The 115863-nt window shown below is 41.5% G+C and overlaps 1 protein-coding gene across 5 annotated transcripts; it reads left to right on the forward strand.

Annotated features, from left to right (window-relative positions):
• The first annotated feature begins 36112 nt into the window (after positions 1 to 36112).
• LOC110950838 (DNA-binding protein SATB1) lies at positions 36113 to 94248 on the forward strand. 5 transcript variants are annotated; one of them, XM_051956941.1, is made up of 13 exons: positions 36113 to 36546; positions 49212 to 49450; positions 52481 to 52657; positions 53575 to 53701; positions 57511 to 57559; positions 63314 to 63425; positions 64519 to 64596; positions 67629 to 68128; positions 70485 to 70697; positions 74098 to 74169; positions 74555 to 74710; positions 89371 to 89577; positions 91556 to 94248. In XM_051956941.1, exons 2-13 carry the CDS (start codon positions 49237 to 49239, stop codon positions 92183 to 92185), a joined length of 2535 nt encoding a protein of 844 aa, XP_051812901.1. In that variant the 5' UTR covers positions 36113 to 36546; positions 49212 to 49236; the 3' UTR covers positions 92186 to 94248. The 5 variants fall into 5 exon arrangements, with proteins under 5 accessions (XP_051812901.1, XP_051812902.1, XP_022049334.1 ...); XM_022193642.2 differs by having other exon boundaries at positions 36114 to 36546; positions 57511 to 57634; XM_022193641.2 differs by lacking the exon at positions 36113 to 36546 and adding an exon at positions 46831 to 48035 and having other exon boundaries at positions 57511 to 57634.
• The last annotated feature ends 21615 nt before the right edge of the window (positions 94249 to 115863 follow it).

The raw sequence follows: 115863 nt of genomic DNA on the forward strand, positions 1-115863 counted from the left end.
ATTCTACACAGTATGATTTATAATAATCCTCTAACAGAATTTTATTTAGGCTGCAACTTTATGCAGAATTTATACATAGGTTGTGTTATCAGTGCAATAATAATTTGCAGAAAATTATTTGAATTTGAAAAAAGAAGTGTTTGGGTTTTTTGCCCATCGGCCTTGCAAAAATGCTTTCGAGCAGCTGCATATTTATACTTTATTTAACACATTTGATCCCCAGTTTTTGCATTTTAATCAACTGTATCTTGCTTCAGATTCATTCTGCTGCTGCCTGGTCTGAAATGAGACCAAACACCAGCTTTTTAAAGGCAACACTAGCTCATTTTAAGAGTTTTACGCGTGAAAAGCAGCGTGATGTGGAACTTTCAGGGTGCACTTAAAGGTAGCAGAGTGGCTTTTACCTGCAGAATCCAGCAGAGGGAGATAAATACCCATTTATGCGTCTGCTGTCTTGCGTGTGCGTGTGTGCGTTTGAAAGTACGGGGAAAGTGGCAAAGTTTGCATGCGTATGTGCTTGCAGGGATTATTAAAACAATAAAAGAGAACATTATGGACCAAAAAAAAGCAAGTAAAAAATTGCTTGTGCACATATGCACGCCCACAGTGACAGACACACACAGAGGCAGTTGTTCGCACGGGCCAGCAGTTTTAGGCCAGGCTTTGTTTTTCTGCGCAGGTGCCCAAAATGATTGTGCGAAAATGTGAAATTTGATCAGCAGACCAAAACATCATTAAGTCCCCGCTGTTCTCGGTGATTGCAGGTCAGCACCGTTTTTCCGTCTCTCTCTCTCTCTCTCTCTCTCTCTCTCTCTCTCTCTCTCTCTCTCTCTCTCTCTCTCTCTCTCTCTCTCCCCCCTCTGTGCGCGCACACGCCTCGCACGCACGCTGCAGACACCTGCGCGCGGCCCCGCCCACCTGAAGTTCTCCCAACTAATTTTATTTATCAATAATTAGCCGCACAGCACTTGGTTATTTGAAATTGCGCTCAGACACGGAAACCTTTCCGGTATGTATCATAGTAATTATATGTGTCAGTTGAGAATGCTTTTTACATCTGCGAGCCGAATGGAGCAGAATATTAACGACTCTGCGCTGGATGGGATTAATTGTTGGAGAATCTGCACATAAACACGCAAGTGAAGAAGAGTTGAGAGTGCAGGCTGCTGCTTATTACGAGGCTGTAAATATAAATATACAATATGAACTCAAACAGGTCTTAAAGTACGAATATTGGTGAATATATTCTGCATTTGCAAATATAAAGCTACATATTGAAGCAAGGTCCCTCAGTTTCTCCATACCGCTCTGCAATGGTGCATGTTCACGAACAAATTTATAGTTAGTCACATTCCCACAAAGTTTATTCCATGAAACCTTATAGGCCATGCAAGGTCAGAAGCTTCTTGGTGCATTTAAATGCAGATAAAGAACCTGTGAACTTGTCACATGTAGAAATAGACAAAAATCTTCTGCATAGTTGGTGGTTTATGAGAGTTAGCATTCATTAATTGACTTGTTTCTTGCATTTTGAGTCTGGACCTTTAAGTCTCACTGTTCTTAGGTAAATCCATTTGACTATATCTAGATGAAATGAAGGAAATATGTATTTCCTCCTTTTATTATGGCAGATCTCAGTATTTCTCTTGTCCTGCTTCTACCACCAGTGTTATTTCTTTTACTTTTTGAATAATATATACTATTTAAATTGTGTTCTTGCTATAGTGTAAGTGTGGTTTTGTTGGACACTCATGTTCTGGGTTTTAATGTCACTCAGCATCACAGGAAGGTGTGTGAGCTGCAGCCTGTTCTTTCCTCTCTTATGCCACTGAAAGGCACTGTTGTCCACGGCTGAGCTCCTGGTTAACATCCGCTAACGGGGATGAAGATGTCGTGCTGAACAAACCTCCAGAGTGTGTAAGGCAGGTCACCGGTGGGCCACAGATTAAATATGGAGCCTGGTTTATCAGTAATGATGAGACGACTTCATTGAGAATGTGGAAATATATAATTTAGTGTTTTCTGGATGAAATCACAGCTGTAAGGGGAGGTTTCCATGTCACGAAATGAATATAAATGACACCGGCTTTGCTGTTCACATAGGAATAAGAGGTTAAACTCCTCTTGTGTGAACACAGAGGGTTGCCAACCTGGAAAGTGGGACTCTGCTAAGGGGGCAGAAAGCAAAATAAAGCAGATAAGAGGATTAAAAAAAAAAGCAGAATCATATTTCAGCTTCACAAATTTACGACTGTATCTGAAATAACTACTTATATAGTGCTCTATATTTACTGTCTGCTGTTTTTTTCGGTGTCTATATTCTGTACTTTATCCACCATATAGCGCCCTCAAAAATTCCCACAGTGAAACAGAAAAAAAAAAAAAGTGTCTGGCGGAGAAGCAAAAATTCCAGTCATAATGGCGATGATTTATAAGTGTCTGAAATCTCACATTACAGCTTACGATGAGGGAAGTGTCTGGAGGGAGGGAGTGAGTTTGAATGCATCCTCTATTTATTTTTTTCATATTTTCCTCTCTGTTTTTTGTGTGAATTATTGAAGGCTGTCGCTATAAATGTAATCAGAAAAGAAAAACTGGCCACAACCCAGAAACACGTGCAACCTTTGCCAATTGTTAACAAGAAGACGCTGTGGTAACATATATGTTTCGGTAAAATATACTATAGAAATGGTTCATATATTTCACATATTTTTAACTACAGGTATGTTGTGGCTCCAGCTTCTTTTTTTTTCTGCCTCTTCAGTGGTGCAGTTTTGTTTTCCCCTTTCTTCATTATCAGTTTTCTGGAACAACTTGGTCAACTTTGTGCTGGTAAAGATAGCGTGTTAAATCTGAAAATATGTTGTTTTTGTCCATTTGAATTTAATCTGGGCTACAGGTATTGGATTTTGTGTGCGCTGGCAGGGAGCCACACAAAATAGCAGGCACAGGTGTTGACCAGGGGGGGAAAGAGAGAAAGAAAAGGGAAAGGCAGAAAGTGATTTGAATTATCATTGTAGAATGCATTTGGTGTGTCTGTGGTGGAAAGAGCCTTAAATAGAACCACAAAGTTTTACGTTGGAAAAAAAAAAACGATGCATGGATTTTTCCAAAAATTGTTTCTCCATCTCTTTCTTCTTTTTCCTTTCTCTGCTGAGGCTTTGACAAACTCTCAGTTTCAAAATGCGCCGCTTGTTGATCAAGAGTACAGACATCTTTGACTTGAGCGTCGGGTAATGAGAGAAATTAGCACAAATGCTCTAAGTAATAGTTCCTGATTTTTTTTCACTCACAAATTATTTTTCAACTTGTTTTTGTATCTATGCATAAATTAAAAAATCGGCTGAAATTTATTATTCATCTGAGATGTGATTAATATGCAAAATTATGCAAATTAAGATGCAATTAGGCTCCAATTCTCTAGTGGAATTTTCCATTATAATTTAATACAAAGTAACAGAGTAATTGGTGTCACGTGTAATTACGGTTACTCAAGTGCACTTTCAGGCATGCAAATGATTTGCTATATGTTGGTTATCCTATGCAAATGTACCATGTGGTGTTTTAACAAGTTGAGGAAAACACAATGAGTGCGTGGTTACCCAGTGGGGTTGGAACAAGGTAAAGACACCAGGGTGTGTTTTTTAAATGAGAGAAGCTGGAAAACTTTCAGTGCTCAGATTATCACCAGTTAAGACTTCCAGTTACTTTTTACCCCCCCCTTTTTGAATTTTTGATGAATGGTGGAGAGGCGCAAACTTTCATCCGTCACCAATCGATTAATGAGAGAAAACTGTTTTTTGGATGTGATTTGGGACTTGAGTTTGGAGGGGAAAAGAGGTGTTTTCCGACATGAAACTGTTGCCTCAGTTGACACAATTCACAAGGAGCGCGAGATCCCCACCTTCACCGCCACCCCTCCTCGCTTCCGTCAGAGCTTCTTGTGTCTTCATTATAACTGTGCCCTGTTTGATCAATGACACTGCAAATGTCACAAGCAATCACAAAACATTACGTGCAGGACAATTACGCCGCGGCTCGGTGTGACAAACTTTGCAGTCGGCAGCAGGGCAGAGAGAAGAAAAGCGATTATGTAATTGATATCTATTTAGATAGAATGAAAGTCCTGGATAATGCTTGGAGGGAAAATGTCTTGCAGAGCAATTCCTTCTTGGGAGGCAAATTGATTTTAAATTGTTACATGGCTGGTTACATGTCCTGACATCTTGCTTTGCAGACACACACACACACACACACACACACACACACACACACACACACTGGCATTGAAAACATACGCTCACTTGTACGCTCACACTCATGCAGACGCACACCCTCTGCTATCTGTCTTGTTCATGATCAACGCTCTGAACAAAGACTTCCTCCCTCCTTCCTCGTGTCCCCCCCGACTCACCCATCCTCTCTCTCCCTCTCTCTCTCGCTCTCCGCCTCCACTCTGTGTGCCTGCCTGCTTGCACAACTCTCTCAAAGAACATAATCCCTCAACAAAATGGAAACACAAAGGAAACTTGAGCTCAATCCTATAAACGCACGGACACAGCAGACAATACCTCCTCCCACCCGTTTCCCCCTATCCCCGTCCCCCTGCCTCCCCAATAGCCAGAAATGCCCCGTGGCACAGATCAGGCTTTATCAACCCTCCCTCCCTTCCCCCTCCTCCTCCTCCTACATCCGTCCATCCCTCCTTCCCTCCCTGGTTTGTACCCCACCACCACCACCACCACCACCTCTCCTCCACCCTGCCAGCATCTCCCATACCTCCACACAGGCTCTTCTCATGCAGCAGGAGGGCTGAAGGCCATTTGATGATTTGGCTCCTGTTTGCAGACAAATTTATTCACTTCTTACGCGTCTTTGATTTCAAGTGGTGAGCCGCTACGCTGCCGAGCTGACGTACAGGTAGATGTTCGTCAAAAGTAAAGCGGCAGTTTGAATGCTTGCAAGTTGATTCCCGCAACTTTTGAGTAACCGTGTTAATTTTGCGAGACGCTCTCGCTGCTTTGGCGTTGCCATATTGATGCACGTCAGTCAGACCACTGTGCCCAATACTTTACGTCTTTTTGTTTTTGATCTATTTTTTTTGTTGTTGTTGATGGCACTGAAATCTCTGTAGGTGGTGCTCAGCTACAACAATAACCCAGTTCTTCCATCTTATGTTGCTGTTAGCTCAAAAGCGCATCACTTGCTGTGTGACAGTTTGCTCAGGAAAGACCTGTCACACATATACGAGTTGTCTTTTATGTGAAACTGTTCATGAGCTGCCCGAAAGCTGGCTAACAATTACGAGTTCTCTAAATTAAATGACAAAGTATGTTGTTTTTCCATGCTCGCCATCATCACGATCAAATGTTTGACCTTTGCCATTCCAACATTTTGAATGAATAAATCAGTTTTGTCATGTAGTTTGGTTAGGATTAGTTTGTTTATAATATGATTTGGGTTACAAGGACTTCTTTGTTGAAGTACAATTAGCTGTTAGTTGAGGTCAATGAACTTTTGAGAATCTTTTGGACCAAAAACACAGTGCTAGAGACAGATTTGAACAATGGTTTTGAGTCTGATGTTTTACATTCACTTCTAATTTCTATAACAGTCACCCAAGTTTCACTCTTGTTCTTATCTTGAACAGTTTGGCCGCAAGAGGATTTATCACTTGAATGTAAAGATATGTTGTCGTGACATCTCGGTTCTTCTCAGTTTTTTCATTCAAAAAAGCAAAACTTTCTGCTTAAATATATGAAACACAATATTAAATCGTGTCTGTAAGCTATTTTGCTATTATGCAACTCTGGACAGCAAAAAAAGGGCAACTAAGCAACAGTTTATTCACAGAAGATGTCTTTACTTAACACGGCACATAACCATGACTTTACTGTCTGAGACTTCACAATCCTGAACGGTGCAGTGCAGTGGCTGTGTGGCTTTAATATGAAATTAAAATGTTGCGTGCAGTGAAGATGTAAACTGAAGGTGGCTTGTGGCTTTGACAATGTAGGTCAGAGTCAGTTTCCATGTTTGACTTAACTGTTTTGCACCCGTTTGTTATTAGAGCTCCACCAGAGCGGCACCTGAGCACCAGCTGACACCCCGAGTTCTCCTCCTGAGAGAGATTCCTGCTCGGAGCTGCAGCAGAAAAGGAGCCCCCTGGAGGTGGAGGTGAGGTGGGTGAGGTTTGATCTACTCTAATCTGATTGTGAGTGGGAGGAGCAGATGATGAGGAGGGATGGGGTGCTTGTTTGGCACCAGCACTGGGACTCTCTGTGACTGTGTGGTCTTCGGAGAACCACTTACCGCCCCCGTGCTCTCCTGCAGTTCCAGGCATTGGGAAGGTGAGGCAGACCGTCCTCCCGCCTTAACCTCCCCCCAGCCTGCTGATTAAATCAACCCTACGCAGGGCGAAGCGAGATAACGGAGGCAAAGTAGGCCGCCTTCACTCGCTGTCACAGGAAGAGGAAGTGCCCTAGTGTACCTTCACCTGTGCTCCGTGCCTTGCTGGTGCCGCCGCTACAAGCCGCTGCACAGCTGGAGACGAGGCTGCAAGCGTGTTAGATCAGAGAGCAGCGAGGCTCACATGTTGCGTTTCCTGCTACTGCGGCTGTGTTGAGTGACCGTCTGAGACCTGGGAACAAAAGACACGCAGAACACGGCTCATTTCTGTCTCAACTGAAATTACTGACTGCTCTTTGAATGTAGCAGTGCGTTTCACTAAGGCAAAAGAACAAAATAATGCTGCCTTTTTTACATTTAACCCCCAAATTTCTCTCTTTATACAGCACCTCACACATACAAACCTGCAACTTAAAGCTGATTTTAAAAAAGAGAAAAAAAGAAGAAAAAGTCAGGTAAGTTGTTAGAGAATTTGTTCACACGTGTCTCAATAATTAACCAACCTAAACCTAAATCAATTTGGAAAACAGGTTTGGATTATTATATATGTTTCCCTACATTTAACATGCCAGTGAGTAAATCCCACAAACATCAGAGATCTGGAATGGCGAGTCCTTCTCTATAAATTCTATAAATGTCTGGTCTCTTTTCATGGATTACTGTCATTTGCCATCCACTATTGTGAGCGCCTGCCAGGCTGGCTTGCCATTTCTGGGCCTGTGTTTCCAACCTTGATATATTTGCCAAATGAATATTTGAAGCCGTAATTAAATTTATCCCACCTCTACACCTTCTGTAAGACGGCCACCTTGCACATTTCTCACATGCCATATTTCAGCTATTTTTTGTGTGAAAAAAAACACACACCAGCTTGTTGCCATTTTTTAATGATTTGGAATGAGGATATTTTTACTGGAATAAATCTGATTTCAGGACATTCATAATAGTCTTGCTTACGTATTCAGACATAAATACACACAGTGTGATGAGAGGAGCCTTCAGAGCTGTCTCTGGCTTCGCAGACAAACTTCGTTAAATGTCAGAAAATTTGACAAAAAAAAAATCAGGAGGTGAAATTATACCACAAGTTAATGCATTAAGCAAAAATCAGGTGCTGCTCCTGACAAACAAGTTGCTATTTGCAGACAGCCAAGCGAAGGTGCCCAAAATAAGCATAAATGTGTTCATGTGCAATAAGAGAACTCTTCTTGTTAACAAATTAACATGTCAGCTGCGGAGTTATGTCTCTTTCGCACTTTTCATAGGTAAATCCAAAAAGTTTTGCTTATTTGAGTAACAGAGTGTGCAAGTGAGCTTGAGACGGGAAGAAAGGTGATGTTTTATCAAAATACAACATACAAGAGATCGCTCAAAATATTGTACAACCTGGGACATAACGATACATGCAAGAAACAAACAAAGACTCTGATTAATTCACGATTAATGTAGCTTCAATGCTGAATTTTAGTTCTTTTTGGGACGATTTTTTCACCTCGTAAAGACAGGTAGTGTCAGAGTTAATTTGCAAAATCTTACACAATTATTTCTGTGCATCTAAAATATACAGGATTTTGCTCAACAGATTTCTCCGTTAAAAGTTATTTACTGCCTTTTTTCAATGCAAATTCGCTTTTATTAACACAGTTAATGTCTCATTTTATCCATTCTCTTTCTTTCTGTCAGAGGAGCCTGACTGATCATCGCCCTCCCTCTGAATCCTGTTAGTTACACTTTGAAGGAGCTCACTTCTGATAATTAAAATCTCCAAGACTCCCAATAATTACCACTGGTTCGCCTGCACTTTTGAATTGCACTTGTGGTGACATAATTCATTAGTGTTTGTCCAAAGAAGTGATTTAGAGTCTTTAAAGTGCTCCTTCATGCAGAATAACTATTAAAGCAGCCATATGCACATATGCTTGGAGCGTTAAACGGTTTGTTGAAGTCAGTCAGGGTACAAGGGATGATAAACATAAATTATGACTAATACACTGCACCAGTGGCTTTTTCGAAAATAAAAAATCACTGACACAGGGAAACCACTTTGGATTCGCCGTCGCAGCGCTGCGGCCCCCCTCATCTGTGTGTGCTGAAGCGAGGATGTAGGAAGTACAACACAAATGGCTCGGGCATCACCTTGAATATTCAGATGGGTAAGCTAATTGTTTATGCCTGGATACACCATTGTCATTACCTGGCTTCACTTCTGAGCTCTCTCAAGGCGATGCAGAGTGCCTTTTGTTTTCATTCCGTTCCATTAAAAAGTTTTAGACCACACAATGGGACTTTATTACTGAAGTTCGCGACATAAATTTGTACCAATAAATGTTATTTCTTTTTTCGCTTTAACAACCTATGATTACTGTGCAAAGTGCAAACCAGTCTGCGGTTTTTGTGACAAACACCCTCAATGAGTGAATGGCAAAAGGAAAAGCTGATTTTCCCACCTAACAGCAGGTGCAAATGAGCAAAATTTTAGTGATTTTTACACCAATGTTGTCAGTTTGTGCATGCGACTAATACATAGTGCTTTTATCTCTGGTTAGAAAAACAGAAATGGAAACAAAACAATGTTGCATTCTTGGCAATCAGTATGTCAACATTTTTTATTTGTGATTTTGCCTTTTTTTAATTTTTAAATTTTGTTATATTAGCTTAAGCTGTTATGTGCTCTATTTTGGCACACTCTAATAGTGATATTTAAGGCTGGAATAATTTGTCAAGAAGTAATTAAATAATGGTTGGACTGAAAATTAAACAGTCTATTTGCTAGTCAGATAATTGTTTTAGTAGTTAACAAAATGACAAATCTTCTTTTTCCAGCTTCTTTTTTGTTATATATGACATGATATACTGAATATTTTGGGGTTACGGACTGTTGGTTGGACAAATTGTGCAATCTTGAGACATCATCTCTGGTTCGGGAAGATAAGGGGCACTTTTCTGTCTTTTCTAACAATTATTAACACAACTTTGAAATAATTATTTTAGTCAATAATCAGTAGACTTATAAAAATAATGATTAGTTGCACACTTCAGTGTTTCCTACATGTTTTGCAGCTCTTGATTCGTACTCAGCAAACAGCTGCTGAGTGTGATTTCCATTATTATTATTGTTGACCCATCTCACTGCCCCTTCCGCTGTGAAAGCCTCCGGTTCATTGTGAGCACAGCCCAATATATTACCATACACCCTGCATTCATCACTTTGTTTCCCCTTTTGTGTTTCGTCTTTTTTAAGGGAACTGCAGGAATTATTAGCGGCTTAGCACCAAGAGGCCCCTAAGTAGCTCTCGGGGTGTAAGCCTCTCTCCCAAGTCAAGGCCAACAGCACTCTGAGCCCCCGGCCCCATTCAGTGATAATGTACATGTCAGCAGGGACATGCAATGATCCCTCACTTCTCCATGCTAAATGATCATTTTCTTTCTTACACTCTGCCTTTCATTCAAGTAAATCCACTCCCCTAAAAAAAACTCCCAGAAAATATTAACACGGTGTCAAACAATAGTCCTCAGAAAGCATGAATCAGCAGATGATTCCCAATTCCATGCACACAACAGGGGATTGTATTGAGGCTGTGTGTGTGTGTGTGTGTGTGTGTGTGTGTGTGTGTGTGTGTGTGTGTGTGTGTGTGTGTGTGTGTGTGTGTGTGTGTGTGTGTGTGTGTGTGTGTGTGTGTGATGGTGGGTGGAGGGGAGCCTCTGTTAGCACCGACACTCCCATCCAGCAAAATTCCAAACCCCCGGCATCAGTACAGAGCTTATGATCTGTGGGAAAGCCAAGGCGAGTTGTGGTGCGGCAGAGCACCTCGCCCGAGTCTCCAGACGGCCTGATTTGGGAACGCCGTGAAATCCGTGGCACCTCTCCTGGCTTCCTGGCTGAACGGTTGCCATATCTTGTGATGGACTGAGGCAGGAGAGAGCGAAGCAGCCAGGGATGAATACGGCTTAATCTTTACCCAGGCCACATGTGTGTGCATGATAACATGGTTGCTTTCTTCCTGTGCAGGGTTATTCTCCGCCAGCTGCCAGGTTAGCTGCCTCGCACAGCCGTGTTTCGCTGCGATATTTGCCCGCTGTAAAAAGAACTATTGCACCTAAGGTGGGGGCTAATGCATGTTTTTGGAATTGGTGGTAATTCCTGACACATTTCGAGAGACAGATAGGGTGTCTTATAGCAAATGACAATATATGTAAAGACACCTAGCTTTTCCCCCCCTTTTAGTTCCTAATATTTTATTTGTGAGGAGCCTCCTTGCGCTGGGGATAGAGGTTATTTTTATAATTAAATGGCGGCATTGTGATCAAAAGCAGCTAGACATGCAGCAAAATACCTAAACACACATTTAAAGTGGGACTCTGGGTCTGCAGACATAAGGAAAATGCTATTTCTGCAACACAGCATGACACTGGAGTGCTATACAGAACAAATTTAGATCTGAATGTATCTGCAGTAAGAGGTCACTAATTATTCCAGTTGTAATTTTGCTAAATTTCCAAACAAAAAGACACATTAAAATAGCTTTACCCCCCATTCTTTACCATTCATAAAGTCTGAATGTGTGTGTATGTGTGTGTGCTGCAAGCAGGTGCTCTTTCCTCCATGCATTTTTTTTCCATCCTCTACATAGGCTGTAATGCACTCACAGCAGCTTGCTGTAAATTTCCCCTCTTTCTCTCCTTCTCGCATAAACTTTCTCCTCCTCCACTCATCTGCCCGGCTGCACAAAGCCCATTTATTATGATTGCATTAGCATAAATGATTTTATAACATCTGCTTGTCAATAATTATCGTACAAATTCCCTCGCCCTCTGACCTGTGCTCTGAATGAACCCCAGGTGTAAGGCACTGTCTGGCTAATGAGTAGCTCCACGTTAGCACATTGTCCCCACATCAGTGCACACAGCCACACAGCCACTTCAATTAGAGCCTGGCACACGCCTTAATATTAGCCGAAAATTGAGGAATCATGCGCTAATTGAAAATATTGTATTCAAGAAGAGAGTGGCTGTAAGCAAATGGTGGTCATATTTGATCTAATATCGCAAAGGATGCACAAATTACTGATTTTCTGTGGCCGAGTTTTGATGCTCTTTGGAAAGGTTCCTCACAACTTACAGGTTTTTCTTGTTTTGTTTTCCTCATGGATATCTAGTTTGTTGCATGTTATCACAAATAAAGCAGCAATATGAACAAAGACAGATAAAGAACAAGAACATTCACATATACACACTATTTGTACCTCACTGTTGTTGTCAGCTGACACGTTAAGTGTTTATTCATGCAGTTATTAGCAACTATAACCTCTCATGTCAAGCATCCATACAGGTAACAGGCAGATATAGAGTGGAATAGTGAGTGACAGTATAACAAAGCTGTAATCATATAAAAATAAGCTTCTGTAAAGTGCAGAGATATGAATACTCACCCTAGTAATGTTTTTATAAAGACTTTTTCATGTCAAGGCCAAAAGATGCAGCTCGTAGAAATACAGCACATACATTTTTTAAAACTATTTCTGGAGTCAAGAATGAACCTTCGACATATCTTTACGGTATTTTGAAAATACACTTATTTTCTCTCATGTGAAGAATTTGCGTGTCACTCTAACTTTTATTTTTTCAGTTTTATTGTGATGCTGCCGTGGCCTGTTCTTTGAACCATCAATTGCATGAATTATTACTTGAACATGATTTTTTAAAAGAACATTTTAATATATGTTTTTATTCATTAAAATTGGTCAAATAAAGGAAACATTTAACATGAGAAAATATTTACTTTAATGAGGGGATAGCTGGTTCATTGTTGCCATATGACAAGTATGCAATTACAGCAAGTACTATGAAATCACCTTTTTTTACAACAAGACTAAAAAAATCTACCTTACACTTATTGAAATGCACAACTCAATATTTTCAGTTAAACTATAGAATTTCAGTTCCTATTTGTAGTTTATGGTAATAGCATCTGAATACAGTATTTGTATAGGACACATAGTGCAGGTTGAACCTATAAAACATCTACAATAGTCGTACTTATCTCCGAGGAAGACAAGACTATGAAACTGTGGCCTTACTGAATAGAAATGTACATGAAAGTGGAGCTACATGTAATTTGGTCAGGAGGTTGCAGATCCTTCTGTTAAAACAATAATATCCGCTATAGCAGAGCACTCAGTCAGTCAGTTACAGTACAATAGATTGACTGCACAAAGATCAGTTCTATATCTGCTTTTAGGTTCCACATGCCATTCATTTCAGCATTTTGAAAATAAAACAAACAAAAAGCACATCTCGTCGAACGCTAATGATTAAGATTAAAAGTCGCCATATCCCAGATACCATTTCTTTTTTTTCTTCTTTGAAGAATTTCTGTCTAAATATAAAACTGTTTGTGAACTTTGGTATCAGTCAGATCATAACCTTCTGTGTGAGGCGTCTATGAAAAAACTACATGCAAACAGAATTTCTTAATGAAGTGTAGTTGTTCTACCACAGTAAAGGACCTCTTTTAACAACTAAAATGTTCCAATACCCATATTACCATAATATATAATATGCCAGATTTAATAATATTTTGAATGTAGTACGTCAAAGATGTTGATGTATGCTGGAACCACAATCCTCTGCTCAGCTACATCACAAATGCTGCAGTGTCTCGTGTAAGTTTAGACAAGCCTGAGCTGCCGACAGTACAGATTTTGCACTCTAGTCTGCGATGGTCAAAGTTTTAGATGTAACGTGTCCAAGCTGTGTGTATACAGCATGTAACAGTATAGTTGTAGGGAAGTATGTGGTTCAGAACGTAGCTATGGATACTGCTTTTCAATAAAAATCCGATCAAGTTATTATTGCCATAAGCAACACCATGCAAGAGAGAGTTATCTCCCTGTAAACTGTGCCACCTTAACAAGGCTCTTCTGTGAATGTTAATCAGCCCAAATCGCAACACTGTAGCTGCTGATTCAGTTGAGGTCTCGCTTCTTTTCATTTAAAACAAGTCAACAGAACATTTCTAAGGCTAGCGTGAAGTGAAGACGGCACAAATGGCCTGTTGAGACCTGGTCCCACCTCTTCTTTTTATCATAGCTGTTGATCATCTGATTGATAGCAAGCATTCCAAACATAATGTACATTCACATCAATTTGTGAGGCGAAAGATGAGATTTACATCACTCAAATTAAGAATCTGATTTGTAATCGATACAAAAAGCATTGTTTTGGGGTTTTTTTAGTTATTTTGTTACCTAAGTGCAATTTTTTTTATCTTAAGTGAAATTCAAGATTATTTCATTGACATTTTGTTGACAGGTGTTGTACAAAAAACCCCTTAAAGTTCCATTCAAAGTTGTAAATAAAGCCCGATATGAATATTTTTGGTCTTTGCTTTGTCAGCAGAGCAGGATATATTTCAATATTCTAAAAATAAATAACTGTATTTGCACCAAACATGAACAACTTAAAAAAAATACAATGAATCCTTACTTATAAAATGGTCGTAAACAAGCTCTCACATATTTATGGAGTTGAACGTAACTGAGTGAAATCTGAGATCACACCAGCTACATCGTCCTCAAACACGATGGTAGCGCCTATTTAATAACACAATGAAAACAAATCCACAGCACAATCACTTTAATGCCGCACGCTCACATTACAAACCATTGTTCAAGTGCTCAAAGACAATGAAGTGCATTGATCTGTTACACGAGTCTGCTTCTCCCTGAACAGCAGTCTAGTTGCTCTATAGCAGACACTACTGCAATGTCAGAAGCAGTCCTAATTGAAAAGTTAATTAACTTTTTGAAGTCGTCAGCTGTCATTCTTACAAATCAGACTCCAGTCAGCCCCCCTGAGACCAACTTTATATCAGCCTTAATGACTGGGGACCTGCGCTTGGCTACATGGGAACATTTGGTCATTGAAAGTACCATTTATAGAGTATTGTTTAATTAAAGTCAAATTAAGAGAACTGTATGCAGAATTTAATTTCTGGTATGAATTACTGCTGAAAACAGAGTGCAACTCAGATAATCAAACTTTTCATTATCCTCTCCTCCCTCCTGAGGTGCCTTCGCTGCTTCGCTCCACATCTTTGTTTGACGACTCCCAAGACATAAATGAGAGGAAGCTACCCACAATGCACTGCATATCAACAAGTTTTCCCTCATACATCAACTTCCTTCTGTCCAGTGTTTTTGTTTTTCAGCAAACAAAAGCTTCAACTTGTGTCTACGTCTAGAGAAGATATTGATCTCAAAAATTTTGCTATCGCCGGTGTTTGAAATTCCACTGACATTATGAGGAGCCTCAGAAACTGTTTGTTTATGATTGTAGAACATACCAAGGTAAACCAACGACATCGTTATGTGTTGTCTTTATTAAGGTGAAGTGAGAAGTAATTTTAATCTGCAGAATGGTTTTTGGCATTTTGTGTGATTTTTGGTGGAAATTCTTGGGGATTTTAGGACAAAAAGGAAGGAAAATTAGGATACTTGGACAATGCAAACATTTCCAAAAAGTCAGGGCTTTTTTTTTTTTTGGGGGGGGGGGGGGGGGGGGGGGGGGGGGGGACACGTGAGATTGTATATTTTGGAAACCCTTGCAATTGCTGGCGCTTCACAATGTGTGTCTGTGTGTATGATATATATGATATACACATTTACACATTTTGGCTGGTCCTCTCTTCCTGACAGACTTTTAAAAGACTGTTTGGACGTTAAAGTTTACGTCTGTGATTCTAATCGAGAACAGTTTTTGTCCAGTTAAGTGACTCTCTACTCACTGTTCTGTTATCTGTGTTGTGGCTGTACTTCGAAGCAGGTTTCAGCATAACTTCAGGTTTAATTCTAGGTGTTCAGGGTTTCAACCGTGTATCATTTCGTACTGGGGTACGTCGCACTAGGAACACATAATAATCTACTGCCAACTGACAAATCAATTCTCCTGGAAAATGGCATCCCCATTCCTGTAAGATCCTGCTGAGCTTGATGTGCAGATAGAGTGAAAGGGGAAGGTGTAAGTTTTGAGAGCTGCATGCAGTTTGAAAGCCATTGTTCTAGTTGCCTTTGTAGAGTTATATAATCCTAAAGCAGAAACTAATTCAGACACTAAAGTATGATAGCCTGCTTACTGTCCTTATAAGATTTGCAATCAGTCTACTTATCATTTTGAACAATGCTTTTATGCTAGTTCTTTACTCGCATCCAAACTACGTAACGACAAGGGTTGCACCTGAAAGAAAAACTGTTTTACACTCTGCAAGACTGAGGTTGAATGTGAGATTACAGGATTAATAGTTTTATTTTCATCACTTGATTATTTACACTTTAAAAAAGTTGTCTTTATGAAGCATAATGATGAAACTGAATCTTGAATAAGAAACTTGCATCTAAGTAGCTTATACACAACTGTACTTACAGCCAGGTCATGCCTTAATAATGGTGACTTCATTTACACATTCACACAGCAGTTTTTGGCAGCTTTCTTTTCTTCTTTGGCTGCAGCATCTGTGTTGAGTTCAGTCTGTGTTGTGTTTTAAAGTTCCTCTTATTGATTTAGGATTATAGTTTGTTCTTTTTGTGAGAGATATGTGGTTGTAGACTGTTGTGCTGTGAACATGCTCATAGCTAGATTTAGAAAATCAGACTTGACAAAGTTGCCAAGCAACTACTTGTGACCTGCTCAGGTTGACTGCAATTGTTAGGTTTAAGTAAGCCAGATAAATTTATCTTGGGTAGACCGAACTTGCATTGTAGTACAATCTCCTTAAGTTTGTACACAACCATGGATCTCTACATGGACAACAAAGAAAGTGTTTGATTGTACACTCAACTCTATTCCGGCCCATCCTATGCACTTTTGAGGTTGTGCACGATCTTGGTAATGCAAAGAATAAGGGGAAAGGATCCCAGATTCCACCTTTAGGACTTGGCTTTAGGGTTAGGGATTGAATTAGCATTGGGTAATGGTTGCGCTTACTTTCCACTGCATGATTTCAAAGATAACCCATTTTAAGGCACAATCATTTCTTTGTATCGTTTTCCCCCACTCTCACGCTTTAATGCTGAATTCAGACCAGTGTTGTCAAATTCAGAAGGATGAGACTTAAATTCCCACCATCATGCTGCTGTCTCATTTTAAAGGTTGTGTGCAGACGGATCCTCCCATGTTGCTTCCGGGGGGTCAGCGCAGGTTTAATTGATTCTCCTTCTCCCTCCGTCTCTTATTAGGGCCACAGCGGCTCTCCATGGGAACTGCTAATTGGCCCTCCCCTGTGGCCACTTGGAGAAGCAGGCAGACGTGGCCCGGTAGACACTTCTGCCGGTCCGCGGGGATAAATGGTGGATAAGAGATTCACGCGAACACGCAGCTCTGAGGATCGCTTCTTTAGGGACAACAGTCTGATGTCTCCCTCCTTCACCATCTGGACAGCAGATTTACTGACAAACGGATCGGGACCAGAGAGACTAACACGATGAAACATGATTTTTTAGAGGATAACACCTCTGCTCAAACTGGCGGATGTGTTCTTCTGTCTTTGTGAGGACCTGATTGAGGTTTGGACTAATGTGAGGACAACTACGGAAACTGAGGAAAGTTTTGAAAAGTGGAGGTATTTTTTTGTAAACTGCAGATGTTTTTTTTTTAATTGAAGTTTTTTTTTGGAGGGGGTGTGGTTTTGGAAAAGTGAAAAAAATTCTGGAAAATGTGACCATTTTTTAAAGTCATTTTTTGGCCTTTATTAGACAGGTTAGTTAAGAGGCAGATGGGAAAGTAGGGAGAAGAATGTGGGGGAGGACCTGTAGCAAAGGGCCGTGAGATGGAATCAAACCCAGGCCACTGCTTCAGAGACTATAACCCCTGTTCATGGGTCACCTGCTCAACCAGTTGAGCTATCTGGATGCCCCAAATGTGGCAATTTTTGAGAAGAGTTAGCATTCATTGTGATGTGATGGCATTGCTAACAAGGTTCAGACTTTACTGACAGTAGAAAACTTGTGAAAACTGAAGATTATTTTTAAAAGAGTGGATATTCAAGGTTAACTAAGTCACGTATCTAAGTCTTTAGTAACAGTGAAGACATTTAGAAAGGGAAGAGTTTTTTGAGAAATGGTATTTTGGGGGGTAATTGCGCTACTTCTTGTTAAGTGAAAGCATTTCAGAAAGCACATTTTGCAAACTAAAAACATTTAGAGGCTGCATTATTTCATTAAAGCTACGCGCAAGTCGAGAAGTAGTGTGAATGGTTGTGAGTGAGACAAGGGTAGAAACAGAGCCATGCAGAGAGAAAGTGTGGGATGATTTAAAGGTTGTTTGTGTTGTGGGCATGCCGTGTGCCCATGCATGTTTGTGTATGCGTGTAGAGCATGTAGGTGTGCAACTTCGCTGTAGTGAGAACTGCTGGGCTTGGTGCATGTGTGTGTTTTATTTGGCGGTAGATGTGATTATGGCTTTGTGTGTATTCATGGAGGTGCATATGTGCATGTCTGCACCACATGTGGCAGATAAAAAACGTCTTGAATTCTGGTGGCTACAAGTGTATCTGCATGCATGCTTGCCTGCCCATGTGTGATAGGGCATTATGTGTGCCTGTGTAACTGACCTTGATGTGTGTTGCTGAGAAGTCAAGATGAGCAGACAGGCAGCAGTCGTTCACCTCAAGTTGTTCGTCTTTTCTCGCTTCACTTCAACCACAAAGACACAGAAGAAGCGGTTCTGTTTATTCCATATCAAACCGAAGTTTACTCAGTCTTTGCATCCTGTCTGTGCTGGATATAAAACCAGCACGTTTCCTCGAATATGACATTTAAATCTTTTTAGGTAAACTTTTGTAAGCGAACTGGAAGGAAGTGGAGGATTTTTTTTTTTCTGTCTCCGGTCAACCTGGCTTTTTTAAAATAAACCTGAGCATGGTGTGACACTGAGAAAAGATAACGGTTTCGTACGCATACGCTGAGATATTCTCACGGTCCTGAAAGGCTGAGGATGCATAATTTTTTTTTTTTACTGTAACTTGAATAATATCAAAACATTCACTCCATTATGACTCACCCAGTGCTTGTGGCTAAAAACTTTGCCTTACGGTCTTTTTGTTGTGGCGTGCGTTTTATTGAAATGCCCCAAATTTACCTGAAGCGCCTCACTTTTTCGGTTTTGTTTTTTGTAGACTATTTAAACGGAAATCAACAGAGAATAAAGGCTTTCCACAGCCCGCTTTTACATATTCAAATAATCTTAAATAATAAAATAAAAAAATAGTTTAAATGTCAGTGTGACGTCTGAGCAAGGAAGTGCCATGGATCTCGCTGAAATTATATCAAAAGGTATTGAAGGAAGGGAACACCTTTTGCAAAAAACAAGATCATATCAAAACTCACCAGTCATAACGGTTGTGAAACCACAGCGAAGTTACAACTGTGCAGGAAGAGTGGAATTGAAAATGAATCAGGCGTGAAGTTTCTCAGCGTGAGTACAGAGAAATCACAGTGGAGTTCAGAGAGAGCCTGGGAGTCAGGATTAGCGTTTGAAGGCTAAATGGTGTTATCGGTTCTGATTAAGGAGCATGTACATGGTACTCGCTCCACCTCTGAGACAGCCATGGATGTCAATAGGGCTAATTGGCTCATTAGACCAGGTATTTAACTGTGCTATAATCATTCTGTGTCATCACTTAAGCCCTGGTGGAGCACGAGGGGCTCTGGTGAGTGAACACCCCTCTAACCTCTGCAGTAATCTGTGATACAAGATGGAGAGGCTTGTCTGACAGGAGTGGCGCAGGGTGGCTTCATGATATGTCTTGTGCTGTGTGGATTTTTTAGTTTTGCTCTTTTTTTTGGTAAAATTGTACTTTTCCAGTGAGCAGATGAAAGGAGGAATTTGCACTGAAAAAGTTTTCTTTTTAACTGATTGTGTGTCCTGGTCTTCTTTTCAACTCGCCACCTCTTCCTGGATAAATTGTGCATGTGATTGTTAGCAATGAAATTCTGAAGCCAGAATCAGAGGTAGAAATTATAAAAAACCAACGACTGGAAACCCCACATACAAGAAAGGATTTCCCCATATATACCCTAATATTTAAACCAATAGACTTCATCATTAAAAAACATATTTTGAACAAGTACTGCGGTGGCCACTGAATGACGGGAAGCCCCCAAAATTTTGTGGGAAATTCTCACATGTGACCTTTAAAGAGTTGGCACCACACCATTTTTCTGTTTTTGACACATTTCTTGCCATAACAGTCAGATGTCCTTAAATCGATTGAGAAGGCAAATCATTCCATAAACTTCACACAGTTCATTGGTTCACTTCCGTTTTTATGCAACTAAGCTGCATTCTTTATTTACGTGTTGAAGAAAGTACTTTGTGAAGGATCATGTTTGTGACACATCACAACAATCTAGAAATTCAACATATCTTTGCCATTTACAGTATTTTGTTGTTTTATAGTTGCATACCTATACTACATATATATTAATGAGACTGGATTTATCATTTTGACTTCTATGTGAAACTAAACTGTGATATTTTTCTACATGTAACCAAGTAGTTTTGTGCCTAAAAACCAAGCTTCTAAAATGTAGTTGTGAAACCGTGATGTTTTCCGAAACCTAACTATGTAGTTTTGCTGCCTAAAACTGGAAATGAGTGAAATGAAACCTAAATCTAACAGCGATAGACCCACACAGGGCTGGAACCCCAGTTTCCTGGATTTAATCCAAACATAAATTAATATTCATAAAGTTTTGTTGCATTTGGGAGAGAAGCTTGTATAATTTTACTGTCTGAGAAGCAGTAAGAATTAGCATGCATATTAGGCCAGGATTATGCTCCCTTACGGACATACGTGGACAGCTGCAGACACCACTAATGGACATTTTGTTTTTAAGTTATACTACTTCTTCAAAGGTTGTGTTCTCATTTGTGTGAAGTAGATCTACATATTTCAGGCATGTGTACCACTGCACCACTGCCATTGCGGTGTAAGTAGCAGTACAAACTGTCTGGGTGGATACAAATTTTGAGCTGCATGCTGCGTGGACTCTTGTGCTTGGGCAGACAACAAAATATATATCACTCATACCCTTGCAGAACTCATACACTCAACAATAACACTGGCCTGATTCTGCATGGTTTACATCTGTCACCAATGTTGGCAGAAAGTAAAGATGTGGAGTTTGGAGTGGAGAATGTGTTTCCAGTGACTCGCCATAGAGCAGAGTTCCTAATGTCATAAACTGACATTATAAACAGAGAAATGTAAAAAGGAAAAAAACAATGTAGTTGAGCGAAACTGCGATGCAGACTTTTCTGATGGCTATAGATGCAGCTGGCATTAAATTCTGTACAACACATAACAATTGAAACACAAATTTAGATCAACTTAAAAGCAAACAAGTTGACATGTATATTAATTTACTTGTTAAACATGTCAGTGAATGTGAGAATGTGTCCAGTAAGTTGAAAGATGGAGCTTACAACTGCAATCGGATGAAATGTTGAATTCATATAAGAGCACATGAGACAGAAGGGGAGACTGGGAACACCAAATATAATTAAATCACAAAATAATTCTTGAAAATTCATTAAACAGACTGATGATACCATTTATGTGAATAATATCTAATAATAAAGCTGCCCTTCAAACCTTCCTTGAAATCCATAATTTTCATATAAGATGATCACTTTACTCAGTCAGATGAAAAGTAAAACTGCAGCACAACAAAAATTATACCCAATAGAATCAAAAAAAAGTTGAGAACTAGCACATCGTCTCTGTTTGTTTGTTTTCCTGTTCACAGTTCCACGCATTCGTTGGGAGCTCGTGCCATCGCTGCATGGTCTTTGCTTAAAGGATGGAGGGAGAGGGGGGGTGCTGGTGTCCTGAGGGCCCAGGGAAGCTGGCATGGTGCTGACCACGCCGCCGTTTCCTCTGAAAGGAATGTCTGGTGTGGCATCAGTCACTGTTGGCATTCTGGAGATGGTCTGCCAGTCCCTCATCATTGTGCCACCGCTGCACACACACACACATGCATTGACACACACAGAAACATAAACGCGTCACTCTCGGCTCCACCCTGTGCAGGGAAGTGATAGGCAGAGGACGAAGAGCGCACATCCTTATCGACGCCAATCCAGATGAACCTACAGACACGCTTCCCCAACACCCCAGACCCATTCGCTGCACAGTTGGCCACCATTAGCCTCCTTTTAGCTATGACAGTCCTAAGGCTAAGGGGAGGGGAGGGGGGGCACCATTGCCAAGGTGCAACCATGATTTGCTACATTTCCCAGGGCTACGGGGCCTCTAGGCTTACTGGCCCATGGAGACATAAGCCCCGGCCTCCCTGGAGGCTCTCGGCCAACCCAGACGCTTGGCATGGCCGAACCGCCCAATGGGAGCCATCCAAGAGCTGTGGATGGCTATGATATGTTTCCACGAGGGCAATTTCAATCATGTGGAATTTCGATGGATGAAAGGAATGCGTTTTGCTGGGGGTGGACTGAAGAGAGCAAGTCAGGCTGCTGCTTTCACACATACCCCATCTCATGGCAGAATTAAGAAGGTATCCTTCATCAAAATCATTGCTAAATTTAAGGCTAAAAGGTTCAAACAAAAATGTACAGGTATTAAAAGCATTAAAGGGTCATTTGTTTAAATTACTTCAAAACATATTTCTGTCTTGCACATAGTGATACATAGCCATGCAGATAGTTTGGTTTTATTTGTCCAGATTATAAGATAATGCTGTCTTCATTTTCACACCATCACAATGTCTTCACCATATTAACAGTTATCAGGGTGAAGCTGCTAAAGTAAAAATTTTTTTCGAGAAAAAGTGTTAACTCTGTTTATTGCAAGCATTCAGCGTATATCTCAGCATCTTTTAATAGACATGCAGTTTTGCCTTTTCAGCTTTCCAGCTCATTAGATATGAATGATTCATACTCACAGAACCCTGGAATATTTTTAATTCAATATTTCTACGGGTTCACACCTGACATTAAGTTGTATAGTCAGTGATTAAGTTTCATTTGACTATGGGTGGGGGCATGTTAGTTGGGGGGCGTTCCATGTCTTTTCCCAGGAAATTTTGGATTCAATCAAACCACTCTCTTTTTGTGCTTTCTGTGATTTTTTTTTATGCATCTCAACATTTGTGCTTTTCTGGCATCAATTTTATAGCAATCAAAGCAATTTTTAGATGTACAGAAAAACTGAAACTTCAGGCACCTGGATGGCACATCAAAACATAATGAAACATATAATGTAAGATGATCTTGCTTTCTGCAGTAGGATTCAGTTGTGGTATGAACCAGTAGATTTGTATTTTTAAAAATCAGAATAAGTCCCATTGTTGACGTACAAGGCCTCCGCTTCTGAGGAAAGTGTTGCATCTGTTAGTAACTTATAAACAAACTTGTACTTCTTTAATGTTTCTAAATATTGAGGGGCGATGTATCATCTGTGTTGTCCTGTAATCTACACCCTGTGCATCAGTTCACACCTGCCATAGAATGCCACGTGCACCTCAGATCTCACCTTTCTGCTCGGTGCACAAATAACACTGAAATCATTCTTTTGGTAAAGATCAGACGTACCCAGAGCACCAGAATTTAGACAACAGAAGGCCAAATCACAATTTCCTTGCTCTTGTGTCATGTTATGCCATGGTCACATGACACCATCGAGTTTGGCTTCACTTACACAGAAACATCAGCGGAGTAGGCGATTTGTCAATGTGGATAATTGGTATTCATTACTATCGAAACATTTTGGACAATTTGCGCCCCCAGACCAATCTGACCAATGTTGGGTGTGAGTAGTCGGATCTTGTCTGGGTACATTCATGTTATGCCACGAATGTTAGCAGGACCTCCTTAGGGAGGGCCTAGCTTACCACCCGTGCCAATGCGTCATATCCAAGACCAGCAGTTAACTAGGCTATCTTGTGGTAAGCTTGTTAGCATGTGCATAATTACATATAAGAAGGTAAAGGGAAAAGAAACGTAACACCTCAATTCCTAAAAGAATTGGTGAAGACGTCTACAGCAAAGGGATCTGTGTTTCTTTACTCTTTCACCTCTGTTTGCTTTTGACAAAGCAGTACTTTACCACAGTGTTTCAAATGTAATCAATGTGAAACTTTTTAGATGTAAAAATGATGAGACTTACAGCTATCTAACCGCTGCTCAATATGCCTTTACAACCTTTATGAATATTCATGCAAACATAACATCTGGTTTATGAGATTTTGCAAACAACATTTGAGGAGCTCATCAAAATAAGTTAGCAATTTCTGTTTGTGTGTCTTGGAGAAATATCAGATGATAAAGAGGACACAGCTCACTGTCGCAAGAAGAAGACAACATGTCATTCTCAACAGTCAGTTTCTACTGAAATGTTTCCACTGTAGCAAATTAACAAAAGAAAACTAATAGAAGAGCAGTTAAACATTTTTGGGCCATCTGTCTCAAATGTCAGGGGCTACCCAGCAGTAGTGTGAGTTCAGTTAACCCAGTTGATCATATGATCTTTGTCTTGCATCAGTTGCTCTGGATGCAAAGTGGATCACCAAATATGATCAAAGCGTTTGTTGTTGTTGTAGTTTCATTGCTGTATTAATGCTCCTACTTTGAATGTGTGGCGAACCTTAATTGTTTTTAATATTATGGGTTTTACAATTCATAGAGACTGTCAGAATGTCAAAGACATTCATTAAAGATGGCACACACCACAGTAAACCTAAATCAGCCTAATCAAAGGGTTAAAGGCACACTGATGAAGGATTACAGTAATTTTTAATCTAGACATGTTGTTTTTTTAATTCGCTCTGACTACACTGCCTTGATGGTTTTGATTAATATGGCCAGGAAATGTTTGTGAGCAAGACATATACAGCGATTCATCTGCAAAATAATCCAATCATTACCAACTAATGACAGGGGGGGTGAAAAATGATGTGAGCCCACCGCGGCTCCCCAACATGCATCAGGGCCCCACCGACGCAGAGGATTGGAGGCCCCACCTGTCACTGCGATGCAGTAATTGCATTGTGGGCTCTCTCCTCTCCTCAGCTCGCGTTCCTCTCTTCCCCATCCACCACCGTTCAGCTGCGCAGACAATGCTCATCTTAATGAAGCCGTCTGACGAGGTGGCAATTACAGACTTCTGTCACTGTCACCGGGGGCAACCAGGGAAGAGAGCGGTGGGGGCTTGGTGGTGGCGGTGGTGGTGGCGTAGGATATCTCACCCCTGAGGGCTTCTCCACACCCGCTGTGTTACGCTGGATGGCAGGGTGGCTAAGCTGCTGTCAAAGGCAACTGGAGAGCACGAGCTGGATTAGAGGTTTACTGTATGAGTGATTGTTGGAAGTGAAGTGATGCATCGCAGCGTATGGAGATGTCTCTGGATTGATGGATGATCCAGTGACACTTCCATGTGCACTTAAAAATGGAGCAGTGCTTCATGTGCAGGGGAAAAAAAATCATCTGAATGGTCGGAGATTTTTTTTTGTTTTTTTGCCCAAATTTCAAGAAACACACATGAAAGTTCCTTGGATTTTAGACATAAAAATTGTGTTACAGCAACTCCTGCCCTGTGTCTTCTTTGACACTGGTGGAGCTCTTTTAAGTTCAAAAGAATAACCTGATGATAATTTTGTCCAAATGATTTCTTGTTAAAAGTGACAAACTCATGGAATGTGAAAGATGTAGGTATTTATCAAACAGAAAATGTCTAATAACAGCCAGTACTTAGTCACATTATGACAAACACAGGAGCAAATGCTTTTGCAGCTGGACACACTAAAGGTCAGGATACCTCAGCTGCTTCAATTTTCATCACTGCGTTGTCAAAACAAAAGTACAATGTGACTAAATAGACTATATCTCCAAAACTTTTCACTGAGGTTTGTAGATTTTTACTGTTTCTGGAAAGAGATGTTGCTATTACATCTTACATCAACTAAATTCCATCTACCTTCATTTTTATGTGAGTGATGACACAAACCTAAAACACAGAATTTGTGTAGTTTGAGTGAATTGGTCCTTAAACCCAAAACTTATTGTTTCAGGGTCAGATCCATTGAATATGTAATTATGGCTCTTTAGCATTCATTGGCATCGTTGTTTTTATTCTGGTAATTGGTCCCACGGTTCCATTTTTAGCATTTGTTCCACGTTATCCCATCACATTAAGTGTTGTAGGTCGCTTTGTACAGCTTTGCTAACGGGTAACAGTGTGTGTTAAATTGGTCTTGAATTCATGCACAGGTGCCATTATAACTTAGCCACCCAACAATAAGTTACCATAAATTCTTTACGTCACACATCCTGCCGTGTCTCCACTTGTGTAGCAACAGACATTCAGAACACAATTAGGTTAGCCAAGCTTTGCTCAAAAAATTATGCAGAATTAGAGATTCCACTCTGGTTGCAGTGGTATCAAAAAAAAAACATGGTGGCTAAAAGGGAGATGTGCATAAGAGGCTTAAAGGCATTCCAATTCTTAATGGTGATGTGATGGATGTAGAACAGAATGGCATGGCCGGCCTGGATAAACGGTTGAGTACAGATATAGCGCCTTTTAAAGATAAACGCAACCGGCGTCTATGATCCATGTTAATGAAAACAACTGGAGAAAAAGCTTCACCGATGCCAATTCAGTTGCAGTTAGTGCAGTGGAAACTTCTCATACAGAGTGAATATTGCTCTTCAATATCATTAAATGGCATCAAATTACAATGAATAGATTTTTTTATGTTAATGACTTACATGTGTATTAGGTGTGTTGTAACAAAAAGACAAAATGGTTTCAGTCACGCAGTTAAAACCCTGAAACAGCAAGAGGGTGTCTGTGGTTGTATATGTAGTTCACCTTTTTTTAGCAAACATACTGCACACCTATATCGTACTCTCCGCTCTGCAGTTTAACACCACTGTACCTTTAAAGTATTGCTCACTTGGACAAAACTTGAATCAGAATTTTAATGTTTCAGTGTTTTAACGTCTCAAATGAAGCTGAAACTTGAGCTGTGTTCATAAAGTAGTTCAGTCCACACACACACATATAAACTCTTTCTTTTACATCAGCATGGGTCTGCCTTGGTGCCCACATATGCTACAATGGTTCTATCATACCTACCTGCCATGTTAGATGCCATAACTTATTTCATGAACCCAACAAAGTCATGCAGATACATCTGTCATCCCCCATGTTGCATCTTTACCGATACATCGATACTTTCCTTGTGAGGAAAGACTGTACGCAGCAAAAAAATTGACATCAGACAATACATATTGTGCTTACAAATGTATATTTTCTTTTTTTCTTTGCTGAACTGCGCTTAACATTTCAATCGCAAACACACCCAGTGTTATACTGCTCCTGGTAAGAGAAACCAACAGGTTGTTCCATATCCTCCAAGTGCCCAGTGGAAGTTAGATTTGACCAATATGGATTTCTGAAAGCTGATGCATATATATATATATTTTTTTTTTAACTGCCAAAATACGAGCAGAGATCTGCGTTTACAGTAACACATTCATTTTTGTCAGTGTGCAAAGACTTCCTCAACAGCATTTACCCCATCAGCTGACACTAAACTCTCCATACTGAGGTGTTTGTGCTGTTTCTTCTCCAACATCAGTGTTCTGTACGGCGCTGCACAGAGTAACTCCACTGCACAGGCTGCCTCATATGCTGGGGTTGCTGCTATCCACCTACTGTACTTTGATTTTATCCATCAGGTACTTTAAGAAAGACAAAAGCCGTGTGATGTGGTAAATATAGAAAAAGTAACGCTATAATCAAACTTAAAAGCTGATGTTGATTTTACACTCCTCACAAAAAGCTAGGAATATTTGGCTTTTGGTGAAATTTAGTGAGAATGTATAAAGTTTGTGCAACAGTGTATTATATCATGAAAGTAGGGCATTTAAGTAGAAGCGTGCAATGGTGATTCCTTGATCTCAAGCAATGTATTGAAACAAAAGTCAACAACAGTGGTGGGTATACAACAACAAAAAATGTCAATGTCTCAATAACTTGTCATGTGCCCTTGAGCATCAATTATAGCTTGACAACAACATTTCATGCTGTTCACAAGTCGACTTACTGTCTGCTGAGGCATGGCATCCCCATACCCATTGAAGGGCAGCGTTTAGTTCATTGAGGTTCTAGGGTACAGAGTTACAAGCCTCTACACGGTGACTAAACTGATGCCATAGGTTTTCTGTGGGATTCAGGTCAGGAGAAAGTGCAGGCCACTTCATTTGCAGTACCCCAATCTCCAGCAGCCGTTCCCTAATTATGCAATCTCGATGAGCTCAAGCATTGTCTGTATTGATTACAAACACCTGCTATCACTGTAACACTACCACCACCAACGGTTCGTCGGTGACAACTTTGAATGATGTGTAGTGCTCTCCTTGACGTCTCCAACATCGTTGGTGGCCATCATTTCTGCTCAGCGTGAATCGACTTTCATCAAAGAATAGCACTTAGGCCCACTGGTCCCTCATCCAGTGTAAATGCTCCCTGGCCCATCCAAGATGATGAAGCCTGTGCCTGATGGTGTGGTCGGGTACCCTTGCAGGTCGTCTAGCACACAGACAACGCTCATGTAAATGGTTTCGAATGGCCTCTTACCTTTCTTAAATGTGTCTGGAGTTGAGTTGCATTCATCATCGCGGTTTCGCAGGGCACTGTTCACAATGAAGCGGTCATCGATGTGGGATGTGGTCAAAGGACGTCCGCTTCAATGCCTTTCTGTGACTTTTCCAGTCTCTCTGCACCTCTGTTGCAACCTGCTGATGACACCCTGTGACACTCTAAGCTCAGTGGCCACTTCCGTCTGAGAACATCCTGTTTGAAGCCTCGCAGTGGCAAGGTACTGTTGATCAATTGTTAGGTGTTGTCTTAGTTTCATGATGTCAAAATGTGAGCAGCATGATGAGGAGGACTATTTTAAATACCAATTCTAATTGAACCAAGAAATATACTGGTGGATTCATGAATCAAGCATCCGCTGTAAATTTTGCTGTTAAGCTCCTTATTAGAGAACAGCAAGTTGTGCAGAAAGTACTGAACACTGAACTGTTGGACATGTGCATTCAAAAGTTTAAAGAAGGTCACATTAAGTTCACCCGTAAAAGTCATAATGCATTTTAGGTTCATTCTGAAATTTCACCCAAAAGCTGAATATCCGTAACTTTTTGTGACTAGTGTATTTGTGGGTGAAGAGGTGTTACAATTTAGACAACTCTTTTACTTTATGGTTTAACTTCCTGTTGTTTCGAAGGTTGCTTGGGCCACATGACATCTGTAGTAATGAGTTGCAAGAAAAGGGCCTCCCTGGTCACACAATTGGCCCTTTCCTTGGCTTCTCTTGTGCCACACCAGTCAGTACGGTTTCCACATTTGTTGAACTTTCTATTTTACCACAATACATGTTCAATTTACCAAGACAATGATTGTAATTTACAAAAGCATGCCGTCATTGTAAGCCAGAGAATCATTCACTTAATGAAGTCACAACAATCCTTTGTAGAACCTCATTCAGGGTCATTTTTAGGGGAGAATATAGTACGTATTCCACTGCAGCTTCTTCTGAGTGACAATGAAGAACTGCTGTGCAGGTCTTGACACTGAATATTTAAAGTCAGTGAGAAACAAGTAGCATTTTTTCTGTCTCCTTGATGTCTTTGCTGAGCTATGGTAAAATTCTCTATATAAGCTAACACAACAAACCTCTGTTATTGGATTACCAGTAAGTACTATTTGTCGTTGTTTTGGTGCACTCTGAGCAACTGTTTCAGTCAACGTGGTTGGATGGTGAACCCCAGCTGAAACAGAGAGACTGAAAGGGAGGCCATTCTCGGAAACTTTTGCACCTCCCCTTGATTGTCCCAAGTCGTTTGATTTTGTTGTGTTGATTCCTTCCAAAAAAATTTACTCTCTGACATGATAGTGTGAGTGTTGGCAACAAATGGTCTCCTGAAAAATGTAGAATTTCATCACTGAAAATCTTTTACAGTGCACTAAATGTCTCAGTGTTTTTCATTAATTCACTACACCTAAATGAAACATTGGCCTTAAAACTGCTAATCATCTTTGCCTCCCACACAGTGATGCTGCTCCCCAATAAGGTGTAAAGCTTGATTACCTCCACAGGCAGTACACCAGTTAGCTGGACAAGTCAGAGCCAGAGAACTGTTCCTTGCATTGCTTTCACTCTTGCTCCCATACTTTTGTTTTTAGGAAAGCAGCTAAAAAAGACACTAATCTCCAAACTGTGTCAAATATCCAAATCACTAGAGGTCCTCGAAGTACTTTATGCTATGTTCTTGGTACATATGTAAGATTTTAAGTGAGAGATGATTGTGCGCAATTAAAACACTTTATATGCATGTAGAAGTACATTTAAACAAAAGTCCACCTTCCAGGATTTGAGGACTGTGTGGAGATGTGAACACACACAGATCCATGAAATAGTTAATCTGCATAGTGGACACTAAAAGGATTCAGCTTTTTTTAAAAGAGGAAAGTTTCAATAGTTCATGTAAGTTGAAGTAAACTTGGTGAACTGTTACCTGAACTTTTTTAAGCCACCATTGAAGACCTCCATTAGTTTGAATTGGCATTGACCCAATAACATATTACCTGCAGAGGCTTAATCAGAACCCTTCAATTCCCTCAGACATAGACAGACCATTGTTTTAAACAGCACTGCCCTGGATGTCTGTGTTCTGATTGAGTAATGAGTGCACAATCAAACTCAGGAGATGTAGAGGGCAGAAAGGTTCAAATTTTAACTGAGTTTCTCAAACTCTGCATCTTTCTGCTACTTTTTCCTCGACTAAAGTACTGCTGAGTAGCAAATAATATTTTTTTGACAGAAACAGCTTACGCTTGATGGTGAATTGAAATGACTCACAGTTAAAATCCCCTAAAATATTAGCACATGGAGTTACTTGAGTTTCTCTCTCATCTTTCTGTCTCTGTCAGTGATTCATCTTTTACAAGTTAGTGAAAATTTCCCTGTTGCTTTCCACCTGGTTACAACAGACAGCCGTAGCTAATCCCACCACATATTTCACACTAAATTACCAGTAATCAACCTGTTATTAGCTATCACCTTATCTTGGACACTCAGAGTTTCATTTTCTCTTGACAGTCAGCACTAAACTGTGATTGACAAACTTCAGAAGTGGACCTGAAAACGTTGCTGCCCGTACACATTACTCACAGGTTTAACTCTGCAGCTCACAGTGGTGCGCATTAGTGTGTAATAGGCGCTATTAATAAAGCCAAGCCATGCGTGACTCGACTTTCTCTCTGCAGCCGCCTCTCATCGCTGACTCCTTACCGGGGATTCAGTTGTGTGAGTTTGGATCAGTCTAATCACATTTGTTTAATTAAGCACAGCTAATAGACTCTCCAGGAGATAGGGTGTCTCACTGTGACGGCGCCACTGCATTGAGATGCATGTCAAACACAGAGGCCTGGTAGTCGCTGCAGCTCCCATGGCTCTGTGCTGGCTGACGTGCCTGACACCCAGCTATGTTTGCAAGCCTGACACAAACAAGTTACAGGTTAAATGCTGGATGGATGCCTGCGGAATGTTTAACATCAACTTTCCCGGTGTCTTGTTGCTTCTCTAACATCTTTAGCAGTCTCTTCCCTCCAGACAGAAAATCTGAGAGTCCTTGCGCGCAGGTGGCATCATCTTTATAATAAATAATCTGTGATATTAACATACATCGAAATGCCTGCTTTATTGCAACATATTGCCTGTTTAATGAACCCTTTACCAGAAGTTTCCTAACACCTGCTGTCTGGTTGCTCCCCAGATAGACAGAGTACAGCCGTTTCCGATTTGAGGCTGCATTTAAAGCACTTTGTTTAAAATTAACCGTGGATTCACACCAAACACATGATCTCGGCAGCACATAAGCACTATTTAAGTGACAGTGGGGGGAAAAGTTCCTTTATTTAAGTAAAAGCAGCAATATTAGATCGTAATAATACTGAATTACAACTAATAGTTCTGCAAAAATAAAAATGAGAGGTTATTGTCAGCTATTCTGCACAAAATCAGACCGTGTGAGTTACATTTCATTTACAATACTTGTGTCTATACACTGTTTAGCACAGCATCACAATAAGTAGCAGAGTTTAACTACATTCCTGTGTAGTGTGGGGCTAATAATGTAGTTTTCTGAACCAAATAGCTTTACATTTGCAAAATCCTTTCGGGAAATCTTTTTCCACATTTTGCAACAATGTTGTCCAGAAACATCACAGAGCACAAAAGACACTGTTTCCTGCCAGAATTACAAAGCATCTTTTTGACTGACTTGCTCTATAATTTCTCTTATTTATTTATTACAAAGTGAAATGCCCGTAAAGGGAAAAAAAATAGAAGAAAAGGCCTGTGACAGGTCAGATAAATATATAATCCTGGTTTGACAAAACATTAACAGGAACTGAAGTTTAGTCTGTTGCTTCCACTTGTCGATATGAGCCTTTTGTCTGACTTAATTAAATATCTGTAGCATTAGACAGCAGCAGGATCCATATAAACGTCTCCAAAGAGAGAGTTACATAAATTTATGCACATGGAACAACAGGAGTGTTTATGTCACGGAGGACAGGACAGATTTTGCCGGAAACACACCAATTACAGAAATGTATGAAATGTAACCCTTAAAAATGATTTCCTCAAAGTAGAAAATTGCTCCAAAAACAATGTTAGTTGCACTGAAGTGACAGAACACTGTAATAATTATATAAAGAACATAAGAAGAAGTCAGGTGAGGGTAGTGAGGTGGTTGGGGTCGATGGAAGGGCCCATAAAACAGCAGATTTAAACTGCAGGAAGCTTACATTTTGTTTTTCCTACCAGCAAGCAACATAGGTTTCTTTTAGCTACGCCCATCATCATTTCCTGACATCAATCCAGTTCTAAAAATATCTGAAGCACCTGTGAGGTTTGAATTAGGATTAAAATGACTATGGTCAAGAGAAATTGTTACATTAAGTTAGATAGCTATTAGGTCCCAAGAATTAACCAACCAAGAAAAATCAATTAAAAGATGCCTATTAAGGTAGCAGCTGATCCCTCTTATCAAAATTAAAATTCTCTCAAGACACTTCCCTTCTGGGGATCAATAAAGTCTAAAACTCTTTGCTCCATAAGCTTGAAAATGATCCTTGTTGATCCACCCGATCACGTGATTTGTTTTCAGTCAAGAGCAAAGAATCTAAAGATAAATCTCATGGAAAGGAAAAAAGAAATCACAGTATCACACTCACTGTGATTGACAGATGATCTTTAGAGTGTTGCACAAACACATGAGTGTATCTGAAGTAACTTTCTGATCACAGAGTCCTCTAACATCTGGGCAGCTGCCACCTGCATTCAGCTGATGCTCTCCACATGCAGTAATGTACTAAGTGACATTAAGCTGCCACAGCTGATGGGAGAGTTCACACCAGACAGTAATTACTCTTCTGGGCTGTTTTCTTTCGCCCAGCTGACTGACATCCCATTAACAGCTGGAGGCGTGTGCGCTTTGGAGACGCCGCTGTGGGTCGGCTTTTATTGTTCTGATTGGCTCTCATCTCCGCTGTCCTCCCTGGCAGCAAGCAAATGACGATTAATAGTGTTTCATCTGAGAGGTGAGCTTGTGAGGAACTTCTGTTTCAAAAACCAAAGTGTTGCTGAAGGGAAAAGCACGGAGGAAAAGACAGAAAATCCACGCTTTAATTTCTGCTCAGGTGATCAGAGGGAAGAAAATCTGGAAATCCAGCGCTTACCCAGATAAATCCGCTAGACAAGTGTTAGTCTTCTCACGAATCCTTGTTAATCTTTAAAAGGTGAACAATTATGAAAGAGCTACTGAAGAAAGTTGCAAAGGCTAACCACAAAACCAGAGCAAAAAAAAAAAAAAAGTGACTGAGCATTCCAGATTTAGACGAGACGCCTGTCTTTTAGCTCTTGGGCATCTTTCTGAGACAAATTACTTTCAGTAGTCAATAGCCTGTAATTAAAATATACCCACTTGATGGAGAGGCAACAGTGTCTCTCTATTTAGTTATGGGTTGGAAAGATTAATTCTGGGGTGTATAACCCTTGTAATTTTCCAAGTGCTGTTTATTGTTTTCAGAGGAGAAAAAAAAGTACAGACGATTGAAATGTCTCTGCTCAAGATCTGCTTTGATTTGTTTACACTTCACACACATTTGGTTCTCTTTTTTGTGCGTGCCCTCTTTATGCTTCAGCAGCATAGATGCACATTAACAATTTGCATTAACGTTTTGGAACACATCCACGGCTCTCACGCGTCGCTGCTGCACTAATAATGTTTTTTGTTGTGTGCGTGTGTTTGAATGCAAAGGTCAGGGTTTGCTGCTTTTGAATCAGAAATATTGGCTCAATGTGTTGAATGGAAACATATGAAACCCAGAGTCTAAATAGAGTTTTTTGGAGAGGGGTCATCAGAAGCTGTCTGCTCTGCTCTGGCTGTTTGAGATGAGACTCACTGGTCCCCCTTGTGGCCAAAACAACAACTGCAGCACATGTGGGCTCTGGGAGGCAGCAACTTGAATTGGTGGATAAAACAGAGGCTGCATTGAAATCACCAGCTGTTGTCCGTAATGATGAAAACATCCCTAACTTAGCATGAATTTATAATTATGCAGAAAGCAAATTTGAATCTCTTTACTGGAACTTTTCAATTCCCATTCAATCTCCCAGGAGAGAGCTGGTGTGAATCATATGCAGAGATTGTGTGTGTGAGTGTGTGTGATTTCTTTTTTTTTTTAAATGCAGATCTCAGATACTTCATAATGAAACTTTTGTGGAGTCCCAAAACCACAACAAATGAACTTTTCTGAGAAGTATTTGTACGTATCAGCTTACGATAAGGGCTCCTAGTCCCTCTGTGTCTTCTCTGATAAATGAGCTTGCTGTGGACAAGCCCAATAATTTTCAGGATTATTTTCAAAACCAAAACCTTTCCTCCAGCTTTCACCTTCTGTCAGTTGCTTCCCCCTCCACTAATTCTATTTTCAATGGGATGTGTAAATTAAGTGTGAATGTAAACGGATCAGTGTGTTATTATGCTAAATCCGGCAAAAGAAACACACTCGTATTGTAAGTAAACAGCTGCATTACCTGTGGGCTCCTGCACACCTGCTAGTGCAGAGCAGTTAGCCTGTGCAGATGCAAACTGTCAATCATTTCACACACACCCATGCACAAACAAAGGCACTGTAAATGTGTATAAATGTGCTGGGTGCACAAAAGTTCACACACATGACACAAATAAAAAATGTGCATGCAAACCACAATAATGTGATGCACACAAACACATCCTCTCCACACTGTGCATACACACTCACACTCATACACACACTTACATTATAGACTCATGTGTAGCAGCAGCAACATGATCACACATAATAAATTCACCCGTGTATGAAGCTATTTGACTGTTTATTTCTGATTTAAAAATGTATTCATATATAATAGGTACAGCTACAAAAAAAACACTGAATCCTTCCTGGGTGTAATATGTCCTCCATTAAGACTTGCATTTAAAACTTTGCTTTTTTCCCGTCCAATTTCAGACTTTGGCAGGAAAAAGCGACTTTCTTTTTTATATATACAGCAGTCAATATATCCTAGTTACAGCAGAAAATCATTTAGAATAGCACAAATACATATAGACACTATGAGGGCGAAATAAAAAGGTTCTTTCCCCTCCTTTATCTGTCCCTGTCCCCCGTGCCTCGGCTCATTCAGCTTCAGGCTGTGTTCTTAAAAATGTCCAAGAAAAGAGAGAAATCAAATCAAATTCTGCTCTCCGCGTTATTTTTTTCCTTCAAATTTGCATTCCTTTAGCGTGGATTTTTAATGTTTTTATGTTGTTGTTGTTTGATAGGCCCGCATTGGATTCCTAAAATGTGGAGAGATTGTTTGTGTGTGTGATGGCCGGAGTTAAACTAAGTTACAAGAGGAGAAAAAAAAGCAACAGCTTGCACTGATAAAATAAAAGTGAGTCTGGTTCAGTAATGATGCATTAAAAATGTTCACTGCCGAATAGTCAGAATAATAATTATTTCCCACTAAAAGCCTTGTTTAAATTGGCGAAATTAATTGGAAAAAATAGCTTTCGGCAAACAGCAAAAAGAACAGACTGCAGTATTAACATGTCTTTCAACAAGCATTGTTCAAACTTAATTATTCTTGAAAAGTTTTTTTCCCTTCTTCTTTATATATTGCGCACTTAGGCTTTCAAACAAATCAACCCATCTGCTTTAATAAACAGCTCCTTTATGTCGGTAAGAGCATGTGATGTATGGAGCGGACCATAGCGGCTGGATGGTTTCATATTCCGCTCAGGTGTGCGGGGAGCAGCGCTGGCAGTTTGCCCTCCGCCGCTAAAACAACAGCTTTGACTCTATTCGGAGCAAAACGCACGCCGCTGCGCGCAATCGAGTATTTACCAGACTTTTTCCCCCCTTCTTCTTCTTCTTCTTCTTGACATGCAAACATGTGGCGTGTAAATATGAAAATGAATGAGTGTGAGAGCTCTCCTGGCAGTGACTTCTCTCTCTCCCCCCTTCTCGCTCTCTCTCTCTCTCTCGCTCTCTCTCTCCCTCTCTGTCCCCGGAGAGCAGCGCGTCGGAGAGGAGCGGCTGTAAAAACCAAAGTGGGGCAATGAGACAAGCTGCGCCACAGCTGGCAAATCATCGATTTGAGCATCAGAAACGGGGAGGGGCGGTTCATTTACCTGCCACCCTCTCAAAGCAGCCCTCCTCACATGCCGCTACTCTCCTCTCCTCTACTTCACCCCCGCTGCCCGCAGCGCACGGTTCGCTCGCGTCTTTCTGCGCTCCACCCGCCGTGTGCGCTCCCCCAACTTCGCTCCAACCTCCGCCAGTGCGGTTTCTACAAGACGACCCCCTCCTCCTCATCCGCAGGACTTTTGACTTTTTAAAAACAGTTCTTTCCTCCCACAGAGCAAGTTGCCTATTTTTGGATCTCTCGCCGTGGAGCAGTGACAAGAGGTTGTCCAACTTTTGATGGAAAACAAGAGGTCGGGCGACTGCTGACTTTAAAGGTACGGTCTTCTAGTTTTTACGCACAGTGTTCATGTGTCCCCTAACTGTCACTCTTTTATTTTTAAATGTCTCTGAATATATTTGAAATCACATTTTTTACTTTAGTTGTTGTTGCATAAAAAAAAACAAGGTGCGTCTCCTTGGAATGAGAAGGATGAATTACTGCCGTCTAAATGAATTAAAAGCAATTTTCAGACCTTTATCTTCCGAATCACTTAAAAACCACACAGACCAAAAGTGGCTGCTGGGATTTAATATTTCATAAAGGTAAAAAAAAAAAATAAAATACAGAATCTGAACGCACATGCTTAGTGCTCAATTTAAATGCACGCATTCAAAACTTTTTTTTAATTTTTTTTTTTGCCTTTCTGATTTTAAATGGGCCCGTGTCATTTCTGCACAAATAACCATGCACTCGTGATATTCGCGGGGTTAAGTACATCCATCTCATCTAATTCATTTAACAACTTATTCAGCACGCAGATGAGGAGCAAGAAGTGATGCTGCACACCGCTGCTCCTGACCTGATGATTTTAGGGAACCATGGCATGTCTGCTTTTTATTTTATCCACATTCTCAATCTTAATTTTGCATTTTTGTCTAGCAGGACTTTTAACCACAAAGGAGGCCTTTTACTTTGCTCCATCCTGATGGAGTCAAAGTGTGTGTTGACGAATTCTAAAACAGCTGACATGTCTGTTAGAAATGCTGAATCTATTGCCCGTCTACTTTTACTACTTTTTATTAGGCCATTAGAGCCACTTCATTTATTCTCTCCATATACTTACTATTTAATTACGTGTCAACTTGCTTCAACACTTTTATTGGTTTAGCATGTGTAACGCTCCGAAACACACCGCCTCAGCCCAACAAGGTATATAATACTAAAATAAAATGTGTATTAGACCCACAAAGGGAACAAACAGTTCATGAATTTACTGCTGTCTTTCTGCCTGACTTGGTGTGAGGCAGTCAGATAGAGGTGATGATACAGAGATGGTGTGATACTGTTTGGTCTGCCTGATGGCTTTCGTCACAGTGCTGATAAAAGTAATGTCAGGTACAACCAGACCTGTGTGTGAGAGTGTGTGTGTGTGTGTGTGTTTGATAGAGAGATAGAGAACAGAGAGCAGTTATGAGAAGATGTATTGCCATCTTAAATGTGCGTGGGCGCTGATGTTCTGTGGTTTGCAGGTTTTTAAAGGTTTCACTCTCTGCTCCTTTAGAAAATAGCTGACATTTCACACAGCAGCAAGGCCAGTGGCTTTCACTCTGATATTCGAGCTTATTTATATATAGACATCAGCACAAATACTCTCATGTATGAAAGATATGAGCCTTGCATTGTAGACATAACCCGAGTAATTGATTCTGACGTTCTGAAAAATCACCATCAAGTGCAGAGAAAATCACAATAAAGTCTGGCGAAGAGGTTTGCATTGCGGAAACTTAATCAGACAGTTAAAGGACAATTATCTTGAAATAATCCTTGGCCTTCGGTGTCGCCGCTTGTTTGTTATTTCGCCTGTTGTTCTCAGGCTGTGTGCTTTGCTCGCTCACTTGCAATCAAGCATTGGTATTCTGCATGGGGGAAAAAAGAGGTTATGGCACAATACCGGTGATTTTTTCTCCTTTTATCTTTGCAGATCTGTGGCAGTTCAAGGTGCTGTGGCTTATCTGGTCAGTGTCTTTGACTGCAGTGACACACAGCCCTTTTCCTGTCTCAGGCTGCCATGTGTCACTTCTTGTAAAAGTCCTCAGACAACAAGAAAGCCTCAACGGCAGTTTGTGAACGTTGAGACAAAACTTCTCGGTATTACTCCTCGGCTCTGAGCCTCCACTGTAAACCACTGTTTTATCAGTTTGTGGCGGGGAAGGTGGCACAAACATGCTCACGTACATATCCACGGCGGCATGTCGATATGTTGGGCGAAATTTCTCCACGTAAACTTGTTTAGCAGGAATGATAAGAATCGGAGTGTGAAGACGGCAGCGGTGCTGCATAGGTCTGCCAGGTCACACAGATCCAGTCGTAAAGTCTAAACATCTGTCACCGCTTATTAGTGCATAATTAAATTCTTTGAATGCATTCTGTTGTATTCACAGCGCTTACAATAACCCTACTGTGATTTACAATTAGGAAGTGATCTGGGAAAACACCCAATTGTTTCCACCTTTCTGTCTTTCTTCTTTTCACTTACAGGTTTAGCCTTGTTATACTCTGATTTTTTTTCTCCCCTCCTCAGAGCCTACTTTTGTTTTCATTACAACTTATCGAAACTAGTGCACACAGCATTTACTGTATTGTAGTAGTGTAATAGCAGGAAATGAACTTGTAATGCTCTCCAACAGTGAAGGGCTTCTTCTACTTTTAAATCCCAGCCACACTTTTGCATCACAACTCCGTTAACTGTCTCTACAGCCCAAGAAAACTGTAAAAACCGGAGGGATGATAAGATCTGTGTAGCAGCAGTTAAACCACCTCTCAGACCATATTAGTTAAATATAATTCAGTGGCTGCGCGTCGGCGTGACGAGCTCTCACTCAGGTTAACAGACTCTAAAGAACAGGTTGTCAGATGAGAGCAAGAGTTGACGGCAAAGTCCTGTCCTGTGACCCTGAGAGACCAATTAGGCTGCACATTGGAGAGTACAGGTTGTGATTTTGTTGTTGTTTTTGCTATGCAGTCTTCCCAGAAATTATATAAAGAATGCCTCATCACTTAGCTTTAAAATTTAATTATTCTCTGAATCATTGCTTTCCGTAAAAAATAAGAAATAAAAAAAAAAAAATCCAGAGAAGGTTGTTGTCACGACACACAAAATAGAAACCTGTGTATGTTTGCGACAGCGCAGCCGTCTCAGCTTTGTCTTGGGATTGTTCTTTGAATTCCTGCCGCAAAAGATGCAGATTATTAAAACCCCCTACCGCTGAGTATTTACTGGGAGTTTAGAACTGGGCTGTGCCTCACTTTGCTGAGACTGATATCTCGGCTAAAACCATTAATCGTCTTTCTTTACCACCTCGATAATTATCGCTGTAGCAAAATAACAGCTCAGCAAACAGTGAAATTATACCTGTGGTAGGGAGCAGAGTAAATACCTGTTTAGCTGCCAGCAAATGTATTTATTAGACTGTCGCCAGTAAATAAGAGGCCTGTCTCGTTTTTTAATGTGTGGCTCTTTGGGGATTCCATCCCTCCACACTCCCCGCCATGCCTCCTCTGTATGAAATAGCTCTGTTATGATTGCTAATAGAGGAGAAAGATAACAATGATTCCCTGCTCTTTTTTGATGGCATGTTGCAACTAGTTTGGAAAAAGAAAAGGTTGGTGAGTTAATAATGATTGCTGCATTCCAGGGCTCAAATATGTAAGAAAGCCCCCCCACCTCTGTCAGTTGCAGACATACCACCCTGGGTGCATGCTTAGTGTGTGATTCAGGAGTTACAGCTCATTTTGTCATTATCTGGAAAGTTCTTTATAAAAAAAAAAAGAAAATGAAAGAGGGGAGTAGGGGGGTTATGTTGTCCCAGCATGTTGGACTGCATTTATTTTGGCATATGCTTTGCATGCTGTTGATCCAGATTCCTTGGCTTAGCGATAAAAGCGTCACATTGTTTTTGGGTCCTCACAATCAGCCCCGTTCGCTGAAAGGGTTGGCGTGTCCTCCCCGGGAGATAAAAAACCCAAAGTCCGTCATGTTGGTTTTGTCACGCTTTCACAAAATGACATCCCTCCTATGTTAGATTTTTTGTTGTTTTTTTAGGAGGGGGGTTGTTGTTATTTAGCATGCTTCATGCTACTGTAACAAATACAATTTAAAGACGCATTCAAGTTTTCATGATTCAAATCACATTATTACAGGTCTCATCGTATGTTTTTTTTTTCTGGAGAGGAAAAAAAACTCATTGTGTTTTATTCCGATGCTTGTCTTTATCCGATCTGTGTAGGTTTTTCTGAATCCTTTGTTCAGAGAAAAAAAATGAGCGATTTAGAGGAAAGCGCATCCAGCTAAGATCAGGTTGTTAATACCCACCCACATACCCCAATGAAACAATTTCAACAGATACTGTATTCTCTGTCTCTCTGTCTGTCTAGCACACACACACGTACACGCGCACACACACACACGCGCACACACACATACACACACACACACACACACGGGCACGTACAACACACAAACACAGTTGCCTTATCAACTGTTTTGTTCGTCAGTGGATGGATGATGCATCCTTTGACAAGGGATTAAATATGCAAAGAAAAATATGTAGATAAAGAACCACATCCTTAAGTCTGTGCCTCTTATTCAATACTTCTGCCTAAGCCTCGATATTAAGAGTCCGTTTCCCCACATGCCTGTATTTCATCTTTCCCTTCATCTCAGTGTAGCGTCACTTCTTGCATACTGAGGCGACTAACACCATCCCTTCACCTGCCCTCATTTCCCAAACACTCCCCACAAGGCCGGTTTCCTCTGCCCTTCACCGCCTCTCCCCCACTTGAGGAAAAGCCCAGCAGGACATGTCAACCTTTCTCACCCCTTCAGTCTGTCCTCTCTCCCACAAAGCCATCTTTAGTATCTCTTTCTCTGTCTTAAACACAAACACTCCTGTCTTTCTTACTTCATTTATTGTTATTTGTAGCCGTCCACGAGGCAGAAATTAGAGTTAAATTATTTGGTCATGTGATGAGCAAGGGGTCCAGCGAGCGGTGACAGAAAAGTCGTTTCTTCAAAAATGGCACTGCTTCTGATGCCTGTTGATTGATATGACTAATCACTTCTATAATTCAATAAAGGCGGAATAAAGTTGATAAACAAGGTCGGAGAAGGGTCCTCTCAGCGAGGCCGGGTGGGAATGTAGCTTTGAATCTTCAATACAGATCCCTGTGAGGAGGGCTTGAAGTGACCTGGTGTGTGGCTCAGCGGTAACCTGATGTTGGGGTTCAGGCTCGACCCCTGAGGGCAGAGGCCTCGTCAGATACAGCGTGGAAACATGCTCGCCGCTGCCGCCGAGCGGATGTACATGTGTCTGTCTGTCTGTGGCGTGCAGCTGTGTGGGAGTTGCATTGTGTACAGTGTGCACCACATACCATAGGGGTAGTTGCCGAGAGTGAAGAGTTGTGAAAGGAAAAAGGGTAACAGCGGAGAGCGGTCGTTCCACGCACGTCCCAGTGTTCGTCTTCCATGGCGACGCAGAAACCCGCCGAGGCAAACTGGCATTAGGCCTTCCTGTCAGCAGACCTGAGGTGGAGACCACTTGCTCCGCTTCTATTTCTGTCGACTTCATGTGATTATAAAACAATTAAGTACTTAGGAGCCGACTCTCAGTTCATTACATCCCCCTTGTTCTTTCTTTCTCTCTTTTCTGCAGCCTCCCACACCAAAGTGTGGACATATGAGAAATGTAGAAATCACCTTCTTTTGCTGGTAATTGAAAGCCACACTCGATGTATGCGAGGCTAATGGAAAACACGAAACTAATTTGATTTGAAGGTATCTTCATAATGGAATATTTAGTCGATTTGTGCTTACCTCGCAGTAACTGATTAAGCAACTTTTCACGGTTCTCGCATGTGGAAATGTTAATAAACCGCCGCAGCCCTAAACTCTATACACAAACGTGTTTGTGCGGGAAAATCAGTTGTTTTCAAAAACATTTCCGAGAAGACAATAAAGAAAGTGAGACTGTGTCTAACTAAATGATGACGCATTGTGCTTGTATTCAGATTGAAATATTCTTTTTCTAGGAAACATAATATTATGTTTTGCACTACATATATGTATAAGATCAAAAGCACTAAACAAGTTCCAAAAGTCAACCGCCTCCCTTTTGCATGAATTTATATGTAATGAAAATTAAACCACATAAAACACTAGTTATTCTGCAACAATTCAGTGTTTTTGTTTGGACAAAAGATTCATTTTATTTTTGTCACTTTTACTACTCATTTAATTGCTTGTTGGGTTTTGCACGGCATCTACTGTACAACACCCTTGTTTTCATTTCTTCACTGTACATGACATTTTCTGTCTCGCTGAGTGCACCCACACTGATGCAGGCGTGTTGTGACACGTTCCTCGACAGATTATTAAATCCTCTGCAGCCTCTAATAATACTATTATGTTTATGTGTGTGTTTTTATTGTGGGAGACACTTGCAGAAAGAGCTCAAAGTCGAACCGGTGACAGTGCTTTCCCCCATGCTGTTCGCTCAGACTGGATGCGCAGACTAATTTGTATTAGTAACCAAATAATCGTATTAATGCCCATTAGAAGCATCACAAGTGGCGAGCATGAAGACATCACAACACCTACGTAGAGTAAGTGATGGCGCCGCTTCGCCTGACACACTAAATAAAGACGCTTCTCGATGCTGAGCCAACAACGATACATTTTCTTATTCTTTCTCAGTCTTTCTGTCCCTTTTGTGTTCTGATTATTAGTGTCGATTTTAAAGAAAAACACATAATACTTCATTCCTTCTCAGACACAAACGTGCGGTTTAAAAAGCATCGGGCCAGATATGATACTTTTGGTACGTGTGTTATGGAAAAAACACACTGTACCTGTGATAACGCACAAATAGAAGGTGAAATGTATTTAAATATGATTTAAATATGAGGTGTCTCATGTTGCAATTTAGCATCCAGTCTGTCATGTCATTTTTCATGATTTCTTTACAAATGTAGCCATCAGGCACAAAATCCTGCCTGAACAATTACACTTGTACATGCATAACGCACCACATGCTGTATCTCCCCAACACAAAGCCACACAGGCTTGTAAAAACCCACCTTGAACAGAGCTAAATCTGTATTCAGCACATGATTATAACAGCACACAGCTAGTATTTTTAAACAGGCTTTCTGTGTTTCAAAACCTATTTTCCCTCTTTTCTGTGTGATACAAAACGGTATATGTTAATTGATAATCAGCAGTGTTGATTCAGTGGTGCATTCAGTGCAAATCTGTGCCCTTCTGGATGTCAGAGGGTTTTCACAGCCACGTCGGTGCCAACCTAGCTGGCAGTGCCGGCACCTGTTGGCGGTGCCAAGGCCTGGCAGGGGTTATCGATGCTCTCTGATGGTGCCCGACAATCACAGTGGAAATGACTGCGGCTGCTTGCGTCATGCCAGATAGAAAAGAGCATTTGCCGACAATGGCTCGCTTTCACCACCGCTCCTGTTTTCCGAATGCTGCTAACTGCAGCCAAGGAAAGAAAAAAAAGAGTGAGAGAAACAGGAGCTGTGGCGAACATCATGTAAAACATGTCAAATGCGGAAAACATGTCAACATGCAGAATGTTGTGCAGCAATGCTGGGCAAGTCTCGGTGATGAACAGCAGTCTGCTGACGAGAAGGTTTAGGTGTGGAGGGCTGCAGTCTGTCACGTTGCTGCACATCACAGTGGACATGAACAGATTTTAGAGAAAATGCAACTGACTAAAATTCACTATAAGCATAAAATACTGCTAGTTTATCATAAAAATATATAGTTGCAGGACATCAGTATCTACAGTGCAGTAAAGGGCTCAATAATACAGACAATAACTGGATTCATTTGTGATTTTTTTCTACCTTGTCTTTAGCGACTAGGTAACAATCTCCCTCTCGCATTTTTCACATGCTGAATAATATCTAATGTTGAAATGAGTCTCTAATTACGCCACAGTTTGGGTCCTTTATTCAGACACATAGCAGAGCCATTTAACCACACTGCACACCGCAGCTGTGTTTAGTATACAGTGTTGGCAGCTCACTGAAACCCAGAGAATGGTTAAGATAAGAATTGATCGGTGAATCTGTGTGGCAACCTCTGCACGTGAATTCAAACATGTCAGGGTCGTGCACAAGCAGTTTCAACAACTCTTCCATTTCCTGTTAGAAAACCACAGACGTGGGACCCTTTTAAATGAAGCCGCCCCCTCAGAACTTACAACTCGTACTATATTGCAAGACGTTGCTCCATCTCAGGTCCAAAAGGTTAGTTTCACATTATACTTTTCTGTTAAAAGCTTCACCACTGGCCTTCTGCTGTGAATTTCTAATGCAGTCTTTTCGGACACAAACGTATTGTGAAATGAAGAAACTTTCGACCTCACATAGGTAGGTGGAACAGCGATTTGGTTTCACAACTCGGGGTTGAATGAGAGGTGTAACTGTACTGTTTCTGCTGCCTAGACATACGCTTCCTCCATAACCAGTCAGTTAATCTGTTACCGTTTTATTCTAAAGGACTCCACTTTTTCCCTCTGAAACTGAGCACCTTCTGTGAATTTAAATGATTTTCTTCATTTCGGTGCTTTGCAGAGTTTCTTCGATCGCCGTTGTCAGTGGTTACAGTCGGGCTAAGCTGTGACGCTCCCATTTGCGGGGTTGCATTGTTTATGAAACAGCAGCTTTGTTTGAGACGATTTGCCATCACTGTATTTACAGTCTCACGCAGAGAGATGAGCTTTACGAGCCCTGCAAAGATTTATTAGTAAGCATATAGCGTTATTTAGCTTTTCACAGGCGCCTGACCTCCACGGTCGGCTCACAACCTCTGGCTCTGTCACTGTGATAGGTGTACACGCTTCCTGTTTTCTGTTGGTTTCCTGTTTTTGTTCTTACATAACCTGGACAGACATACTTGTAGCTCTTTTAAAAAAAACTTTTTTTAGGTATTGGCTTGGTGAGTTAGATAAGAAAGCCACAGCTTTCTTTTTGTGTAAGCCAATTCATATTCAAAAAAATGTGCTTATTATTAAATCTGTGGAACAGTGGTAAAGCATTAATGAAACTTTATATATATACACCTTTCAGTGGTTTTATACTGTGTGGTATTTTTAAAATAAAAGTAAATTTGATATGTGTATAAATGACCTTTGTCTCACACACTCCCCCCTCTGGCTCTTCACAGAAGCTAAAGATGGAGAGTCAGAAACCTCTACATACATCTCACACTAGCAGACACCATCGGTTTATTTATTGTCACCTGTGTCTCTATGTATGTGTCCACATTAGAGTGGCCTTCGCTCTCAAAGTCAGAGTGAAATTGTTATTATGAGGCCACCTTGAGGTTCTGTACGAACGTCATATCAGGCTTTTATTGACAATATCAACAGATTATCTTTTTCTGATGTTTTTACACACTGCTCTGGAGAGCTTCATGGAATAATTACAAAATAAGAACAATAGCTTCACATCAACTCCCAGTGGTCACCAAACATTCCTTACCTGTCTCTCTCCACTTTGACAGTTCAAGGTTTGTTGACAATATCAACAGGGATTAGCTTGTCTAATATTTTGGTATAATCTACTTTGACATAACACATTAGAACTTGCAACGGAGGTAAAGTTTGGGAGATTGACCAGGGATGTGATGTAAGGGCGCCTTTTAAATTTTTTTTGTCTTTTTCACTGCATTGTCATTAAGTGATGTCAAGCTGACCTAAATTACAAGACAGCAAAAAAGGAGAAAACACAAATCAGCACTCTTTTCAAATATAATTATTACATCATGCTGTTTACAATGCAATAAGTAAATATTAGACTGAGAAATCACTGCAGCTTAATGTTGACTCCAGCTGTCCAGCTAAAGTATGTCACTCACATCATAAATATGCATCAGATCAAATTGGATATTGAATATTATTGCCATGATGCTGTCTTTCAAGAGTGCTAGATGTAAAATAATACCTACATATGTGTATAAATATGCAGATTTCTGTATATTTTTGGTCATTTTTTCATTTGATTTATGCTTTTACACACTTTAATGGCTTCATGTTTGACTTTTGACATCACTTTATAGCATATATAATACTCTATAAGACAAATCACACTTATCTGATTGATTTTTAATCAAATACATGTAAGTTATGAGAGCGTTTTAAGTTACCACCTGTTAATGCTCACCTTTACTTTGTCATGTTTATATAATTGAAAGCGCAGGTCAAATAGTTCACTTTTCTTTTTCTTTCTTTTTTTGGTATCTGCAGCCAAATCACTGCATGTGAACTGCTTTTTAAAATAAAAACTATACGTAATTTTTACTCAATAAATAAACACACATCATAAATTAAGGTATCCGGTGTGTGTGAGCATCTGTGTGTGTGTGTGTGTGTGTGTGTGTTGCCGGTAATAAATGCAGGACCGCCTCACTCTAATCAAGCTGATTAAAAATTCCTGCGCGCACAGCCGCAAATCGCACCACCGTTCCTCCCCGTTGTGTGTGTGCACGCGTGTGTGTGTTTATGCGCGTGTGTGGTTCCCCTCTTCCCGGTCCACTTTCTCCACTTTATTTGTCTCCGACAGGACTTTTTCCGGCCTGACATGCGGAGGAATCACGCGTTTTATTCTAACACAGAGGGGATTATTTCTCTCTCCTTTCCTCCATATATTAAATCCTATATTTCCCCCTCTATTTTTATTTTTTTTACATTTTTTTTTTCACCCCCTCTCTCCACCACGCCATCTGAAATGAGGAGGAGAAAGGGGGAAAGCACAGGCAACAGCAGCAGCGGCGGCGGCAGCACCAGCAGCGAGGAGAGGAGAGGGGGGAGTGATGAGTCAATACAACTAATAATTTAATGGGGACAGAGAGGGAGAGACGGAGTGAGAGGGGGAGAGACAGAGAGGGAGATAGAAAGAAAGAGGAGCTCCGTCCGGACGCCAATCCCCAACCAACAGGACACCTCCTACTATTACTATCGCAGGCAGCTCTCTTATGCATCCACAGCAAGCCTTATTTATCCGCGACGTCGGAAAGTAAACCGCACTTTTTGACCCCCCTCTCCTTGTTTTATTTTGCGAACCTGTTCCGACTGTCCGCATATCGTCTCCACATCGCCTCCATAGCGGTTATTATTGTTATTATTATTATTTCTTCCTCTTCAGTCTGCCGGTAGCTGAGCCGACGTTGAGCTATTCTTGTTCATCCACAACGAGGGTTTTATTGGGTCTCGGCGGCGCTTGTTTTTATCACAACTGTGTCCGAGGTGCTGAGCTTCAATGCTGGCGGCTGCTAACTGAACTGTACCGCCGCCTGCTCGCCGATTCGGATGTTGTGCTGCGAACTAAAGCCGAAGTCGCCTTCACTTGTAACCGATGGACGCGGCTAACCGCTCACTTTAAGCTAAATGTCGCCGGTTTGGACGGTTTCCCCCCCTCCGGTTGGACGGAATTAGCTAGAGCTACACACACAGACACACAACCCGCTTACCAATGTTCGCCTATCGCGGTCCATCTCGACCTCGTCGTCCCTTCCACAGACCCGGCTTGTTGTTTTTTCGCACCGCCTGCCAGTCCAAGAAGAGCAGGAGAAAGCGTCTTTTAAAAATTTGATAACCTTTCGCTGTCATGCACACGTAGAGAGACAACAAGAGAGGAACCGGGAGTTGCTTCTTTTTTTCTTTTCTTTTCTACCCTGGCCAAACTTGAAGAAGACGCGTTTTCCAGGCGGTGTTTTATGCTCTCCAGTGCTGAAGTGCTGCGTCTCAGGTTGGTTTTTATTTACTCTGCTTGTCCTCTCTTAACTCCCCCTTTAGAGGTAATGTGTCCATTTGAACTATTGCTCCGTTTTTTGTGTGTTTTAAGGTCATTTAAAAATCCTGACCTGGATCCGGACTCCATCCGGGTCTGGATTCCTTTGCCCCCTATTTGCGGGGAATTAGTTGCCTCATTGCATGTTATGAATGGGGGAGTTCATGATCTTTTGCATGGGGGTGGATGATTTTGCCCTTTTCACTCATTGACAACAGCATTCCAGTTCATGGCCATCAGGACCCATTAAACTGCACGCATAATTACGTTAGTATTTCATATTATAAGTGGTCAAATCTTCAAGTTTTCCCTGCAGCTCTAGTAATTGTCATGGTTCAGCTTGGTGTCTGTGCACTAAAGCACCTGTGGGTGCAGCAGCCATCCTCTATCTTTCCTCTCTGTCAGTCCCTCCCTTGTCTTTTCTTTCCTACTTTAACTTTTGATGACTACCCTCATGAGTCAGCAACTGCATGTTGTGGAGTTTCCTCAAGCTCAACTTGTAAACTCATTGCTTGCCGTGGATATTGTGCTGCACTTGCAAAAATCTGAAAGTGAGCTTCACACCTGTACGAAGTCACCGTTTCTGCGTCTGTCACTTCAAAATGACGTTGCGGCCTTTTTGCCTGCTTTTCCCTCCGAGCTGCGTCATGAATGTGAAGCCACACGAAGTGACTCACAAACCGAATTACGTTGGTTTCCCCCTCTGTGCGTGTACCGCAGCAGAACCTTGTTCCTTGAACTGCACTGTACTCATTCAAGTGGAATCTCCCAGCAAATGAATGTGTTTGCGCTAAAACCAGGGCTTGTTTGCCCCCTTTCGCATGGGACACCCATACATAATACATGCATTGAAAAATGGGAACATTACAGCAGCACGAAAACGTCACCGTGGACCGAGTCATTAAAACTGAGGGGAATTGACAGTTACTGCTGTAATGGGTCTGTTCTCAGAGGTCTCAATTACTTAAAGCACTTTTTTTTTTGCTCAATAAAAATGTCCCCTCATGTCTTCACATGTCAGTGATATCAACACAAAAGATTTTGGGCTCATTGCTTGCCTTGTACCATATTTCTGCTGCCACACACGCACACACCTCTGCTGACAGCTGAATGGTTGTGCTTCTGTCCCCCCAGGTGATAGTGAGCAGAGGTGCTGAGAATGATGGAACATCTCAGCGAGACGTGTTTGGTCAAGGAGAACTCTGAGCTGGTCAACAGCATGGCAGAGGCCAAAGCCCCGCCGGCCAAGCTGCCACGGCTGGAGCAGAACGGCAGCCCCCTGGGCCGGGCCAGGCTGGGCAGCACCGGGGCCAAACTAGCCGGGGTCCCATACAAACCCACCAGCCACCTGCTGAAGACCTGCCACAAGAGAGGTAGGAGGGGCAGAGTGTGCGCGAGTCTGGACCAGCCGTGCAGCGTTTAGCTCATCAACCCTCCAGTCGATCAAAAGAAAATTAGTTTGATTTATTGCTAATAATGCTAAACAGTCGCAGCTTCCAGCATGTCAGCATTTGTGATTTTCTCAGACCCCTGTAATTGTACATTTTGGGGGGTTTTAGCGCTGTTTATTGGAGAAAAATGGCAATTTGAAGACTTTACCTCGGGTCCTGGGAAATTGTGTGCAGCACCCCAGTCGCTTAATCAATTACTTGATTGACAGAAAATTAATAACTTGCCAAAAACAAGAACATTTTCAAGCAGAAATACAAAAGATGTGCTTCACTATTATGAAAACATTCTGCTTTTTTCTGTTTTATGTGACAGTAAATGGAATTTTTGAGAGTTTGAAGTGATAGTGGGACAAACAAGCAATTTAAACATGCTTGCTACTGGCCTTGGGAAATTTTCCTGTTCTTGCTGTTTTATTGACAAAATGAATAATCGAGAGAGAATTTTCCACAGATTAATTGATAATTAAAATAACCGTTACTTGCAGCCCTAATTTCTGACATCACATACATGCTTCATTAATTAATCAGACGCTTCACAAAATAATCAACAAAAGAATTAATGGGTAGTTGCAGCCTGTATCAACTGAATATAAAACAAATATAGTTTAAATAAGTTTTGTGAGCATTTGAGCACGAGAAAAATAAGCCTTGTAAATGGAGGAAAGCAATTTAAAGGCAGTTCGAGTTTCCCCCCCACCCCACGCGCACACACACACACACACACACACACACACACACACACACACACACACACACACACACACACACACACACACACACACACACACACATCACCTTCCACCCACCACCACCCCTACATGCTCTCCAAAACTCTTAAACCTTTTTACAATGCTTCTTTAGTCATCTCAGCACACACACACTGCACACACTCCCACTTATTTGCCCAGACAATAGCTAATAGAAGAGCACTGTGAGAATTATTCCTGTGTGGTGCTGCATAGCGCTGTGTCACTGCTCCTCTCTCCAGCCGCAGCCCTCCTGCTCTGACATTTGTTTATTAAGGGAAAGTTTCAGTCCTTTAAGAGCCATTGCTGTTTAAAGGGGACCTTTACTTTGAGATTATGACATAGCTTTTTAATATAACCGGTGTCGTCTTGTGAAAAACACGGCGGGCATAGTCATCTAATATATGAACCTTTTATGATTATGTTTTCTTATTTTTTAGTAGGTTGGAAATGAGTTTCAAAACCTGCAGGTTTGGAGTCGTAATAGCACTTGGCCGCGAACGCTCAACTGTTTGTTTGTTTGGCTGGTTTGGTTTTCTTTGGCCAAGAGGGACTCAGGAACTCTTGGAATGTGACTGTGTGAGTGTCCTCGGATGGGCCGTTTCTCTTATTTGCTCATTTTATATATGTGTTGCACCCCAGCTGAGAGCCTAATTTTTCACCTTCATCATCTCTGCCTCTTTTGGCTTCCTACCACTTTCCTCCCCCAAGCCTCCTCTTTGCCCTACCCTCCCCTCCTTTCCCCTCTCGTCAGTTTTTTCAGTTTAGCAAAGGGTGAAGTAGCCGAGGGAGGCGGGCGGGCCGTCACGGAGGCTTCGCAGAGGGCCCACAGTGGGCATTGTGTCCGAGCCCGAAACAATATTTACCGCAGCCCTCTCTGGGCTCCCTGGAAACAAAGCCAGTATTGATCCCCCAAATGAACCTACACAGCAGTCTTTATTGTTAGATCTTTATCTATTAAAATCAGGGGAGGAGAAAAGCAGCTCTTTCAGCACATTCCCTTGCATCTGTCGGCTTATTGATTGTTTTGCCAGAGCTGTGTGCATCTTCTGGAATGCCGGGGATCGGAAAATATTAGAATGTGAATCATTTTTATCTGCAGTGACAATAAATGCACAGAAATTTGTTCAGGTGACAACGGGGTGGAAAAATTGTGAGGAAGTAGGGCAACAGGGCACCTCAGAAACGGTGCAAGGTACAGTAAGCTATAGATATCTTCTGCATCAACACTTTGACAGGATTTTAAAAGTTGAAAACACCAAGTCGCCTTGTGCCCTTAAACTTTTTTAAATTTCAGGGATGTTATTTCAGCAAAAATGGTATATTGGGTGATATTTGCACAGTTGGTCCCTTAAACATTTGACAGTCTCTGGACAAAGATTGTTCATTCCACTCAACAGCAGAGCCACTGTTGACACAGACTAGTAAACCTCAGGGCGCAGAGGTGGCTCGGGATTTGAAGCGCTGCATCATGGGAAGATGATTTTGGGTTGGCAGGCAGTGGAAAAGGCTAATGTGATCCCAGCACCTTGACAGCGAATAAACAGTATGTTGAGCCAAAAGGAGACAGACGAGTTGAAGCATTTTTGTGGCTGCTAGTTGACACTGAGCTAAAGGTTATAATTCTGTCTATAATATACACATTGGCTTTTTAAAAACTCATACTGGTCATTGCAGGCCATGGTCTAACACGTCTGCAGTATTACATCATCATCTTAAAGCGTATGGCTGCAGGAAGGAATCCTCCAACAGTTACTGATAAAGAATTGTCTTAAAATGGGAATACAGGGACAAAAACCATCTTGGAGGAGGAAGATCCAGGGAATTGAAAAACGACACAAGAGACAAAAAGATGTGAAACAGATTCGGTGTCTGAGATCGTGCACTTCTGTAATGTTTGATTCCTCCAAGGAAACATGACAGATTGGCATTGGGACAGAAAGGTGAAGGTTTAAATGGAAATTGCCCCATAAAAGATGAAATATGCCTTTGTAGTCCAAACTCATCCTTTTTTCGGTCCAGAGCTTCTACCCGGCAGCAATCGAGTCATTCACTTATAATCCCTTGACACTCAACCTCAGTGTAACTTAATCATCGGGGCTAAATATTAATCTCATCCCTCCGCAAACAGAATACTGAAGGTCAGAGTTTGCATGTGAAGAAATGTGAACCCTCTCAGTCTTCACTTGTGTCTCCATGTCCTCAGGCAACATGCTGCCCGTGTTCTGTGTCGTCGAGCACTACGAGAATCCCATGGATTTTGACAGCAAGGAGGAGCACGCCGAATTTGTCCTGGTGCGTAAGGACATGCTCTTCAATCAGCTCATCGAGATGGCCCTGCTCTCACTGGGCTACTCCCACAGCTCGGCAGCCCAGGCCAAAGGTAACCGCTGATGACTCTCATCATCGTCTCTTCATTCTCCTCCCCAATCTGCCACTCTTCTTTAATTTTCCTTTTCTCTCTAAAGCTCATTAATGTCTTCTCTTCATTATTTTCTGCTACTTTTGCACACTCTCAAACACACTCTCCTTCTGCCTCACACATGCTACACACACACACACACACACACTCTGTGACCATAATAGCCTACCGCCAGCAGATCTGAAGCCACAGTAACACATCCTGACACTGATCCCAGACAGGAGATGCTCAAGTCTCCCAGGGGTCACACACACTCACACATTCCCACACAGATATGTGCTCGCTCAGACAGAGCCTCGACGCTCAGTTTTACCCGCTAAAATGTTTACATGCACATTCATATGCAACGCTCCTACTGTGCATACACATTTCATACTGCACATATTTATACACACACACACACACACACACGCTCAGTGACTCAATAGGTGGGAGGGGCAGGTGGAGGAAAAGGTCTGCTAATTGCACTTGAACACACGCAGGCCGAGGGTGGCTGCTTCAAGGTGCCTCTTTGTGTGCTCTTTTATTACAGCCTGTCCATCACACTTACATACACATCCTAGTTCACCTTTTTTTCATACGCAGTCTTCCTTCTCGGTACCTGCTGTGTGGGCTGCCACTGTTTTTCAGGCAGTCTCAGATGACATTCCTGCATGGTCGTTGTGATTTTAGTAACAAATGAAGAAAATGAAAAGCATTTATGGCACTGTAATGCTCCTACGATATCTACACATGCCATTATTTATTACTGTGCACATGTGACTGTCTTAAAATGAACAGTGACAGCCAGCTAAGATTACAAAATGTGCTTCTTGCTCTTGTGTCCTTGTCGCGTGTACACATTTACCTGTGTATGTGTGTGTGTCTGCATCGTTCAGGTATGATTCAGGTGGGGAAGTGGAACCCCGTCCCTCTGTCATATGTGACAGATGCTCCGGACGCCACAGTGGCTGACATGCTGCAGGATGTCTACCACGTGGTCACGCTTAAGATCCAGCTGCACAGGTGAGAAGCACCAGACAGACCCACACAACTGAAGGCATGTCACATTTCCCTGTACCGCGTTACATTCATATATGCTCATACATAACGTCATAAATATTTTTACTCAACTACTACTCACAAAAGTTTCTTTTAGTGCATATAAAGGCACAGTTAGACCTATTAATGCTTCCAGCGCTAACACTCACGCTGTGTGTCTAGAGGCAGGTGGCAGTCTGTGTGTTTGATACTGAGAATAGCGTTATTACTCACACACACACAACAGACTGACCGTTCCCAGGAAATGGGAAAAACCCATTTGAATAATGAAAACTTCCTCACCCAGTGAGTTACAGCAACACAGAGACTGTTTTATTTGTTAATTTAACCATTAACTGATAGGATACCAAAACCGTCCATGTGTCCTTGCTGTCGATTCAGTTTATACTGCAGTGAAGTAAATTTAGCTCTTGTGAGTGCTCTAAATGTAGCGGGTAAGTGATGTTAACTAATGTGCAGATAACGCTTGGTAAAATAAAATATGATAATGTTGTAATAGTATTTGGGAAAAAGCACTGCTTAAGCTCTTTTCATGAAAAAAATGAATGTGGTTGGACTGCACAGCTAAAAATGACTGCAGCAGATGAATGCAAGGTTGTTCATCTAAAACAGTCCCATGAATAAATCTGACTCCACTGACTATTTTAAGTGAAATATGTTTCTTCTGAATCGACATTGCATATGGTGTAGAAGACTAGCAAGCTGAAACCTTCTTGCCCTGATTACTGCTAGCTGTCTACTGCCATCGTTCACCATATTGTATGCTAAATTCTTCTCCGTAGGTGTGAGGCTTTGTCGTATTTATACACACAGCAAGAGCATACGAGCATTTATAGACATGGACGCAAACAGGCTCATATGTGCTCATGGACACAAAGACACACACACACACATAGAGAAACAGCCGACTGGCGGTGGTGTGGAGGCTTGTGCCAGCTGCACGCTAACCCAGTGTTCTGCAACCCTCTGGAGAGCTGTTCCTACTCCTTTTCTACCTCGCTCTGCCTCTTCCTCTCTCTTCCTTCTCTCTCCCCTCTCCTTCTGTCTCCCCCACCACCCACCTTCACCAATCAAGCACCCACACATGCACTGACTGATGTGAACACGCCGACCAGCCAGAATACAGAAGGTTGTGTTTATTTCCGCCTTGCTAGCCCCTGAATGCATGGAAAGCTGTCTTTCTCCACTACCCCTCTGTCTGTCTCATCCCTCTTTCCCTCCTCGTGTTCACTTCCTTCTCCCCAGAGGCTTTCTAGCTGCTGGAGCAGTTTAAGGTGTTCTGGAAAATCCATTGTTTGTGTGTTCGAGTACGTGTGTGAGGCAGTATGTTTTCCTACTAGCAGATGTTAGCCTCGACCGTTGCACGCATCCTTTTCCATTCCATTCTCCTGTTATCTCTTTGCTCATAGCATTTGCAGCACACCAAATGACAGATTTATGGACAGGCGCACACACAATGTCTCGTGCACTCAGGGACTCATCACCCCTCGCTCAATCTCTCATGTCTCTCACTTGACAAGTGTCAAGCGAGGTTTAGCAAAAAGTAATTCTGCGATAAGTGCAACGCGAAACACATCAAACATATGTCTTGCACACATAAAGTGTTCATCCAGATTGAACTGGGTGCTGTCACAGGAGACCTATACTCCACTCCAACCTCCACCATGTAATTCATTTGTCATTTTCAAAACCCAGAAATTAGTTTTTCTGATGCAGCTCATGAGTCAATTTAGTATCTTTATATATTATCTATGTATATTAAATATATATATATATATATATATAGCTTTGTATTAGCTTTTCCCCTTTTCTCTTCCCACCCTGCCAAACCCCTTAAACCCCCCTCTGCCCCGACTGCTGCAGAAATCTAGCCAGTAACACCTTAAATTGTTTCGCCGAGCACAACAAGCCAGGAAGGTAGAAGTAACACGAAATAATAGTCGCCACATGCAGCTGATGTATAATTCATGCATCAATCCAGCAGATGTGTTGTATAAAGTAATTAACTAATCAGAACAATCACGAGAGAGAGAAAGAGAGAGAGAGCGAGAGGGAGAATATGAAAGAGGGCGAGAGAGCGAGGTAGGCAGAGAGAGATAGAGAGAGAGAGAGAGAGAGAGAGAGACAGAGCAATCTCCAGATGCATCTGCTTGATGCGCCAAATGAAATCTGTCTGTCTTGGAGGGGCGCTTGCAGCAGGAAAAACGAGCAGAGGCCCGTATGTGTTCAGCTCCCCTTTCTCTCTGGTTTCCTCTCTGTCTGTGCTGCTCGGTGTGTCTGATGCGAGGTGGCCAATTTATCAATATATTCTTCAAGCAGGGCTGGACTAATACTGCAGCCGTGCTTTACACCTTTGTTTTGCACAAACTCATTTGTTCCCATATTGCCAGTTTGTAGCTCAATACTTGATTAGTGCAGAAATGATTAGTCGATTAGCAAATGAGTCTTTCGAGAGAAAATTAGTCAACAACAACTTTGATTATCAATTAATTGTTGAAGTCATTTATCAAGAATATATGAGGATTTGCTGCATTTTCCCTTTTTCATACGGTTGGAAATTGAATACCTTTGGGATTTTTACAGTTGATTAGAATATTGCTTAATATTTTGCATACTTTTTTACACTACTTAATTATTTGATCTATTTTCCATGTACCATTTTCAGCCAATTGTAGGACCTGGTTGTTTGGTAGCACTGAGTTAGACATCTGCCATGTTGCATGAGAAGTTTCTCAGTTTGATATTAAAAAAAAAAACACTGCAGGGTGATGTCTCCTCGTTGCTGTTATCCTCTAAATCAAGCAGTCTCTGGGTCCTTTAGCTCCTATCACATTTTTCCTCACTGTGGGTTCATTTTTCACTGCAGTGTGAAGTCGTACACCTCATCATCTCTGCACAACAGAACTTAAATATGTCTTCTGTGCAGAGTGCCACAAATCATAAAGAAAAAAAAATGAAGGTTTATTTTCTTTATTGCTTATTTTACGAGAATTGCTAGAACCTGGAATCAACGTGTTTAATATTTTTCCAAGGGCACACAGGTGTTACTAGCATTGGAAAATTGAAGGCTCTCCATACTGATGATGTTTTACTATTTTCCTTTAACAGTTTTTTACCTGCAGTTCAGCTGAATAGTCCCTGATTTTTTTTTTTTGTCCTGTGACTGTTGGTTGTAGCTGAATTATTAATGTCTTCTCGGCTGTGCTGAGGAGCCCAAAATTTGTATTTTTTTTTCGCAGAATCTCGTTGTTTTTGGCAAAATTTTAAATGAAGCATTTTGAATAAAGTGAATAATTGTAGTGTTAGATTTTGTTAGTTTTACCAACAGGACCACGCATCCCACGTGATCAGGAAATTCAATAAGTCTTTGTGTTTTTATTGTTTCTTGCACTGACAAGTGGTGCAATTTTAGTGATTTTGATAAAGATTAGATGCCTTTCAAACCCGCAGGCGAGTTTTGGGACTTAGACAGTCGAACCTCTTTGCTCCAAATATGACAGAAATGTAGAATGGTTACAGTCAAGATTAAATAATTACATTGTTGTGTTGCTGAATTTGTGGCTTGTAGTTTATCATTTTATTCAGAGCTGCTGGCCTTTCTATCTCTGTCTCTTCCCCATCTGAGTTGTTTCTCATGCTCTCCTCTCTCTCTGCATCCCTATCATCCCTTCCTCACCCTTCTCCCCTCTCTTGCCTCTCCCTGTCTCCCCATCCTTACCCTCCCTGTATTTTCCACCCCACACCCCTGTATGTCTCCTCTCTTTTTTTCACAGTTGTCCTAAGCTGGAGGACCTGCCGCCCGAGCAATGGAGCCACTCTACAGTAAGAAACGCCCTCAAGGAGTTACTCAAAGACATGAATCAGAGCTCTCTGGCTAAAGAATGTCCTTTATCACAGGTGCTGAAGCCCAATCTGCTTATTCCAAAAAAAAAAAAGAAAAAAGCCCAACCCCACCTCCTTGCTACCATACTGCACAACAAAACAAACACCCCTATCTCCATCACCTCCGTCTTTTATCCTTCAGTTATCAAATGCCCTGAGTTTGATCAAGTGGGAAAGAGAATCGGCATAGAAAATCCAAATCAATGGCTATTGTCATTTGTGTGCCGCATGATTTATTTTTTTTTGTTTGTTTCTTGTACCGCCCACGACACACAGACTCATATGCAATGGCAGCCAAAAAGCAGAGGTGTTGTTGAACGTATGGTTATTGTTAGATAAACATTGGCTCCAGCCCAAAACCATCCGGATTGTTTTTGTTCTTTTTCTCATTTAGTTCATTCTGATCATACATTTGTATGTTAGGTGCTACATTCTGTACTTTTTTTTTTTTTTTTTTTTTTTTTTTGGCGGCTGGGAGGTTGGATAGAAAGCACTAGCACAGATATTGTATTAACAGGCAGTGTAGTCGGTATATCATAGAGGCAGCTCTGGAGTGAATGGAATGAAACGGCAGTATATCTCTCACAGGGGCCAATAATGTGTGTGTGTGTCTGAGTGGGTATGTGTGTGTGAGTTACAGCACAAGAAGATATGTGTGTGTCTGTTTTCTTGTGAAATGTATATCAATGCACAGGACGTCTATATGAAAGTGCTGTTTGTGTTTTGCATGCGTGTGTGTGTGTGTTTAGCTCCGAGCATGTGCGTAGGTGCCTTCGGTATGAAGCCAGCTCCCCTCCTAGGCCACCGTATGGTCACCTGGAGACCCTCATTTGCGCTGTGTGCGTACGTGTATGTGTGAGCGCCTGCTTTCAGTGTGTGTGTGTGTGTTTGTGTGTTTAGCCGGGCATGAGCAGTGCGCTGATGATGTAAAGAGTCCCTGGGTGGCGTTCAGGCGGAGCCCAGCCCGGTCTGGTAATCACCCTGTTTACGGTCCATATGTGAAGACGGCTCAGAAGAGAGCACACGCTAGCTCAGAGGATTTAACACACAAGCACACACACTCTCCCTCAGACACATATTCGCTATATTGACATACACACTAGTCTCAAATTAAATTGAAGATTGTTTTAGTTTTCCAGTGAGGATGGAGGGCGGTCCTTAAAATATCTTCAGCTGAATCAGTTTCTTTCTTTCTTGCATGTATTTTAGCGGCCAGTTTGGCTGTAAATTCTGACGTCAATTACATTAAATTTACTGTCATGCAGAACTCATAGCCAGACATTGTAGATTTGTCAAAACTTAATGCACCAAGCTTAAAAATACTAATCCAGTTTTAAAGTTTTTAATGTAACTTGGCTGCATTACTGTGTTGTTGCTTCACAATCTGATGATCTTCATGTATCTGTATCTGCCTTGTTGAAACATGGTTGCCATGATGGTGTTTGACATCTGTTACTCTGCGGGGATGCATGTGGCGTGCTACACCCATAGAGCGGCGGTTTGCTCCGCCTAAACCCAGTTGGTTTATGAGATCAGTTGTCATGTTGGAGGGATGTCCACACAGTGCTTCGATACATGGACCCCCTGCCTTGTGAGCAGTGATGCCACCGCCTGCATGTAGTGTCATGGGAAGGTGAGAAGCCAGGAAGCATTTGGCCCACCCTCTGTGGTTTCTAAGTTGTCCAAAAAAAGTGAAATGAGTGGGAGGGGAAAGGGGCGTAGCAGGAGGGAACAGAAGATTGGCACCTTTTTAGGATTAGTGTTTCCTTGATATTCTGCTGCGTAATCCCAGACCCAAAAGAGAGGTTAACAGATGAGAGAATCACTGCCAGCGAGTGAAAGAGAATTAGCCCACCTCTGAACAGGGCTCTGAAGAGAAAAGGGGAGGAGGGGGGAGCAGAGCAGAGAGGGGAGGGCGGTAGGGGGTTATTTTGTGAAATGCTTCTTTTGTCCGGGGCCTTGTCAAACATTTAGTTTCATTCTTTTGTAGCTGGGAGTCATGCTTTGTGTGTTTGGCCTACAAATGGCATGAGGAAACTCAGAGAGAAAATGTATTCACTCATGGCCGTTGTCATTCTACAAGAGCAATTGATTCTGACCTGCACACATAAGAAGCCTGCCGAAAGATTCGCTGCTCAGAGAAGCATCCACAACAAATAAAACTTCTCCTGATTCCGCTGTAATCGGCCAATCAGGCTTATTATTTGTTTCTGAGGTTGCTACCAAGCTTAGCAACCCCCTTGCCCATGTTCGCGGAAACTATGGCAACAAACGAGAATCCCCACCACCACCACCCAGCTCACCCCACTCTTTCCCGTTGCCGCCACCACCTCTTCTTGCCCACCCCCCCACTCCCTCTCACTGGGCGGCCCCTGATGCACCAGCTGCTGCGTTGTGTAGCAGCAAATAGTCATCAAAATGCCATCTTTGCAGGCCTTCGCCACCTCGGCTGCCACAGGCGCAACCTGGTTGCCAGTGTACATGTGCGCATTGGCGTGCGTGTGTGTGCATGTGTGTGTTAGAATGAAGGCGTTGAGGGGAGGAGGGTCATCCCAGTTGAGGTGGATGTGTGCCATAATGGAGCTCTGTGAGATGCTGGCGAGAGACAAGGCGCAGTGTTGCAAACGGGATGTGCCTTTTCCCCAGCTGATTCAAGACATCAGGCTAAGTTGGAATGTGTGTGTTTAATTGTGTGTGTGTGTGTGTTAATCTGCATGTGTGAGTTTGTGTAATGGCACCATGTGTGTTTGTCTGCAGGGGTTGTACTTAGTGTGTGTTTGCCAGTGTGTACCACACTTTAACGCTGGCAGCTGGGTGCCTACAGTACCTGCCTGCTGCACCGCTATTCTCTTACACTTAGACATACACACCTACACGTAGACACGGAGTCAGACACACACACACTCTCTCTCTTCCTGTCTTCCATGTTGGGGAGTGGAGTAGATGTTGGGGACCGATAGCAGCCCAGTGCCACTTCCTGGTCTTGCTGATAAGCTCTCTGTGCTGCAGATGGCTATCACTTAAAGGGTCCACACACATGCTCATGCACACACACAAACTCACCCACACTGAGATGCACACATACACACACACACACACACACACACACACACACACACACACACACACACACACACACACACACACACACACACACACACACATGCACACAGCCCAGCTACCTGTTGACAAGCCCTAGCACAGCCCTCCTGCTGGCACCGCAGTGGCAGCAGAGGCTCTGGTTATCTGCTTGATTTCACTTAGTGCGTATGCATGTCTGTGTGACAGAGCAGTGGGGAGAGGCGGAGAGAGAATAGGTGTGTGTGTACTGTTTCGTTCACACATACACGCAGGGCCCCCTGTGAGAGGTAGAGTGATGTATTGAGGGAGAGGGCTGATTAATGAGGAGCGTTTATTAGAACATCTGTGTCAAAGATGGCGGAGAAAGAGGGAGCGAGAGAGATAGGGAGAAAGATGGGAAGAGAGAGAGAAAGGCACACCGTCTTCTGCAGGCCTCTTGTTTGTTGCCTGGAGCCGCCTTAGCCCAGATATACTGTAAATAAAACATGGCATGCTGGAGGAGAGGAGTTCATTATCCCTCTGACTTAAAGGAGAAGCCTTCTTACTCTAAATATATGGTTTTCAGATGGATCTTGAGGTTGGGAGTTGGCAACAGGAACCAGGTTAAACTGGAATGTGTGGTTTGCTGCTCTACCAGTTGTCATCCGAAATATTCACTTTTTTTCCCCAAGGCAATAAATCAGACAGGAAACCATCCATTCTTATTTGCTCTGGCTTTTGCACATCATAAGAAACGGAGAGGAATTGTCATTTTAAGACCATAGACGGTTGAACTTGCAGTTATTATTCCCTAATACCAATATTGCATACATTCAAAAGAAGAAAAGGCTTCATGCATAAATGTATGACCCATTTAAAGGGTAATTCTGACTTCCTAACCCTAACGTGAACTCCATCAGGGTTTTTATTGAAGGAAGACTTTTCAATATATCTATAAAAGACTGCTTTGTCGTACTCTGCGAGTCTAAATGCAGACCTCTTCGCCCTCTTGTTTTTCACCATGACGGGATGATGCACCACAGCATTGTTGGCACAAATTCACACCCAGCTGCAGTCACCAATGTGACTCGCCTCAGCTGCCTATATTTGCCTTGAAAAAATAAGCAGCTGAATGTATGTGGGGCAAATTGCAACTACAATTATTTGACTTCACCTGATGCAGACGGGTATAGAGAGGTAAGAGTCATGTGTTGGTGTCTTTAGTAATTTTTGTTGTTAAGAACAGTAACACAAATAGATGATCGCTTCCTCAACATTTAATTGCATTTTTTTCCTTTTAGCTAGACTTTAATATTATTGCACCAGGACTTGGCAAGCGGAGCCAATGTCTTTGAGCTTTTATAAACTCTAGTGTGATGTTATTGGCCCCAAACATCCGAGGGAAATTATTCATCCTGGAACCCTTTTTAGGAGGAGGTATCTCATGAAACTGATTAAAAAAAATTCTGCTCTTGTTTTACTTTAGCATCAGACTGGTGCTTTCCTGCTACTTTTTCACAAAGCGAACTTGTATCTGCCTTGTTAATTTTGGATCCTCCCATCAACCTTGTCTGCATTTATGCCACTTCCGACGTTCTTAGTGTGTTCTGCATTACGCTGGTGCTATTGCATAAGGTGCTTTCGCAGAGAGGTCAGGAGTTCACAGTTTGATTGACCTCTCCGATAGCACAGCTGCCACCCTTTACCCTCCTTTTGTGCAAAGAAGCTGGAGCCAGAAAGCCAGAGTCATCCTGTAGCGGTTCATTTATGCTGCCATGCTACCCTGCCAGAAGGTTCCCCCACCGTCCTCCAAGCGCATATATTATAGAAAATGATAAAGATGGCATACCTATAATTTGAAAACAGATGGTTTGGTTCTTTTGAATATTTATAACAATCAAAAACAATTTCTCCTGCACCAACCTCGCTATTCACCCGCAGGCCGGCAAGGTGTTAAAACATTCATTTTAATGAAACTGGATGGGAAAAAACGGCTCTTTGTTTTTCTCAGGCGAAGGAAGACAGTTGAAGTAAATGTTGAGAGGGCAAAGAGCCGACTGTATAGGGGGAGATGTGAGCACATATGCGTTGGAGAACGACATGCTCGGTGCGGCCCTCGATCTGCTTGAAGTTGTTGTCTTTAACAGATTGTATAAATAAAGAGCGGAAAAATAAAAGAGGTTTATCTGTTTACATTGCCCAACTCCCCAGGTGGTGATATTCAATAAGCCACTATCTTCTTTCTTTTCGAAGGTAAATATCCTTTCCTGCCGCTTCCTCTTGATGTCAACAGATGTAGAAATCTGTTGACCTTATAATTCACCCACTCTGAAAAACAAACTTCAGACAAACTCAACGGCATTTGATAAAAAAAGAAAAAAGAACAGATGTTTGATGTAATTTGTTTTACCTTTAGCGGAACAAATCCCAAATTTCTGCATGTCTGATACTTTTCAGTTGGCTTTTTCTAGTGCTGGGTTTTACCGTGTCCCTATATTTTATTTGTTTTGACAAGCTACAGTGTTACTGCATGTTTCACAAGCTTTAATATTATGTCTGCATTTTCCACAATGAGAATCTAAAGTCTCTCTCTCATTCTCTCTCCCTCTCTCTCAATCAATCTCTCTCTTTCAGAGTATGATTTCCTCCATTGTGAACAGCACTTACTATGCAAATGTGTCGGCGGCGAAGTGTCAGGAATTTGGGCGCTGGTATAAACATTTCAAGAAGACAAAAGATATGATGGGTAAGCAAAACGGAGGGGCGCAAAGTATGGCGCTCACACTTTTGTCTCTTTGCACACACACACACACATTTACACGCATACACACCAGTCACCATTACAATATGTTCTCTAACCAACCATCTCTTTGTCTTCCTGCTGTTGCATGAAGCAGAAATACATTTTTATCTTGTTATCTAATAATTCAAGATTACTACACAGTTTTGCAATTGAACACAGTGTTATCTTTGATTTATCCATTATTGCTTTAACTAATGCAAACATGAGAGCCAAATTGAGGCAGCTGACTGTTTTTTTGTTTGTTTGTTTGTGTGTATGTCTGTGTGTAACACTTTAGTTTTCCGTGCACAAAAAACAGCGATGGCTTCAGCTAGCCACCGCCTAGTCTAAAATTCAATTAGATTTTCTTATCAACCCTCTGCCAACGCATTCTTTATATAATCGCAAAAAAATCCCCTTTGACCCACCAGGAAATGAGGTTATATAATACCAGTAGCACCCCAAGCTGGAGATAGAATTCCGATATATTTTTATGTCTTTTGATTAAGCAGAACACCACTTTGTTGTGATACTCATAAGGCAGTGCAATGCTGAGATATTAGCTTTAGCAATCTGTTGAACATAATCTTTTTTCTTTGCCAGTGTGCTACTACTCGCAGTGATGACAGATGAGATATTATATCAAAATGTTTTCGCAGCCTCCATGCAAATAGCGTGTTGTGATCATATCTTATTTGAGGTTTTTTTTTTCTGTTAAAGTGGCAACATACACTGGGAACGTTATTTACTTCAGACCTGATGTACTTGTGTGTTCTCTTGCATACTCCTACACATTTTCTGTCACAATTGTTCTCTATTTGGTTTTATGTTCCTCAAAAGTGGAACTGCTGCAGCTGCCAGTCTGGCCTCAGTGACGCCGATGTTTTAAATGTCATATCACTGCTGAGCTGGAGTGGGAGAGACAAACTGGAAAAAGCCTTAACCCTGTTTTTCTTTCCTCACAACTTTACAATGTATTCTGTCTGTGTGTGTGTGTGTGTATGTGTGTGTGTTTGTGGGTGTGTGCATGTACGTGCCCTGACATCCAACTGTGCAGGCATGCGCCAACCCTCCCAGCTGGAGGGCTACCTGGGGACGTGTGTCCTCCGTGAGAGCCCGCGTGCCAATGCACTAGGTATGTTGCAACATGGGCACACACACAAACACGTAAACACACCCTTGGTCTTTCCACTTTGGAGAACGCTTCATAGGCATAAGTTCATTCCTTGGATACTTACCATGACCGTAACTGTAACAACTGCGCACTCAACCTTAATCTTCGCTCAAGCTTTGGCTGACAGTTTTGCACTTTTCTTTGTGTGAACCAGGTTTTTGTCACCATGATATGACTTCTCAAATTGATACAAGAAGACACATTTGAGAAGTGCATTCCTTCCCTAATGCCTAAACTGAATGCTTCATGGTAACCACCTGACTTCCGTGCACTGAATCTCATTCTTGATCCCAAAAACAAATAAAATCATTTAAAAGTCACATTAAAATGAAAAATGAATCACTTTGTTCGCTAACTATTTGGCATTTCTATCATCTTAACCTATGGCCTAACTTTTAAAATGCTAGCATTTGTAACTCTTAGAACCATCCATCTGGGTCACACCCTCAACAACATTTCGACTTGAATAATTCTATAAATTTCCTTTCATCCTGACTTAAAGGAAACATTAACTGCTGAACTGTTTTTCTTTGTATCACTCTCTACAAAGGAAATCAGTTCCTGATAAGAACAGAACCACAAATGTACACGTACACAAAGGCAGTGATAACATCTCAAGATGTGCTTACACACATTCACAGAAACTCGAGCACCCAGGCGTCATGTTAGCCAAAACCTCAGACTCAAAGCTTTGGCACAAGAGCCTCAGGTGCTCACCACACGCCTGTGTCAGCTCCCTTAGCTTCAGTGTTTATTACTGGCTGCTGTACGTTGCCACAAATCGCAAAAAGGGTGGAGAAAGCGCTGGTGAAATGCCAAGTGTGAAGGCTGGAGGAAAGAGTGGCACGGCCATCCTTTTAGGCTTTGGCAATGGTGTCATATCTGACTCTGCATTTACTTCACCACACTGCATTTAGCGAGCAGTTTGAGTCTGAAGTCAAGGGAAATAAGTACCTGGTCACAGGTACTGGCAGGTTGCTCTGCCTCTCTGTCAGCTGAAGTGGTGTTACCGGCCGCCAGCAAGTGCGCTGTTGCTTCTTTTGACGTGGCCCCGCTAGTGTACGGAAGCCAACGTAGGAGCGAGAGTTGGGTCAGTGTCTCTCTTTCTCATTCCCTCTTTTGCTTTCTCTCACTCACAGTCACCAACACACACTCCCTCCCTCCCTCCCTCAGCCCACATCCCATTCCCATTGTGTGTTTAATCCGGGGCTCTTTTGTGGCAGGATTCCACACGAGGACTCCCGCTTCTGTGGCAGCCTTTTTCTCCCAGGGCCTGCCATGCTCTTCTGTCACCCCTTCTCTTTTCAATTTGCATGGAAATGCCTCCATGTGCCTGTGTGTTTGTGTGCTGTGAGTATGCCCCCCAGCAGTCTGTGTGAGCAAGCATATGCACACACACACATACACACACACACACACACACACACACACACACACACATTCACATATGAGTGAATAGGCACGCCATACCATCAGAGCCAGGGAATGCCAAGGATTATGGGAAGAGATGTGATTATTACCAAGATTTTTTTGTTTTGTCCCCCCCTCTCCACATCATTTGTTTTCGACAAACACTCAATAGACCCGTCTTGGCCGGGTGTTTTGTGCTTGCTGACAGTTAAGAAACAGGCAGCTCAAACACACGATTATTGTGGATATTTTTGGAAAACATCCATGCACTTAATCTTTCATCTGCTGAAAAATTCAGCTTGTTGAAGACCCCAGCCCCCCATCCCTTCCCTTAACAGCAATTTACGCTTTTCACAATCTCATACGATGCTTTTCTGTGGGACTTGGAGGCCGCAGCACACTTCTGAGGTGTTAATGTTGCCATCCGTATGAATTCTTAAATGCTGCCCCCTCGCTCACTCGGCATAGTACATGCAAAAAGCCTCAGCATATGTGAATTCCTTAAATAAGGCGGTAACCTGAAAACATTCAGCTGCCCCAAATGCTCATTCACTTCGTTGTGGGTAGTACTTTGAATGTTAAATCATTGTTTTCATCCTCTAAGCACATAATTTAAACCTGTCTTAAAATATTCCCCAGCAGCCATTATGGACTTAAAGATTCCCAAAGCAAGAGATGCCGCAAAAATCTCCAAAACGCCATTAAATGACGGCACAGAGTGTGTGTTTTTTCCTCCTTCCACACAGTTCAAGACAAATCTGTTTTAGTGCATTCAAATTGGAAACTTTCTCAGGTTACACACTCTATCCTCCAATGTATTCTTTCTGTCTCTGTTCACTGCTCTCTACATTTATATTTAAACCATCCTCCCCTAAAAATGTCATATTGGCCAGCTTGTGTTCCTTATTTTAGAATTAACGATGCAAAGAGAGAATCAGATTTAGCGATGCTGCTTCTGCCTCTGCCTCTGTGCACACACACACACACATACAGACACACACTCTCTACTGTCTTACCAAGGTTTTTTTTCACATGATGAGGCCACAGACATTCTGAACTTAATTTTGAAGGCATGGGTTCTGGAAGACACAGGTCAAATACAATGAAGCTCTTTTATATCCACTTCCATCTTTTTCTTTTTTTAACCACTTGTTGGCTGATCAGCTGTGTCATATCTGAGAGTCCTGTGAAGGGCACTGATTAGGGAGAAAACACTCAACTAGTGTATCTTTTTGTTGGCAGTTTGGTTTCGTAGATATGTGCTGGATGCAGAAATGTACCATCTTCCAACAGAGAGCAAACAGGAATGTTAGCTGACAGGCTAAGATTCACTCGAGGCAAACATTTGATGGGATGCAGACCGGGTCTGTTTCATTTCTTCTGATTAGAGACTATGGCTATGATGCTATTAAACTGATGTTTACGATTGTTAGATTAAAGTCGGCGTTTTTGCTAGTCTGTCTACTCCTCTTTCTCAGAAGCTATTTGTCCTCCTCTGTTTTCTTTGTGGTGTTTTAGTTAGCCTTTAAATCAGTGATTGACTAATAAATTGTCTGTGTATGTGTTTCTTTGTCTTCTTCCAGCGGAAATGGACGGCCTGTCTGACCTCTCCCCACCCGGTTCGAACCACAACCACAACCACCTGGGTTTTTCCCAGCAGCAGCAGCCTATCCCTGGCAGCACAGCAGAGCAGACTCCTTCCTCACCGGTGCCGCCGCTGCCCCATGCTCCGCCACCACATAGTGGCCAAACAGGTGGCCGGCAGCCCCAGCTCCCCGGTCTGCACCACCCGGGCTTGGTGTCCACGCCCATCAGCCCCCAGCTGGTCAACCAGCAGCTTGTGATGGCACAGATCCTCAACCAGCAATATGCAGTGAACCGGCTTCTGGCGCAGCAGTCCCTGTCGCAGCAGTACCTCAACCACCCTCCTGTCAACCGCAGCTCCCACAGCAAACCCCTGGAGCCACAGGTGGCATCAAACACGGAGGTTTCCTCTGAGATTTACCAGTGGGTGCGGGACGAGCTCAAGCGGGCCGGCATCTCACAGGCTGTCTTCGCTCGTGTGGCCTTCAACAGAACCCAGGTGAGGACAGAAACAGGTTGGGGACATTCCTAACTTAAAAACAGCAAAAAGACAAAAGAGAAATCTGCACTAAAATTACATTTCTGTTATTGTTGAGCTCTGATTTAGCTGCAGACTGAGATCAAGTAGTCTCAGACTGAACCAAATGAAATAATAATGCAAATCAATGGAATTGATCTTCGTCATGGACACCAATATGGATCAAATTTAGTGAAAAATGGAATGTAATTTAGTCTGATTTACTAATGATCAGCTCTGAAAAATTCAAGAATTTATTCATTTCCCAGTTTAATGATCTTTTTTAGCATTCACACTTTAGAGTTCAAACTGCCCATCCCTCAATAACTAGCACAGTGCTTCCCTCGCTGTCTTAAAATCCGCACGACATCCTGTTTGAAAAAGAATTACATCACTTTAAGGAAGTTGTAAAACAGTTTCACAGAATGTGTTTTATTAAGAAACATTAAGAAAGGCTTCCTGTTTGAATATGCAGCTTATATCTCATTCATAATTCTCATACACTCCAGTAATCGTGCACCTCTACTGTACTTGCAGACAGCTGGCAGACTGCCATGTGAAAGATCCAGGTTTGGTCATGGCATCCGTTCTCTCCCTGCCAGAATATGTAATTTCACTTCATAGTCAGAGGCCTAACACACAGACACGCACGCTCACACAGATGGCAGTGTTAATGTCTTAAGACCTACTGTCTATATTGAAGGGTGATACCAAACCTCATTACTACTCCATTTGCTTTGAAGCTGCTGTGTATATAATAAGGAAAAAAAGACTGATTACAATCTATTAGAACTACTGCGTACAGCCCCCCCACAAAAAACATAAATATGATGCATGGTAGAGTCAGACAGTGATGTTTTTCTGCAGATTGGCATGCTCCCACACAAACACAGTCTTATCTGCGGCTGATATGAGGAATTAGCCCAATGTGCCGTTGGAGAGTTTGCCTTTGGAGGATTATTTATTAGGTTTCTGTTTTTTCCACAAGCCAGCGTTAATAAAAAGAGGGGGGAGGGGTGTCGAGCAGTGACATGAAGGGGCTGCTGTCGATGCAGGAGATGGATCAGAGGAGACAGAGAGGAGGAGCAGCTGAGGTCGCTGTTTTTATGGGGAGGAAACTGATTGACCAAAGAGATAGACGGCAAGGGTTGATGGCAAAGAGTGATAGCATGCACACACTGAAGAATGCAAACACATGCCGTTCAGACATGAAAAAGAAATGCCACTAATCTGTCCCAGGAAACCTATATACATTACATGCACAGTCTCCAGGACTAAAAAAATGTCTGACTTGGTTGCCACTTGTCTGAATACCACAACATGACACATATACCTACATACATTTTAATAGTAAAACACCACCACCACCTGTCACGTATTGCAGTGCTAATCAGTCGCCCAAGAGAGTCTAAATGCTCAAAAAATAAACTAAAAGCATAAGCATGTTTTCCCCATCACCTTGTTTTATTACCAAATCACACCTATTGATGGTGAGAGAAACGGAGCCATGGTTTGCACAGTGTGTGGCCAAGAGCTGATGAAAAGGCCCAATCACACGTCTCTGATAATGGAGTCATCGCTGTCTCATAATGATGGAATTGAGCGCTATTGAAAAGTAAACGGAGGATACACTGATTGCCCGTTGAACAAGACAAGACATTTCAGGCGAGTAGCTGCGGTTTTTATCTGAAGCGACGGAAGAATATGTCCAAGATGTGCAAAAATTTCATACAACAAAGTGTGATGGGTTCAGAGGCCTCACAGAAGTTTCAGTGAAGTAGATGAAGTGATCTCTGATGAGGTGCTATGGACTCAAAGAACAGAGCAAGTTTTTCTTTTTTACTTCAAGACAAAAGCTCTGTAGAGAGTCAAAGAGAGCACTGTGAGGTTTTCTTTGATAGGATGATTTCGTACCATTAATAATGAAAGGTACAAAATGACTGCTGTCTGTAGAGAAAACTAAGTCTCCAAGAGGTGGAGACACTGTTATGTTCAGTGGAGTCAGAAAAGAAAAGTAGATACACAGGATGTGCCTGTGACTCCACCTGGCTCTACTTAAGTCCTTAAAAGGCAATATTAGTTTACAGTCTAAGTGGGTGTAAGAGCGTCACATCTCCATTCTCATTAGAGTCTCCATTTACGTTTTCCTGTCTTATTTAAGAATCCTCTAATGTGATTATTCTCGTTGTTGGTTGCCACCTTGACCCCCGCCACCCAATTATTTCCCTCCCTGGGAGCTCCTGTCTTTCTCTTTCATTCTTTTTGCTGTTTTTTTCCCCTCTCCTGCAACATCACCCCCTCTCCATCTTTTCTTACTATATGTGGTTTAATCGTGCAGGGCTTACTGTCTGAGATTCTCCGTAAGGAGGAAGACCCCAAGACAGCGTCCCAGTCGCTTCTGGTCAACCTGCGTGCCATGCAGAACTTCCTGCAGCTGCCAGAGGCCGAGCGCGACCGCATCTATCAGGAGGAGAGGGAGCGCAGCCTCACCGCAGCCTCTGCAATGGGCTCTGCTCCGCTCATCAGCACCCCACCCAGTCGACCTGTACAGGTACTTTGTTGTTTTTGTTGCTGCTAAATTGATTTCTACTAAAATTTCTTGGACGGAGATGCTCCATAGACAGAAAGTGATTTAATAGATTGAAAAAAATCTGAAAGCATTGAACCAAAGACACAAATTTTTACAAGAAAGTAGCATCAGAGAAGAAAATTTCAAGATTAAACAAAGCTTTGTACTTATCCATCAAGATTGTCTGAAGCAGAGGATAGGATTTATGGTTTGTCAGTTGCAACACTGATGGATTGTGTCATACATTGTAATGGTATATTAAGGATTATTTCTGCACCTAAAGTAATCATATTTACATCTTTTTGTTTGCTTTCTTTAAAGAGAACATTTAAGACAAGAAGAAATAAAATTATTTTCTAGACCACTCAAAACAAATTTGGTGGAAAGGAAAAGATGAGCAATTGTTCCAAGTTATCAACAAACCTTGTCAGTGGTGAGAATGTGAAAGATAAAAACACAAATCCCAATCTAAAATGTCCACTCGCACTTCCTGCAGTCTCCATGTAGCCCAGATGTTACCTTATGGATAGCTTGTAAACCAATGCACATATATTAGTGATTGTATGAGCAGTCTGGGGAGCAGGAATCAAGTCAGTTTACCAACCAAACACAGATTGTTATTGCTATGGCACTGCTAAATAAACCTCTTTGCAATTTTAAGCTATTCAGTTCCTCCAGTTAGCTTTGTTGTTGGCTCCGCCCCTTGAGTGCTAATGAGATAATTTCTCCCTTCAGCAGCAAAATCTGTATCTAACAAGACTTTCTGCACCATGTTGGAATACTGATACAGAGCTATTAGTTCTTTGAAGTGCCTATAACTGACAAGAACATTTAGAATTGGAGCAAAAGTACGGTTCAGGTTTCAAAATGTGCACCAAGAACAGGGAAGTTTAATCTACATTTAAATGTGTAGCTTATAGCAACATGCTGTATGTGTGAGGGTATCTATTCCTGTGAGCTAGATGTTGGTTTTGTGAGAATGTACATGTACTGAGCAATGAGAAAATATTTACAGGTGTGAAGCTATTTCTGTTGTGGTTACATAGATTGAATCTGTATAATAACCCTAATGACATAAGCATGGTTGCCACATACCACTTAAAGTGGTAAAGCGAAATGTCCTTCTTTTTTGTGTTTTATTCAGAAGATTCAATCTATTGGTGTAAAACTATAGAGACAGTTTTACAAGTTGCAAACACAAGCACCTCATGCAGTCATATACACATTAGGACGCTGTGTTTCATATGTGACAACAACCAGTATTCATACAAGCACCACCCATTGTTTTGCTACACACCTCACATTCCCCTCCATTGTATCAGGCTGCAACCTGTCTAGAAACACGTGGAACAAATAAAAGCTGATTCACTCTGTCAATGCGAGCACCCGAGAACATAGTTTACATTCTTCCAGCATGTAAATGAGTTCTGCATCATCCCCGCCCTCACCACACAGGTGAGAATGGTGCACAAATGATGGATAATTTTTTGTGCTAATTTTGACCTTTTACCATGCATTAGGCAGCATTAACAGCCCTCCCATTTCAAAAATAAAGCTCACTCAGTGATGACAAGCTCTGCGAAAGATCAAACATCATTTAGTCAGTGCCTCTTTCAAAATCGCTGCATACCACAGCGCAACTTTGTACCCTCGCCGCAAATCAGTGTCCCTCATTTGAAAGGTATGTGGCAACTTTCTACCACTTAAGCCCATTTGAAGTGCGGTCAGCTGCATCTGGGAGGTGAGAAGGGCAGACAAAGGCTTCCTCTGTCCTGTCTTCTGTGAAGATTTGGCTTTTATTTAGGTGAGGAGTAAAGCACAGGCCCACCCATCTCTAAAATCGAGACTCCCCCTGAAACTCCTCAGCAGGATGGCAGTTTCCATCTGTACAAAGCCACAAAGGAGAAGAGGTATTCTGAATTAGCCGTGCTGAACTTAAGCAGAGCCACTTTGCAGTTCACAGCTCATCTTTACAATCAGAGGCTGTGTCAGTGCAGGACAGATATTCAGAGCAAGAGAGTAGACCTTTGTACAAGAACTTATTGAAGTGAAGCTAAGCATAAAAAAATCTATTTAGGCTGAATGACCTGCTGTTAGGGTTTCCATTAACACCGCTGAAGCCGAGCTTGAGATTTGGACCTCTTACTTTTTAGGTTTTCAAAAATCACATCAGTTGAAGTAAATAATTTGATTAATCTAACGAGGCTTTTTTAGCGTATCTGAAATCAGCTTACAGAGCTGTGGAGGTGCATAACAAAACAAAAATAACAAAACAGAAATAGATTTGCAAGGTGAACAATAAAGGCAATGAACAACATGGCATACAAAATTCAAAGCCTCTGGTTTGTGATTTTTATTTTCCCATCACTCAGAATACTGTTGGCACATCAGTGCAATATCTTGAGGCCTAATATACTTCACCTGTATGACTTAAACCCATTGACATTTATCATATAGACCTGTTCTTTCACAAGGCAATTCTCACACACACACACACACACGCTGACAAACACACACATTTGCACACTCATACACCTGGCCATCTGCCAACCTCTCCTATGGAGCAATGCGGTGTGAATTTAAGCACATAAATCAGCCAGGGTGGCAATTGAGCCAGAGACAGAGGAGGGTTTTTATTGGCCTCATAAAAACAGATGCAGAGGTATGTTTCTCTCACGTGTGCTGATGGGTCGACTCAACTCCCCCAAAGCCAGTTAGTGCACGTCCCGGCCTTAACAATTTGCTTGACACGGTATCCTACTGCTCAGACTGACAAGCCCATGTCGAGCTGTCATAAAACAGGATAAAAGGCCCCGAAATGTTCAGACATTCCAGTTTCGCCGCAAATTTTAGGATTATGTGATTGTTTTTCACACATAGAGGGGCTCGTATTAGGTGTCTAGACAAATACTTGAATATATATGTTTTTTTAATCACGGGCTCTATCACGAGTTGGTAGCTGTTGGTGTTATTATGGTTTATTTGAATGCCATTTACTGGTACTCATACCCAGCCCTGTCGATGTCTCCTTTCAAAAAGACTCGTATAGAATGATTCATATGCTAATGGTTCTTGGGTAATGCTTTTATTAGGATACTTGTTACCTTGTCAAAGGATTTTTGTCAAGATGCAACAAGCCGCTGAATGAAGATGATTTGATTTCACTTGACTTGCATTTATTTTTTAATCACCAGCTTGACATAAGAATAATAACATTTCACACAACACATCTAAGTGTTTTTGAGCAAAGTAACGCCAGCGCTGTGTGTGGGTGTAATCTACACTCCAGTGTGTGTGCATGCTTGTGTTTAGACAGATTCTCTTTATTTTTCCTCACACGAGCCTGAATAAATATGGTTGTGTTGTGTTCTCAACACTGTAGCCCCGAAGGGAAGACTGTAACAGCGTTCGGCCTGAGGATTGGAATCCCCGAATCCCCGTGGGCATTTCACCTGTGAGCAAACAACTTCAGCCCTCACCTCTGCAACGCCAACACTGACAATCTGAACAAATACATTCTTATAAACAATACACACTCTCTCCCAACATACAGTTTGTTATTTCAGTATTTACATGTTTATGAAGCAACAAAGTAAAACAAGAGCGACATGTCAATTTATCTTTCACGTGGAAAAACTAATATTTTATTTTGTAGGTGTTTTCAGTCTAATTTAAACTGAAATCACAGTGCTCAGTTGAATAACAATTCTATGCAGCATTTAGTAGAACAAAACACAACCAAGCTCAAACACGAAAAGAATTTCTATATCTGACACAGTAGTAGAGATTTAGATAAAACTCTGTGCACGTTTTGAATCAATTATCACTTTGTTAAACAGGTTAAACCATCCCCTCTGCCCAGCGAGTGGAACGGCAAGACAGAGAGCTGCATCCTCAATATCAACTCCACCATCTATGATGAGATCCAGCAGGAGATGAAGAGGGCCAAAGTTTCCCAAGCCCTGTTCGCCAAGGTGGCTGCCTCCAAGAGCCAGGTACCAAAATGCACACTCGACACCTCACTGAATAAAGAAAAAGAGGGAGAAAGGTTTGCCGTACACCCAAAAAAAACTATGATGCCAGTTTGTTTTTCAGTTGTTGCAGCACTGTTGCAGTCATTGTTTTCTTACCGCTTTTGCTCCAAACTTCAGTCACATAACATAGAAAGTGTTCTTTCTAAATTCTTTTTCCCCCAAAAAAATATCGTTATCTCTATTCATTCATTTAGTTACCCTTGATTTTTTTTTTTTTAAAGTAAATTGCTCATGGAAACTTGCATTATAAAGCTTCATTCTGAGCTGTATTGATATGCCATGAAGCCAAATCTGAAATTCCAGAGCTGTGTGTATAATTGTTGAAAATGTCCACACACACAGAAAAATACAAATAAAGAAGACTTTTAATTTAAAGCAAGAGAGTAAAGATCTTTTTGCTTTAAGACAGGTCTGTTTGTGTCCAAAGAAGTTCATCTTTGACCTGAAGAGCATTTCACGAAGCTCTGACAGACACAAAAAACACACACATAATGTCAAGATTCTAACTCTTCCACCGCTAGACAACAAAATGTGCCAAAGTTCAAGGTAAAGAGGTCTGTCTAACAGAACTCACTTCTGTGCGTTGCTGCAGTGATTTATAGACATAATGACACATGTCTTCTTTATTGTGGGGTTTGGAGTTTAGCAGTCGACACTGTTTCAACACCAAACAAACCTGTTTATATTAGATCCACTCAGTAATATGATGGGGGGCCCCTGTCATCTTCTCACAAAGAGCACAGAGCTCACACAATGCAAGTCTGTGTGATGGAAACAGAGAAATACAGGCGAAAACATACCACCCGTTTAACTCTTTATTAAAAGCAATTAAAAAATGTAGCACTAAGGACTTATTATTAAAGGTTTTCATGTGTCTGTCTCAGCCAGAGTTGGAACGATTTTCACAATTGTGCTTGATGAAGAAGATGGGGGGAGAAATAGATCACCAAGGGCGGAATAATCTTGAAATATCTGCAAAGGCTTTATTTTTTTCTTGCTGATTAGGATGATTATACCCCCAGATAGCTTTGTTTTACCAAATTGCAGTTTGATGCACAAACCACTGTTTTTGTTAAGGAGTTCAAAGACTCCTTGGAAGGATGGAGAAAGAGAAAGGGGGCGAGTGAGGCAGTCGCAGTATTAACTCGCTCCTGTCTCTCTCTTCTCAAATGACGGTTTGTCTGGGAACAGGTTTCCACCGTGCCTTCTCCACCTCCCTCCCATCTCGCTGTCTTGCCCCTCTACCTCTCCCGTTCCCCTGATTTCTGCCTCTCTTTCACGTTCCATTCATGGCAGGCGGGTGTGAATGTGAATTGAGCAGCAGATAAGAAGTGTGCTAATTATGCCTCTGAAAAGGGGCCTGGGAGAGCACTTATCTCTGGCTCTATCTCGTAATGGGTGCTCCCCGGGCAGCTGGTCTCCCCCCTTACTACCCAGCCGGCATTGCCACAGCTACCAGCACCGCCAGGCCAGCGGCTGCTCCTCCCCAACAGCACCCCTGAACCTTTAAAATCAGAAGCTAGGACCCAGTCTCCACTTGCAAAAATCCTCTAAAATCCTGGATTTCTTTTCTATTTAACCTGGGACAAGATTGTAGTTTTAGTTTTATGCTTTAGTCAAACGGCTTTTAATATTTTACTTCCCCAAATACATGTCAGTGCAGTATTATGGGTGGGAATGAGATATCAGCTACTTTATGTATTTTGTCCATTCCATACATAGAAGTAACAGCATTTGGACAACTCAAAAGCTGCAGTAATACATCAAATAATTGATTTGCTAATCAGTAATTTTAGCTTCTCTGTAAGATAAAGTACAAAGCATTTGCCAGTTTCAGCTCCTTCAATGTGAGCAATTGTGCTCTTCTGTGTTTAACATAATTTTTAATATAATATAAAAGTGTTTTGGCCTATTCCTTGGATGAAATAAGCAATAAAAACAGCAACAACTCTGCTAAAATGTTGCCTGTAAATTATGATGAGCATGTTTCACAGTTTTCTGTCGTTTTCTGAACCAATCAACCATCAAGAAAATAATAATAATAATAATTAATAAATTGGTTATGGATATAATCAACCTTGACAGCCTCTGTTTACACAATAAACCAGTATGAATAAAATTTCATACACAGTAAAAATAATCTTAGTTATTTTAGTTGATGCTGGCTTTAAGGTAGTATTAGATGTTGCTTGTTTTATCATACGAACAGCCAGAAAAAAGCATTTCCAAAGTGTTGGCTCCAGCTTCAGATGATGTGAGAATTTGTTCTAGAATCCATAAGTGTGGAAGGTAAAGGATTATCTGAAAGTCATTTGTACTTTTGTCTTTGCCTGTTTAGCCCTGTTACAGTTCAGGTTAACTGCTCATTTCTGCCTATTTATTCACTCAAAAAAAGGGACATTTTTCTTGGATATTGAGTGTTGTCATTGTTTTAAATATTCATGAGCTTATCATAGAGTGAGCTGGTGAGAGGAAATGCAAGATGAATTTATGTGCAACGTTCAGCATCTTCACTAAAGCTTAGGTCAAGAGAGGTTTGCAGCCTAGCAGGCAAAAAATAACCATCCAAGCCTTGGGTAGAGCGCCATGCCAGCAGAGACTGCTGGTACTGAGCTTGGGAGTGCAGCGTGGATGTGGTTGGTGATGAGGATGGAGGATGGGCTAGACTGGCAGGATGCCCATATGGGGTCCAGGGAAATAATCATGGGGGGAGGGGAAGGGGGAGGACGAGGTCTCATCACTGAAGCTGGCACTGTCCCGCCAGCTTGGTGTGCGGTTCAAACTCTGCCTCTTCAACTCAGCTTAGGATTTCCCAGCATGCTTACGCAAGCACAGAATCAGGTGACGAGGATCTGCTGGTATCAGTCCGGTGTGGGTGCGCACCATGCAGTGTTTCTTAGTGTGTTGAACATTTTTGCATGGCATATTTGCAGATGATTCAGCTGAGGGAAGGAGAAGAGAACTGAAAATCAAAGAGATAGATGAGAGATGTGGACCTGAAGGGGGTCACGGGCAGCATTGGTCTCCTGGGTTGAAAAGCTGTAAACAGAAATTTACTGATTGGTGCCGAGTGTATGCTTAGGTGTAGACTGTATATAGATTTGTGTATGTGAGCTTTTCTGTGCATCAAATATGCGTTTATGTGCAGGCCCATTTAATGTGTGGATCAGTGTTTGTGTACTCCAGTGTGTGTTTATGCCTGTTAGTGTGTATGTGTGTTTGGGGGGTTTCTGGAACGCAGCCATTCTGTCCTCTCTTAGGGCTCGTAACCACAGCAGGCCTCTGCCAGCCCTCAACTGCCCCCTCCCTCACATATTCAATGTTGCATTTCAATCACTTTTTTACTGCCACATATTCAGAGTAGTAACTATAGAGCAGTGAATCTAACCCGAGCCGTATTACTTTATCAGATTAATGGTCGCTATTCACTTCAAGTCTGAGCATTCATATTTTTTTAAGTACGCGTGCAGCCATTCTGATTTATTAGGACAGATATTGTGTTTACTCTTTGATAAAATCAGAATCATTATTCATGATCCATTCCTCAATGATTCAAACTGATCGAATGCTCCAAGAATGCTCCATCTCCATTTTTGCTTCAGGAGATGTCAGACTTGGAGAAAACAACTGTTCACTACTGGTTCGAATCCAGCGACGACACTGCCAGAAGTAGCGATATTTGCCAAACAGCCCATTTCATTTTAGCCTGCAGAGGTGCGAGCTATGATCTGGATAGCCTGGAGTTGATGTCAACATTATTAACTGGCTCAGTAGGGCCAGAACGCTATCTAGCGAGCTGCAGTGCTTTGTTTTCATTCGTGTTAACAGGGGATGCTTGCTGTGTTGGCTAGCCTGGCAGAGAGGGCAGCTAATGTTCAGTTGAGCGATGGGAGGTTAGCTGAGGGTGGGGTGGAGCGGATTGGGGGCATTCCTTTGACATGACTTTTATGTCTAAACATCCCAACACTTCCTGAGAGGAATTGTGCAATGGATGGAATCAGAGTCCCTGCTGTCATAAAACAAGCACCCTGGGAGCCCTGCGCACTGCGGGGCTCAAAGCCCTCCGACTCCTCAATGACCAGTAGAGTACAAAACGCAGTCGCCGCCACCGCCACCACCCTCCCCATCTCTCTTTCTCTCTCTTTCCCTCTCTCTCACTCGCTCATTCTCCCCTGGAAGAGGCTACGCTAATTAGCCAGGCTCTAATGAGACAGAATGGCACTGATCTGGTCCGCCGCTGCGCCACCGGGGGGGCCGAGCAGGGGGGCTGGTGCAGTAGGGGGGAGAGGGGAGAGCGAGGGGGGGAGGTTGGTGTATGCCATCTGTCACCCTGCACCCGCCTGGCACGGCAGTCCCTGGAGTGGAGGGTTGGTGGGGGGGGGGGGGGGGAGGCAGTGATGGTGGGGAGTGAGTGCCTCATTCGTCTAAAGAAGTGGGGTAGTGGGTGGAGGTGGGCGAGGGCGGGTGGGAACACTGATATAAGCAGGAAGGGATGGTGACGGAAAAACTGAAACTGCTTCCTACATGTATCCAAAGTTACCGATTTCCTTTTATGGGTAGAATCCTCCTAATGAACGCTTGGGTTAAATCTCAGATATTTATCACATGACCCACCCTCCCAAACCAAAGCGGTGACACACACACGCATACTGCCTGTTCCACTCTGCTCCATCCAATGGCTGCGTAACAAGAGGGGCAGATGGCTGACCTTTTCGGTGTCTGTTTCTAGATTGTGACCGCTCAGAGGTTTGTCTGTTACTGAGGAGCCACTTGGGGTCAGTTAGTTCAAAAATCGTGTTTTGAATGAAGATTCATGCACAAATCATATTACATGATAGTAAAATTGACAGTGTCGGTTTTATCAGATTCTTTTTATTTTTGGGACCTGTGCCAGGGCGATGATCACTGCCAAAGGCTATGGGCTCAGCTACACAGGGAAATCTTGCATCACTTCTCGTAAGTTTTAGTTTTTATGCCGTGGCAGGGCAGACATCAAGTCTTAATTTTTGTTTGTTGGCTTCTCCACACCTCTCTCTCTCTCAAATTAGGCAGATCAGAGCGAGCATATCACAGCCCCGAGGGATCTAAAAGGGCCGTGACTGTTTATTAATTGATTTATTTATTTATCTCCTGTGCCTGCTTGGTTATTAGGTTGCCATGGGAAACAGGCTAGGCCAGATCCCCTCTATTATTAAAGACACAATTTCTTGAACTGGAGACCCAGCTGTCTGAATAATTAATTTAGCGAATGAATTATCTTGCAAACGGTAAGTCTTCCCCTCCCTCTGAAATGAGCCTTTCTCTTATTGTTTAATGGACAGTGGAATTCCCACCAGCCTGTTTTCTCTCCACTGCCTGTTTTGTTGAACCCTCCTCCTTCTTAGCAGTAGCACGGGGTCTCACTGAGCATGCTCAGAGCACTTTGTGTCTCTCCTGCCATCTCTCTCACTTACGCCTTACGTGCCACCTCTCACCCCATCTGTCTTCAACTGCACAACTCACTCCCTCCTCCTCTCCTACCTCCTACCCTGCAGTCCAAACTAGGAATGTGGCCCGACTGTCAGGACTCCAAATTGTCTCTTCGTCATCACCTCTAATGCATTATCGTATGACAAATGTTTTCTACTGCAGCTGTTATCCAGTTTGCTGGATAACTGAACTCGCACTTCTCTGATTTCACTACACTTGTCTCAGTTTCTACATCTAACCAGTGCTCATCCTGTAGCCACGGGTCTAACCTTACTAGTTCTTTCTGTTTCCTAGCTTGTTAGCAGAAGTTGCTCCTCTTCCAGTGACAGGCACAGTATTTTGCTAGCTTTTCTTTTCCTCCAAATGTTAGCGAGCTAACCCACTCCTACTGTCTCCACTTCTCCTGACAGACCACACAGGGCTTGTTCTGAGGCCCATTCTCGCTAATCTGATCAGGCAGGCAAATACGCCGGGAAAAGCGCTTTAATGATCCCCCTAATTACCTCAAGTCAATACCAACTGTATTATTAGACTCGGGGAAAATATTCCATTAGGGTGCCCCCCGTGGGAGTCCCCCCTGTGCGCGCTGATGTCACGCGCTGCGCGCCCCCTACGCTTGTAATTAATTTTATTTACACACGCAGGAATGCACAAGGTCGCACCTGCAGCCCGGAGCCGCCCGACTCGGCCCGCCTAATCAGATCTGTCATAATTACCATTCTGCATGCTTCTGACACACGCCGGGAAATATTTCAATTTAACTACAGCCACTAGCTCCGGCAGATGCAGTCTGAGAGAGAGAGAGTGTGTCTGTGTGAGTGTGTCTGCGCACAGAGTGTGAGTGAGGGGGAATTGCATGGGGAGATATTAGGATCTATCCAAGTCCTCATTCTGCTTATGTGCACTTGGTTTTGCTAGTCTTTTTCTTTTTCACTGAGGAACATTGCATTTCCCTCCACATCACTCCGTCCTCACTATTTTCACACTATATTGCATACACTGAGCTTGAACAAATGGACTTTTCAGCCCTGTTCATCGAGACATTTTAGGTTTTGAGACTATTTTGCTCAATAATGTAAACTTAAGATGCGTTTCTTGAAACTTAACAAGACACAAAGCTGTAGCACTGAATAAACAACTGCATGTGAAAACTTCCTACTGATATCACTTTTGGGGATGAATATTTGTTGAGTTTCATTAGTATTTAAAGCAAACTTGTAGATCAATTAAGAACACTTATTTAGCTGACATAGACAATTTGCTGGTTCTCCGCTATTTCAATCCTTAATTCAATAAGATCAGTCATGATTTATCAGCTTAATTATGCTTTGATATTAACAATTAAACCCCAGCTTTGAATTAAATCTCAATCAAGCTCTTATAATTGATGGAATCAGACTCCATCTAGGTGCTTTCTGTGTTTGTAATGTCGCTGCAGTTGTTGTTTATCCGTAGTTCATCTTCGCCGTGTTTGTTGTCTTGTGTGCATTCATCCTCCATCTGCCTCAGCAGTATTGAATGGAAAAGATTATAAACAAGAGGTAAATTTGTGGTGGGAGAACAGTGTTTGAACATTCAGTGTGGCTGTGCAGACAGTGCTGGTACCCAAATATCAGCCCACCACCAGGCTAAACTAGATTACGGTGCAATTTCAACAATACTAATATTTGATACAAAGAGGCACATGTGCTGTAGCATCATCAGTGACTCGATTTTCAGCCATTTTGTACACATAATCAATCTGTAGTGCTTAACTGGACAAAGAGAGCAAAAAAAAATCACTAATATGTGATATCAAGTGATTTATAAAGTGAAGTTACTGAGCAAAGCATTAAAAGATCCTTGCAGTTTATTTGTGGATATGCAAATTGAATGTGCTTTTTGTCTGGTGTGGAACAATACATTTATCCTACCGAGAAGGAGGTTGTGGGGAACTCCCAGTTTATAGTATTGTTTCTCTGTTATGTGCAGTTGTGTGTGAAGAACTTTGCTGAAAAAAAAGAATAAAATGCGTGGTTAAAAAAAAACTGTAACCACACAGATGTTTAATGCGCTCCATGTTTGATGGACTGGTCATTTGCCTTTGGTTATTCTTTATGCTCCATCTGCCTCGATTTGGTTGCTCGAAAATTCCCTGAACACTTTATTGGTTCGGCGGCCATGACGTAAACTGCCACACAGAACTAGTCGGCATTGTTTCTGGGAGCTAGTGCTGACACAGAGAGGGCCATTTCCTGCACAGTCATGCCTTGCCTTCACAATGTGTGTCGTGTTAGCTGTCAGTCTGTTATTGTTGTCAACTTGCTTATTGTATCTGGAGAGGTCGCGACCCCTCTTCAGAAAACGCTCACTGTTTGGCTAAGACTTCCCCGTGTCGCAGCTCGAATAGAGATTAAGTGTTTGGCATGTATGATTCAGACTGGCAAATTTCTCTCCTAAAGCTCAGCCACTGACATCCTCACAAAAGAGGATGGTGACACAATCTGGCAACCACAATCTGGAAAGCATCCACTCTGACAAGACATCAGAGTCATATCAGCATGATTTAATAATAAAAAATATTTTTAAAAGGCAAGTTTAAAATGATTCAGATGACTCAGTTTTTAATCCTTACAAGCCTTCCCTAAGAGAGAAGCACCCTCATGATCTGTACGTATGAGCACTAGAAATTTCATCATCCGTCTCTATGGTCTCTAATCCAACCATCCTGAGGGCCTACCTGTCATATCCCAACGATGTCCGTTTGATCCATTTATTTTGTCGCCCGCCTCCTTATGAAGGCTCAGGACCAGCGTGTGAATTGGAATCAGATGGCGAGGTTATGAAAAATTATGCAGAGGTAAATAAAAATGTGGCTTTACAATAAATTCAGCTCTTTGAACGCCATATGGTGAGCAGCCTTAGATATATTATGAACAAAATAGTATAATTTTAGCAGCATGTTAGTTTTCTTTGTCTGTAAATTTCTCCATAATCATATGAAATATTTAATGTCGTCGCCTCTGATGCTGTGTATGTGGTCTTTTGTAATGTTGACAAAATGGTTAGAGAGGTGAGCTTGGGATTTAATGGTTGAGTAAAGGTGGATTTTTGCGTTAGTAGAACTACGCACCAGGACGGAGAGAAAAGCCAAAGACATGAAGCACATTAGAAAAAAGGCTCCATCATTTTCTGTTCAGTAACATTAGATAAATGAGTATTTTGCGATGGATCCATTTCAAGTGCAAACCTTCTCCTCACTGTAGCCTAAGTGACAAAAACAATGCTAACATGATTACTTTGCATTACTTTGGCTGTATGGTGAATGCACAGTTCAGTAATCTTCTCCGAGACAAATTTCTATGTGAAAATCTTGCTAGCAGTCATTTTTCAGTGCAAACCTTGCCCTTGTCCTGATCTTCTCCCTGTCACATAGCAAATGAAAGAAAATAAACACGATTACTGTGGGTATATAATGAATACGCCACATAGCCCGACATATATATCTAGCTGCAGCGGTGCTACGATAATCAACGTGTTAAATCCTAGCTGAACCACAAATTAATTCCTTTCCTTTGAGCAGTGATGGTAGAATTACTACCACAGAGGAGCATATATTTGGCTTTAGACTCGTCCTTTCGTTAAAACAAGCCGGAAAGACTTATTTTAGGGGAATTTGGGCCTTTGCATAACTCACTTCTCGCCTGAGAAGAGAAATTGCACAAAGACAATGAATAAAGATACCACTAATAGACAAATGAATAGGACTTTGTGGTGTATCGCTGGTTTGTTAATATCTTTTCTGGCACACAATTGCCATGCTTCCAATTGCCATTGCAGTTCAATTAAGGCCACTGACCCCGTTTCCCCTGCCCTTTCTTCCTCACAGTATGCCAAAGACAATTTGTCGTCACTCAGAGCTGTTCTGTTTGCATATAAAGACTCACTCGCCGCAAAAAAAAAAAAATCTGGCCCTGAAATGCGCAGTCAATTATTGCTTATTGTTGCAGGAGATTCACATATGCCCAAGCATCAGGAACATTTCAAGACTCCACCACCATCAGCAGATGGGCGTCCACCATGGCGTAATGTATTTACAACACAGCGCACGTTACCTTGCGGGTCGAGTGTGCAGCCGCTGGTTTTTGCGTGCTCTGGGAGGAGAAACAGGTTTGAACATACCGTGTTATCGGCTGCATTTATCTGCACAGTGTCTGCCAGTGCTGGGCCTCTGCCAGGTTCAAGGAGGAGGAAAGACAGTAATGCATTGTCTTCCCCCTACTTTTAGCTCTTTCCCTTGTTCAGACACAGGAGAGGTTTGTCTGGCTGCCTCCGAAACAGTCCTCTCCTCCAACCAGCCAGCCACAACAATAGCCACAATCATTTCTTCATCTGTGTGTTTTTTTTTCTCTTCATTTTTGATGTGTTATCTCAGCCTTTTTTTCTTTTTCTTTTTTTTGTCCAAATGGTCAAAATCCAAATGGTATGCAGTCTTTTAGTTTGGTCGGAGCCGAGGCATTATTGTGGTCACGCAGTAATCCGAGGAACGAGAAGGGGGAGAAAAAAACTCAAATGGCAAATTGATGGACATCTGTTGGCTTATTTTATTTATTTATTTTTGCGGTGGCCGAGGTCAGCTCGATGGGGCTGATAACAAGCAAATGAGATTAGGGGGTAGGTGTTGGTCCAGGCCGTGTGACAGACCTCTCTGTCTGTCTGTCTGGCTGTCTGTCTGGCTGTCTCTCCCTGTGCCCGTCTCACTGCAAAGCCAGCTTTTTTTTTGTTAGTGTTTCTCTGAGCTTCCATGTTGGGGGTGTTTGCAGCAGTAGTTTGGCGGTGAATGGGTGGGTGGGTTGGGCGGTGAATACCATGCTGTTCCCTGACAGAGCAGGCCTATGCTCTCATTGGCAGCTTGTGACTGCAGCACTCACATACACGGTGTACTGCATTGCATAGCTGGGTGAATCTTGCGCATGAATTCAACTATTGTGTTAAAAGGAAAATATTTTTATCAGAACACCCGCTTGCTATTTATACCAGGTCTATACAATAGTCTACTGAGGCTCATGGGGCTTTGGTTGGATCAGACCTCAGGGGTCATAAGGTGCCCTTTTAGTCGGGCAACTTATGACCTCAGAACTCCGTGAGCCTCCACGCAGATCTGTGTCGGCTTTAAAACAAGGAAAGGCTCCTCTGATTGCCCGTCCAGTTGTTTGAAACTAATTAATAATTAAGCAACAGTGACCTAGAGGCAGTGGATTACAGTGCAATATTGTTGCAGGTGTGCGCCAACATAGCAAGATAATCCTATGCCTGTCAGTACTTATTGCTTCGATGAACCTGTTTGCAGCATCTGTGAGTTCAACTCAGAGATGTGTTTCGCATCCAAATGGACTGCCTTTCCAGGTTGCTGCTTAATCTGTGATTTCTTAGGTTATCTCAGTTAGGAAAACGTACTACTTCAGTAAGTTGGTTGAACATCGAATGAGTATTTGTTTCTAACATAAAAGCAAATGTAAAGGCAATTTATTGATCCTTAAGTGAAAAAAATATTAGGAAAAATTCCCGTCACAGTTTTTAGGGCCCAGCCTTGAGACTATACTTTTTTTAAAATACTGCTAAAAATGAAAGAACATAACAGAGACCAAAACAGGGGACTAATTTTAGGTTGCTGATTCAGCTGCCTGTGATGAAAGGTGTGAATCTGAACCATACAGACCACCGAATAACAATAAATCTGTTCCTTCTAATATGAATGGATGTTTTTTGTAAGTGTTAATTATCCATCTTGTCAGTCATGGACATTGCAGCAAGTATCACTAGACTTTTGGTTCCTGTCGCTGCAGTATTTTGCAGCCTGCATGGTTAAACATGAGAAAACAGTTGTTGTGGAACATTGAGTGTGTGCTCTATTCTCTGCTGGTCTGCACCTAGGCCTGTTCTGAACTACCTGTTCTATTTATTTATAGAGAGCCCTTAATGATCTTCAACAAAACACAGAGTACACTGGATTGAAGAGCCCTAGATTTTTGTTTTCTAGACCGTATAACACTTTAGTGGCAGGGGCAGCAAGTTCCATGATCCAATCAAGAGCAGTTGGTGCTTGTCAGCTGCGGTGGAGAGGCTCAACAAATTACATTAAACAATAAAGGGGAAAACAGATTTGCTACAGTATGGTAATATCAGCCAAGTGTGGGAATGTTTAACATAAAATCGTGTTGATGGAGTAATTTGTGGTAGAAAATATTGATATATATGTAAGATTTAAATCAAATTAATTTCACGATACTTTGTATTTTAGAGGGAATACATTCTATGCATTTACTTAATCGCAATTTTTCCTTTTTAAAGTTTACTGACAAACAGGGGACCTGCTAACTTAAACTCTCTTTGTCTCTCTCCATCCCTGTCTCACTCTCCTCTCCCTCCCATCTCACTGCCTCTGCCTGGCCTGTGGAAGCAATGCAATTAGACAAACACAAACAAAGCTCTTGAAACTGCCATGGAAAATGCTGACTGTCCACTGTCCACAGTGCTGGCCGGGAGCAGCGCTAACTGCTGCTTGGCGTACAACACATAAAAAACGTTTAGCAAATGTTAGGGGTTTTTTTTTGTTGTTTTGTTTTCTGCGGCGTGTGATTCTCCTTCTTCTTCAGCTCCTTCTATAAAAGCTAAATGTCAAACTGTTGAAATAGTCAAACACAGGCAGGAAAGTAAAAAAAGCCGCACAAACAAACATTCGCACTTGTGAACTAATAAACTCTCTGTACTTTATTTCATCAAATGGACTTCCTGGCATTGAAATGGAGTTCACGTCGTGCCTTTGTTTGATTGGCTCTGCTACTTTGGGTTTAATCCTGCTGGTTTGGGGAGTGTTTGAGTTGGATTACTCCATCGTTGGGCTGGGGTACTGTTTCTCTGGCTTTGACAAGATGGTGTGTGGTGGTTTGTGCGCGTCTGTTTGTGTGTTTGTGGGGTGGGGTGTGTGTGTTCTTCTTCACTACCGAATCAGCTGAAACCACAGACAGCCCAACTGGAGCGCCGTCCAAATCCCTCTGCATGCAAATTAAAAACGCAACAATAAACGTGGCAAAGGAACAAGGTGGGCACGCAGGCTTTATGGCCCCCTCTACTCGCAACTCCCCCCCAATCTCCCTCTCTCTCTCTTATTCGCCCTCTTCATGCCTCTCTCTCTTTCTCCCCCTCTCGGCTTCCTCCAAAACCCCTCCTGGGTTTGATGTGGCTTATGGGAGGAGTTGGAACAGGGGACAACCAAACTGCTGAGTTATCTCTTGCATGCAGTGTGGCGGCGTGGCTCTGCCCTCTGTGTGTGTGCATGTGTGTCTGTGTGCGGACCAGCAGCACGGTGTAATCCTGTGGAAATGAAAGGTGCTGCCGCGCACTGGCCGGGAGATTACAGCGCCGCTCTGTCGCGCTGCCAGGACAGACTACCCGGCTGAGAGAGTAGCCCTCTGTAACACACACACTCTCACACACCTCGCTGCCTCTCTTTGACGTTTCCTCCTCGCTGGTTTTTTTTTCGCTCCCCGGCCGTCCCTCCTTCTTCTTCTTCATCCACTCTTGTTCCTTTACAGCTCTCTTGTAGCTTCACTACAATTTCATGCCCACCTCACCCTCACCTCGCCAGCCCCCCTCTCAATCCACTTCGCTCTCCCACACAGCTCTACAGTCTGTTATTCCCTTTCGCTCTTACTCACACACTCTCAGCGGACGGCCGAGGTTTAGGTCGTCACGTCTGACCACGTCACTCAGCCCCGACGGAGCCCTTCTGTCTGTACAGTCGTGAGCTTGTCACTCGGCTCCACGAACAAACACGAACACACATTTTAATTACTGTAACTATGACTGTATTTATTCCATAAAATCTAGCTGAATACTCCTACTTGCCTCATGACTAAACTTAGATTTTACTCTAATCCTGACTTCAGCTGGAAGTCATAATTCAAATTTTAAAAAAAACAAGAAAGGTACTCACAAGTACAGAAGTAAGAGGATGGATATCTAGCACTATGTTCATCAACAATTAATTAGCCTAGTATTTTCTGAAATGATTATTTAATTGTGTTGTCTGTAGCATGTCATAACAGTGCAAAACAAACAATTTTCTATTTTATATATATATATATATATATATATATATATATATATATGTAACATTTCATAGGACATCTATTTATTTAATTAGCAGTCAGACAAACCACAACAAAAATTATAGAAAAAAACTGCGTCCCATCATTTGATATAAAACTGCAGCTAATTATTGTCAAGTGTAACAATCTTTCTTTTGGTCGTTACAGTAAAATCGGATTGTAACACTAACATGTCAGGCAAAGATCATTACAATTTTGTAGGAAATGATCATCATGACACATCCCTCTGGAAGGATATCTTAGTTTTTTTTCAGGTGTAATTCTATCCGTCTTTCACTGTACATTATCACTCAAGTTTTTTCTGCCTTTTGTGCTGCGCCGTCTGTGTCCCGACCTCATGTTGAATCTTTTAATGAACAAGTTCAGGCTCGGTGCACATTGTATTTATGAAATAAAGCATTTTTGGTTGTAATTGTCCCATACTGTTTCCCAGCTCTGTCTTTCATGGCCCTCTGCTGGAGCATTTCAAACATGGGAGTCACTCGCGTCTTTCCCAAGGGTGCTGCTCAATATGCGAGTGTGTGTTTCTTGTCACGTTAAATTGTTCCTTCCTGCTGTGCTGCTTGACCTTGGCTAATTCACATCTTCATCTTCAGCTGTGAAAGAGAGACACAGTAACTGCAGGTGCACCCGTTGTGAAGCAATGGTGTGCTCTGTGTGCGCAGTTTTATTTTGTTTATTCTCATAATGCAAAGTGTTTCTGGAAAATCATTTAAAATGGTGACTCCTTTTTTTATCGTAGTGCTTTGATGCTTCTCTAATTAGCAACTTTTTTGTGTGTTATTTCCACTCTATCTATTTTAACACCCAAAGCAGCAGGTTTAAATATTTGGGCTAACTGTATGAGTCAGTTTCCATGTTCTGTGGCCTAAAATAAGATGTAAATGTGCTGAAACATTTTGGAGAGTGCCTTCCATAATTAAAATACATTTTAGTGTAAAAACCACATTTTGCTGATCTACTCTCTCTTCCCCCGCCTCCCTCTCTAAACTTGCCTTTCAGGGCTGGCTCTGTGAGCTGCTGCGTTGGAAGGAGGATCCGTCTCCAGAGAACCGGACACTCTGGGAGAACCTCTCCATGATCCGACGCTTCCTGAGCCTCTCTCAGGTCGAACGCGACGCCATCTACGAGCAGGAGAGCAGCGCTGGCCAGCAGCATCACAACGAGAGGCCGTCACATTTGATCCATGTTTCCACTGACCAGCTACAGGTGAGCAGGTCATTTATCGGCATGCTGTGTCCCCCAGGTGTCAAGTTTTCTGGAACATCTGTTCAAAAAGTAAATGTTTTTATGATATAGAAAAAAGAAGACAAAACCTCGTTCACAGTTTGATTTTCTAAAATACAAAACCAGAACAAAACATGTAAAAAAAAAAAAACACAAACAAAACATCAGTTAATAAGCGGCCTGCAAGCTTAAATGTTCACACACTTTGAATAGAGGTGACACCTTCATACATACATTTATTTTTACTATTCATTATTTGGGGGGTATTTTTATGCTTATATTTTACAGTGGCAGTAGAAGAGAGAAAATAAACGAGGGGAAAGACATGCAGGAAATAGTCCCCAGTCATGAATCGAACCAGGGATTTCCTTTTTAGAGCCCCAGTGTAGTAAAGCACTCGATCAGATTACCCTAAAAAACTACTATTTATCCACTGATTTAATTGATAAGTGGAAAGCCAGAAAGTTAATCTGAAAGTATTTTTATAATCAGTAAATCATCTAAATCATACAGAGTGCATATGGCACACAAAACCTGTCTTGATAAAACTGATAGTTCCTTTCTGTTTCTAAATGTCTGTGTGGAAAACAAATAAATACAGAACGCAATTTTCCCCCCTTTCATTTATTCTTAAAGAATTTCCCAGGAATTTGAATAAACAACACTTAGTTTTTATGAAGACTTGCAAATTAGAAACACAGCAACACTTCAAAGTTCTTACTTTCCAGCAAAAGCCATTTTCAAAGATATCATTAGGCTGAACTTATTTAACAGAGCTGCTTTGTAAGAGACATCTGGCAGATGAATAGAAAATAACACACAGGCTCAGTTAACGGTCGAAACATCTTAATGAAGTACAATAATACTTCTATTAAAAGTCTGAGCCACAGCTGAGTGGTTGATTAGTTATTTGGTTACTGGGATACATGGCCAGCGTTTCACAAAGACTGTCATTTACTGGATATAAATAAGGTAATAGGATTTCTTTTACAAATCAGTTTCAGCAGCAGATATGGAATGGGGGAATTTTGTGCATACTTTGCATGCAAACAGAAATGGTTGTAGATTGATAAAATAGGATTATTTCTGATTTAATGGTGCAGTTTTTCACTGTCCATAAGAGACTAGTGTTTAAATATTTTGTGCTGCTCTCTCACTAACGTGATACATTAGCCAAATTAGCTCACATTTGCTCAACAAGAACAATCACAGCTCAGTATATTGGTACAGTAAAATCACATCTTTGGGTGCATTTATGCAGCTGGCAAGCAGAGTCCCTGCAAAGTGCTGTTTTGCAAACTTCATTATGAAACACCTATCTACAGTGTCTGACTCAGAAATGAAAATAAAAGAGCACCCATTTTGCGAGGTCAATAGGGACCACGAGTTGCCCACTCACTCCCTCTCCAACCACACAATGAGACATTTTACGAGTAATGTGTCATGTGTTTACACTAACGGGACTCTGACGGCAGAGTGAAAGCCATCGATAGCATTCTCACACTGCAGCAAATCAGGCAGACCATCGCAACGTGAATTGTGCACAGGGAGCTTGTTTATCACCGCCTGGCAATAGAGCCCGATAAGCAGCAGAGGATATAATAGAGAGGCCAGTTTCCCAGTGAATTCCCACTGTGTGTAGGGCTGAGTGTGTCTTTTCAGCCCGTGTGTGTTTGTGTGTGTCTCTGCTGGTGTGTTGCCGTTGCCTCTACCCCCACAATGAGAGACACAATCTCTCACTAGCAAAAAAGGGGGAAAAAAATCATATCTGCAGAACTGATTACATTCAATAAGATATTACATGGAAAATTCCTTCAACCAAGTGCCGGTTCTATACACAGCAGGCCCATTTTTCCTCACAACTCAATTGATTTTAATGAAAGGCCTTATTAAGGCTCCGATAAGTGTTCACTGATAACATCCCCATCTCTTTTCTCTTCCCCCCCTTTTTTTTCTCCAGGCTCAGCCGCCTCAGTCACAGCAGCAGCACCACCAGCCCTCCCTGTCCCTGCACCCCTCCCAGCCCCTTCTATCCCAGCAGCCCTTGCCGCAGCAGCAGCCCAACACCGGCCCCCGGTTACCACCTCGCCAGCCCTCCACTGCCTCTCCGGCTGAGACGGAGGACGAGGGCAGCCGCGGAGGGAGCATCAAGTCCCGCACCGGCGGAGGGAAGATCTCTCTGGAGGCTCTGGGCATCCTGCAGAGCTTCATCCAGGATGTGGGCCTGTACCCCGACGAGGAGGCCATCCACACGCTGTCGGCCCAGCTGGACCTGCCCAAGCTCACCATCATCAAGTTCTTCCAGAACCAGCGCTTTTACGTCAATCACCCAGCCAAGGCGCCCAAGGAGCCCAGCCACAACAACAGCAGCAGCACGGCAGCCACCACCAACACCAACACCAGCAGCAGCAGCAGCAGCAGCCCGGCATTCGAGGAGGAGCTGACGGACTTCAGGGAGAGCGGAGAGCTGCTGAAGGAGCTGGACGAGAGCACGCAGACCAACAGCACCATCTTCTCCATCAAGATCGAGGAGCAGCTGGGCCGAGGCGCCGAGGCCCAGTTAGAGTCAGAGCACGAGGCCAAGGAGTAAGACTCCCCCCGGCTGAATCAGAGTTTTCTTGTGCACACACAGACTGATGACTGTGCTAAATGTAACGCTCTGGCCGACACAGAACCACCACACTGCAAATACAGAAAAGTAGTGTTTTCAATCAGTACAGCGTCTGGACTGTATGAGGAGTGTTTATATATATCAGACTTACAGGCTATGTGAAGTGAGTGTTCACACACTGGAAAGCCCATTTGAGACTCAGTAATACAACAAGTACTACTTTTTGGATTTTGTAAAACTTGTATTATTTACTGTAAAGACTGATGCATCATTTAAATAATCTGCACAAAAAATTATTCTAAGTATGTTGCCGTGGATATTTGCTGACTGCACTCTGTCTGTTGTTTTACACTGACTTACTTTATCTTTTTGAGCTACTGATTATATTCAAAAAGAAAAAAGTTCCCCTGAAGTTTGCTAGGACTTTGATAGGTGTTTACGTATGTGATGTTTAACTGGATTTTTTAAAAAATAGCAAATTAAATCAAGGACCAAGTGGTTGACAAGGCCTTAATTATGAGGTATCAAGTCTGGAGCCTGCTGGCAGATTAGTTATTCTTTTAAAAAGCGCATAATGTGATTATGGATCACTGCAAACTCTGGAACGCGATCACCCAGCCCAGGTGCATCTCTGAGAATAGCTCAGTCTTTACATATTATTTGTTAGGGAAGAAATATAAATATATATATATAGACATTATATTGTAACTGTAAAAAAAAAGAACACAGTCTTAAAGAAACTATGCCAACAAATGCCTTGTACTATACGGCACTGCCGATGTTAGATTATTTTGCAAAACCTTTGTCACTGTAACTTTCTGAATTGCCACACAGTTAGAAATGTGAATTACACAATGTTTATGTTGTCCGACATTATTTATTTGCAGTTCATGCAGTGTTTCTGATGTAATTACTTTTTTAAAAAAAAGTTTATGTTCCGTAGCGCTTTTTATTTTTAATTTCCACCAATCTTTTTTCTATTTATAAATGTAATTTCGATGGGCAGTAAAAACAAAAAGTGTCTTAAACGTTTTAAATGGAGAAATGTGCTTTAAAGGTTGCCTATAAAAAGTGCTGTATGTCGAGCAACTCATGCTACAAGCTTCACAATTAATGTTGTATGCAATTTTTACTATCATGCAAATAAGCTTAGGTAAAATGACTAACCTATAGAACACCTTAGAAAGAAAAACATATGCAATCTGTGTGAAAATCGATGTCTGCGATGTGTCTTCCTTTGGTTAACAATCCAATTCAAAAAGCTACTCCTGTATAAATATTCTGTATAAAAGTGTTTCTTTTTTATGAGTTTATTTCAATGAGAACACCAGTTATTTTGTTACGACTGACTGTTTTATAAGTGTTTCTCGGTTCCTTTCTGCAGAAATGTTCTAACTAGAAGTGGTTATTGATTGTTAATTACACAATTAAACTGTTTGTATTGTACCACAGATTTCTTGGCATTAACTTGACCAGACTCTTTTGACACCAGAGGGGTTTTCGCCTCCTCTGGGAACAAAAGATGAATCAATGTGAATTGTTTTTAAAAACTACTGCTAAGAGATATCAGTTACTGACTCGTTCAGCCGCAGCCACTGAACACATGTTATTTGTAATAACTGTAAATATCACATCTTATGAATCATTGATTGTTTATTATTGTAAATATATTTGAAGTTTGTTGAAGAGCTCGCCGTACAAATTGAATTCTGTCGTGCCTCTTCCTCTCGATGCGACTGTACCTGGGATCTTCTACTGCATCTCCACTTCTACTGCTGAGTGTATCTGGAAAAAAAACACCTGTGAAATCTGAAATAAATAAATGTTAGGTGTGAACACCTGTAATGGCAGGAAGTTAAGATATAGAGCAGCGCAGGTGTCCTGACCTCGCTGTGAACCCCAGGTGAGGCCGGGTGTCTGCACCTTTTGGAAACTACCCCCCTCACCCTGTTAACACTCTTCGATATGTGCCAGCCTGTCTGGGCCAGCATTCCCTTGATGTTCTGCTCTTTTTTTTTCATGAATAAAAAGCCAGAGTGTAACATTGTGTGTGTTCAGAGGGAAAGAAAACCACCAATACATGTCACATGTGAAAGAAAAAAGAGCTCAGCACGTCACTGAGTAAAGAGGCGCCATTAAGCTGCATTATTTCTTCATTTTGACACTACAAATGGCTTACTCATTGACAAACAGAGGTGAAGGCACCAACAAACAACAGGAACTCCAGCATAATACTCCTCCTCATTATCACTGTTTTCACATGGATCAGCCATATTTGCCTCAGCCTTACCAAAGGTTTTTCGACACAGATGGCTAATACTTTCCTATAACTGTGGTGCTCAGTGTAGGAGGTGGCCATGAAATGATTTTTGAGAAAAGGAGAGTTTTAAAAGAAACATTCTAAAAACAAAAGGTGTCAGCGATTACAAAAAGCTGCGCCCTCCAACATGTGGTGCGCTTTCAGGAGACGTGGCTTCAGTTCAGCGGATCAGAGGCTGGAAAGGTTTACAGCCACTGTTCGATAACGCCGCCACAAAGATCCTGTTTTATGCTAAACGCTGGAGTTTTCACTGCGGGTGGGTATCATGGGTGATTGCTCAGAGAAGACTGGCAAGCACAGAACAGGTTTTAAACTCCCATCTCCATTTGGCTGTTCGCTGGCTCTCCACGGCACCAAACACACTTCAAAGACTTTCCCAGATGTCAAAATAGAAATCATAATTACGACAAGAATGGTGACTGATGAATCACTGACTCTGTTACCCCGGGCGTCTCATGCTGGAGCTTATTTTAAAAAATTAGCAGGCTACACAAGATAAGTTTCTCAGAAAGCATCTATAGATGACGCCACATCATGCTGTGGTACGCCACTTTACTAGGGGGGGAAAGAAGCAGGCCAAGCAGATACAGTATCTTCTTGTGATATTTGTAGAAATCCTCAGTGTCAGAGCAAATAAACTGTTTCCACATAAAGGCTCTGGTTGACGCAGACGGTTGGCAGTGGGCTGGGTGGAGCGACTGAGGTCAAAACGCCAAATAAAGTTTAATTTTAACCCAGTGAGATTCACAGGTGTGTATATTTAGCTGCTGGAAAAAGTACCGACTGTAAGCAAAAACACACAGAGGACATACGTTTCATCTAACCTCCTAATAAGACACATAGCAGTGGTGCAAAGCAACTCAGTGGAACATTCCCTCCAGTACAAGTCTAATTTTTAGGTGAATGAGTATTTCCATTTTCTGCTACTACATTCTAGAGGGAAATAATGCACTTACAACCCCACTACATTCTTACGAGATGAAGATTTTACACAACAGTTAATACAGCAAGTTTTTTAAAATACAACACAGAGGTCTCCAGCATGTTTAGCCCATTAAAGAAAGCAGCATGTCATTGCACTCACAGTTTAGCTCCACCAAAAAGGGATTTTTCTCTCTCTAAACTTCTCACATGATTTCAATAAATGTTCAAAAGATCTAATATGTTACCAAAAATCAAAGATTAGATAAAAACTAAAAAGATTTGTCTCACAGAACTTCTTCTTTTTCTTCTTTCCTCTGCATTAATCAAACCCTCAGATTTATCTACTGAATATGACCTGGATATGAATAAGTAAAAGCAGCTGCAACAGTAGCGTGCTGCTGACACACTGATGCTTCATTATTAATAATCTAATGAGGTTTTGTGTAGTAATACATCAGTCAAAGGGCCAAACCACGACTTTTACTCTAATAGAGTTATGACATTTTGCTGCTTTGTACTTTAAGTAGGGTCTTTCACACACAACTTTTCCTTATAATGGAGTATTTTTACTTTGCTGTTTTGCTGCTTTAAATTATCTTTATACCTCCACTAGCCATATAAACGGTAAAAACCTTGATTTTAAGCACTAAAGATGAAAGACTAACAACTTACATATGTGATGATTTGGCATACGTGGCACTACTGTCACATTTTCATTGGTACATTTTGACGCACATCATTCAAACCAGTACTTTCACTTCGATCCATCAATTACTTTTTGACTTTTATTTTTCATGCAGGACTCTGACTTGTCATGGAGTATCTTTACGTTGCTGTATTGGTACTTTACATAAGTGAATCTGAATACTTCCTGCACCACTGCTCATGTGATACTCAGATTATAACACTGATAACAAACAGTAGTTATGAAGTATAAATGTTGTAAAAAAAGACAAGCTTTTTGCCATAACTTTTCCTAAATAAAGTACAAAACATTGCAAAACCTTGAAATGTGACAGCATAAATGCAAGTTTATGTGATGGTTTTGGATGCTTGGTGCTACAGCCACATTTTGATTGGAGCATTTTGATATTTACTTTAATTCAAAGGATTATTTTACTTTATATTTTAACTACATTTTGCTGCTGTGCACTTTGACTTCAGTAGGATTTTTCATGCAGGACTTTAACTTACATATGAGGTTTAATTTAAGTTTCTGTCCTGCTACTTTTTACTTTAGTAAATGATCTGAATACTCCTTTCACCACTGCATACAAATATATTAACTGGTCATTTGGGTGATAGCGGCTTAAAGAACAAAGAGAGTTTATATTTATTAAGATCACTTGTAGATGATGCATTCAGCATTAGTGCAGTATGAAAACAAACATAAAAGTAAATTCTGGCTTTTAAAATGACACTTAAGTAAATTTGCAAAAGTTTCAAAGATAAAAGTAGTCCTGAGGCAGAAAAAAATGTCCTGCACTGATAAATATTATCCATATTGTTGCATTGGGATGCTTAAATGTGTAAATTGCATTTTAAAGTGAACTTAATTATACAGTGTCAGGTAGTTTAATGTGTGATTTTTATATATTTTGTAAGTAAAATCCTATTTTTTGAAGGAGCAGCTCAGACTGTGGCTGTAACGGTCAGCTTCCAGGTGTACAGTGAAAAAATGCAAAGTATATTTAAGTGCAATTCTTCAAAAGTGTATTCAGCTACTTTCCACCAATGGTAGAAGAGAAAAAAAAGTGGTGAAAAATGCTCTATAGAGACAGGACTGAAGTGACGATTTAAAACAAACCCTCCCTGATGAAAAACCTACAGTAAGTTATTCCAATAATGTGTTTTTTGTGTCTGATGCACATCTGCAGGGTGGACATATTTAGAGAACGTATACATGCTCCGCTGAACACAAACCCCCCAGAGTACTCATGAAGATGTCAATCAACAGCAAACATTAACACTTCACAGGCGGCTTGAAGGAAACAGGAGTTTGGGCTTTATGAATGCAGATTTCAAGTGTGTATCATATTTTGTGTGTGTGTGTGGGTGTGTGTGTGTGGGTGTGTGTGTGTGTTTCCCAGCCTGTGCCATCATATCAAAGACTTAACAAGTCTGAAAAAGAGGTCTGAAAGTGTCTCAGTGTTGGGAAAAGCAGGAGAACGGATCACAACTTGGCTCAGTCCCTCACTGTTACGCAATTAATCATGTGATCCTTAAGCCAGGGTTAGAACTCATCAGCCTAATATGCAACATTCAGCAATTAGACAAAAATCCAGAGAATTCCTCTGCAACATGGAGGGGTCTGACTTTATTTATTTATGGCAGCAGGGAAGGATTTAAGCGTCTAAAACAGAGGTCAGCAGAAGTTCTGTGTAATGTTGACGTGACATAAAATGCAAGGTTAAACCTTCTAGGAAACATTTGTCCTAAAGTGTGAAGATGAACCCAGAAAAAATGAGAAGACCCTCAACAGTTTAAGATGAACTAATATGTGATTAATTCATTTTAAAAGCTGGCCCATTTTCCCTTCTATTTCCTCTGGAGGTGCAGTGTACAGTTTGTAGGGTTTATTACTGTGAGTTTTTCTCCTCAAAATAATTTGATCTCTAGTGCTTATAGCTGCTTTTGATTGAACAGATTTAAAAATAAATAATATTAAGTTAATTGATGAAGTTTGGGTATAGAAAGACAGGTGCACAGTTTCCTGTTCATTTGTGCTTTCCTTTATTTTTTCGATTTAATTCCTTTAACCCTCTGTTGCATGGTGTTGCCATATGGCACCAATTACTTTACCCCAGTTTTACTAAAAGGCAGTAATACAGAAGCCGTGTTTTACTAGTTAGTTTTGAAAAGGGGGTGTTTTACTTTGATAGGATACACATGCGTCCCATCACATGACCAGAAAACTGGAACACCTGCAAACTGAGAAGGTTTTTGAATCTGAAGGATCACACAGGTGACTCGCAGTTCCTTCAAGGAACAAAGATGAACTACTATCTGGGGTAAGTACACTTTTTATTTTCATTTGTAAAACCAGTCAGATGTGATTAGTTTTTTTTTTTGCAAAATGGTGAAATGAATGTTGCCACATGGCACCTCTATGTGGATGTGGAGGTGGCCTTTGTGTAACTTACAGCACTGGCTTTCCCTGAGTCTATATTTAAACATTTTGATTACATTTAACCTGATGCACTTCAAGAGTTGCAGACTGGTCATCTGCAAACTAATGGAAATCATGGAAGGTTTGGAGGCATCAGGGCTGAAATCATGTTTGAAAATGGCTGAATTGACCTAGTCTTGTTAAAAAATATACATATTATATTTTAGTAAAAAATTTTGAAGAGGAAAAACAGTTAAAAAACGGTAAACTATAAGTCCAGTCAGTCTTGATTATACTCCATGGTGGACGTGAACATGGACAGGTGTGGGCACCATGGATGTGATACTTACACATTGTGGGATAAATCATGTTTGTGGAGGTGTTTGCTTGGACTCTTGCAGACTTGAGGTCTTGATTAAATTTTTTGTCCTTTCTGTATTAGCTGACATGGAATGCATAACACTGACCTGTGATGGTATTCATGTGGCATTATGGAGACAGTATAAGGTGCAGAATAAGATGGATGACTTTCTTTCCACCGTATAAAAGCCAAGACATATTGCATAAATGGGCGCTGGCATTGTGGTACGTCATTTACAGCCAGAGAGTACAGTAGTGAGCGGAGGATGGAGATATTGTATCAAGCAGTGGCGATTTTTCACGGAGGCCAAGGGAAGCCTGGCTTCCCCAAAAAATATGCAAGAAAGAAAAAATATAAATAATCTTCACCACTATGTATTTTATGTTTTGTCATTCCTTGTTGTCAAAACACTACATCAGGCATTTCTGCTTTGTGAGGAGCAAAACAGCGCCCCTCTTGTCAAGCTCTTTTTGTGCATTACACTACGTCTCTCATGCCCTCTGCGCTGTCTGTCTGTTCAGAGGCCAGCTTCGCCTTGCCTCCCTTAGAGGAAAAAAACAGCCCGTATTAGCCAATCAGATTGAAGCAAGGCTCATCGCTTAATCCCGCCAGGCGCCAGCAAGCCCACACAGCAAGTATAGCCATCAAGCTAGCCAGAGAATGGATGGTGACAGGGACCTTGAGTTTCTTGTAAAAATGACTTCACAAAACTTCCTTTTGAAGTTCAACTACAAGTCAAAAGGGACGGTAGGCCAACTCCAAAGCTCAGTCTAACTAAGTGTAGAGCTAATGGAAAAGCTCGCTCTTTTTGTGAAGCTAATTATGCCAGAAACGAGTGGCTAACGGGAAGTGCCAAGCTTAACCGGCTTTTCTGCTGGCCATGTCTCCTATTTGACCGATCTACCGGCTCCCTGAACAACCCCTGGAGCACTTAACCTCTTTTTTTTCACTGAAATGAATGAGAAGTCGGTAGAATAAAGGTACTGTAACAGTAGGCTGATTTTTTTTACATGAAAATAACAGTTAAAACCTAATTTGTTGTTCACACTGGCTTCCTCGGTAATTTTGGTCACGGGCCGCCACTGGTATCAAGGTTCCTGCTCGATGCTGTTGTCTTGATTGTCCTTGATGCTGGTTGTATGTCACTGGTTAAAACAATTTAAGTGTAAAGACATGCATGTCATGTACTCACTGCTAGTTGTCTTGCCTGATAGCTGCATATCAACTGTTTGATTCTCATAGATTGGCTGTGCACTTAGCTTGCAAGATACAACCCTAACATAGACTCTCCCAGATCTTTTACAGTCATACAGTTTACTGCAGAACAAATCATTTAGTGGTTCAATAAAACCCATGGTTAAAAAAACAGAAGAGTCAACGTTCCACTGTGGCTCCATCACAGCTGTCAATCATAACAACAAGCTCCTTTTATAGCATCAACTAACACACCAGCAGCATCATTAGGCCTCGCTGTCTGAGGCTATAGCTGAATCTTCATGAAGAGCCACGGACGCATTCACATGTCATTTTGATCAGATATTGTAGCCCTTGAAAACAGGATGATATTATCGATTAAAAAATGCAAGTAGCCTATGTTTAGGCTCCTCTGTATGTGATTCAAACAGAAGATTGACTTTATTCAAGAAAGCACGTTTTGGATGTGGTGGTGGATAGTTAAGTAACTCATTGGGGCAAGAATAGAAGGATTTAGAAATAGAAGCTTTTTCAAAAAAGAAAAGGAATGGAGCACGAGGCCAAACATGGACAGACTTTTCAGTGTTTTTTTTTTTTAATTTTTTTAATCAGCAACTGGCAGCAGATTTGCTCTGATTATTATTATATGTTGAGATGTTGTGTAATCAGACTTTATGAATGAACTTTTTCCCCTCACCAGCTCTTGCAACTCTTTTCTTGGACTATTTAAAGGATTGGTCACCAAAATTAATATTAAATTAGATTATTAGTAAAATTTCATATAAGCGCTACCAATCCCACAAGTCTCTCTAGCGCAAATCTTGCAACTCAGTAACCATCTTGATGTTGCTTTCAGGCAATTACCGGTATGTGGGACTAACAAGACCAGGCTCCTGTCTACATGAATGAGAAGAGCCAAAACTGCAAAGTACGTAAATGGCAGCTGGGACAAAAAAAAGTGCATTCAAAGAATCGGTGGTCAAACCTGATTGAAAACTCTAACATGTTGTGTGACTTTGTTGCAAAAGAAGGTTTAACCAGAATTTGCTTGTTTATTTCCCTGAATGGTTTTATGATGCCATGCTTGCGTCAGTGCAGTAGCATCATTGGCTGGATTTATTCATTCATTTTTATTCCAGTTTGACTATTGCTGTTTTTATGGAAGGGGCGGCACATGTGTCATGCAAATGTAACTTCTGAATTCTGTCATAGGTTTCGATTAAAAATTGTTTGGGTTGTGAGGTTTTACTTCAGAGCATCTTTGCTGAATATGGCAACTTTGGCCAGCTCGGTGCTTTTTAAATGTTTTTGCCACAAGGTACACCTTTACTTATGAGTGTAGCCTTGTGCATCGGTTTGAGAACCTCCAGTCTTTATGATATTAATGTGGAACACTGGCTAAGCACAGAAAGCCTAGGGCACAGTGTTTCACATTTTATATTAATTTTACTCTGAAACAAACTTGAATGAACTGTGCAATTAAGATATTAAAAACTGAAGTTCTGATATCTTTGCTAAAACAACTCATGCACTTCTGTTTTTGGTTCTTTAAGATGTTTTACATCTCATCCGAGAATATAGTTGTTTACTCCTGAATCTCTTTGGATTACCATGCCCTGGATGACAGAGAATCCATTAAGAATTAAATCCTAAAAGTTTCTGGGCTGGGCTAAGATCTTAATTGTTGGAGAACAGCACAGGTTGCTTATTTAGAAAATGTTTGCAAGCTACCTGAGCTAGCATCAAGGAAGCTAGCTGGTGCTTCACTTGTTAGCAAACTGGATAGCGCATTAGTGGCTTAGTTTGCTTCTGCTGCGTCTTCACTGTTCAGCTTTGTGTATAATTTGATTCTATAATCACGTTAAATTTCACCACATATAAAGTAAAAGTCTCCCAGAGGAAAATTTTACTGCTCAAAGCTTGCTCTTCTACAGCTCAGGAGACAAATTTGCGATTCTCATGTCACCCTCATTTTAGTTTCTATTTTGTCTAAAATGTTTCTCATATGTTTCTCCTAAAATTCACTAGGAGAAATAGGTGAGACAGGATAATTAGAGGGAGTCATACTTGAGACTTCTGGGAGATACCTTGCTAATCTCAATACAGTGTTTTTAATGGCTCCTTTATTTCTCCTCTGGAAAAGAAAATGAGGCAATACTGGAGCTACTACAGAGCAATATGTGAGACTCACTCACTCACACCTCAACAGGCCAGGGATCAAACCGCAACCCTCTGGTTGCAAGACGGCTACTCTACCCACTGAGCTATGCCACCCTATACACACACATGCACACACACACACACACACCTTACAAATGCTGCAACAAATAAGAAGTTGCCAGGATACAGCCTAAACATCTTGAGGCATTTATAATAATATTTGGTGACTTCAATCATGTCACCCTCTCCTCCCACTCAACTGGATTTATCATTCTAAACAACACGGATCATCCACTCATAATATCATGATGGGCCTCTCTCTGGACTGCAGGACGGAGAGATATAGAAGATCTTTGTACCCACAGTGATCAGGCTTTATAATTCTATAGTAAATTAGACCCTCCAGAAAAACGCAGGCAAAAATCCTTGATTATGCGGGCTAAAATCCTTGATTATGCGGATAAATATGCGGGGTTTTTATGCCATTTTATGCGGGGAAATTGCGGAAAGTTGCAAAGTATGCGAATAGTTGTGAAATATGCAAAAATATGCGCGATTCACCTGCCGTCTGGCCGCGGAGGGATATTTCCTCTAATCAGACACAGGGACTGCTGCGGTGTTACTGGACTGACAGCCTGTGCTTTGGGAGGGGGAGAAGCTCACAGCAGCACCTGCTGCTCGTTGAAAACAGTAACTGCAGAATGAGCTGAGTTTTCCTGTCAGTCTCCAAAACAGCAGAGATTTGTGGCTAGTCGCTTTTGACAAAAGTCGCTAGGACGCTTTGGAAAGTCGCTAGATTTAGCGAGAAAGTCGCTAAGTTGGCAACACTGGCACCGTGCTCCGCATCAGCTCGTGCTTCTAGTGTCTGTGTGTGAATGCGCAAACTGATGACGTCAGGCTGGGCGTCAAATAAAAACTCACAACTCTATTTATATTGGTTATAGTTTTCTCATTTTATGCGGAAATTGTGAAATCAAGCCCGCATATTTCTCTTTTTTTTTTTTTCGTGGAAATGGGAGATTCTTGTGGGAATTATGCGCTGTTTTGCAGGGATTATGCGGCCTTTTGGGAAATAATTGACCCCCGCATAATCAGCGGCATTTTGGTGATTAATGCGGGAATTCATGCGATCGCATAATCGCGTTTTTCTGGAGGGTCTAACAAATAGCAGATGAGCTGACAGACAAATGAATTTCCCTTTTGGGATGAATAAAGTAATCTGAATCTTTATTAATTAATTAAAAAATCATGTGGATTACAATAAAATCAACATGATAGATGATTAAAAACAACCAAAACGTTGATCTGAGTCTGAGAATTCAAGGAGCGCTTGTGTAGATCTCTTCATTTGTTCTGTCTGAGCTTAGTATGAGATGCATGAACTGAAGCTGGGATGAGAATAGATGGAGTTCTTAGAAAGAGCTCTCTGATTTCTCTGCCTGAGATCACAAAGAGACACAAAAGTTGAGAAACTGAGAATTATATGAGAGCTTGTTGAGATCTCTTCTGAAACTTTAAAGGAGACTAAACTGAGATTTAGTGCATCTTATTGCTCAGGAGAAAAAAATGAGACACAGGAGAAATAAACCTTAGTCTCAGTTTGGTGTCACACAGATCTCAAAGTTGTCTAGGAGAAGTAAATGAAACATTTTTGAGATCTCTTTTTGAATTTTCTTTTCCTCTGGGCTGTCACCATGCTGTGAATTGATTAAACTTCTGGCTAACTTCTTAATGCATTTTGTTTGGCAAAACACATCATTAAGTTCACGAGGCGATGAACTAAATGCGTTTTAAGAGTAGAACCCCCAAACATGGCAGTGTCATGGTTGTTGTTGTCTCTCTGTCAACACAAAGACTGACACACGCTGCATTAGAAGGTCTGCAGCAGATTTATTGGCCGGTTTCTGCTACGTTTAGCTGCAGATTAATAGGGACGTTACACTCAGGTTGCTGCAGCGCTACATCGGCAGGTCTGGCTCGTGCAGGGGAGTCCTCTGTGCCTACCCATTAGCCCTTGGGACTGCGCAGTAAATCAAACAGGAAATGCAGCAGAAAGCCCAATAAAGTTATTCTAATGATACCAATCTCCACGGGATCGCCACAACGTAAATTGGGAACTTCTCTCTCTCTCTCTTATGCCGAGCTGCTTGGTAAATGCCGAACGTTACGCAGAAAGGAAAAAAAAATCAGTTTTTCAACCACTGAATGTAGAGAAGCGGAAACAGAAGGTTAGAGGTGTGGAAATTAATAACATTAATCACAGAGCTGCTTTCTACCCCTCTCTCGCTCTTTGCCTTCCAGTTTTGAGGAGACAAGATTAAATATGAACCAACTCGGGGGATTGAAACTGTCCTTCTGATCGCATTAATTCAGCATCACACTCGCATGAATATGTATTCAGATTTATGGATAAAGTGGCACATGCCTGTGCCTTATCTTGTTTGATTTTATTAACACGTTCTAATTTTGAATGAGGTGATTTCCGTAAATCATCTACAACACTCGGTGATGTAAACAGGCTTCATATCTCGCTGAAGGTTGGCAGACGGTTTCAGGTGGTCGAAGCTGTGAAGTTCTACATTCCAGTGGGTTGCATTTAAGTTTGGGGCTGACACCTATGGCTGCCCTTTTATTCTGCTCCACTGTTTCAGACATAACAACTTTTGTCAGAAGTTGGGAGGTAGACACAACAGCACAGCCGTGGCTCCACAGCACTCAGACCTTCCGCCTCTGTTTGCAGTTCGAGCATCTCAAGCATTATGTTGTGAAATGGACAGATGGATCTCTGAGGCTTCCAGAGATTTTTGTTCAAAGTTTGAGTCAAAGCCTCCTCATTGTTTAAAGCCACAGAAATGGATCTCCCTACCAATATTTATTTCTTTCATGTGTTTTTGTGAGTGCACTGGAAGAGATTATGCAATGAATTTTGCAAGGACTTCTTTAAAGCTGTGTCAGTTTGGAGATGGAAAAAATGAGCAAAATCAGAATGTGCTAAGGTATTAATGAATGTTGGTTTTGTAGCCTTCTTCACTCCTATTAAGGAATTACACCAGTCAGCCTAAACAATAAAACGACCTGGCTAATATCGTGGCATGGACACTGGCAGCGGATCATTTGGGTCCTGTGGATTGCATGATGTAGCTTCTATGGATTGGACTTTAGCCTACAGAAGTTTGGTTGGATTGGGTTCTAGGGGGTTTGGAGAGCCTGTCAACTGTCAAGTGGGGCCTAGTTATTTGAGATCCCAGGAGCAACCACCACCTAAATAAAAGCTTTAAGCAAACCAATGAAAAGTTAAAATGAGAAACTATATAAGTTAACCACATGATTATGCTTATGCTTGATGCAAGAATGATTTTAATAGGCTGATATATATTCTGGAAATGATGATTGCTATAGAAGAGAATGATTTAAAATAAGTTATTTGATCATGCTAAGAAAAATGATTTAAAGAAGTGATTCAGTGTAACTAAGTGAGTTTTGAATGGAAGTAATCTGTGCTGTTCTGAGCTGTGTGCAGACAGGATGGGAAAAGCAGAAGTCTCCTCAGAAATGAGGAACTTGGAGTTTCCACAGGATGACAGGATGGGCTCAGGCCTACATTGTCATGACAACTGAAGTGTGTGTAACAAGTGGATGTGTTAACAGAAAAGATGGAAAGAATGATGTATGCGTGATAGGAAGAAGGTTGTGTCTTAAACCTATGAATTAATTACCTGGGCGTACCTATTAGTTAGAATTGTGTGTAGAAATGTGTATGTGCTAAGCTGAAGTCGAACTAGGGTATAAAACCCAGAGACACAGACACTGAATTCGGAGTTCTCCCCCGGAGGGGAGAGATGCTGCTCGCCGGAGCTGCCGGAGAGCATCGCCAAAGTTCTGAAGAGTCGACACCGGACCCTTTTGCCCAAGAGACGTGAAGACAACGCAGGACTTAGGCTCCAGAGTTCGCTGAGAACATCGTTGGAGGCAAAGTCTTTTTCTGACTTTGTTCAACAAGCGAGGACCACACTCTGCTGAAAGGAGAGTCCTGAGAGGTCTACAGTTACCCTGCAGAGATGAAGAGAAGACAGCACCTACGACATCCAGAGAGGCACAGGAGGAAGCAGCAGAGGGCTGCTCCACTCCAGGGGCTGGAGGACCCAGTGACCCACCACAGCCTGATGAGACGGGGGCTTTCCACCACCACCATCCGACTGAGAAGACAGCTGAGACGCCCACACTTGTGTTCCAGCTGCTACTAAAGATAACTGCCAGACCAACGATTGGCTATCGGGACCTCTCCACTCCCCCTGCCTATGAAGAACACCCTCTGCCCACAAAGAAGACTTCGTACCGAGTCTGCTGGTCCACGGAGGAGTTCAACTAGATGCAGGACAAGACCGAGTGATACGGTAGTGGCCACGCTGTTCGCTCTCTCTCCTAAATTTACTAATTAGAGAAGATTCTTAGGTACGCTCAGCTTAGTTTAATTTAGTTAAGTTAGAAATAATCAGAAATAATTAAATTGTTTAATCATGAATAATGCTGTGCCCCTGCTAATAATTGCTTAATAAAACGCTATATTGCATTTAAAGAGAAGTCTAATGAAATGATTATGATTCACCTATTCTGCATAGTGGTAAAAAGTTAAGTTGATTGTGTGCATTAAATCTAATGGTTCTTAAAGGTTACTTTAATCCAACTAGTTATTTAAACATTACCCCTGAGGTTAGTTTTCCAAACCTCTAAAACGAACCTAGGAATATCAACAAGTGCCACAGTTTTAAGAGGAAAGCTGTCGTTAACAAACGTGTTCAATAAATCAATTCTACTACTTAGGAGGGCTGCTTAGTAAGAGAGTATTTATTGGAGTAAGAGGGGTAAGACGTTTGGAAGAAGACAGTTAGGACCTAGGCGAGTATTCCTCGACACCAGCTTAATTATTCTGCTGAAACCTGTTAGGTGGAATACTAATAGGCAGATAGAATCTAACCCTTTAAACGGAGAGCTGGTCCTGATTTAACCTGAGGCAAGGGTTAAAGAAGGCTATACTGAACGACACAACTCTTTGAGCTCTTCGGTGGAGTCCAAATTGTATAATTATTCCTATTACTTTCAGTACGTACTACAGCTGCGTTTACAAAGTACGTACTGTTGCATGCAGTATGCATAGAATTGGAAAGTATGAGTTTGTCATAATATTGCACTAAACTTTGATCATCACAGTCTGCAGTGCAAATTGAGCTATGTTCTGTCTGTGAACTTGCAACGTCTCAACCTAATTTATATCTGTGGAAGACACCAGTATGTATGTAATGTGACTGTGCAGAGGATTGTGGGTCAAATGGCCTGAAAATCATACTGCAAACCTACAATAATCTTTTTCTGACATACTATATAGTAAGGAAGTATAGGTATTCGTACACAGCCTTGGTTTTGTTTCCAGCTTGTTCTGTTTAAAGTAGCATATACTAGGACCTTCTAATGATATTGAATTTTTTTTTTTTTCATTTTTTAAATTCAGATTTGTTGGACACGTCAAAGTAACATTGGCTTAACAACAAACCCTAAGGTTTCCCCACAGAACGTTGCATAGTAACATGCTAAATCAGTGTCATTCACATCACCTGCCAATGGTTTAATGCTGTGGCTAATCAGTGTATCTCTGACTGTGCAGCCTGCAGTTAAAGGGATATTTTTTTAAATTACAGCAAAAACCAACTTATCTCTATTTATTGAGCCTGCGGCCTGTTGTTCATTTTCTAGGAATTTAACTGAAGTGGCCTCTTGTTATTTGAAGTACTAATTGAACCCATTTTCCTTTTCTAAACCTGTCTTACCACTTCCATTTTAAAGCAATAACTCATCGATGAACAACACCACTCACCCGACGCCACTTGTCACAACGGTTCCACTTATGCATTGACCAAAACAGACTCAACAGTGAAAGTTGCATCACTGATTTTCAGGCCGTTGGCACGTCAAAGTGCCTCACCACTTATCAGTCTGAATTATGTTTAATATATTCAGTTTTTAGGCTGTATTTAAAACTAGAGAGCTGAAAGGATCTCAGTAGATAAACTGTTGGATTTAAGGTATGAGTGTTCTCTCAGAATTTGGCAGTTTGACTTTTTCCCGCAAAACTGTCCTTGGAGGTTTCCGCACTGTGGCCTTATGAAAGTCCCAAACAAAAAGGCGAAAAATCCTATTCGGTCTTTGTCTTTGATATTCCTAAATGTCCTTAAACCGTGTAGAACCTTTGCAATATTCGAACCTTATTGAACTTAATTCAGTGGATTTAAGTAAAGCGTGCTCGCATCTGTGCCAGTGTTTGTAGATGTGAGTTGTGATCTTCCAATCATGGGGATGCTGATCCGGGAGAAGTTGACACGTCCTGGTCGGCAATCTGCATGGGAGCTGAGGTGCGGATACTACATTCAAGCATTTCTTTTCCTCTGATCATAATTGCACAGTGACAGATGGGCAATGGTGGTGCACGCAAGTATACAGCATGCATAGAAATGTGCTCATAGCTCTAAGCAGAAACAGCTTTCAAGCAGTCAGGTGTTTTTTTTTTTTTTTTTTTACTCCTTTCTTTTCTGTGTTATACCTACTTTTTACACAGAGTTGCATAAAAATGGTCATAAGTTCCAGGAAAGATGCAAGTTTGAGATATGAATAGTTGCAAATCTTTCCTTTTACAGGTGAATGATGGAAATTGTGACCATTTTTGAATCAGAAAGCTTCTCCGCCAAGATAATGGAGCAGTTGTGAGGCCTTTTGCCACCTTTCCCTTCTCGACAAGTAAGTATCAGGAGAAAGGGGGGAGAACGGAGAAGAAGCAGTTAAATTGCCTTAACAGCTGTGCAGGGTATGAATAACTCGTTAGCTGTGTGCATTTTAAGTCATCAAATCCCGAACCTCCTCACCTAACCCTCATTTGCAAAGGGGACAGGAGGGAGGTGCTAATTAAAGTGATAAAGAGAACAAATCTTATCAAATCTGGCGCTGGATTTTTGTTGGAGTGTGGGGTGGTGGTGTTGGTGTGTGTGCAGAACAAAATCCGTGGTTACATCTGTATTCTCAAACACTCTGGGAAGGTGCTATTTCATGTTTAATTAATTAAGCAGTCTCTTTAACTGTATCTTGACAAATGTGATGCCAATTAGATAGTGAAGAGAAATTGTTTATTGTTAATTAATGGCTGATTCCAGGGGAAAATAAGTTAAATCCTTTGGTATCATACCTTTTTCTAACACTTACAGTTTACAAATGAGCATGTACAAACCTCTCTGCAGTGCAACTCAACTTATTTTTGGAGGATCAGAGGAACGAAGCTTGAGGCTTTTAGTGATTCACTGACTACATTGTTGTTGGTTAGCCGTCTCTTCAACTTACGTGTTCTTACAAACCCATGCTGTGTAGCTAAGTTTTGTTCAAACAACAACACATTTAGATTAAATTGTGCTGCGGCATGCATTCATAAAAAGTGATTTTGGTTTGACAAATTCTCTCAGTATGCCTTTGAATTAGATTGACAATTGGAAAAGATTTTCAGAGATTTAATGGGTTAGTAAAATGAAGTCAGAGTTGAATTTGTCACCATTTTCAGATGTTATCAGCCCATTCAATGGCAAATAATTTCCATACATGTGGGGACCTCGTCTACCTCATTGTAGACTCAGACTGTCTCAAACCATGATGACAGTTTAATTTTTGACTGAAGTCTCCTTTTCACTTTCTGCTTTTACTCTGCATTGCTTGCATTTTCAGTCAGCAATTAGTTAGGTCTGGGGATCAAAACTGCTTAGTTAGACTTAGAGAAGGCTCGTGGTTTCAGTTAAAGTGCACCCTGTTGCTACATTTTCTGCTGGTTACACTCCTCGGTTTTGTGCATTTTTGGGGTGACGACGCGACTCCACCAGAGATTTTACATGCACTTTCTCACATGACTGCAAGAGCTTGCTCACCTTAACTATGATAGCTTTCCGTTTCTCTGTGGTCAGAGTGGATGAAAACAGAACTACGGAGCCTACTAGAAGCCTCCTAGCATGCTAGTATGCCACAAATGCATCTGCAGCAGAGACCCTTGTAGGTGCTGTGGATGTTGCAAACCAGTAGCCCTGCTGACAATTACACATACAGTGCACACAATATTTTGACCTTATTTGCCCTACGTAAGCTGTTTACATGGCTGATGAAACTGAATAATCTACGAGTATTCCTGTTTGCATACAGCAATGTGCATACAGATAACATGACAAACATGTTGTTTATCATGTCAAAATACAGAAAAATTAGACAATTGGAGCTGCTCTTTGCTATTTTTCAGAGTTCCACTGGTGGCAGACTCATTCCTTCAGCCACCTTCTTGAAAAAGTTGCTGTAAATCGAAAAACCTTTTAATACCCAAGTCTTGTGAACTTTTATACTACTATAAAAAAAGTTAATCCGAAAGTCATCATTTCATCTGATTTTGTAGATTCTAGCTTGATACTGATATTTTGTGATGTCTGATTGAATCACCGGTTGGCCGATGACCTGCAGCTGCGAGTCAGTGGGTGGAGTTGTATGATTGTGCTAAAATGTATCTTTTCATGTGGTTGCAGATATAAAAGGGCTGTATTTGAAGATGTGAGGTCACTTTACTTCTAGTTTAGAAACAGATGCATCTCTCAGTGAAGCAGCAGCTTTCACAGAGGAATGAACCCAGCATTGTTGCATTTTTTTTTTTTGACAGGCTTTTTTTGGACATGCATCTCCACTAGGGCTGCAAAAATTAACACGTTGATGCAGATTAATCCATCACTATTATTAATCTGATTAATAATTGTAACGCAACTAATACATTTGCAGTGCAGAATGACTGAAAGTCCCTGGAAAGTCTCTGGCAACGCATTTTGGGCAATTTGTCCGAGTAGACTTACTGTGCATTATTTCTTGAGTCTGTTTGCTGATGCAAAATGAAGCACAATTAATTTAGATTAAAAATGAATAATATTTATTGCGATTAATTAAAATTAATCTACAGCAACCCTATGATTAATCTGATTAAACATTTCAATCATTTGACAGCACTAATCTCTACCTAAGCATTGCAAAACGTTGACTTGCGTGTTTTTGTGTAATGCAGAGAGCTGGCCATGTGTTGCAAACTACAGTGAAAACTCAAGGTGAGACGCATATTCCAAAGCACTTTATATACGTCCAAAGAATATTACTAAAACATGAATATGATTGGTATAATCCTACAGGCTTTAACTGGAAAATGCTACAGTCAGAAGAATTGCACCAGCCTAATGCCAATGGCCAGTCTTACTATTTAATAAAAACGATCCATAGCCACACAAAATTTAATAGCTTCTTCCTGTGCCTGTGGTCCACCTCTCCACCAAGTTTTATGAAATTCAGCCTGGTGGTTTTTGCGTAATCTTGCTGACAGACAGACGGACAGATGGGCAAACAAACGGCACTGATCACATACCTCTGCCTCGGCTCTCGCCTTGGCGGAGGAATGGGGCCTAATTTGGAATATCCAAACAGAAAATGCTGTTTCGTCGACCCGTATCAGGTTTGGAATAATAGAGGAATAGTACTGCATGTCAATGTAGTCAGTGAGGGCTTCTGCTTTCGCACAAGCTACCTTGTTGTCAACAACTGATTCAACAACTGAACAGAGAGGAAGTCCAACTCCAAGCCAACATCGCCGCATGGATACTTAATCTAAATGTCTTTTTTCTCATCAAGCAGAAAGACAAATCAAACCTTAGACTTGAAAAAAGGGTTATTTAATTTTAATCATTTTTTCCATGTTTCAAAAACCCACCTAATCTTATTTTCAGTCTTCCTGATTAACCCTTCGATGCACAACATGGGTCAAAAGTGACGCAAATCCGATGGAAAATGGGTTGACCCACGCTGTGCATCAAAGGTTTAATAACTCAATATACTGTGATGTTAAGAACAAAATAATTGTGCCATCTGAAGTATATAAAGTCACATAGAAGCCATCTTCCTACTGACCGTTCCATTTCTGTCATGTTGTTACTGTGTGTTGGTCCAGTGGAGTTGTCAGAAGCTAACATATTGATGGATATTTATGTCCTAAGAAGCTTCCATACTAACCCACATAATGAGAAAGAAGCTGTATAAAGTCAAAGGAAAATGTAAAGACACTAATGAGCAATTCAGGCTTTTTGTGTCTGTCTGCATGGACTTAGATCGACTTCGAAAATGGAGAACGAACGCACACATGGTTCTATTTGTAGTACAACAGGTATGCTTCGGTCTGCTAGCAGACAGTTGCATTGACCTTCATAACGAACACAGGAAAAATGTCCAAAAGTCAGAAAGCGACTACTTAAATTACATCTCTGTCAGTAATGAATTATACACACCCTTGTAGATGCAGAAAGTATGATTTAGTATTTTAAAGTCTCTTAACTAATCATAAGGTGCACGTATTGATAGTGCGAGAAACACAAACCGCTCCTCTTGAGGAAGGGTTTGATCAACTTAGTCATTCACTAGGAAATCTCAGATGGGTTTTATTAATTTTAAGGATTTGTCTTATTCAACCATTTTTTGCCCATTTACTTTGTTTTTTCTCATTTAAATTATAGTAAAATACAATAGCAATCTATTGGCCTCTGGTTGCAAAAAGACGCCTGATTGTACGTAGAAGTCTGTGAGAAAATGGCTACTTGTCACTGGATTTATTACCTTGCAAAACACTTTCCTAGTAAGTTTCTGGTCTCAATCTCTAGTTTCAGTTTTCCTTCAATATGCCACATTCACATTCAGTAAACTAAACCTAGGGTGCTATCCAGCCTCGAGGCTTACCGAGGGTAACTAGACCCTTGCGTCTTCAGAGCTGGGTCTAGCGCGGCTAGGCTAACTTAGAACAATATTAAGTTCAGCACAATTCAGCCCAATATACTGAAAAAAACAAAAACAAAGAAAATGATACAGAAAGCCTCAAAATATAAATTAACAGGACTAGTTCTTAAGGTTTGTTACATGTGAAACATCAGAAATCTGAATGGGTTTTGGAAACTGCCATCAGTTCACTGCAGTGTCAAGGCAGAAACACTAACCCATTGTGTTGACTGCTTGTTTTGCTCTTAATGCATCCTCCACCATATAAAAACCACCATATGGACATGTCAACAAGGTAAAAAACTAGATTCTCAAGCAAATAGAAAATCTGCCTACACAGTAGGAATTTGGAATCTTGTTCCAAATTAACTTGTTTAAGGCATTTTCTGAAATTAGGTTTTATTTTTCTTGATTCTCATGTCTCACCCTATGACATTTATTTCTAAGAATTTCCATTGTAAACACGCTGACTGATTTATTTATTTTTTCTCTCACTTGTTTTATGCAAATATGATTTTTAGGGGACAGAGGTTAGTTTATAAGATGAAGAGTTGGCAAATTTGTTGCAGTTATGATTGCAATAGCCTTGTGAATTCACCATTTCGTGGCTATACAAGCACACCAACAGCAACGAATTAAACATTGTGCTTTGTGAGTTTAAACAACAAATTGGCAGTTAGTCACAGAGTTTCCATGCAAGTGCAAAGTTCTACATTCATGATTACTTGTGTGATTTTGTAGATTCCAGTAGACTTGATACTGAGCTTTGTTTTACGTCAAATTGAGGCACCTAATGACCTGTGATCTGCAGCTGAGAATCGGTCAGGTCGACTTTATAAATGCAGGCTGCAGCCCAAAAGCCCAAGAAGGGCACGAGGTTTCATGATTGTGTTGACACAGTTGTTATATTTAAGAAATGTCATGTATTGGAAGCAGCGACATGAGTTTTCTTTTAGGTTTTCACAGAGAAGGAACCCTGTAAATTAGACATTTTACATTTGACGGAGGCTTTTATATGGGTTGTTTCTTTTATATTGACTAATTTCTCATACAATTTTGAAATTCTAAAGGGTTTTCAGCCACAACATCAAAACTAGAACGTGAATATCAAAACATCAATTTGTCTAATCAGCCTGCGACGTTTTAATTCCTTCGGCTAAACAAACTGAATCCATGTCACCAGTGAGTCATGTGTCACTCATGAGACTAAACGCTAAAATTGGCCTGACGTCAGCGAACGCACCAGTTTTCACAGCATTCAGATCCCACAACACCACTGTACTGAAACCATGGAAAATGCCTTTTGTTCCTCAACACTTCCTTCCATTGACTCCACATGTGAATTATCATTTTCTCAGGGAATACAGCCTGCCGTCATCTTTCAATTACCATGTGCCAAAGTGAATGAGTTCCCTTAAAATAGCTACATGACACAGTGTGAGAGTTGGCGCTGTGTCTTTGGTGCCCGCGACAGAACAACTTTTTTTTTGTTTCTGTGTGTTGGGCTGCTGAAAACATTTCCTAATGTGTCATGTCACTGGTTGATTTTAAGTAGGAGAGTAGGAGAGCTCTGGTTGAACACACTCTGTGACTACACTCGTAATGAAAGTACAAGCTGAACGTGGTCAACAGGATTATCATTCAGACATGAAGTCCTATATGTGTTTAATTTATGGGTGTTGGGTGCTTAATCGTGTTGAGAGGGGCCTTCCAGACTAAATCTATTCTGCATATAATCAGAAATTTACAACTTTTCCATCTCCGTCCAAAGAAGAAGCATCTGAGCATGCTGGGGAATGGGGACGGGGAAAGTGTGCGTGAATTTTAATTGTGCTCGCAGCAACACAGCCAGCGACTGCAGTGACACACACCAGCGTTCCCTAAGGTATAAAAATTTAAAATCAACTAAGTAAAAAGGAAAGTTGCCTTAAATGGGGTGGAGGAGTGGAGGGAAGGGGGGGTTGGCAATGGCACATCCAAATGAAGAGAGGGAGACTGAAGGGACTCAATTCCCCAAAGATGGTTTATTATTCCATGCTAAAATGAAGCGGGAGCAAGGAGTGGTAGTCAGCGATGCGTCAGAGTTGCTCTTTGAAGACATTAAAAAGCTGAACGCACAACAAAGACCAGATGTTCCAACATGCCTTATTTATGCACCCATCAGCCTGCTTTCCCATGTCCACAAAACACCAGCATATTTCTACCTTTTAAACTCGCGCACAGCACACCCTGAAAGAGCGAGCGCTGCCTTTCAGTGAGCCGCGCCGTGTGCAAGAATGTGTGTCTGTCATCTGGAATTGTGGGACAATCAGCGAACATTCCTGCTTTGGCTGCAATCATCTCCAGTTGAAATTTAACGAGATGGAAACTGAGTTCTTCTGTTTGTGCGGGATGATGGATGCTCAAACACTCTGCACGGTATCGATGGATTCCCCCAAGTGTGTGTGTGTGTGTGTGTGTGTGTGTGTGTGTGTGTGTGTGTGTGTGTGTGTGTGTGTGTGTGTGTGTGTGTGTGTGTGTGTGTGTGTGTGTGTGTGTGTGTGTGTGTGTGTGTGTGTGTGTGTGTGTGTGTGTGTGTGTGTGTGTGTGTGTGTGTGTGTGTGTGTGTGTGTGTGTGTGTTGCAGCTTTGAAAGGTTTCACTCACTTAGTATTTTTGCACCGTATCGCACACTGACCCAAATGCTTGCACACATGCATCAGTGTTCTGCAACATATAGCAGACATACTG

Source organism: Acanthochromis polyacanthus, chromosome 12 (assembly GCF_021347895.1).
Source record: "Acanthochromis polyacanthus isolate Apoly-LR-REF ecotype Palm Island chromosome 12, KAUST_Apoly_ChrSc, whole genome shotgun sequence".
Lineage (NCBI taxonomy): Eukaryota > Metazoa > Chordata > Actinopteri > Pomacentridae > Acanthochromis > Acanthochromis polyacanthus.

Coding starts and splice junctions, on each gene's coding strand:
- LOC110950838 (XM_022193642.2), top strand. CDS start 49,237: ATGATGGAACATCTCAGCGAGACGTGTTTGGTCAAGGAGAACTCTGAG. Junction 53,702..57,510: donor CTTAAGATCCAGCTGCACAG/GTGAGAAGCACC, acceptor TTTTTTTCACAG/TTGTCCTAAGCTGGAGGACC. Junction 63,426..64,518: donor GAAGACAAAAGATATGATGG/GTAAGCAAAACG, acceptor CCAACTGTGCAG/GCATGCGCCAACCCTCCCAG.